The sequence below is a fragment of the Danio rerio genome, chromosome 14 (genome assembly GCF_049306965.1).
Source record: "Danio rerio strain Tuebingen ecotype United States chromosome 14, GRCz12tu, whole genome shotgun sequence".
In the NCBI taxonomy this organism is placed as follows: domain Eukaryota; kingdom Metazoa; phylum Chordata; class Actinopteri; order Cypriniformes; family Danionidae; genus Danio; species Danio rerio.
In genome coordinates this window covers 54,648,562-54,775,000 of record NC_133189.1, presented here as the reverse complement: position 1 = coordinate 54,775,000, position 126,439 = coordinate 54,648,562, and the positions used below count along the sequence as shown (strand labels likewise).

At 36.8% G+C, this 126,439-nt stretch overlaps 2 protein-coding genes and 1 long non-coding RNA gene across 7 annotated transcripts in view; 1 reads left to right on the top strand and 2 right to left on the bottom strand.

Moving 5' to 3' along the window:
* Window positions 1–10,110: 10,110 nt before the first annotated feature.
* LOC141377615 (uncharacterized) lies at window positions 10,111–69,817 on the bottom strand. Of its 2 annotated transcripts, none has more exons than XR_012390034.1 (3): window positions 69,720–69,809; window positions 69,434–69,513; window positions 10,111–11,704 (listed from the first exon to the last, which is right to left on the bottom strand). It is a non-coding gene; the product is annotated as an uncharacterized lncRNA (long non-coding RNA). The 2 variants fall into 2 exon arrangements; XR_012390033.1 differs by lacking the exon at window positions 10,111–11,704 and adding an exon at window positions 63,666–67,874 and having other exon boundaries at window positions 69,720–69,817.
* Window positions 11,045–26,660, top strand: mchr2b (melanin concentrating hormone receptor 2b). The gene is given in 2 exon segments (NM_001423431.1): window positions 11,045–11,690; window positions 25,345–26,660. Coding segments are annotated over 2 exon segments (1,041 nt in total). The 5' UTR covers window positions 11,045–11,289; the 3' UTR covers window positions 25,985–26,660.
* A 43,576-nt stretch (window positions 69,818–113,393) lies between the features above and the next one.
* Window positions 113,394–126,439, bottom strand: part of tspan17 (tetraspanin 17) — a 63,420-nt gene continuing 50,374 nt past the window's right edge. Inside the window, exons 8-10 of one of the 4 annotated variants that reach the window (XM_073921197.1) lie at window positions 119,597–119,626; window positions 118,499–118,581; window positions 115,162–115,679 (exon numbers count right to left, since the gene is read on the bottom strand). In XM_073921197.1, coding sequence (XP_073777298.1) covers window positions 118,564–118,581; window positions 119,597–119,626 — 48 coding nt within the window. In that variant the 3' untranslated portion in view covers window positions 115,162–115,679; window positions 118,499–118,563. 4 annotated transcript variants of the gene reach the window in all.

Genomic DNA, 126,439 nt, shown 5'->3' with positions numbered 1-126,439 from the left:
AAGAAAGCTGAAAACCTGTAACCATTGACTTATTGGGAAAAACAAATACTATGGAGATCAATGGTTACAGGCAGGCCTTTACATTAACACCCGCCAAATGCGGGTAGATTTCGGCGGTGGCGGGTAAGACAGACACTCCCACTAGTCACTTTGGCTGGTTGAAAATAATTTTCCCAGATAATAATTCTTAAAAGCAGGGTTCGACTGTAAGGATAGTCCAATTTGCAAGCACAGGCGATCAAGAAGCAACACAACAGAAAAAGTAATTGCGTTCGCAACTTCACGCGAGCAAAGCAGGTGAATACCGAATGAGAGGATAATCACTCACGCTAACAGCTGAGGTGATGCGCGCGACTGTTTATAACGCGTGCGCGCTCCCGTTTCTTTTTTTTACTTTTTCATTTAAAATTTGTGGCTAAGAAATAATCAACTGTTTATTTATGGTGTGGTCAGAAATAAATTGGGTAAATCCTTCATTTTGGGCTCTGAAAATTATGAAAACTAATTGTAATATATGAAACCCTCACTCATTTGCTCGATTGAGCAAGCTCATATACAACACACTAAAAGTGAAATAAATGAGGAGGCATGTGGAGATAACGCAAACTCTAAATCAAGTGATTTTAGCATGTTAAGGTCATATTTATGTGTATAAAATATATTTTCCCTACAATAAAATTGTGGCTAGTTGATATGGCGAGTGGCTAGTAATGTTGGAAAACTACTAGCCACAGTGGCTGGTGATCAAAAAAAGTTCATGTTTTTTTTAATAATTATTTTTTAGGGTTTTTTCCACCTTTATTTTGATAGGACAGTAAAGAATTCAGACAGGAAAACACTGGGAGCAGAGAGAGGGAATGGATCGGCAAAGGACCTCGAGACAGGAATCGAACCCGGGTCGCCACGAGCACACTGGTGTTATATGTCAGCGCACAGTACCACTAGGCTACTGGTGCCGAGCAAAAACATCAATGTTAAGCCCTGGTTACAGGTTACCAGCATTCTTCAGAATATCTCTTTCAGCGTTTAACAGCAGGACTGTCAGGGCTCTGTCTTATGTTTATTTAAGTCTTAGTTTGTGACAGAACTCTGACTCTCTTGTTTGTTTTCTTTCGTGAGTGCATTGGTTTGAGTTTGCTTGAACCATATACTCTTTTCTGTGTTGCGAGTGCACAGCATCAAGTTATCTTGACCTGTGTACTTATGTCTGTAATTTGTTGCGTGCGTGCATGGCATTCTGATTCTGGCACTGGTCTGCTGTGGTTACAGTCTGTTTGTTTGGTATTTTGCTTTTGTCAGAGATTCCTGTTCATGTGTTGTTTAGTTTGTCTTTCGGATTGGTTCCTGTTTATTGTCTGCTCTTGTTTTGTGTTTAGCACATGGCGTCCTTCCGCATGGAAGTCGGTTGCTCTAACAAGAAGGCTAAATACTAGAGGCTAAAGTTTCTAGTGTCAGTCGCTAGAGCATCTTTAGAGGTCAGCGGAGTGAGGTTTACCTGCACAGCACTTCACTAGCTGGCCTCCGTTACACTCACCCCCCTAAACCTCACTCCCATCCGGGTCACGGCACCAATGTAACCCCGCCGGTTCTACACACCTATAAACACATATAAATACACACATATAAATCAAAATTCCTTCTGAAAATACAAAATAAGGGCTTTTTATTTAAAATTTACATATTTATATTTATTTATATATATATATATATATATATATATATATATATATATATATATATATATATATATATTTATATTTATATTTATATATATATATATATATATATATATATATATATATATATATATATATTTATATATATATGTATATGTATATGTATATATATATATATATATATATATATATATATATATATATATATATATATATATATATATATATATATATATATATACAGTTGAAGTCAGAATTATTAGCCCCCCTGTATTATTAGCGCCCTTGTTTATTTTTTTCCCCAATTTTTGTTTAATAGAGGGAAGATTGTTTCAGCACATTTCTAAACATAATAGTTTTAAAAACTTATTTCTAATAACTAATTTATTTTATCTTTGTCATGATGACAGTAAATAATATTTTGCTTGATATTTTTCAAGACACTTCTATGCAGCTTAAAGTGGCATTAAAAGGCTTAACTAGGTTAATAAGGTGAACTAGGCAGGTTAGGGTAATAAGGCAAGTTATTGTATGATGATGGTTTGTTCTGTAGACTATCGAAAAAAAAATTAGCTTAAAGGGGCTAATAATTATGTCCCAAAAATGTTTTTAAAAAAATTAATAACTACTTTTATTCTTGCCGAAATAAAACAAATACGACTTTCTCCAGAAGAAAAAATATTATCAGACATACTGTGAAAATGTCAATGCTCTGTTAAACATCATTTGGGAAATATTTAAAAAAGAAAATAAAAAGGAAAAGGGGGCTAATAATTCTGACTTCAACTGTATATATATATGGAACATGTATAGAATTTAGCCAGCAGGAGCAATAAATTAATAATGAATTTACAAAGTAATGGATACAAGTTCAGAGAGTAACCGCAATCTGATTTTGTACCTGTTGTTAAGTGCTGATTTTTATTGTGTTAAGTGTGTCATACTTGTTATACTGTATGTGAAGCACCACCATGTCGGAGTGAATTGCCCCAAGTGGGATTAATAAAGTTTTAAAATAAACTGAAACTTGAAGAATACAATGTTTGGGGATATACAATAGAAATAAGAATATTTAAATGAAATCGGAAAAGTCAACCTAAAACCCAAAAAGTTTCGCATTTAGAGACATATTTCTGGATTTATATATGTACATATAATTTTCCCACCATTTTGCGAAGACTAAAACAAGGTATCCAACTGCCATAATTATATAACTGAGTAAATATGCAAATGAAAAGCAGGTTTATGAAAATGTGCTCAGCTTTATGCAAACTTAAGCATAAACACATGAAAGAGAAACACATCTTTTGATTTTCTTTTAATAAAGCAATATATTATTTATAATAAACAAATGAGCCAATACTGTAGTTTTCTATATGCAATAGAGTACACCACAGTTTATTGTAGTAAAGACCAAAGTATACATCAAGTAGCTTCTTAAAGATCATTATGACTTCATATAAATACTAGAAATATTATAGTGTCTGGAACCATACTATAGTAAAGTATTCTGTTGGAGTAATTATTTTTGATATGACAACACAACAACTATAGTAATATAAACAAATCACCCACCACTGTATAGGATGTATTTTACTACAATACACCACAGTTTACTGCAATAAAACGAAAGTATACTACAATCTATCAATTCGTGAAGTTTTACAAACTAATTTCGAGAGGAGCACGTGATATAATTGACTGCAGCTGGCCACCCATCTACATTCATTAGCCAATCAGATCTATCCTAACTCACTATAAGTAGCCTAGCTAGATTTACTCCCTTATCTTTGTTTTTCGAAGAAACCCCCCATCCGCCCCTTTCTCCTACTTTACTATAGGGGAGCTCTCGAGAACCACCTGATCTCGTACTCCCCTCACTTGCTCTATGGACCTGGCGGGAGCCCTGGGCTCAACTATCTCCGAGCTCAGGGTTCTCTCCAGGGGCGCACTGGCCATCTGGCAGACCGGGCCCTTTCCCGGTGGGCCGACGTACTTTTTGGGCCGGCCTGATCATCGTCTTATGATCTGATCGGCCCATAAAAGGCTTAGCAGCCTATCGTTTTTTTCTGCCTTATTAATTGACGCTGCCGTGATCTGTGAAAGTAGATGCTTTTTTCCCGGACAGACAGACCGGGCCGGCCCATGTGACACTCTGCAGCCCATTGGCTCTTTTCGGGATTGACATTGGGCTGGCCCAATCACAAACTCCTATTTTGGACTCCGTGTGAGCGTGCGTCGTCTGTGTGCATTTGTCAAAATAGTCGAGAGTCAGAGAGAAGAAACGCAAGGGAGGCGCAGAGAAATCGCGGGAAATACACTGGCGTTTCATTTAGCGATTCGGAAAAGTTCTCAGTTCATTCTAGTACACGGCTAAAAGCGCAAATCACGTGACCACACACTCTCTGCCAAGAGCTGCAGCCAGTGGTTCAGCGGGTAAGCATAAACCCCAGGTGAGAGTATAGTGCATGTCAGACAGTTCATCAGCTGGATGATCTCATCTCACTATAAATGTTAAGCGTGATATTGAATTCATCTTGTTGTCTCTATCTAACAATTCTTATGTCTTTTGAATCACTTGTTCTCAGTTAACTGTTTTGGCTGAGTGCAAGAATAAGCTAATATATTAATTTATGTAACCGCATACACTAATTCTGCACATTGACTGATTGCTTACCTTTATCGTTTAAATTTAATGTACGTTATCCTGTTATAAAGGCCATTATTGATTATTAAAACTGATATTCTGCAAAAGAGACGGGGTAAAGTTCATTCTTTTCAATGGAAATGAAAGGAGGCAGTTATATTTAAGCCCTGTTTTGTTATAAATATGCAGAGTGAAGATGATGCTCATATAAATATGCAGCTACACGAGGCTGTTTGGCATCTGTTAATCATAATATCAAAATGAAACAAATTAGACATATTATGTTTTCATTGTTTAGATAGTGAAACAGCAAGCAGGATGAGGTGAATGAGGTTATAAAGTACACGGGTCCCTTTGAAGATTTACCCATGCATCAGCAGGCAGCTTTTGTTATGTTTATTATTGAATATAGGCTGAGTGAATAGTGTATTGAATACGCTAAATTGGCTGTAGTGTATGAGTGTGTGTGAATGAGTGTGTATGGGTGATTTCCAATAGTGGGTTGTGGCTGGAAAGGCATCTGCTGCATAAAACATGCTGGAATAGTTGGCAGTTCATTCCACTGGAGCAACCCCTGATAAATAAGGGACCAATGCGAAGAAAAATAAATGAAAGAATAGTGTATTTTTTTAGAACTCAACAAATATCTTTATGGACAGTATACAGAAATTAAATTGAGATTGAAGTTTGTATTTATTTCAAATATATGGCTTTTGTGTTTTTTAGAATATGAGTTGCTAAAAATATTGGACGTGCATAGATAGATAGCATTTTGATTGAATTTAGTGGGCCGCTCTGGCCCAAAATGCCAGGGCCGATTTTTTGCCCCAGTCCAGCCCTGGTTCTCTCCCGGGACAGCATGCCAATCCTGCAAACAGTTGTCAAAAAATATCTAAGTGTGAACTCTTGAAACTTTAGTTAAAGTTAGAGTATATGCATTCACTAACAAAGAGTTGCAAGTACTATAAAATGTACAAAATAAATGATATAGCTCAAAAACACCACAGTAGCCTATATTTTTTATCTTTAGATCATCCTGCAGTGCATAATTAAATCATCAAGCCTTTTTCCTCTCACATACGAGTGCGAGGCAGAGCAGAGAAAATCCCTGAAATTGATTGAAATGAAACTACAATGTGTTTTAGTATAGTATACCCTGTATCTAGAATACTGGGTCATTTGTTTATAGTAGTTGTGTTACTATACTAAACATATACTACAATCTATGAGTTCACTATAGTTAAAAAATACAGTTTATGCTGTAGCTTTCACTAACAAAGAGTTGTAAGTGCTATAATATGAACAAAGTAAATTGTAGGCTCAAAAACATCATAGTAGCCTGTATTCGTAGATCGTCCTGCAGTGCATAACTAAATCATCAAGCCCTTTTCCTCTCGTATATGAGTGTGATGGAGAACAGAGAGGAGCCCTGAAATTAAACTACAATGTATTGTAGTATAATATACCCTGTATCTAGAATATTGGGTCATTTGTTTATAGTAGTTGTGTTACTAGCCTATAGCAACAATAGAATCACCAAAACTTCAAATACTTTACTACAGCGTGGTTAAAGCACCGTAGTAAAACAGTTTACTGTAATAAAAACTAATATATACTACAATCTATCAGTTCACTATAGTTAAAATTACAGTATATGCTGTAGCATTCACCAACAAAGAGTTGTAAGATCTAAAATATGTACAAAATAAATGGTATGGCTCAAAAACACTATGGTAGCCTATAGGGATGTAACGGTATTGTAAATACCGTCATAGCGCAATATTCATTTTTTTCGATATTACCGTAGTCGCATGACTCGGTAAAACTATAGGTCTTCTGAGAAAATTTGCTCAGGCGAAAGAAGCGAATGGGAGGTACCGGAAACTACAATTCCCATCAGCCCAGGCTTGGCCATAATCCCTTGCGGTCTGTTGTCGCTACAGATCCAGTAATGCGGAAATGGAGTGTGCTGCTAGAAGCGGGGCTCAAAAAGAGCTGGAAAACCCTAAAGCGGGTGTTGTCGCCGCGCGCGTACTGAATAGTGGTGTTGTCGCGCGAGTTCCTATCAGCTGTGTTGTCGCGTGCGTACTGAATAGCAGTGTTGTCGCGCGAGTTCTTATCAGCTGTGTTGTCGCGCGCGTACTGAATAGCGGTGTTGTCGCGCGAGTTCTTATCAGCTGTGTTGTCGCGCGCGCGTACTGAATAGCGGTGTTGTCGCGCGAGTTCTTATCAGCTGTGTTGTCGCACGCGTACTGTAAAGCGGGGACGGAGGGTATGTCGCATCGCGGGGGCACTTTTGATCATTTTGGAAGGGAACTTTCTATCCAAGACTAAAAAGGGCATGTGCACTGCACAGGTTGAGCACTGTGTGTGCACGTGCCTGCAAGTTGGGGAATACGACTAATCAGTCATGGGGACTGCAGAAACACAGCACACTGTTTAGACTGATGCAGACATGAGATCTCTATCTCACTCATGGTTTGTCCTCTCAAGTGGGGGAAAGACAATGCACAACGTTACCCACTGCTGTCAACCTGGGCCAAGTCATATCTCTCTTGTCCCAGAAACCTCAGTCCCAAATGAGAGGGTTTTTTTCTGTTGCAGGGGACATTGTAAATGCCCAGAGATACCAGCTTTTACCAGATTATATTTATATGATAATTTTCCTTTAAACCCATCTCTATCTAAGTGAGTGAGTGATTAAATGTTGAATGAGATGAGTTTTCAACAATACTAAATTGAAACTTTATTTTTTTACATGGTTTAATAATTTTTTGTTATTAAAATTGAAGTTCCTGTTTCAAAGCCTACAGATAGATGGCTAATTTGTATGTCATTCATACCGAGGTATTACCGAATACCGAGGTATTACCGTACCGTGAAATTCTGATACCGTTACATCCCTAGTAGCCTATATTTTTATCTTCAGATTGTCCTCCAGTGCATAACTACTGTACATCATCAAGCTTTTTTTTTCTTAAATATAAGTGTGATGGAGAGCAGAGAGGAGCTCTGAAATGGAAACAAATGAAACTACAATGTATTGTAGTATAATATAGGCTAGTTCTAGAATATTTGGCCATTTGTTTATAGTAGTTGTGTTACTAGTAGCAACTATAGAATTACCAAAACTTCAAATATTTTACTAAAGCATGATTAAAAACACTGTAATATTACAGTTTACTGTAATAAAAACTAACATATGCTACAATCTATCAGTTCACTATAGCTAAAGCTAGAGTATATGCTGTAGCCTTCACTAACAAAGTGTTGTAAGTACTATAATATGTACAAAATAAATGGTATGGCTCAAAAACACCATAGTAGCCTATATTTGTATCATCAGATCATCCTGCAGTGCATAACTAAATCATCAAGCCCTTTTCCTCTCAGATATGAGTTTGATGGAGAGCAGAGAGAAGCCCTGAAATGGACTGAAATGAAACTACAATGTATTGAAATATAATATTGGGTCATTTGTTTATAGTAGTTGTGTTACTAGCCTATAGCAACTACAGAATTACCAAAACTTCAATTACTTTACTAAAGCATGATTAAAAACACTGTAATATCACAGTTTACTGTAATAAAAACTTACATATGCTAAAATCTGTCAGTTCACTATAGTTAAAGCTAGAGTATATGCTGTAGCATTCACTAAAAGAGTTGTAAGTGCTATATTATGTGCAAGATAAATGATATGCTTTAAAAATCACCATATATTTTTATCTTCAGATCATCCTGCAGTGCATAACTAAATCACCAAGCCCTTTTCCTTTTAGATATAAGTGTGATGGAGAGCAGAGAGGAACTCTATAATGGAAACAAATAAAACTACAATGTATTGTACACTGAAAAAAATTATTCAGAGATGACTCCTTGGATTTACTCAATTTTTTAATGTAAAGTGGTTGTAAACAATTTATCTGTGTTGAATTTAAACAAACAAATTAAGTTGAACATTAATAAACTTAATTTGTTTGTTTAAATTCAACACAAATAAATTGTTTGCAACAGTTCTGCATGCAACAATTTTTTCAGTGTATAGTATAATATAGGCTAGTTCTAGAATATTTCGGTCATTTGTTTATAGTAGTTGTGTTAATCTATAGCAACTATAGAATCACCAAATATTTCAAATACTTTACAATAACATGGTTAAAAACACTGTAATACCACAGCTTACTGTAATAAAAACTAGTGTATGCTACAATCTATCAGTTCACCATAGTAATGCTAGAGGATATGCTGTAGCCTTCACTAACAAAGTGTTGTAAGTGCTATAATATGTACAAAATAAATGGTATGGCTCAAAAACACCATAGTAGCCTGTATTTGTATCTTCAGATTGTCCTGCAGTGCATAACTAAATCATCAAGCCCTTTTCCTCTCAGATATGAGTTTGATGGAGAGCAGAGAGAAGCCCTGAAATGGACTGAAATGAAACTACAATGTATTGAAACAGAATATTGGGTCATTTGTTTATAGTAGTTGTGTTACTAGCCTATAGTAACTATAGAATTACCAAAACTTCAATTACTTTACTAAAGCATAATTAAAAACACTGTAATATCACAGTTTACTGTAATAAAAACTTACATATGCTAAAATCTGTCAGTTCACTATATTTAAAGCTAGAGTATATGCTGTCGCATTCACTAAAAGAGTTGTAATTGCTATAATATGTGCAAAATAAAGTATATGCTTTAAAATCACCATATATTTTTATCTTCGAATCCTCCTGCAGTGCATAACTAAATCACCAAGCCCTTTTCCTTTAAGATATAAGTGTGATGGAGAGCAGAGAGGAACTCTATAATGGAAACAAATAAAACTACAATGTATTGTATATAATATAGGCTAGTTCTAGAATATTTCGGTCATTTGTTTATAGTAGTTGTGTTAATCTATAGCAACTGTAGAATCACCAAATATTTCAAATACTTTACAATAACATGGTTAAAAACACTGTAATACCACAGCTTACTGTAATAAAAACTAGTGTATGCTACAATATATCAGTTCACCATAGTATTGCTAGAGTATATGCTGTAGCATTCACCAACAAAGTGTTGTAAGTGCTATAATATGTACAAAATAAATGATATGGCTCAACAACACCACAGTAGCTTACATTTTCATCTTCAGATCATCCTGCAGTGCATAACTAAATCATCAAGCCCTTTTCCTCTCAGATATGAGTTTGATGGAGAGCAGAGAAAAGCCCTGAAATGGACTGAAATGAAACTACAATGTATTGGGCCATTTGTTTATAGTAGTTGTGTAACTAGCCTATAGTAACTATAGAATTACCGGTCACACTTTACAATAAGGTTCATTAGTTAATATTAACTAATGCATTTACTAACATGAACAAACAATGAACAATACATTTACTACTGTATTTGTTCATGTTAGTTAACATTAGTTAATGAAAATACAGTAGTTCATTGTTAGTTCATGTTAACTCATGGTGCATTAACTAATGTTAACAAGCATGGACTTGGATGTTAATAATGCATTAGTAAATGTTCAATTATGATTAATAAATGCTGTACATGTTTTGTTCATGATTAGTTCATGTTAGTAAATGCATTGACTAATGAACCTTATTGTAAAGTATTACCGAATTACCAAAACTTAAATTACTTTACTAAACCATGATTGAAAACACTGTAAAATTAATTTGTTTGTTTAAATTCAGCCAAAATAAATTGTTTACAACCACTTAACGTAAAAAAAAAATTTAGTAAAGCCAAGGAATCATCTTTGAATAATTTTTTTCACTGTAGAACAGGTGTTTTTCCTCTCCTCTGCATCAGTAATTCCATCCAGAGGGACAGAGGGAGAGAGAGAGAGAGAGAGAGAGAGAGAGAGAGAGAGAGAGAGAGAGAGAGAGAGAGATCTGTGACTTATATTTCTAAATTTAAATTAAAAGTCCTGTTGACTGAATTTTGTTAGAACAGAAATAAACACACTGACGCTTAAGAGTCCCAGATTACCCAATGTGCCAGATTACCCAAATTCACCCTAGTTGTTGTGTTATAAGCCTAGAGACTATAGAATTACCAAAACTTCAAATACTTTACTATAGCATGGTTAAAAACACTGTAATATCACAGTTTACAATAATAAAAACTAATATACACTACAATCTATCAGTTCACTACAGTAAAACTACAGTATGCTGTGGCATTCATTAAATAGTATAATAATATAGTATTTATTTTTCCCTTTAATAATCAGGGGTCGCCACAGGGGAATGAACTGCCAACTTATTCGGCATATGTTTTACAAAAACAATCACTGGGAAACAACACACATACACTGGCCAATTTAGCTTGTTCAATTCCCCGCATGTGTTTGGACTGTGGGTGAAACCGGAGCACCCGGAGGAAACCCACGCAAACACGGGGAAACTCGTGCAACATGCAAACTCCACATAAATGCCAACTGACCTAGCCGGGGCTTGAACCAGCGACCTTCTTGGTTTGAGGCGATCGTGCTCACTGCGCCACCGTGACGCCCTGTAATATGTACAATAAATGAAATGATTAAAAAACACCATAGCAGCCTATACATTCATCTTCGGATCGTCGTGCAGTGCATAACTAAATTTTAAAGCACTTTTCCTCTCGGATATGAGCGTGATGGAGAGCAGAGAGGAGCTCTGAAAGGGTGGAGACACGCTCGTCTCTTCAAACAGCAGAACTGGTGGAGACAGACGCGCGCTTACATGCACTAAACAACATCTCAAGAGACCGAGTGTTCGGCAAACTTAATGAAAAGCACGACGAATATTAACTGGTCGACCACCGACACCAGAGGGAAACTTTAACTTCAACTTTAAACGCTGTGAATATGAAATAGAGCGCCGCGTAAAAGCTTGCGTAATTGCGCGCGCGACAACTTTTTTAATAGTTATTTATTCTTTTTTTTTAAGCGAACTCTTATTTATAATTAAACATGAACGCTTCGGATATATTTTGCGATTCTGATTTTGCAAACTCCTCCAACATTTCGTGCGTGAACCGGACCGTCCCGTCCTACAGCATCATAGACATCGCGTCTTTCATGCACATTTTCCCCACAATCTACGGCGTCCTGTGCTCGGTCGGGGTTCTGGCCAACAGCCTGGTGATTTACGCCGTGGCGTCCTGCAAGAAGAAGATGGTGTCTGATATTTACGTGTTAAACTTGGCCATCGCAGACCTGTTGTTCTTGCTGGTGATGCCCTTCAACATCCATCAGCTGGTCCGAGACAGGCAGTGGGTGTTTGGGCACTTCATGTGTAAAGCTGTGGTGGTGGTGGACGTCAGTAACCAGTTTACCACAGTGGGCATCGTGACTGTGCTCTGCATTGACAGGTGAGATCTGCAAACTTTCAGAAATATATGCACACACACACACAAAACAAATGACATTTGTTGTTTGCTCGAACTACATGTTTAAAATAAGATGAAACAACACAATTCATAAGTTGTTTTTGAAGGGACAACTTACTTGTTTAATTTTAAATCCACTTAAATTGGTAAAACATATATGTCAATTTAATCAAGTGTGTGGAACCCAGCATTTTTTTTTTACAGTGAAATGTTTGCTTAGTTCAAAATTACTTAGTTAAAATAGACTCAGCACAATTATTATTGTTTTTGTTGTGACAACTTCGTTGTTTCATGTTCAATCCCCTTAAATTTGTATAAACTAATACATTAATTTAATTCAAATCAAGTGTAAACCCAGCATTTTTATGCAGTGTACACTCAAAAACGACATTTGCTGTTTGCTCGAACTACATATTTAAAGTGAGATGAAACGACACAATTCCTGAGTCAACTTAATTATTTTATGCTAAATCTACTTAAATTTGTAAAAAACTGTGCATTAACCTAATAAAATGTGTGGAACCCGCAGCATTTCTAACAGTGTACACTCGAGAGTGTTTGCTGTTCAAATTACTTATTTAAAATAAGCTGAATTCTTATTGTTTTGTTTGCAAACTTATTTGTTTTTATGTTCAATCCTCTTAAATTTGTAAACACTAATACATTAATTTAATTACAAAAATTGTGTAAACCCAGCATTTTTGTAGTGAACACTTTTAGAAAACTACATTCGCTGTTTGTTCAATCTACCTATTATAAAATTAGCGCTAACAACAGTTGAGGTTTTTTTTTTTTTTGAATAATGTTATTTTAATTTCTTCATGTTGTTCCAATAAAACTCAAGTGTGTTTAACCCAGCATATTTATTTATAGTGTACACTCAATATATGACGTTTGCTGTAAATTACTTATTTAAAATGAGCTAAAACAGCACAATTCTTGAGGGGTTTTGTGGGACAACTTAGTTGTTTCATGTTCAACCCACTTACATTTGTAATAAAACAAATACGTTAATTTAATTCCTTCATTTTGTTCCAATGTAAATCAGTTGTGTTAACCCAGCATTTTTTAAAGTGTACACTCTAAAAATGAGGTTTGCTGTTTGTTCTGACTGCTTAATTGAAATGAGTTGAAACAAAACAATTCTTGAAGTTTTTTTGGGGGGACAACTTAGTTGTTTCATGTTCAATCCACTTAAATTTGTAAAAGCTTATACGTTAATTTAATTCCTTCATGTTGTTCCAATAACAATCAGTTGTGTAAACCCAGCATTTTTTATAGTGTACACTCAAAAAAATTATGTTTGCTGTTTGTTCAAATTACTTATTTTAAATAAGCTGGAACAACACATTTCTTACTGTTTTGTTGCAACAACTTAGTTGTTCTGTGTTCAACCAACTTAAATTTGTAAAAACGAATATGGTCATTGAATTTTTTCCATGTTGTTCCAATAACAATCAATTGTGTACAGCCAGCACTTTTTACAGTGCACTCATTAAAGGATGTTTGTGGTTAGTTCATATTACACATTTAAAATAAGTTGAAACAACACAAATCTTGATGTTTTTTTTTGGGGGGGGGGGGGGGGGGGGCAACTTAATTGTTTCATGTTCAACCCACTTAAATTTGTAAAAGCTAATACGTTAATTTAATTCCTTCATGTTGTTCCAATGTAAATCAATTGTGTAAACCCAGCATTTCACTCAAAAAAATGATGTTTGCTGTTTGTTCAAATTACATATTTTAAATGAGCTGAAACAACAAATTTCTTACTGTTTTTGTTGCCACAACTTAGTTGTTTCATGTTCAATCCACTTAAATTTGTAAAAGCGAAAATGTTAATATTTTTTTTTCATGCTGCTCCAATAAGAATCAATTGTGTAAACCCAGCACTTTTTACAGTGCACTCATAAAATGTTTCTTGTTAGTTCAAATTACACATTTAAAATAAAATGAAACAACATAATTCTTGAGTTTTTTGGGGACAACTTAATTGTTTCATGTTCAACCCACTTAAATTTGTAAAAAACTAATACGTTGATTTAATTTCTTCATGTTGTTCCAATGTAAATCAATTGTGTAAACCCAGCATTATTTAAAGTGTACACTCTAAAAATGAGGTTTGCTGTTTGTTCTGACTGCTTATTTGAAATGAGATGATTAATTTTTTGGGGGGGACAACTTAGTTGTTTCATGTTCAATCCACTTAAATTTGTAAAAGCTTATACGTTAATTTAGGTTCCTCATGTTTTCCCGACAAAAATCAAGTGTATGAAACCCAGCATACTGTATTTATTTAAAGTGTACACTCAAAACATGATGTTTGCTGTTTGTTCAAATTACTTATTTTAAATGAGCTGAAACAACACATTTCTTACTGTTTTTGTTGCCACAACTTAATTGTTTCATGTTCAACCCATTTAAATTTGTCAAAGCTAATACGTTAATTTAATTCCTTCATGTTGTTCCAATGTAAACCAATTGTGTTAAAACAGCATTTTTTAAAGTGTACACTCTAAAATGAGGTTTGCTGTTTGTTCTGACTGCTTATTTTAAATGAGCTGAAACAACACAATTCTTGAAGTTTTTTTGGGGGGACAACTTAGTTGTTTCATGTTTAATCCACCTAAATTTGTAAAAGCTAATACGTTAATTTAATTTCTTCATGTTGTTCCAATGTAAACCAATTGTGTTAACCCAGCATTATACACTCAAAAAATGACGTTTGCTGTTTGTTCTGACTGCTTATTTGTGTGTTTTATGTTTGTGGGACAACTTAGTTGTTTCATGTTCAATCCACTTAAATTTGTAAAAGCTATGTTCTCCTTATCAAGTGTTTGGAACCCAGCATTTTTGCAGTGTACACTTTAAAGTGTTTGCTTTTACTTATTTTAAATTTTTATAACACTTTACAATAAGGTTTCATTAGTTAATGCATTTACTAACATGAACTAATCATGAACAACCCATGTACAGCATTTATTAATCATAATTGAACATTTACTAATGCATTATTAACATCCAAGTCCATGCTTGTTAGTTAATGCACCATGAGTTAACATGAACTAACAATGAACTACTGAATTTTCATTAACTAACGTTAACTAACATAAGCAAATACAGTAGTAAATGTATTGTTCATTATTTGCTCATGTTAGTAAATGCATTAATTAACATTAACTAATGAACCTTATTGTAAAGTGTGACCATATATATATATATATATATATATATATATATATATATATATATATATATATATATATATATATATATGCATACTTTTTAACATGCAGTTGTTTTTTTCTCCAAAAATGCTAGGGCCCCATATTGGAATTGCTAAGGGCCCCCAAATCACTAAGTTTACACCTGTCAATGGTTACAGGTTTTAAACATTCTTTAAAATATCTTCTTTTGTGTTCAACAGAAGAAACAAAATCATAAAGCTTTAAAACAAATAACTATTGAGTTGGAGATATTTGGAAGAAAACTCTGTAGTAGGAAAAACAAATAATGGAACTCAATGGTTACAGGTTTTCAGCATTCTTCAAAATATCTTCTTTTGTGTTCAAAGGAAAAAAGAAACCCATAAACACTTGTAACCACTTAAGGGGGATTACACTGCCTAAATGTTCATTTAAGGGTGAACTATCCCTGTCAATCAGTGGTTCTCAAACTGTGGTACTTGTACCACGAGTGGTACTCAGGCTCCCTTCTAGTAGCACGCGGAGGAATCGCAGAATAACTCAAGTAAAAATAAAATGAACACACTTTTAACCCTTTGACGCTTACGATAACAACAACGTGTTCAGGAAATTGATTTTAATAGGCTAAACCTTTTATTTTGTTTTCATTTTTCTAATTTTTGTTATGTATTCTATCATTTGAGGTTATTTTCCTCCCTATACTTGAAACGGTTGTTGGGGCGTATGTCGTATTTTTATATCCCAATGTTGACAGGTATAGTTTAATCACTTGCTTCTTTGACACACATAGCCTACTCTAACGAGCAGTAAGCAGATTTTATTTCTAATTTAAATATGTAAATCCAATTCATATATTTAAAATACAAGTTAACGTTTAGATCTCAAAGATATACAAATAAGACATATATACAAGCAACGTATATTTCAAATTTTTTCAAACTGAGTTATAAATGAATATTATGACATACAGTATAACCTACAGTATATTTATGAGGTCCAAGAAACGTTTGCAGGTTTTGATGAATAGGCTATTTTATTATAATACTTTACATTTATGTACAGCAGTTTTCTTTTAACTTTTTTTAAAACAGTGCCAGTTTTAATTAACATTTAAAAATACATTTTAATTTAAACGTTGTCGTTTTATTTATCCTTTTTTTTTTACCTGTAAGTTTGTTTTTGTTCAAGCTATTTATTATGTTTAAGGTGGCATAAGAATTATAAGAATTAATTAAATAAGAATTAATCTGAAGTTTTGTAATAAATTGTAGCCGCTTAATAGGGCCTACTATGTATTTCAATGGCAGTCATTATAATGGTTGGAGAGACATTTATTTCTGAGGTGGTACTTGGTGAAAACCGCTTGAGAACCACTGCTTTAAATAATACAAAGAACATCAGAGTTGAGGTCAAAAGTACAGCATTCTTCATTCAAAACTTAATTACAGAGCAGATTCCCACCGAATTACAGCCCAAACACTGATCTGGACATTCCTCTATGCAAAAAAGGCAGAAATCAATGCATCTGTCAAGAGCGTGATCCACACGACACGTCCTTGAGAAATGAAGCACGCTGATATTGATCATCTTTCTGCTTTATATCTGCAAGGAAGGACTGCTGTGTGACTTTGAAACTCCCTCTTGCGTATATTTATGGCTCACAAAAGCACTTTAACACACAATACCTCATCACGTACGCACAATGTGGAGTGCAGAGGAGAGTTTTTGCTTAGCTGTGTGTGTGTGTGTGTGTGTGTGTCAAAGGCATATGAGCCTCCCAGAAGGCCTCAGTGTGATTAGATGATAAAGCTCTATTATAACACTTCTTCATACAGTGTTGATGCTGTTTTCCCAAAAGGGATCCTGCTGTTTTTATTTTCACTGCGTCACATGCTTGGAGTTACTGAGATGAAGCATGTTAGCTGCACATTTTCATGATCTTTTGCCAAGTCATGTACTGAATGACCCAACAATCTATTTAAAGATATATAGTGTACTGTACTGACACATGAATTTGCCTTTTGAAGTACTTGATGTACAGTGTTGGGTTTAATCAGTAGGTGGGACAGTAAAATACTTATCCATTGGAAAAATAGTTACTTCCTATTTTTTAGGTATAATTACCATTACTAAATAATAAAATACATGTTTAAATAGTGTAAAAAAAGTCAACAGTTGTGTTTAAATCCAGTCCGAGAAGCTGAGTAATTGTTGTTTCTTATACAAACTTATTTCAAAGACATTAAACAACATTCTAACAATAAACTGATCAAGTAAGTTAGTGAGATTTGTTCCTGACCGAATATAGTATACTTTTTTATATTCATATATTATGCAGTAATGCAATTAAAGATATTACGATTAATTTTTTAATCAAATAAAGAAGATCAATTTTTGTGCACATGCATTAACATGTTAATGACAATAAAAGGTAGGCAGGGGCAGGGCCGGATTAGGAACATCTTGGGCCCTGGGGTTATAGCAAATCCAAGGGCCTCTCTAAAAAAATAAAAATAAAATAAAAATAAAGAAATAAAAAAAATAAAATAAAATAGAAAAATAAAATAAAATAATAATATATATAAATATATATATATATATATATATATATATATATATATATATATATATATATATATATATATATATATATATATACACACATTCATTCATTTTCTTGTCGGCTTAGTCCCTTTATTAATCTGGGGTTACCACAGCAGAATGAACTGCCAACTTATCCAGCATATGTTTTATGCAGCGGATGTCCTTCCAGCTGCAACCCATCTCTGGGATACATCCACACACACTCATTCACACACACTCATACACTACGGACAATTTAGCCTACCCAATTCACCTGTACCGCATGTCTTTGGACTGTGGGGGAAACCGGAGCAACCAGAGTAAACCCATTCGAACGCAGGGAGAACATGCAAACTCCACACAGAAACGCCAACTGAGCCGAGGCTCGACCCAGCGACCCTCTTGCTGTGAGGCAACAGCACTACCTACTGTGCCACTGCATCGCCCATAATAATAATAATAATAATAATAATAATAATAATAATACCTTACATTTATATAACGCTTTTCTGGACACTCAAAGCGATTTACACCTGATTAAAACAGGGCTTCAGCATCAAAGGTTAACAGATGGTGTGTCTAACGCGATTGTTATAGCAGCCTCAGCCAATGAAATTAGTCCGCACATCTGAGCTGGGATATTTGCATAAAGTGATCTGATTTTCATTGGTGCTTGAAAAGTTGAGAAAGTTCCAACTTGTGCAGTGAGCAACGCCACTGAAGCGGCGCTGACAGATCCACAATTCAGTTCGGTAACGCTCGACATCACCCAGTCAAAGTGATTGGGAAGCTTTGACGCTGAAGTGTCATGTAAATGGGTAGTTAATCATTTTTGGAGGAATCTCCTCATCCACCACCAGTGTGCAGCATCCAGCTGGATGATGCAGCAGCAGCCTTATTGCACCAGACAGCTCACCGGCTAATTGGTGGAGAGAAGACCGAGTGATGAAGCCGATTATAATATGGGGATGGTTAGGAGGCCATGATGGATAGAGGCCAGTGGGCAAATTTGGCCAGGGTGGCAGGGTTAAACCCCTACTCTTTTTCGAAGGACATCCTGGGATTTGAATGACCTTGGTTTAATGTCTCATCTGAAAGACGGCACTTACTAAGCAGTATAGTCTTCATCAATATATTAGGGCGTTAGGACTCAGACTAGGTTGAGCTCCCCAGCTGGTCTCACCAACACCACTTCCAGCAGCAAACTAGCTTTCCCATGTGGTCCCTTCAGTGGGCGACCATGCGAATCGCAGAGAGCCAGCTGCCGGCTGCCGGAAATATGGTGTTGTTGCATTGAACATTTCATGTTTTATTACATTGTGTTTAGGATTTCTTTTTTAAAAGCAAATCTATAGGTTAACTAAACAATGTTATGTTTTTTTATTATTATTATTTATTAAAATGCTGAATTATTAACATTTTTAAATAAAGCCAAAAGCCAAAATAATAAAATATGAATAATTAAGAGTTTAATTGACATTTTTAATGTGTTGACACGTATAGACATTTAATAGTTTTAAGTCAAGTAATTTAATTCCCTATTAAGTAAATTCCTAATTTAAATAATTAATAAAAACTGCATAATTAGCGCTGTATTCATCTGGCTTTTCAGACAGTGATTAAAAAAGTAATTTAAATTTAATGCTAATTATGTAATGATTAGTAATTAAAGTAATTAGTAACAATGATGCTGATGGACTCAACATGAATCAGTCGATTGAAGTCATCTTTAATTTATTTTGTTGTTATTCTGTAATGCAGAAGAGCGCTCTTTTCTGGGATTGTTTTAAAACTGCAGATTCATTTGCATATAGGGAAGTGACTAGGAATAATAAATGACAGTAAACAGTCAAACTACATGCTGTCGCCGGATTGAGTCTCGACTGGTTTAGTTGGTGTTTCTGTGTGGAGTTTGCATGTTCTCCCGGTGTTGGCGTGGGTTTCCTCTGGGTCCTCTGGTTTCCCCTAGAGTCCAATCACATGTGCTATAGGTGAATTGAATAAACCAAATTGGCCGTAGTGTATGAATGTGTGTGTGTGGGAATGAGTGTGTATAGGGTGTTTCCCAGTATTGGATTTCGAATGGAAGAGCATCTGCTTCGTAAATCATATGGCAAGGCAAGGCAAGGCAAGTTTATTTATATAGCACATTTCATACACAGTGGCAATTCAAAGTGCTTTACATAAACCGGAATTAACAAGACAAGTTTAGGAACATAAAATGCAGACAATAAAAATGATTTAAAAACAGATAAAAACAAATTAAAATAAGTTAAAACAGGTTATGAAAGAATGAAAAAGAAAAAAACATAATAGTGCGATCTGTCGGACGCAGCACAGTGCTCATACAGTAAAGGCACAGCTAAACAGATGCGTTTTCAGTCTGGATTTGAACATGCCTAATGTTGGTGCACATCTGATCATTTCTGGAAGCTGATTCCAGTAGCGAGGGGCATAGTGGCTGAAAGCTGATTCACCCTGCTTTGACTGAACTCTTGGAATTTCTAGTTTATAAGATCCTAAAGATCTGAGTGATCTGTTGGGTTTGTATTCAGTGAGCATATCTGTAATGTATTGAGCTCCTAGGCCATTTAGTGATTTATAGACCAGTAATAATACTTTAAACTCTATTCTGAATGTAACTGGCAGCCAGTGTAAAGACCTGAGGACAGGTGTGATGTGCTCTGATTTCCTGCTTCTGGTCAGAATTTTGGCCGCAGCGTTCTGGATGAGCTGCAACTGTCTGACTGTCTTTTTGGGAAGGCCAGTGAGGAGGCCGTTACAGTAATCGCCGGTAAAATACAGTAATATGCCGGAATGGTTGGCGGTTCATTCCGCTGTGGCAACCCCTGATACATAAGTAGCTAAGCAAAAGGAAAATAAATGAAGTTTGCAACATCAAGCAGCACAATGAGCTAAATACCAATAGAAATGAATAGGATAATAAGTTTTCAATGTCTTGATTGTAGATTGTGTCAAAGCAGCATAGAAGAAGAAAAAGTAGTAGAAGTGGTGGTAGTGGAGTACACATCTCTTGATTCTACACAAAGGCTTTTATCAGATTTAAATCTCACAGAATACAAAGAGAGCAAATGCAATTGTTGGAAATCTGTCTCTTGCTCTGCAGCATGTGATCTGTTTGCTTTCCAAGATTCAAGACAAGTCAGCCTATTTCAGTTTTGAACAGAATGTGCAAAGTAATACCCCCAGTGAGCAAGATTAAGACAAATACTCTTTAAAACATGGCGTCAGTAAGATTTAATAAACAAAATTCCTAATTTTAATTAAGCGAGAGTGCATTAAATTGATCAACAGTGCAATTATCATAGTGTTTTTATACCATACTCATTTCATTTTCTTTTCGGCTTAGTCCCTTTATTAATCCGGGATCGCCACAGCGGAATAAACCACCAATTTATCCAGCATATGTTTTACGCAGCGGATGCCCTTCCAGCTGCAACCCATCTCTGGGAAACACACTCATTCACACTCATACACTACGGACAATTTAGCCTACCCAATTCACCTGTACCGCATGTCTTTGCACTGTGGGGGAAACCGGAGCATCCGGTGGAAATCCATGCGAACGCAGGCAGAACATGCAAACTCCACACAGAAACGCCAGGTGACCCAGCGACCTTCTTGCTGTGAGGCGACAGCACTACCTGCGCCACTGCGTCGCCTTATACCATACTATTAAGTGGTATTAGTAGTTACTAATAACTTTAACTAATTAACTAGCAACTAATATGTTTTAAACGGTTAAAGTTATTATATTTAAGCATAGTTAAAATGCAGTTATATAGGTGATGGCCACGTTTAATAAAGTGTATTTGTGTATTAAGTGTATATGTGTATTACCCAAAGTATCAGCCATATGCTCTAAAAATAAAGCTGGACTTAAAGATGCTAGGAGTAATAATAATAATAATAATAATAATAATAATAATGATAATAATAATAATAATAATAATAATAATAATGATAATAATAATAATAATGATGATGATAATAATAATAATAATAATAATAATAATAATAGTAATGATAATAATAATAATAATAATGATAATAATAATAATAATAATAATGATAATAATAATAATAATAATGATAATAATAATAATGATAATAATAAAAATGATAATGATAATAATAATAATAATAATAATAATAATAATGATAATAATAATAATGATAATAATAATAATAATAATAATAATAATGATAATAATAATAATGATAATAATAATAATAATAATAATGATAATAATAATAATAATAATGATAATATTAATAATAATAATAATAATAATAATAATAATTATAATAATAATAATAATGATAATAATAATAATAATAATAATAATAATAATGATAATAATAATAATGATAATAATAATAATAATAATTATTATTATTTCGGGAAAAAAAACTAGCTTAAAGAGGCTAATAATTTTGTCCCAAAAATACTTTTAAAAAAATTCAAAACTGCTTTTATTCTAGCCAAAATAAAACAAATAAGACTTTTTCTAGAACAAAAAATATTATCAGACATACTGTGAAAATTTCCTTGCTCTGTCAAACTTCATTTGGGAAATATTTAAAAAAAGAAGAAAAAAATCAAAACGGGGCTAATAATTCTGACTTCAACTGTATCGGTCAAACTATAGGCCATGATGAAAAATAAAACACATGATTTTTACAATTGTTTTCAAACACAGAGACATTCAATTTTGAGGAGTTCAAGAAGTCCGACTGACTGAAAAAAAGTTTTAGTTTCTTTTCACTGAAATTAAGCATTGTATTAAATTTAATAACAGCAAAGCCTTTACATCTGTCAAGCATGCCGTGAGAGACTCAAGACGCACAGAATTGTGTTTGACAGGCAAATAATCCTGGGTGTCATCTGCATAATATTGAAGCAACAAATAATGTTTTGTTAAATGCGAGCCAAGAGGGAGCATACAGAGAGAAAAGAGCAAAGGAGCCAAAACAGAGCCCTGGGGAACCCCACAGGGCAAAACGCATTGAGTAATGTTCACTGAAAAGCTCCTAATTGTATAATATAAGTTAAACTAATCTAAAACTACAACCTTTACTCAAACACTATGTTCTAAATCAGGGATCACCAAACTTGTTCTTGGAGGTGTTGTTCCGGTGTGCTGCAGATTTTAGTTCCAACCCTAATCAAACACACCTGAACAAGCTAATCAAGGTATATTATACTAGAAACACCCAGGAAGGTGTGTTGAGGCAAGTTGGAGCTAAACCCTGCAGGGCACCAGACATCCAGGAACGAGATTAGTGACCCCTGTTCTAAATTGTCAACATGATCGACTGTATTGAAAGCAGCCATATATAGGGTTTTATTTTTTACGATCTAGGCGCAAAGTCTAAAGCATATGGCGCAGAAGAATTAAGGGTGTGTCTGAATCCAGTTTAGCTATTTTAAGAACAGAAAACTACACTCTGTTTCCGGCACATGATATAACAGGGTTGTGCTTAATGAGTTATGGGTGTGTTTAATAAGTTATAACGTGCATTAATCCAATCAGAGTCGCATCTCCCATTCTCTTTAAGAGTCAGTTGTGACCAGCTTGGAACTACTTTAGCTGAGATTTTAAATGAAAATAACCGGACACCAATTGGCAACACAGTGGTGCAGTAGGTAGTGCTGTCGCCTCGCAGAAAGAAGGTCGCTGGTTCGAGCCAGTGGGCGTTTCTGTGTGGAGTTTGCATGTTCTACCTGCGTTCGCATGCGTTTCCACTGGGTGCTCCGGATTCCCTCACACAGTCCAAAGACATGCGGTACAGGTGAATTGGGTAGGCTAAATTGTCCGTAGTGTATGAGTGTGAATGAGTGTGTATGGATGTTTCCCAGAGTTGGCTTGCAGCTGGAAGGGCATCCGCTGTGTATAACATATGCTGGATAAGTTGGCAGTTCATTCCATTGTGGCGACCTCAGATTAATAAAGGGACTAAGCCGAAAAGAAAATGAATGAATAAATAAATAACATCCCACCATATAATGATCATCATCCAATCAGAATCAAGTATGCCAGACCTCCATGTAATAATGAACTGTAATGCTCAAAAACAGCCGGGAACTATTTTAACTGTGTGTTTATATTAAAATAACAGCACTCCATATAATTATCATCATCCAATCAAAATCAAGCAGCCACAAAGTATAACCAAAGTCCCTTTAAGGCATACCTGTCAACATTGGTATGTGAAAATAAGGGATCTGCCCAACATAAAAAGGGATTTAATCAAAAGGAAAGGGAATCCCGCCATTTTTAATATTTATTTATAAGTGTTTTCTTTCCTAAACAAAGCGAAAGCACAGAAGACTCAAGTTTTAGAGCAAGGGGCGACCCCTGGTGGTTCGGCGGTATGGGTTGCGTATAGGGAGGCTCGGCTGTTCAGAGAAAGGCTGGAAATACGGGAAAATACTTTTTACATTTACATTTACATTTAGTCATTTAGCAGACGCTTTTATCCAAAGCGACTTGCAAATGAGGACAAGGAAGCAATTTTCACAACTAAGAGCAACAATGAATAAGTGCTATAGGCAAGTTTCAGGTCTGTAAAGTCTAAGAAGGGAAGTATTAGTAGTAATAGTATTTTTTTTTTTTTGGTACAGTTAGTGTGATATTCAGAGAGGCAATTGCAGATTAGGAAGTGTAGTGGAGACTAAATAGTTGGGTTTTTAGTCGTTTCTTGAAAGTAGCGAGTGACTCTGCTGTTCTGATGCAGTTAGGGAGTTCATTCCACCAACTGGGCAGATTGAGCGTGAGCGTTCGCGAAAGTGATTTCTTCCCTCTTTGGGATGGAACCACGAGGCGACGTTCATTCACAGAACGCAAGTTTCTGGAGGGCACATAGATCTGCAGAAGTGAGAGCAGATAAGAAGGAGCAAAGCCAGAAGTCGCTTTGTAGGCAAACATCAGAGCTTTGAGTTTGATGCGAGCAGCAACTGGCAGCCAGTGCAAACGGACTAGCAGCGGAGTGACATGTGCTCGTTTAGGTTCATTGAAGACCACTCGTGGTGCTGCGTTCTGGAGCAGTTGAAGAGGCTTGATAGAGTTAGCTGGAAGCCCAGCTAGTAGAGAGTTGCAGTAATCCAGTTTGGAGAGAACAAGAGCTTGAACAAGGAGTTGAGCTGCATGTTCAGATAAGAAGGGTCGGATCTTTCTGATGTTATAGAGTGTGAATCTGCACGATCGAGCAGTTCTAGAAATGTGGTCAGAGAAGTTTAGTTGGTCATCAATCGTTACTCCAAGGCTTTTCACCATTTTGGATGCAGTAATGGTTGCCCCATCCATCTGGATTGAAAAGTTATGGTGTAGAGTCGAGTTGGCAGAAACTACAAGCATTTCCGTTTTTGCAAGCTTTTAAGTGATGATAGCGGGATAGAACAGTAAAATACGGGAGAATCCCGGGAAAAACGGGAGGGTTGACAGGTATGCTTTAAGGCAGGTCATTCCACTCAATGGCCATCTTTGTAATGCCTCTCTGGCATTCTGTTTGAATCGGGAAACATCAAATCCTCCAAAACTGCTTGTCAAGCTTACGGTTACTTTTCGAATAAAGGAATCACCAATAAATTTAAACAACCGCTGTCTCTTTAATTTCATTTCTAAATGTTTCAATCTCACGTCTGTTCCAGCTGGAGAATCCTCAGTCTGTAGTGATCACTGATTGGCTCCTGTACTAGAAGGCGGGGCTTTCTTCCCCATACACTTATCCCCATTCCCACCTATAAAAGTGACTCGTCTTGTGAATCCTATAATCTTTGCTATAACACACTATATAATTATTTTTAATGTTTTTTCTTCCAGATACATTGCAATCGTCCATCCTACATCCGAAAAGAGAACCATCCAGTGGACCATCATCATTAATATCATGGTATGGGTGGGCAGTTTCCTCCTGAGCATCCCGGTCATGATTTACGCCAAGGTGACCTCCAAGAAGAGCATGGACATCTGTATGATCGACCTGGAAGGGCCTCAGGATATGTATTGGTACACGCTCTACCAGTCCATGCTGGGATTCATGATCCCGCTCATCATAATCTGCACGTTTTACACTCTGACTCTGTACCATGTGTTCCGCTCCATCCGTCGGGTCAAACGCAAGCAGTCGGTTTGGGCCAAACGTGCCACCAAAACGGTTCTGATGGTGATCGCGTTGTTTTTAGTCTGCTGGTCTCCATATCACGTCATCCAAATGATCAATCTGAGTATCCAGCATCCCACCAGTGCATTTGTGTACGCATACAACATCAGCATCTGCCTGAGCTACTCTCACAGCTGCATCAACCCGCTTATGCTACTGCTTTTCGCCCAGAACTACAGAGATCGGCTCTGCCATCGCAAAGAGTTACGCTCGCAGATCAGCTCGTCTAAAACCACGGTAAAAACCGACGGCGGCTCCAGCGTCAGTCCAGACACCAGTCATCGCTGCACGGTCATCTAAACCAGGAGAAACTCTGATACTGCATGATTCTCAAAGGGGAAAACTGTGAAATAAATGACTCCCACGCAAAAGGAGTGGATCAGCGCTCTGGAAAAGTGACTGGTGTTTGTTGTATACTAGTAATTTATTTGGTGTTGTTGTTTTTTTTTTTTTTAAAAGTTCATCTAAAATTGAAAGTTCTGTCATCGTTTATGCATCTTTATAGAAATAAATGCCCTTAATCGCCTATATAGAAATGTGATATATGCCAATAAATGCACATTTCATATAGGAGGTCATATTTGGATAGTCACATAGTGAAGTTTATTTATAAACTAATTTCGAGGATCACGTGCTTATGATTGCTCGCAGCCGGCCCTGCTGTATTCAATTCATGATTCACCAATCAGACGAATTCTAAGCCATTATAAATACCCTAAGTTCCATATCACAGCCATCTTTGTTTTGAGGAATCCCCCCTTCCACCCCTACTCCTCCTCCTTTCCTAGATGGGTGGCACAGTGGCCCAGTGGTTAGCATTGTTGCCTCACAGCAAGAACGTCACTGGTTCTAGTCCAAGCCAGCCAACGTTTCTGTGCGTAGTTAACACATTCTCCCCGAGCTCACGTGGGTTTCCTCCCACCATCCAAAAACATGCAACTTAAGTTAAATGACTAATCCAAATCGGCACCATAGACATGCTCCTAGTAAGTAGTTATCTCTCATAGATATATACACTAGATGTCGCCTGGCCTTTTGTTGTCTATTGGATGGAATGCGTCAATAGCGCCGCCATCTTGCTACAGGGTAGCACTCCTTTGAAATGAATGCGGGACCAAGGTACAGTGGAGGACTGTGGCCATCCAAAGCCAGAGATATACACATATACACATATATCTATGATGGGAGTTTTCCTGGATGTTAGTATGTAATTTTTTTTTCTAATTACGAAAATTATAATTTTACATCACTTTTCTACATTGTTGGATCAGTGATCGCACGGGCATTCCTGACAAAAAGCTTGTGTTTGTGCGTACAGAAATGTACTATTTACCCTCCCTGTTAAATTTGATCTAATCATGTCCTGAAACACACCTCCTCTCCTGCTTTCACTGCTCATACTGATGGAGGGAGCGACTCGTTTGTGAATGAATCCCCCGAATGACTGCTTCACTAGCTGACAATAATACAGTTTCTGGCAGCGCAGCATCTCGTTGTCATATTTCTTTTGCATTGTTTGCTGATTTTATTCAACAAAACTAGCATAAGCCGAGTGTTTAGTGCGAGTTGGAGCTTCTTTGCCTTATGGTGAATGCAGTAAGTGACTGTCATCATCAATAACGTTACCTGATTAGCACAAATGTTCAGAACATACAAAAACAGAAAAAACTTAATATTACCTTTGAAATGTTCTGCCTTTGTGCTTTTTTTTTGTTTGTTTGCTCATTACTACACCCGTAGACAGCGCTAAAGTCCCGCATCTTCACGTAATAACACTGTCTTGACTAGTGCGGTTGAATAACATTTGTCCTGGGAGCACTGTACCAATGTGGCTGCGCTATTGACGCATACTCAGGGTCCCAATGCGATATCTAGTGTATATATCTATGATTATCTCTTAAAAGCAATCATTATCTGTTCATTAGCTACTACAGCAAGGAAGTTCTCGAGATCTACCTGAGCTCAAACTCCCCTCTCGCCTTGCAAACGGGAGGGAGCCCCGGGCTGGAGGATCTTATGAGCGGTATTCTCCCGGGACAGCATGCCAAACAAGCTTTATAATCAATCATCAGCTAAGTGTGAACTCTTGAATATTCTATTTGTCTTATATGCAATATATACTTTAAAATTAGTGCAAAAACAAATCTGCTTTCATATATTTGTTCTCATGCATTGGAATTACAAATATGTAAATATATGTTTAAATATATTACACACACATAAAATAAAATATTATATATAAAGTATTTAAACATATGTACTGTACACACTTGTTACTCCAATGGTTCCAAAAATATATATGAAAGCCATTTTGCCAATATTTGATTTGATTTGATTTAGTTTTGAACAGAAATATCATTCATAAAATATCATTAACAAAAATTACATTTCAACATGGTCGAAAATGGAGTGGGATGAAGCACAAGCTTATTATTTTCCCACCCCATTACCACATACATCATTCGTCTATTATTTAAACGTATTTCTTCTTTTACTCATCTCTTCTTTTACATGAGACATATTTTATCCTTTTGGCAACTTGGACAAATCATATGTTTGATTTAATTTGTACCTTTACATTTTGTAACATAGAATGAAAAATGAAAAATTAATTCATAGTACTGCAAATAGCCATTAATCAAAATGTCATCATACCTTTCTCATTTGATCCTTTTTCAATCACATTTATCATTATATTCCTTTAATAGTATATATCTATACTTTTTTAAATTGATTATTATCCTAATATTGTTTGAGAGTATGATATAGACCAGGCGTGACCAAACTCGGTCCTGGAGGGCTGGTGTCCTGCATATTTTAGTTCCAACCCCAATCAAACACACCTGGGCTAGCTGATCAAGCTCTTACAAGGCTTTCTAGAAACATCCATGCAGGTGTGTTGAGGCAAGTTGGAGCTAAAATCTGCAGGACACCGCCCCTCCAGGACCGAGTTTGGACACCCTTGATCTAGACTGTTCCATAATTTCACACCACAGACAGACACAAACTTTTTTAAGCTGTCCTTGTTTTCAACCTCCTGAAATTTCGTTCTTCTCTCAGATTATATCCCCTTTGTGGTTCTTCAAAAACTCTTATTTTAAAATTGTTTTAAAATTATATTTTAAAATTTAAACATAAATTTTCAAATAAATGTTGCATATATACATTTTATACACGTGAAATCCAAACTACTGTATATAAACTTGTATGTCATACTGTATATGTAATTTGCATACATTGGCATATATCAGATTTTTGATATGGGTCGCAACAATGGTTTCATGAGGAATCTTTAAATTCAATCCACAAATGGTTCTTTATATTATTAAAATGTTCTTTACACTGATAAAAAATGTGTTTTTAGTTACTTTTCACTAAAGGTTTCTTTTTGCAAGCAAAAATCTCTTCTATGGCACCTTTATTTTTTTAAGAATTTATTGTTCTGTATATAAAAAAAAAGCAGGAAAGATGAAAATTGTGTTTTTTATGAAGTAATTATTAAATATTGATGATTTCAAGCTTTAAAAAGTCAAAACATAGTAATAATTGTATTATATTGATGATGAAAACAAAGGTTCTTTACTAGCATCAGTGACTCCATAGAATATTTAACATCCATGTAAACTTCTCAATCCAACAAAACTTGCTATCTGCTGGAATATGCTATTAAAACTGAGAGAGAGCAATGTTTTTTAAAGAGCCTTTTGACTAAAAGGTTGTAGAACCAAAAATATTTCGTTTTTTAAGTGTTTATTGTTCTGTATAACTGTATGAAAAATAAAAACAGAAAAATGTGTTTTTATATTAATCAATCGTTGGAGACTGAGACTTAACCCAAAACAGTATATAAATCATGAAAGCCAAAATAAGAGCACAGCTTCTGTATATTTCACCGCTCTTAAAAAGGGTTCTTTACTGTCATCAGTGGCTTCAAGAACACTGATTTTGATACTGTACCTGTAGCTAATTTTACCATGCATTCACATGGAGCTTCAGCGTAAACACTTGACGGAGGGCGTGTCTGAGGATGGGGCTGACGCGATCATTATAGCAGTGTCAGCCAATTAAATTAGTTTGCAGTTGGCTATTGTCTGAGCTGGGGTATTTGCATAAAGCAATCTGATTGGCTGATGCTTCCATTGGCACTTGAAAAGTTAAGAAAACCCCAACTTCTGCAGCAAGGAACACCACTGAAGTGGCGCAGATGAATCCACAACTCAGTTCGGCAACGTTTAATGTCACCCTTTCAAATTGAATAAGAAGCGTTGACGCTCCGTGTGAATGGGCTGTTAAGAGTTTATTACCTAATATATGAAAAACAAGTTGAAAAGTGTGTTTTATATGAGGTAATAATTGTAAATCAGGATTAATTGACTTTTTAATTGTTTCTTCATGTACTTTCATACATTTGCATTTATTTGTTGTTTGCAGTAAATTTTGATTAAACTTCAGAAACAAAAATGATAAAACATTGTGCATTTGTATTATATATTTTCCTTTTTTCTTTTTTTTTTTACAAAAATGAACAAATCATAAAAAGGAATTAAAAATATTTAAAGTAATTTAATATAAGAATAATCCTTTTAGACTCATTTTTACAGGAAAAGATTTTAAAGGACACCTATTTTGCCTTTTTTATAAGATGTAAGATAAACCTTTGGCGTCTCCATATTGTGTCTGTAAAGTTTCAGCTCAAAATATTCATCAGATTATTTATTATTGCCTACAGAATCTGCCCATTTTGGTGTCTGAGTACAGTGTAGCTGTTATATTTATATGTAAATAAGCTGCTTCTCCACACCCACTATTCCCACGTGTGTCTGTTTCTCCTGTTAGATAAACACATTCTCCTACATCAGATAAACAGCAGTCAGTGATAAGTGATAAGGATTTTAGAATTCTAAGTGTTGTAAATTATCCTGCACATTTTACAACACTTAGAATTCCAAAATGCATGGCGCTGCGCATCTGGTGTGCGTTAAAATGTGCAGGTCCTTTAAGGGGTGGGGCTGCAGTTTTGCATTGTGTGTGTGTGGAGCCGAGAGGGAGAGACAGAAAAGAGGAGCAGTCCTTCGCAATGAGATGATGTCCTTCGCAATGTTTTCGTGATGTTCCCTCTTTGGTGATTTAGTTGTACCACACGAAGAGTAATAAATAATTGGACCAAGTTACATGTGTCTTTGTTAATTCACCGGCTGCAAGGAAAAGAGAAGGGAGTTAACCCCGAAACTAATACTCTTCGGCCCTTGAGTAATGTATGAATCTCCCCTGCTATCTCTAACACAACAAAGAGACAGATCGTTTTTATCAGTGTACCCATACCGGTGCCAAAAGTCGGCAGCTGTCCGCGGCGCCCAGCCACAACTCAGGACACTGTTCATATTTCTGCAGCGCCACAAAGCCCAATCTGAATAGTTTCATTTTAATTAACATGTGAATGTGTGCGTCTGGTGTGCGATACTTCCAACTGTCATGTGCACTGAGCGGCACATCCGGTGTTTGACGCCCTTTATCGACAGACACAGATGAAGCTGAAACACAGCTCATTAGTCAAAAATACCAAGTAAGTTTATTTAATGTATTTGTGGTGGAGTTTATTCACGCACACACACACATTAGTGTTTACTTATACCATGCTGCAATGGCTGTTAAGACTTACACTGACTTTACTCTCTTTAGGCTCTATTTTAAGAGCCAGTTGCATCGCGCCATAGCTCATTTGCTATTTACATAAGTGTATAAGTGTAAGTGGACTTACCACGCGAGAATGAGATATAAATTATTAACTTTCACTTTCGCTCTCGTGGTTAGGGAAACCTTTACACAGACATCAATTAGCCTATAAATAATTTCGTTTGTTAAGCGCAAAGATTTGTTTTAAAACTATTTCTAAATTCAGTTCTAATTTCCAGCAAACTAATAAATGAAAACCTATATGGTCTAAAACCTGACAGGTGGACAAATCTAAGCTTGTTTTTAATAAAACAAATATAAATATGGATATAATAAATAATACTGCTAATAATAATAACATTATACAAAAGCAAATCGTTATGAATAAACTGAAAAAGCCTCCCGAGATGAAGAAAGCATAAAGGCGACCGTTTTTCATATTTATGTAGGCTAGAAAATAATATGTTTTATTTTTAATCCTTTATATTTATATCCTATATATATTCTTATTATATCCTATATATATTCTTAATATTTTAATTCTTTTTCATATGTAAAGATATTTGCGTATTTTTTAATCTTGTAATCTCTACATTTTTTTAATCTTTTAATCTCTACATCTTGTGTGTATTAAGTAGTGTAAGCGAGGCACAACTCTGCGCTGGACTTTAGACCGGCTTTGTTTTGGTTTATTGAAAAATTATTTACTAAAAATGTATTATAGTTTCTCAAAATAGCAACGCGCCAGCAATGCGCCTCAGAACGCCTCCTGTTTTAGACCAGAGCACCTATGGGCGCACATATGAGTGCAAATGCATCTGCTATTTAAACAGCGTGGCACAAAACATCAAAATGACTCTTGCACCAAGCTGAAACTAGCAAACAACAATTGCGTTGTGCCTTGCGCCGGTATGATAGGGCCCTTAAGGTGTAGATCAGGGCTATTCAATTATAAATTTAGTTGGGCCAGATTGTCAAACCAAGAAGGTTAGCTGGGCCAGTCATTTTAGCGGCTTTGTAACGATTTTAAAACGAACACTAAAAAATTTATTGAAAAACATAAGATTTATTTGTTGTTTTTCTTTTAACTTTGGTCAGTTTGCAGAGCAAATGCATACAAAAAGAGCTGAATTAACAGAACCTGAGGTAGCCCCTATTTTTTCCACTTACAAGAGAAAAGAAAAAAACGGACCTAGGCTACATATCTGATCACAAAGAGCATAAAACAAAATAGTGCACAGTAGTAGGCTATTAGAAACAACATTATTTCCTTTTGAAACAAAATAAACAACTTACACACATGTGACTTTATGCTTGTGGGTTGTCAATTCAATTCATTGGCATTGGTGGAGTGTATGGTCAGTCAGGGAGCAACGAGAGTTGCTTTTTATGGAGTTCATGTGTGAAAAACTTGACTCACATGTATATGTTGATCCAAACAAACGGAGCATGACGATCGCTACTTTTTTGTGCGTTGACATCAGTCCAAAACATTGCAGGCCCATTCATGGAAAGCTCTAATTTAATAAATATGATTAAATAATTAATGTAAAGCATAACATTTATTAAATATTAACATATTAATAACATAAAATTAAAAGCTGCACTGGACATGTTTAGCACAGCCTTGTTTGCTTAACCAGTTAAACTCTTTAACGCTTTCAGATTTAAAGGGCGAGCATTGCACCAGACCCTTAAGTGGTTTCGTTTGAAAGTGTAGAATCTATATTTTATGCACACATGCATCACTTTGGCTTTTATTCTACTGTACAAAAGTTATTTACACTCAAATTCACAGTATTTTAGATACCCGAGCTGGGTATTGAACATTAGTTCATTTTCATATGACACATGTACAAGTTATAGCTCAAATGAAAGCTCCTGCTGGTTCTAGCACCCTTTTAACTGAAATATATTCACATATCAAACAGCTGTCGAATAAATCGCCGTCTTTTCATGACGCAGAAGTGAAAACAATACATTTATGATCACTAAGCAGCCCCAGATAGCACAGACAGCTGTCATCTCTTACCTTATGCTGTGCGCTTCAGGGCCATTCTCCTCTGTTTTTGAGGTGATGTGCATAAGTATCCCTTTTATATGTCTGACGTGGTCCAAACACAGTGAATTAAGTTTAATCAAACAAAAGAATAGTGAAATATGAAAACAATGATCGCTCCCTGTGTCTTGTACAGCACCTCTCATCAGTTGGAATGCAATAACTTTTGCATAGATTATGGTGGAGACATTTTTCTGTTTTTCCTATGATTACAGACATGTGCAGGAACCACCAACATTAATTACAGCACGCTAGACCACACAGAACCTAAAAGGTACACTTTCAAATTTGAGTTTATAAAAAAAATACAAAAAGCGCCTCTTTTTTTAGGTGTTTATTATAACACAGACAACATATATAGACATTTTAAACACTTTCAATAGTGTTTTATAAAAATTCAAAGGGTTTTCTTTAAAATGAGACCAAATTTTTGCATTTACACCTCTGCATGTGGATTTGGGAAGCTTTTAAATGTGGGTAGGCAAAATCCAAGTAGAAATCCCAAAATAACAGCAGAGTTTAACTGGTTAATAAATGTTATAGAAAGCAAAGATGTAACTTTCTCAAGGATCAACATATTGTTCCAACACCAATTTATATATGTTTTGATTGTATTTCTTGAAAAGTAATGCTTCAATGAATGATCTGCCAGATAGAACCTTATGATTCTAAGTGGAAAGTAACTTTTCAGAATGAGAAGGTTCTATCTGCATTTACCGTGTTTTTTTCTGACTCCAATTTGCAAATGTAAGAGAAGTTTGATAATTCATAATTAGATAGCCCCTAGGTTCTCTATCATGTTAATGTATGAACACGCATAATGTAAAACTTTGAAGCTCAATATCTCAAAATCAATTAGAACACAGAGAGAACCTTATAATTCTAAGGTGACGATTTGTAAAATAACATAAAATCAGTATATTTGTATTTATTGAATTGAAGAAGTCTATAAGTAAATAAATAAGCAATATATAACACACACACCTAATACAAGATACACTTGGCATTGTGTTTTAAAAGTATTTCACATTTAATTGTTACTTATTGCATGTTTCGACCTCAGTTTTGCTGTCATGCATGTCTGTCTCATCTTGCCTCAGATTAAATATCCATAACTGTATGCTCCTGAACATCTTATTAGATGAATTCACAAAGATACCCAGTGTGAAATTCCTCGTGTGCTTCTGTTTTGCCATATTTTGTATATTTTTTTCTTTAACAAGCCCCTGCGGCTCATCTGAGAACAGTCATGTTCACTGTTAACGTGTGACACTTAAACTATGTGTGACTGGTCACATTTCACCCTCAATCAACATATTATGATGCCTGGAAAATAAACCAAACACTGCGCTTTATTTCTAATAATCTGTATTCGGACAACAGCCGCTTTAGCAGGGATGACAGATTTTTAAGTCATTTCAAAGGTAGCAACGAATTCTGGCCCAGATTTGGCATACAGCATGTGGGCCAAACAGGGCCCGGGTTTGGCAGATGTAGCACCGTCTTTGAGGCGGCACACAAGATTTGGGCCAGATGTAAAATGTAGTATTTGGCCTAGATGTTAAAAATTGATATGTGAGCAATGTAAGTTTGGCCTGTCTTGACCCACTTGTAAAATATGTTCGAACTATTTTTGAGTAAAGAAAAAAATTCTACCAATCAGGTCGTTGGTCAAAAAAAAATTCTACCAATCAGGTCAATACTTCATGGCTTTATCAGCTTTATTACAATTGTGACACACCAGCCTATCTGGCCCAGTTCATGCCCAGTCATGAGTTGAATTGGCTGAGACTTGGCCCAGATTTGGTCCATGTTTGGCCCTTGTCTGGAAGTCAGACTTGGTCCAGTCATGTACCGTAACTCACTGTGGCAAGCGGGCCAAGCAAAACCTGATTGTGTAGGCCAGATCCGGGCCAGCAAAAAATTGGCATGTGAGTTTGGCCTATTTTGACCCACTTTTAAAATACACAGAGAAAAAAAAATTCTACTAATCAGATTGCTTCGAAAAAGTGTGATCTGCTTGAGGTAGGTTATTTTATTTTTATGCTTTGGATGAAGCAGCATTCAACTTAAGCTCTTGCGACCTTGCGCCCGACCGTTTCGCAGTGTTTCACCGCAATGTCTTTAAATAAATAATTATTTAGGACTATTTTCATTATTCATTTATTTTTCATTATTCATTTATTATTATGTACAATAATTGAGACATAAAATGAAATAGTAAAATATAATCAAGAACGAACATGTAAATGAAAACATAAATGAAAATGTCTTGTCTTAGTCCTATCAAAATAGTAAACACTGAACATCTCTCTATATTTACATTTACATTTAGTCATTTAGCAGACGCTTTTATCCAAAGCGACTTGCAAACGAGGACAAGGAAGCAATTTACACAACTATAAGAGCAACAATGAATAAGTGCTGTACGCAAATTCAGGTTTGTAAACAAAGTGTAAGAAGCAAAACAGTAGTAATATATATATATATATATATATATATATATATATATATATATATATATATATATATATATATATATATATATATATTTGTAATTAATGTAGTTAGTGGAGGGGTCAGAGAGGCAATTGCAGATTAGGAAGGAAAGTTGAGACTAAATAGTTAAGTTAAAGTAGTTTTTTAAAGACTGAGTGACTCTGCTGTTCTGATGCAGTTAGGGAGTTCATTCCACCAACTAGGCAGATTGAATGCGAGCATTTGGGAAAGTGCTTTCTTCCCTCTTTGGGATGGAACCACGAGGCGACGTTCATTCACATAATGCAAGTTCCTGGAGGGCACATAAATCTGCAGAAGTGAGAGCAGATAAGAAGGAGCAAGGCCAGAAGTCGCTTTGTAGGCAAACATCAGAGCTTTGAATTTGATGCGAGCAGCAACTGGCAGCCAGTGCAAACGGATGAGCTGCGGAGTGACATGTGCTCGTTTAGGTTTATTAAGGACCACTCGTGCTGCTGCGTTCTGAAGCATCTGAAGAGGTTTGATAGAGTTAGTTGGAAGCCCGGCTAGTAGAGAGTTGCAGTAGTCCAGTCTGGAGAGAACAAGAGCTTGAACAACGAGTTGAGCTGCATGTTCAGATAGGAAGGGTCGAACCTTTCTGATGTTATAGAGTGCGGATCTGCACGATCGAGCAGATCTAGAGATGTGGTCAGAGAAGTTTAGCTGGTCATCAATGGTAGTCTAAAAGCCTGCTTTATTTATTTATTTAGGCCTACATATTTGTACTGATTGTTTGTGCTTTCATTTTAGTTTCTTCAATTCTATTTTCCAAAACGAATCCTCTTTGCACTTAACAAGTTTACAATAATAATAAATCATGTTGACAAATTTTAAATGATTAATGAAGGAATTATAATGCTTTGATTTGTTTAATCTCATTTACAAGCATAGTAGCATATTTAAAGCTGTTTTATAGGCTATTTCTGTCCGTTCGCATCCCGTCCCCTTTGTGCCCCCTGGCGGCTTATTCACAAACTGCGGTCATACACTAAAAACAGAGCGGCAGCAATTTAAAACGACGGCGGTATAAGCCTCGGCGGTAATGACACATTGAACTCACCTACTGTAAATCGAGCTGCTTCATGGGTTTATCAATTTTATTGCAGCCGTGACAAACCTATCTGGCCCAGTTCAGGCCCAGTTATGGGTTTTTAACTTGGCTGAGAAAGGAAGCCAGAATTGATCAAATCATGTACCATGATTTACTATGGCATGTGGGCCAAGTAAAAGCTGATTGCGTTAGCCAGATCTGGGCCAGAAAAATTTTAGAGAAAATATACAGGGCTAATAATTCTCACTTCAACTGTATATGTTAAATCAGTGAAAATGTAAAATTCTTCTACTTTAATAGCAGGAGTGTAACAATTTATTGTTGTACAATTCATTGCAATGCAATGTCACAATAGGCATTGTTGTGTCAGATTGGGTTTTAAACCACAGCGGTTCGAACTGTAGTTTTGCCGAATGACTAAAAAGTTAACAATATGATGGTATATAAAAAAAAACTGTACATTTCTAGTCAAACCATTCTTCTGCAATCTTATACCAAAAACGGAAATAAGGGCAGTATTAATAGCTAAAAATGTGAGAGAGCGTTGATATTACAGTATGTGATTGTATTCTATTGCAATATGGAGCAATTAAGTGGTTCAAGAAACCCTCGAGTACTTTACTTGTGAAATAATGATTGAAATAGGCAGGGCAAAAGACCTGCTGCACTGAGCCTGCATTCACACCCGAGGATTAAGGTAGAAGTCCTCATTTATAGTGCTTAATTGAACACGATTATCTTTATTATGATATAAATTAAAGTTGTGTGCATATGATATTACAAATGACAAATAGCAAGGCATTAAATTAGTGTTTATTTCTTTGCATTTTAACTCTGTAAACTATAAAATCATGCGTCTCCTCACGGTTTGCGTCTCATTTTGTGAGCCGACTGACAACAGTTGTTCACTCCCCTCCTTCTCCCCTGCTCTGCTGGCAACGCCCACAGCTGCCTCTGATTGCGAAGCTCCACGCCCACTATGATGCATTTTTTTTTTTAAATTCGGAGGTAGACTTGAACTGAAGGAGGGGGAGGGTCATTTCCCTTTAAATCAAGACTAATTTACAAGTACTTGAAAATGAGATTGAAAATGACATTGGTTACAACTGAATTAAGTACAGATAACTGTATAAAATGTTAAAATATAAAAAAAATAATAAAAATGTGATAATAATTGTACCCAGCTTAAATGTAAAAATAAAGTTACCCATGAAAGAGAGAGACGGGGAGGGAGAGAGAGACAAAACGAGTAAGTAGGCCTCAAAGAGACTGGGAGAGAAATAAGACTTTCTCCAGAGGATAAAATATTATAAGAAATACTGTGAAAAAAATCCTGAATCTGTTAAACATCATTTGGGAATTATTTGGAAACTTTAACCGTACCATCTTTTTATTCTCTGTCCATACCATGTGCTATTAATGTGCTAAATAAACTCTTGGTGTGAGTTTTTGCATCCCTTTGGTGTGTTTGCAAACAAATAACCACAATGTGAAATTAAATCACTTATTAATTTAAACAAGTAAAAACTATCTTCATTTTTTTTTGTTATTTTTGTAAAACATAAAAGTGACATTTTAATTTAAGTATGCCAATTCTCACTATTAATACCAGCTTATTCTGCCTATTATTGAAATATTGACTGTTTATTAGTATACAACAGACTTATTCTACATCCCTAATTCTACCCAATACCCAACACAACTTCTGCTTTAGGCGACACAGTGGCGCAGTAGGTAGTGCTGTCGCCTCACAGCAAGAAGGTCGCGGGTTCGAGCCTCAGCTGGCTCAGTTGTTCTCTCTGCGTTCGCGTGGGTCTCCCCCCACAGTCCAAAGACATGCGGTACAGCTGAATTGGGTAGGCTAAATTATCCATAGTGTATGAGTGTGAATGAATGAGTGTGTGTGGATGTTTCCCAGAGTTGGTTGTGTCTGGAAGGGCATCCGCTGCGTAAAAACGTGCTGGATAAGCTTATTCTGCTGTGGTGACCCCGGATTAATAAAGAGACTAAGCCGAAAATGAATGAATGAATGAACTTCTACCTTAATAACTACTAATAAGCAGATAATTAGTAGTTTATTGAGGTAAAAGTCATAAGTGTTTGTTATTTGCAAGAATGAAGATATTAATTCATTTTTCTTTGGCTTAGTCTCTATTTCAGAGGTCACCACAGCAGAATAAACCACCAACTATTCCAGCATATGTTTTACACAGTGGATGTCCTTCCACCTGCAAGTTAGTACTGGGAAACACCCATACACACACATATTCATACACTATGGCCAATTTAGTTCATCAATTCCCCTGTAGCGCATGTGTTTGGACTGTGGGGGAAACCGGAGCACCCGGAGGAAACCCACGCCAAGAACATGCAAACTCCACACAGAAACATCAACTGGCCTGTCAGGACTCAAACTAGTGACCTTCTTGCTGTGAGGTGACAGTGCTAAGCAGAGGTATCGTGCCGCCCCAGGATCATATTTAACAGCATAAGTTGTGCAGGAAAAACGACATTACCCACAATGCCATGCAGACAATTCTACCAATCAGAGGTGCAGGAAGAAAAGCGCACCAAAAGACATCTTCAGCTCCGCCCCATTTCCACGAAGCATTACATAATGAAACATTAAAGGCATAATTGAGTCTCTATAAGCACTCAAAATAGACTTCTTTAAAAGCCCCCGAGGCAAAACGAATGGTAAAATTACCTCTGGAAGCAGTGCTGCTGAAAAAGGTCAAAAGACAAAGCTTCTACAGTACCATTTTTAAACATATCCTATGGTATATTGCCATTGATTACACAATGCATCCTTTATTCCTATCGCCAGTTCATTCACTCTGCTATAGCTACACTGTACGAAACAGCAGTGATTTTAATGAATAAAAATAAGTGTAGAAATGCTACAGTGACCTTATTTGGTGTCAGAGAATAACCACAAATTCACTTCATCAGAATTTCCTGCATGACACTTCACACTGTATGCTTTTGTTGACACGACTATGGTTCTCTTTAGTTTAGTAATTATTATTTCTTATCAATGAGTATGTTCATACGGACAGCAGGGCCCGGTTTTTCAAAAGTAATCAACTAGGATTTTGGATAAGGGATTGGATCAAATCTTGAAAATGGGCTTTTCAAAAGAAAATTGGATTACATAATCGGACTACATCACGTAATGCAAACTTGGTTTTGATCCAGATCAAACCTTTAGTTTGGGTTTTTTTTTTTTTTTTTTGTAGGATTTGGATCACTTTGATCCAAAAAATCTGGATTAAACTGATCCCATTAGAAGGGTGGATTCAGCGTGGATTTCATGCCCAAAATGTAATGAAAACTTACAAATTGTATCAAATAATATTATATTTGGATCAGGCAGTATCTTACAAGATATCCTATGTATTCATAAGGTTTTAATTGTATTTTTTCATTCGTCAGCCTACAGTGATTAGGAAGGCTTTAACATATTCAGCCTTTCATTATAGGCCTACAGTAAAGTAGAAAGAGTTGGCCTTATACAATAATCCCCCAAACAGCTGTCAAAATTGACCAAAAACAAAACATTTTATTCTGTCAATAATTGATTTATATACACATCACAATGGAAAATATTTTTCTTTTTAGAATATTTATTAGTGATGCATGTGATGCCGGCAGCTAGCTCTCTGCAACTCTCACATGGTCGCCCACTGAAGCTAAGCAGGGCTGCGCCCGGTCAGTATCTGGATAAGAGACCACATGGGAAAGCTATAGGTTGCTGCCGGAAGTGGTGTTGGTGAGGCCAGCAGGGGGCGCCCAACCTGCGGTCTGTGTGGGTCCTAATGCCCCAGTATAGTGACGGGGACTCTATACTGCTCAGTGAGCGCCGTCTTTCAGATGAGACGTTAAACCGACTCTCTGTGGTCGTTAAAAATCCCAGGATGTCCTTGGAAAAAGAGTAGGGGTTTAACCCCGGCATCCTGGCCAAATCTGCCCACTGGCCTCTATCCATCATGGCCTCTTGACCATCCCCATATCACAATTGGCTTCATTACTGCCTCCTCTCCACCAATCAGCTGGTGTGTGGTGTGCAGTCTGGCGCAAAATGGCTGCTGTCGCGTCATCCAGGTGGAAGCTGCACAATAGTGGTGGGTGAGGAGATTCCCCCATTGTGTAAAGCACTTTGAGTGCATAGAAAAGTGCTATATAAATGTAAGGAATTATTATTATTATTACAGAATAAAAATAAACAAAAAATGCAAAGAATGGCAATGACTGATTTTTTAAAATCTCTTTCAACAATTGCAAAAAGTGACTGAAAGAGCAGAGCTTCATCTTCAGAGAAACAACTGACTCTGACCAATCTGCAGCAAACCAAGGCCAGACTTGAGATCCGCCTCCTAAAGAGTACACTCAGACAAGCTGCTCTCTCCACATCAGATAAGGAAGTCTGAAATTATTGTGGAGGTTTTGACATTAAGTCTTTTTTTTATTCAATACATCTATATTTAAAACTTGTTATAAATATCCTCAATGTACAGTGTTTGTGTTGTAGGTCTCAGATGAGCGAGCTGCTGGAAGAGGATGGGCTGGGTTTTTCTTGTTTTTAGTTTTTTTTAAATGTGTGTGTTTTCATTTCAAATAAAAATAAAGTTATATTTTTCCCCACACTGGCTATTCTACATGTTGTTCTTTAAATATCTATAGTTCTACACTGTGATTTCCTATCCTGTCTGAGCACTGGTTATGCAAATTTAATGATCCTGAAAAGTTCCTATCCAGATCAGACTGATCCAATCCAATGTTGCTTTGAAAAACTGGCTGAAAAAGAAAGCTGGATTACGAGATCACAGATCACAACAACAGGATTACTAAAGCCAGATTAATTTTATCCGGATTAAACCTTTTGAAAAACTGGGCCTAGATTTTAATTTAAAACTTAAAATCAACTTAAGGCCGGTTCACACTGCGTTTTTTAATAATCCTGAACGATTGCAGCATGTCAGACTGCACGAACAAGGCTCCCATGTCACACTGAAAGATCTCAGCCATCATACTGTCAGACAGAACGACAATGACGATGCACCAAACACGAAACCTTCCCCGGAATTTGACGTCATCCACCCGGCACGTTCACTATCCCGCGTTCTGAAATGATTCCTCACAGCAAACGTTAACAATCTGTAGCGGCAATTCTGCACACAGCACGCCTCAATAATAAAAGCAGGACGAAAATAACTGTTCTGACATTTCCCTGCGGTCATTTGAGCTGTCGCATGGATCGCGTCATCAAATTCGGATAGGATTGACGCCAGGGGCGGACTGGGACAAAAATTCAGCCCTGGCACTGTAGCCACATCAGCCCACATTACCACACCGACACAACCCACCCACGGACACGGACATTTACTATTTATTTTGGTCTACAGATGGTGAAAAAATATTACATTCTTGCCGGAATTTGATTACGTCCGAGTAACCTCAGATTGGGTCGGCCCATCTTGAAATCAGGCGGCCGTCACCAATTGGGCCAAATGCTTAACATTTATTATTATTATTATTATTTATTTTATTTTTTTATCATCATCATAATATCACATCTAGCAAGACATAAAAGCTGCCTGCACGTAAGAACAGTACATATAAAAAAAAAATAAATAAAAAAAACTGACCGGCCCACATTTAAAAATTAGTCCGGCCCTTCTGGCATTTGCCAGAATTGCCAGATGGCCAGTCCGCCCCTGATTGACGCTCATCGCAGCTGTTGTCACACTGCAGGAAAGTGTCTGAAATCTCCTGACACTGCCAGAACTTTAACGGAGGGAAAATCTAATTGCAACAAGCATTAATCGGCTGTCTGTGAACATGTCAAACCATTGACCAAGGATCTCGATTTTAGCTCCGGATTTCAGAAATCTTTTAGGATTTTGAAAATTCGTCTCAGATGACAAAATCGTGGCTCAGTGTACTGTGCAGGTACATTTTTTTACTGTAGTATTTTACTGTTAAGGGCATTTTTTTTAACAGCATCATTTAATTTCTTAAAAATTTGATAGGATTTTACAGTATAAAATGTAGAAATGTAGTCTGACGAATGGTCATCTTGTACATTGATTACCTGTGCAGTTGGTCTGTGGTGAGATAATCCACTCATAATGATATGGGCAGAACACTTTATGAAGCTCATCATGTCCTGTAATTGCTCTGCTTAATCCTGTAAAAGCTATTTAACAGAGCCAGGTGCGGCTGAAGTTGTAAACATTCTTCTCTTTTCCGGCATGTTCATCTCCTCATAAAAACGGCTGGATAAGCTGAGCAGAGTTGTGGATCTAAATCAAGTCAAACGTCTCCAATACAGTACAGTTGAAGTCAGAATTATTCACCCTGCTGCGAATTGCTTTTTCTTTTTCAAATATTTGCCAAATGATGTTTAACAGAGCAGGGGATTTTTCACAAATGCCCCCTGTGCGATAATGCCAATGCAGGTCTGCAACATATCTTAGACCATAGACCATATATATCTCTTAAAGCAGCGCAAATGTTTGTGCATGCTATGATATTTTCACGTATGTCTCATTGTGCAATAATCTGGGGTCAAGCAACCCAGTCAGTTGTTAAGCCTGTAATATATCTCTTTACAAACAAACTTTAAAAGTAATGGATCAGAAACCAATAAGATGGCACCATTGTCAAATTCTTAAAAAATATAATTTGTTAAGTTTTGATAGTTTTTTAAAGTTTTCGTTTTTAAAAAAACATGTTTAAGTGTATACATGGTCTTGCTCCTAAAGTAGTTTGTGAGTTAATAAATAAATTCAGTAGTGATGGGGCGAAGACTAGAGGGGCAGTAAGTGGGAATTGTAGAATCCGCAGATGCAGAACCGCTGTGGGTCAGTCATCATTTTCAGTAAAAGGTTCACATCTATGGAATGCCATGCCTGTTCATTTAAAGTTACAATCAGAACTCCCAGTTTTTTCTGTAAAGCTGAAAGAATGGTTGAAATCTTTACAGCAATGTGAACATTAAGCATTACTCTTTCAGGTTGGTCCCATTTACATTTCTCTTTATCCATATGGACTTGCATCTTATGTTTATGGCTCTGTAAATATTGTACATGTTTGCTGTATTGTGTTTTATTCTTGCCGGTTTTCTTTATTATTATTATTATTATTATTCTTTTTTATAATGTAAAGCCTAACCAGGGACGAGGGCAGCAAATTAGCTTTATGCTATATGCCCTATGTACACAACATCGGTTATCTTTGTATAACAATGTCAAGTGTATTGTCCCTGTAAAATAAACAAGCAAATAAAAATAAAAAATCCTGTCGGGATGCAATGTTGCACTGGCGCAGGGCCGTTTTAGATGGCGGCACAACCAGGTGCTAAGATAGCTGGCGGAGCATCTTGAAAAATGCAGAGTACAAGCAAACACAACATCAGTATGTCCTCTGCCAAAGATCAGGGGCCTCATGTATCAACGCTGCGTACGCACAAAAACATTGCGTACGCAAGGTTTCACGCTCAGAATCGCTCACGTTTGGATTTACTAACAATGAACTGAACGTGGGAATGTGCGCAGCTCCACGGCAACTTCATGCCTGGCGTACGCACATTTCTTGTGCGTGTCTGTTTTATTTCCTTTGGCGACTCCTAGAGGCAGTTGTGTTAAATTGCTCTCTACAAAGTGTCTGAGCCTTGCAATGGCAGCTGTATGAGACGGGTTCATCTAGCAGGTATATAAGGTTTCCATACCATACAGTTGAGCAGCTAAACATTAAAGCACAATTTGCAGCGGTCGCCTGTTTCCCAATGTAATCTGAGCGATCTACCGCACGCACATTGCTATAAAGACACTATCTGAAGATGAATTTGCATGCGTGAATCAGAAACATTTCCATTCAATAAATGTGGAAATAAAATATGATGCACAAACTTATTAATGATTCCTACTTGTCTTTCTCATGATAAATAGTTGGCAAAATCTGATATGTAGCGGGGGAAAAAAGAAGAAAGAGTTCATCAGACGCTGGATTCGAACCGAGTTCATCCTCGAACATGTCAAAACATGTTGACATGCGTCTTACGAGCTGCGCCACTTAAGGGTACTGCAATATTTTACACCTATAAATCACACTATTTCTCTTTTAATTCACTCAGTGCGATGTTCAGACCCAACTGTTAACCGCATCAGCTAAACTCTCCCACTCATTTTTTCTCTTTTGTTGTTAATTCCGGAGAACAAACTTGCAAATAACACCGCTTTCCTCCGGTCTACCTCCGAAAGGAGCACCTACAATTCACATTCTGTTCAAAGTTTCTCTTTTTGCTTGCTTTTGCCTTTGCTTTTTCGTTGGGTTTTGCCAAAGTAGAGTCATTAGCATATTCATACGGGGGAGGGGGCAGGGAGGGGTTTTGTGCTCGTGCATGTTGCGCTCAGTTTCACGTTCATTCAGATGTACAAAAGAATATGCGTGGGATTCGGCGTACGCAGTGTTTCATACATCTGAATTTTTTTCTGCATACGCACTTTTACAGCTTTGTGCGTACGCAATGTTTTAGTAAGATTTCCACGCAAGTCTTTGTACATGAGGCCCCAGGAGAAGGGGGGCAGATCACATGCCCGTAGCCAGGGGGGTTCGGGTGGTTCGAACGAACCACCCCCCACGGCTAAAAGGTCCAGAATTTGTCTTTTTAATTATTTTATGTAATTTAATAATATATAATATTTTTATTACATAATCAATATAATATATTTATATAGATTCAATATATATTGTAATAAAGTGTTATTTTAAATAATTCGAATGCCATAGAGCCTCAAAGCCACAATAATGTGATGCGAGTCATGTGACATAACCCACTGAGTGGTCACATTAGAATCTATGATGCGACATCCATGGTGAGTTATGCTGTAGGTCGAAAAGAGCAAGGAGGCAGAAAAGGCAGGCAGCGGCGTCATTATCTCAAAATATTAAACATATATGTTCATAAAGACTGCCAAACAGGTAAGGGACTTACTTCCTAACAGATGAAAATCTGAGGTTCTAGGCTAACTGGCCGCATTAGCCTGGACGTCCTGTAACGTTATATTTATTGACTTGTCCAGTACATGACATCCCTTTCCCTACTTCTGATATTTTTTAAGTAACTGCCCGATGAAGGCTTTAATGGCAAGCAGAGTTCTCAGCCGTTAGATGTCACCTCACCGAAAAATGCGCTAATCCCGTCATATCTGTGTTTTTGAGGCTGTTTGCTCACTTATTCTGATCGGATATAAACCTGATCGCTCAAACCACTTCAGAGGGTGATTTGGGATGCATTCCAGATGAAGCTGGATAGGTATTATCATTTTTTGGACAAAATTAATATAAACTAAATAAATTATGACCTGGAGAAATTCTGACCTGCGCCTAAAACACCTGTAGGTGCGCGTTTACAGCCAAAATTCTATCCGCTTGTTAAGTGTGACGTCACGCGGAGCGGCTTCCGGGTCCAAGCGCTCTATTCAACTGAATGGGGAGATTCATGAAATGGTAATAATAAACGTTTCTAAAGCGATTTAATACTTTCGAAAGTCACGATCGCAGTATATATGTCCATGCCTAATATCCGATGGTCAGAAAGTGATTCATTGTTTTATAAATTGTTAAAATTTTGGTATTTGTTATGCAGCAAGCCCAGAGATTGTTGTGTACACAATGACTTTATGTAAAATTAACTTTATTAACTTTAATGTGTGATAGGAATAAAACGTGATCATAAACGAATGATTTATCCACTCAAATGAATGGCGGCTTGGACCCGGAAGCAGTATTACATACGTCACAAACATGTCACCACTTAACAAGCGGATTAAACATGTTTACTATAAGCATAAAACATGTTCTAACTTTTCAGACCTGTAGCCAGGGGGTTCGGGTGGTTCGGAAGACCCACCCCTCACTGACAAAGGTCCAGAATTTGTCCCAAATGAGCTCATTTGAGCCTATTTTCATACTATTTTGACTGCTATGCCACCATAAATAATAAAAATAATCCATCGAAAAAGGCTTTATTTTTCGGCAGTAATGTCAAGCAGGTATTTTATACTTGTATTGACCAATAGAGTGGAGGAACTATGACGTCAATTTGTATGCAAAAACCCGGAAGCGAGTTAGCATTTTAGCACTTCCGGTTCCCTCGTCCCAAAGTCAATGGGTTTTTTTGAATGGGGTTTCAGTAAAATCGCTTAAATAAGGTCCGTGGCTAACACCAACTCAATATACTTTCATGTTTTGTTCTACGACATAAAACACATCAGTTACAGCACACTCTTTAACTTTTAAATCGATTATGCTTCTTTAAAAAGACGGTTGCTATCAAGTTGCTAAATGAGACTACAGGCGGCGTCGGGGACATTATAGGTCATCTGGTCTGGAGCGCAGCTCGCTTGTGTTGGGCGTTTGGATTTGTGTGTGATTTAAGTATTTTCATGAAGAGTATTTTATAGTTTGTTGTATTATTCTAATTGAGAATTCAGATTGTGTATAGATAATTCCTTCACATGTAAAGGCTGTCGAGACTAATTTGTTGATCATTTATTTTAATTAAACGATATTATGAAGATACTGCTCAGTGCAGCCTGTCTCTCTCCTGCTGTCAGTAATGCAAACGTATGAATAAATGTGTAAAAATCCATGCATGTTAACTGTCATTTTAATGTGATCAAGTGATTTCTCGTCTTTTTTTCTTCATCTGAACACATTTAACTGCAATATTTACACTCCTCCATAAAATGTATAGCAGATGTGACTGTATGAGCTGCTTTTCGCTGTACGTCGTGACATAAAAGGAATATTGAATGTTGCCATGATGATGAAACTTGCAGCCATTTGACAGACTTGTTCCTCCTCACGCCTCATTTCTGTCATCTGTTAAGGTAAGCGGGCTGTGTGCGCGAGCGATACACTTATTTAAATATGTCTCATAATAATACTATATAGGCAGATATATACACATTTTTAAAACTTTTAGAACAACCGCAAAGCAAAACAGATGTATTTCCCACGTAAAAACGATCCAAAAGGCACAAAGGTCTATGTGTGTTTACGTATTTATTAGTTTATAATATATAGCGTGGATTACAATATAATAAACAGAGAGATGAACTCTTTGTCATGGACGCTATTTCTAAAATTAAGCTTGATAAGTCGTCTGTAGCAGGGTGGGGCTGACGTCACAGACGAGCGCCCCGAGGGCTCTGTAGTCCGTTTATAGCCTAATGTTAGCTTTTCAAGTCTTGCGTTTGCATTTAAGATCCAAAAGTGCTCAATGTTGTATTTTCGTGTGACAATTATCCGGCTGAACAAAACGTGTAAGTGTAATGAACTGTGTTTGAACACAGAGCTTATTATTCGCAATCTTCGAAAACCCTATGGGAAAATCCTATAGGGATTTTCACGAGGGAACCAGTTTTATGCTAGCAGCCGATTAGCCTACAAAGTGACGTCATAGTTCCTCCACTCTATAGCGAATGTGTTCGGACTGTGGGGGACACCCGAGCACCCAGAGTAAACCCACACCAACATGGGGAGAACATGCAAACTCCACACAGAAATGCCAACTGGGCCAGTCGGGACTCGAACCAGCGATCTTCTTGCTGTGAGGCCACAGTGCTAACCACTGAGCCATTGTTCTTGCTGTTTTTCCGGCCACGACTCAATGAAACTATTGTTCAGAAACAAAATGTCCTAAAATACAAAGATTGCAAATGCAATAAGGAATTAGGTCATGATAAAATACGACAAGACATCTGAACTGTGTCTGATAAAAGAGCATGAGTGTATGATCACAGCAGCCCGAGTCGTGCCCTCATCCATTTAATACAGCCGCTCCTGCTTTAATGCTGATTCAATTACAAACAGACACACAGATTGTGATCAGATTATGACGATACAGAGACGCTGTAATGTTTTTATAAATGTAAGTGCTGCTTCAATCATCTTCTGCTGGAGTCTGCTCTACAATCACAGCAATAAATCAGCAGATCAATACATCTCTGCATCATCCCACAGCCAATGTCAACATCACACTCCTGTATGTCTGATCTCAGATCTGTGTTTACCTGTGTCACCAAGGCACATCTATAGTGCAAACACACAACATGCACACGCGCTCATACACAATTACACAAGTATACAAACACCCACACACATACCCAATCACAGAAACACACACAAAAACACAAAATCACATATACACACATGCACAATCACACTAACACAAACAAACATGCACACACACAATCACACAATCGCCAAACAAGAACACAAAATCACATACACTTGCACACAATCACACACACACCTCCAAACACAAAACATGCACACACAATCACACACACACACAATCACATGCACAAACAAAAACACAAAATCACACACACACACACACACACACACACACAGAATCACATGCACAAACAAAAAACACACACACACACACACAAATGCAAACATGCACAAACACACACACACACACACACATCTACACAATCATGCAAAAGCATACACACACACAGACACACAAACATGTACACAATCACACACAAATGCAAAAACAAACACACACACAATCACACACGTACACACAAACACACAATCATACACACAGCAACACACAAATGCAAAAACAAACACACACACAATCACACACGTACACACAAACACACAATCATACACACAGCAACACACAAATGCAAGCACAAGCACAAAGACGCACCCACACACAAAAATCACACTCAAAGCACACACTAATACACTTGGACAAACAAAAACATGCACAATCACATGCAAACAAACACAATCACACACACAGACACACACACACACACACGCCCGCGCGCAAGCACAAATACAAACACACACACATCACAGACAAATTCAAACACACTAGTACAGATACAAAATCACATACACACAAAATCACACAAACACAATCACATGCACACTCACAAACATGCACACACAATCATACACAAATACAGAAACACAATCACACGCACAAACAAAAATACAAAATCACATACACATACACACACACACACACACATAAATGCAAACATGCACACACAAACAATCACTAGCACACACACACACACCCATACAATCATGCACAAGCATACACACACACAAACGTGCACAAAATCATACACATAAATGCAAAATAAACAAACAGAGAATCACACACAAAACACACTAATACACACTCAAAATCACACACACACTCACACACACAAAAACAATCAAATCCAAGCACACAATCATACACACAGCAACACAAATGCAAGCACAAGCACACACAGACACACACACAAACTCAATCACATACAAACGTTTACGTTCACACACAAAGGCACACACAGACACACACAAACTCAATCACATACAAACGTTTACGTTCACACACAAAGGCACACAGACACACACACAAACTCAATCACATACAAACGTTTACGTTCACACACAAAGGCACACACAGACACACACACAAACTCAATCACATACAAACGTTTACGTTCACACACAAAGGCACACACAGACACACACACAAACTCAATCACATACAAACGTTTACGTTCACACACATAGGCACACACATGAACGCACAACAAAAATCACATACAAACATGCACACACAACACAATCGCATACACACACACACACACACACACACACACACACACACACACACACACACACACACACACACACACACACACACACACATACAATCACACACAAATGCAAGCACAAGCACACGCACACCTACACCTACAATCACAAATGTACACACAATCACACACAAATACAAGCTCAAGCACACACACACACACCTACAAAGACAAATGTACACACAATCACACACAAATGCAAGCACAAACACACACACACACAAACACACACAATCACATGCAAACATTCACAAGCACACAATCACACACATAAACACAAACTTGGAGACACAATCACACACAAATGCAAACACAAGCACACACACACACAAACACACACACACACACAAATGTACACACAATCACACACAAATGCAAGTACAAGCACGCGCACACACACGCACACACACTCACATGCAAACACACAAACACACAATCACAACACACACAAACACAAACAGACACACAATCACACACAAATGCAAACACAAGCACACACACACACAAACACACACACATACACACACACAAATGTACACACAATCACACACAAATGCAAGTACAAGCATGCGCACACACACACTCACATGCAAACATACACAAACACACAATCACAACACACACAAACACAGACACACAATCACACACAAATGCAAACACAAGCACAAACACACACAAACACACACATCAGCACAAAATCATATACATGAAACCAAAAAAACAAACACACACACAAAACCACACACAAACACATACAATGACATGCACACACAATCACACAAATACAAACACACACACACACACACACAGGTCTGTGAGTAAATGAGTTTCACACAGACTAACAGTTTCCACAAAGCAGAAGAGCAAACAGACAGACTAAAGGCTCATCAAAGGCCAGAAACAGCTGAAGAGCAGCATCGGTGTGTCAGCGGACATAATGACCAGCATTCAGCGCTGTAAAATACCCAACCCTGAAAGATGAAAACAACACACAAAGATCTCTTTGCATAATGTCCTTGCGCAATCCAAACACACAAACACTGGAGGGGATCCGAGCCAAATAACACAAATATTTTTCACGCCTTTTCAGAGATCTCGGCTTGAGGAAAGCAGAGCACCATCGAGAAGTTTCTTGGAAATTTGGTGTGAGGGAAGGTGTGAGACTGAAAGAAATCCCATCAGCCCTGAGCGTCTTTCTCCTTCTCAGCGGGAACTGGAAAAAAAGATGAAAGCTGCTCTGAAAAATACCCGAGATTTCTTTTTTTATTGTCCAGCTATCTGAAGGTCGTGCACGATACACCATTGTGATGCTCAGTGGAGGTGAAGAGAGAGAGCCGAGTGTTGACCATCCACACATATTCCCCATTCATCTTTAGTCAATCACGTGTTTAACCAAAACTCAATCCTGAGGGGCTGATATTGATTTCAGATGTGTGAGATAGTAATGCACTTCAAAAGAAACAGTACTGGACGCTTATCCACATTTAAAAATACCACTGTCATTTACAATGAAGAGTGTTTTTAGTGTGTGTATATACAGTGGATCCGGAAAGTGTTCATAGTGATTCACGGTAACACTTTATAATAACTACACACTATAAATCATTTATTAAGGATTAGCAAATAGTGAATTCATTATCTGTTAAGCATTAACTCTACATTAATAAACGTTAGTAAGCAGTTTATAACTGCAGATACAAATGCTCTATTCTTGACTTATAACCACATTTAAAATGTGCTTAATAATTGCATTTTCATAATTAGTAAATGATTTATTTTTCATTACTAAATTAAATATCGCATTATTTACAAACCAGTTGTATTTAAGAGTAGTTGAAGGTTTTTAGGATCATTCAGAATGAGTTAGTAAATGATTAATAAACTATTGAAATCAATATTTATATGTCTTATTGTTCAGGGATATATTAATGGTCTCTATGTATGTTATTAAATGCTTTATTAACTCAACTTCACCTAGTTTTGTGACCTAATCTAAAGTGAGGACTAGTTATGCTTTATAAATCCTTTATAAATGACAAATAAAGGCTCAGTCAAATTCTAAACAGGAAAAATGACATTATTTATTCATATTCAATTAAAGATACACAAATAAAACTGTACTTCAAATAAAAAAATAAATCTTTGCAACCTTACCTAAAATAAAATCACTGTAGAGTTTAAACATTACATTTTATTACATTATTTAATTATTATATTGTTGTTTTATCCAGTTTTGTTGTATTTTGACACTCCTGTTATTCAGCAATGTTTAAACTTTACAGTAATTTTACATTTTAGAATAGATTGCAAAGATTATAGTTAATTTGATTCTGAGCCTTTATATTCTGAGTTAATAAAGCATTTATTAACATATTAGTTAACTATTAGTATATGCCTGAATAATAAGACATATAAACGTTGATTTCAATAGTTTTTTAATCATTTACTAACTCATTCTGAATGATCCTAAAAACCCTCAACTACTCTTAAAAACAAATGGTTTGTAAATAATGCGCATTTTACCAGTATTTTGGAATGGATGTGTGAATGGTCTTCTCCGGAAAAATTCCGTAACGTCCTCGCCTGTGTGAACAGCGCTTTTTTTAATTTACCGGTAAAGTCGTTCCGGAAATTTTCCATATATTTACCGCTATCACTGTGTGAAAGGGGCTAATGTCTGAATGATTTCTCTTAGACAGGTAATATTTTTTTTTTCAAACTGTTTTAGCTTCACGCAAAGCTGATGTAACGTTAGATGTTGTTGTTACATATGGGTTATATCATCACAGAAGTGTTGTTCAGCCACTAAAATCTTTCGATGAAAGATTCATAAGACTAATTTCAGTTTCATAAGGGACCTTTTGCAGCATCTATGATGTAGATTTTAATTAGTTTAACAACAAAACACAAGTAAACACCGCTATTCCGCCTAGTCTCTCCCTATACTGTTTACCACGCAACTCTAATAATCACTTTGAAAATCGCATTTCAGTTTGGCTTGCACGCCGCTGGACAAGCACTAGTTGCTTTAAACACATGAGAGAGGGTTGTTCTTTTGCTGTGCTCGTGTTTCAGGAGGCGTGGCTCTAGACAGCAGGGGAGGGACTGTGATTCAGACATTAATGCTAAGCTGTTAGCTTTGTGCAAGATCACCTACAGCACCTTTAAACACGACATCTTACAAAAATGGTGCTTGTGTGCAAGATGCTGCAAAACAAGCACATCATGCGCATTGTTAAGTGTGTGTTTACACCGAAAAAGCAATGGAAAACTAGTGCATTGGAATAACAAAACATGCATGACCCCCAGAGATTATCAGATTATCAGAATTCGTATCGGCACCAAAGAAAGCACTTGGCAAAGGAATTCGATGATAACTTTATCCTATAACCGATAATCAACAAGCATCCTGAATCAGTCATCAGACAATGCGTTTACACGCTTCATTCTCCACAGGAGCTCAGCGCTTCAGTGAAGCCTTTTGTATTCAGCAAGCTTTGAAATGAGCAAAACATGCACTCTCATTAGCAAACATCATTGACTTCCATCCTGCATCACCACATCAGCACTTTGATTAACTGGTTTTGGTTAAACTGGGTTAATACTGAACTTTTAGAAATCAGACATCAGCCAAGTTTGCAAGCACATGCAATAAATGTGTCTCCATGATAGTTAAGTACAAACATAGCGCAGACATAAATAGAAAAAAGAACATGAATTAATAAAAACAGCATTTAAAAATTTATATTAATAATTTAGCCTATTAAGCCAAATGCTTCAGAACTCATTGGACGGTGCTTCACGGTGCAGATGGACAATGACCCAAAGCCTACCTAATCTGACACTCAGCCATTTAAGCACAGCTTGTTCGTCTCATTTCAAATCCGTTGTATTAGTGTATAAAGCCAAACATTTTAGAGTTGTGTCGATGTCCAAATATTTATAGACCTAACTGTATATATGTAACCCCACCGGCTCAACACCACCTTACCCGCTCCGAGGTGGTTTTGAACCGGCGACCTTCACCATGGGAATCAGGTGCTCTACCAAGGACGCCATGACCTCTAGCGTCTGTCGCTAGAGCACCTTTAGAGGTCAGAGGAGTGAGGTTTACCTGCACAGCAAACACTAGCAGGCCTCCGTTACACTCAACTCCCTAAACCTCACTCCCATCTGGGTCACGGCAACAATGTAACCCCACCAGTCCTACACCATCCAACCTGCTCCGAGCTGGTATCGAACCGGCGACCTTTCGCATGGGAGTCGGGCACTCTACCAAGGAGGCTATTCTAGCATCTGTCGCTAGAGCACCTTTAGAGATCAGAGGAGGATAACCTGCACAGCACACACTAGCTGGCCTCCGTTACATATATATATATCTAAATTGCATCTAAATTATATATATATAATTTAGATGCAAAAACCTCTTAATGCGGTGGCGCAGTAAGTAGTGCACACCTCCGGGTGCTCTGGTTTCCCCCATAACACTAAAGACATGTGGTACAGGTGAATTGGGTAAGTTAAATTGTCCGTAGTGTATGAGTGTGAATGAATGTGAATGGATGTTTTCCAGTGATGGGTTGCAGCTGCGTAAAAACGTGCTAGATAAGTTGGCGGTTCATTCCGCTGTGGCAACTTCAGATTAGAAAGGGGACCAAGCTGAACAGAAAATGAATGAATGAATGAATGAATATATATATATATATATATCCTGTATACAGTTTAATGTTGATATGAGGTAATTAAAGGGTCAGAAGGAAAATTCTCCCATTGTTTACTCAACTTCATGCAGCTTAAATACTCTATGATCATCCATTTAATAGCATTACAGCATTTTTTTTCTTTCTTTTTCTTTCTTTCTTTCCTTTCTTTCTTTCTCTTTCTCTTTCTTTCTATCTTTCGTTCTTTCTTGTTAATTCTCTTTCTTTCTCATTTGTTCATTCTTTCTTTTCTGTTCGTTCTTTATTTCTTTCTCGTTTGTTTTTTCTTTCTTTCTTACTTTCTTTTTCTTTCTATCTTTCTTTCTTTCTCCTTTTTATCTTTTCTTTCTTTATTTCTTTCCTATTTTGTCTTTTTCTTTCTTTCTCTTTTTTATTTCTTTCTTGTTCTTTTTTTCTTTTTCTTTCTTTCTTTCTTTCTTTTTATCTTTTTTTTCTTTCTTTCCCTTTCATTTTCTCTTTTTCTTTCTTTCCCTTTCATTTTCTCTTTTTCTTTCTTTCCCTTTCATTTTCTCTTTTTCTTTCTTTCTCTTTCTGTCTTTCTCGTTCTTTCTTTCTTACTTTCTTTCCTTCTATAATCTATCGTTTATTTTGTGGTGTCACAAAGTAATTTGTCCCCCCAACTTCTGTTTAATGGAGAGAAGATTTTTGCACATTTCTTATCATAATAGTTTTAATAACGTATTCCTAATAACTGATTTATTTCATCTTTGCCATGATGACTAAATAATATTTGACTAGATATTCTTCAAAACACTAGAATTAAGCTTAAAGTGACATTTAAAGGCTTAATTGGGTTATTTACATTAAAATTGGGGTAATTAGGCAAGTCTTTTTGTTCTGTAGACAATCCAAAACAGATGTTGCTAAAGAGGGCTAATAATATTGACCTTAAACCTGTTAAAAAAATTAAAACTACTCTTATTTTAGCCGAAATAAAACAAATAAGACTTTCTCCAGAAGAAAAAATATTATCAGACATACTGTGAAAATTTCCTTGCTCTGTTAAACATCATTTGAGAAATATTTAAAAAAGAAAACAAAATTCACAGGAGGGTGAATAATTTTTACTTCAACTGTATCTTATAAGGTAATTAGTTGACTTATATGGTGATATGAGGTGTTTGTCTACAGTATTACAGTACATTGCATTTGAAACCTTTTCCATTTTGTGTCCTTCAACACCAATTGATTTGGCGCTGGATGACAGTTTCTATAGCAACACTTCCTTTATGAAACTTCCAAGTAATGCCACTGAAATACCAGGAGAACAAGAATAACATCACGTAAGTAACAAGTTAAAATGGGTTCATGCTGGTTTTTTATGTGGCATTTTTAGAGTGCTTTATGTGTTTGCTTGACAGCGTGTTAAATGGAGGAAAGCAAGAGAGAGAATGACTAATGGTGGAGATGATCAGCCCTCACATGAAGTCAATCCCTTCCCCTCCACACCTCGCTACAGGAAGCCCCCATAATGTGATATAACACTTCAAAGAAATCCTTACTGCCGCAAAATTAAATTCCAGTCCAAGGGAAGACTTTCAAGCTAAGAGCAGCGAGGCTCAAGGGTTTTTTTATTCTCTTTCGCAGGGCAGATTCATGCTGAGAAGCAGGATCCCACAGAGCTGAGCAGTGTCAAACATGAATGAACACGACCCCTCGACCTGCGCCATGGAAAACTTTACACCTTCAGCTCTGAAAATCTTTTCTAAAAGATACAGATGACTGAAACATACACGTTCTGTCGTTATTTACTCACACTCTCTAAACACTGACAATCGCAGGCTTCATTTTGACTGAGATTTATTTGTATTTATTGTGTGCAGCAGGTCAGAATTATTAGTCCTCCTGAATTATTAGCACCCCTGAATATTTTTCAGTTTAACAGAGATGCTTTTTTCAGCACATTTCTAAACATAATAGTTTTAAAAACTCATTTCTATTAACTGAATTCTTTTATCTTTGTCATGATGATAGTAGGGCGGCGCAGTGGTGCAGTGGGTAGCACATTCGCCTCACAGCAAGAAGGTCGCTGGTTTAATCCTCGGCTCAGTTGCCGTTTCTGTGTGGAGTTTGCTTTCGCGTGGGTTTCCTCCGGGTGCTCCGGTTTCCCCCAGTCCAAAGACATGAGGTGAATTGGGTAGGCTAAATTCTCCGTAGTGTATGAGTGTGTGTGCGAATGTGTGTGTGGATGTTTCCCAGAGATGGGTTGTGGCTGGAAGAAAAACTTGCTGGATAAGTTGGCGGTTCATTCCGCTCTGGCGACCCCAGATAAATAAAGGGACTAAGCCGACAAGAAAATGAATGAATGAATGATGACAGTAAATAATATTTGACTAGATCTTTTACACTAGTATTCAGCTTAAAGTGACATTTAAAGGCTGAACTAGGTTAATTAAGTCTGATTTCATCAGGTAGGACACTTTCCTGGACTAATATGTACACTACCTAACAATAGCCTTGTCATCGATTCCAGTTGTAGGACCGACTTGACTTCTAGTTGATCATTTAGAAAAGTGGCAGAAGGTCGATTGATCTGTTGAGCTGCATCCCAACCATCACAAATACTGCAGAAGACCTTTTGGAACCCACATGGAGACAAGATTCTCACAGAAATCAGTCAAGTTTGGTGAAGGAGAAATCATGGTTTGGGGTTACATTCAGTATGGGGGTGTGTGAGAGATCTGCAGAGTGGACGGCAACATCAACAGCCTGAGGTATCAAGACATTTGTGCTGCCCATTACATTACAAACCACAGGAGAGGGACAATTCTCCAGCAGGATAGCGCTCCTCCTCATACTTCAGCCTCCACATCAAAGCTCCTGAAAGCAAAGAAGGTCAAGCTGCTCCAGGATTGGCCAGCCCAGTCACCAGACATGAACATTATTGAGCATGATGGAGGAGGCATTGAAGATGAATTCAAAGACTCTTGATGAACTCTGGGAGTCCTGCAGGAACGCTCCTTTTGCCATTCCAGATGACTTTATTAATCAGAGTCATTGCAGAGATGTATGGATGCAGTCCTCCAAGCTCATGATGGAGTCAGACACAATATTCATTCTGTCTCCACTGCAGCAGGACTTTATATTCTATACTGGACATTATTTCTGTTCAGCAACAAGACTTTTGTCTAAGCAAAGTCAGACCTTACTGTCCTGATGAAATCCATAAAAATCAAGGCATGATCATATTTTATTGTGGTAAAATAAGTGTAATCTAGAGGCCTTTCCCTTTCATATAAGCCACTTCTGATACCAAATGATCAACTAGAAGTCAAGTTATTATTTAGTGTTCCTTCAACTTGGATAGGCAACAAGACTTTTGTCAGATCGTGTATATTAATCGTGGATTAACATTCCAATTAATGCAATGCAACTTAAATTCAACAAACAGGCCATCAAAATAAAGTGTGACCCAGGCTTTAGCAAAACTTGCTAAGTCATGCCAATTATTTTAATTTGAGGAAGATAAATGTTTTATCATTTATTCATGTAAGTTTGTGTGACAGAAAGACATTTTATTATCACAGCATCATTCAATAACGCTTATCAATTTTATTTACAGCTCGATAAAAAAAACATGAAGCTAGTGCATTCAGTCCATCAAAACTATGCAGCTTTCATTCACTTTCACTATATTAAAAGACTGTGCTCCACAGAAGAAAGTCATTCAGGTTTGATTACAGGTAATTTGATTACAGAGATTGTATCTCCCCACAGCCTCAACACACAATGTACTACAGAATGTTACTGACTAAACCGAGACAGGCAACATCAATACATCGATATTCATCATCATTATATGTCTCTACAGGTAAAATACGATTGATTGCGTGTCAGCTTGTATTGATAATGTAACAATAAATCGCTCAACATTATCCCTGGCATTTCCAAGAGAACGTTCAGGGAAGTACAGATTCTAATCGAATGAAGACAGATGTACATTTAAATAAATATTTGATCACAAACTGTCAATGTCAATTTTATTTATATAGCACTATTACACACAACCAAAGGTTGACCAATGTGCTGAACAGTACAAATCACAAAGAACAAGTATATAATTATAGCTCAAACAAACAATTCTTACTAAAAGTTTTTATAGCTAAAAACTAAGGTTGTCACGATCCTCCAAATCCTCGATTCGATTACATTTTCGATTCTAAAGTCACGGTTCGATTCGATTTTCGATTATGAATAATTAATTAACAACTAATTAATTATTTGTAGCCTACCGTTTAAACTACCTGACCTGCATGGTCTTTGTTTTACCCATAAACAAACCATACAGTAAATGAATAAAGGCAAGATACACACATAATTACCACCTGTCAATCACTTTTTCTGCGGGACTCGTGAATAGGCAGTGATCTGTGTCGTTATAATGGCATCGGTAAAAAAGGTGCACAACCAACAGGAACCAGCCAACAGTATCTGAGATGTTCGCTAAAATGACTAAGTACAAGTGTGAAAGTGAAAGATTGAAGCAGTCTACTGACCCGCTGACTGCCTGGACCCACTGTCTCGAGTGCATGACTGTGTGTGTGTCTATGTGTGTCTGAGTGTGTGTGGTCCCGTGATGTGCGTTTTCAGCGGTAGTGAGGAAGGAGGGCTGCTTCGAAATGCTACACACCAGTGTGGATGTGAATCGTTGATCACAATCGGCCTGATTGTGTATTTTTCGCAAGCGGATTTGCAACGGGGGCGGTTTGGATCGATTTCGATGTTTTTTTTCGATTATTTCGTGACACCCTTACTAAAAACAAAAAAATCTCACTGATTTTTATTAAAGCTAAAAACAAACAATTTTCACTGATAAAATGCCAAATCAAAAAGGTAAGTTTTCAACCTAGATTTAAAAACAGACAGAGATGATATAGACCTAATACAGAGGGGCAGAGCATTCCACAAAGGACCAGCTACTGCGAAAGCCCGGTCACCCCTGGATTTCAGCCTCGACTTTGGGATGTATAATAGTCTCTGGTTAGATGACCGAAGAGACCGACCAGGCTGATGTTCAGTCAACAGGTCTGACATAGAGCTGTGAACCTACACTAGTCTCACGGTTCGGTTACGATTATCATGCCATCGATTTGGTTCAATTCGAAATTTCGGTGCATCGATAGTGCTTTTCATACACAGCTTTATATTTTCTTCACAGCAGCATTTCTTGTATTAAAATGTATGAATATATTTATATTTATATATTATTTGTAGTACAATTTTGTCATTTAATACAAACAGTCAGATATATAAACTGTACCTTTAAACAACACAAGCATTTAGCAAATAATATAAACAAATATAAATATCCAGCTCAATTTCTGATCCTTGTCTAGTTTCTTTTACACCTCTTTGATTGGTCACACCTTCAACAAAAACGGTTGCGATTGGCGCTTGCGCTGCGCTCTTCACAGATGAGTGATACGGATAAGCGGCAGCGGCGATCTCACAGCTGATGTATGATAAACACGGTGGAGAAAACTCTGCAGACACACGCTCGTTTCTGTATCCAGAAGTAACGCTGTAAAATAGCCGAGAGGAGAAGAAAAGCCACCCAAGCAGGTCAAATGGGCCACTGTGTGTTTGTGAGAGAGAGAGCGAAAGAGAGAGAGAAAAAGAGTACTTTCATTCTCTCAATCTCAGTGAAATAGGGGCTTTTGTTGTATATGTCAGTGAAAGACTGATCCAGCAAACACACACAGTGAAATTGTGCACAGTTTATGGGCCCTATCATACACCCGGCGCAATGTGGCACAAGACGCGGCGCAATAGTCTTTGGTAGTTTCAGCTTGGTGCAAGAGTCGTTTTGAGGCGTTGCGCTACGATACGCTGTTTAAATAGCAAATGCATTAGCGCTCATATGTGCGCTCATAGGCGTTCTGGTCTAAAAAGGAAGGCGTTCTGAGGCGGACCGCCAGGGGCGGACTGGCCATCTGGCAATTCTGGCAAATGCCAGAAGGGCCGGACCAAATTTTAAACGTGGGCCGGTCAGTTTTTTTAAAATATGTATTGTTTTTAAGTGCAGACAGCTTTTATCTCTTGCTAGATGTGATATTATGATAATAATAATAATAACAATAATATTAATAATAATAATAATAATAGTAATAATAATAAATGTTAAGCATTTGGCCCAATCGGCAACTGCCGCCTGGTCTCAAGATGGGCCCACCCAATCCGAGGTTACCCGGACATAATTAAAATCTGGCAAGAATGTCATATTATCTCACCATCTGTACACTAAATAGTGAATGTGCGTGTCTGTGGGTGGGGGTCGGTGTTGTAATATGGGCTGGTGTGGCTACAGTGCCAGGGCTGAATTTTTGTCCCAGTCCGCCCCTGCGGACCGCTGGCGCGTTGCTATTTTGAGAATCTATAATAGATTTTTCATTAGACCAAAACAAACCCGGTCTAAACTCCAGCGCAGAGTTGCACCTCGCTTAAGCACTGCTTAATACACACAAGAGAGCAATAGGCAAATATCTTTACATATGAAAACATTTAAATATTAAGGATATATATAGGATATAATAAGAATAGATATAGGATATAAATATAAAGGATTAAAATATTACAAAACATATTATTTTCTAGCCTACATAAATATGAAAAATCACTGCTTTTATGTCTTATTCATCTCGGGAGGCTTTTTCAGTTCATTCATAACAATTTGCTTTTGTATAATGTTATTATTATTAGCAGTATTATTTATTATATCCATATTTATATTTGTTTTATTTAAAACAAGCTTAGATTTGCCCACCTGTCAGGTTTTAGACCATATGGGGCACAGCATGTGTTTTAGGATACAGCTCAGGTTTTTGAGCACATTTTGCTATTATTATTCATTTATTCTTTTGCTGGAAATTAGAACTGAATTTAGAAATAGTTTTGAAATGAATATTTGCGCTTAACAAACACAATTAATTATTTATAGGCTAATTGATGTCTGTGCGTAAAGGTTTCCCTATCCAAGAGCGAAAGTGAAAGTGATCCATTATTTCTCATTCTCAAACAGTAGATGCTCTGTTTAACAGTATTCTGTTAAAAGGCTGTAACTGTGAACTTTTTGCTTATGAAATGCTCATTTTTTCCACTTAGATTTATTTTACGTCCTGTAAATAGCGAATGCGCTCTTGGTGCGACGCAGCTGGCTCTTAAAGGGAATGGAAGATGAGACTCTAATCGGTTTATTCACAAAACACACCAATAACTCATTAAGAAAATAAACTCAACCCTTTTAGACCATGCGCCACGGCGTAAAGCAGATTTTCCCGTCCTTACATTAGCAAAAACACGTCCTGACACGCCCTGAAAGCGTTTGCGCCCTGCGTTTTGTGCTCTACGCATGGACCGTCAAAATAGAGCCCTATGAGTTTTAAGTAGTTAGAGCGTTGTAAATACTCACGATCGCCTTCTTCGCATACAAGGTAAATGACGTCAGTATACCCAGTTATGATTATTACTCAACGGATATCGAATTGTCCGCGTTTGCATCACAGTGCACCGAAGAAACGATTAATTTTGACACCCCTAGTCTGACAGGTAGGAAGAAGCTAGGCCATTTAGAGATTTAAAAACCAGGAGAAGAATTTTAAAAGTGACTCGACAGTGCACAGGCAACCAGTGCAGAGAGAGCAGAACTGGTGTAATGTGGTCATATTTTTTGGTGCTGGTTAAAAGCCTTGCAGCAGCATTTTGAACTAGCTGTAGGCAGAATAGAGTTGTCGGACTGATCCCAAAATAAAGCGCATTACAGTAGTCCAATCTTGAAGTAATAAAAACTGTGACTGTGTTTTCATGGTCACTTTCATGGGAAGATTTTAAAAATAACTATGATTTTCTAATGCATCTCTTTATACTCTTAAATTATATTCGGTTTAACTTTGTTCTTTTAAAGTGTTGAGTGAGTAAACAAGCTTTCTCTCTGGTTAAAACCAACACAATCTAATAACCCATGCTTCAGTGAAAGAGGGTTTTGACACAAACAGCTCGCTGCTGGAGCTTGTCCTAAATACTTGTGTGTCATCCTCAAATGACCTCTTCAGCATCGAGTGTAAACAATCTGCTAGAAAGTGCATAGAAGCGACCTTGTGTGTTTGTTTGCAGAACATAGAGTTATTTACTGAAGTTAAAGGCTAATGTTGTTTTGTCAACGCATTTTTTATGCATAATAGACTTTACAGCTCATTTCTGAAAATTGCCATCATGACAGATCACAATATTTTAGGAGTTGTTCTGAAAGTTGAAGTGGATTTTTTTCTTTTTTAAAGTGTGAAGTTAACCTATATAATCAAATTGTATATGTATAATCTGCTTGTAAACTTATTTACCATCAGAAGAATCAAGGTATTATGTTGAGTTAGAAAGGAGAGATGGCCTGAGTGAACAACTAAGGTGTCACAAAAAATGCATGAGAACATCTGTTAAAACAGTTAAGAATAGATGGACAAGATATATAGTAAACAGCCTTAGTTTAGATGGACAAGATATATAGTAAACAGCTTTGTGTTGGCACAATAGCCTAGTGGTTAGTGCGTCGACATATGGTGCTGTAGCACTTCAAGGCGTCCCGATTCTGAAGGCCGATTCCCCATGCTTTGAATGAACTCTTGAAGTTTCTAGTTTACTCAATCCTAATGATCTGAGTGATCTGTTGGGTTTGTATTCAGTGAGCATATCTGTACTGTATTGAGCTCCTAGGCAATTTAGGTATTAATAGACGAGTAATAATACTTTCAAATCTATTCTGAATGTAACTGGGAGCCAGTGTAGAGACCTGAGGACAGGTGTGATGTGCTCTGATTTCCTGGTTCTGGTCAGAATCCTGGCCGCAGTGTTCTGGATGAGCTGCAACTGTCTGACTGTCTTTTTGGGAAGACCAGTGAGGAGACCATTACAGTAATCCACCCTGCTGCTGATAAATGCATGAACAAGTTTCTCTAAATCTTCACTGGAAACAAAGCATTAAATTCCTGCAATGTTTTTGAGATAATAGTATGCTGATTAACTTACTGCTAGTATTTAGCTTAAAGTTCAATTTAATGGCCCTAATGTAATTAAGATAATTTAGTTACCGATAGGACAGTCCAGACAACAGTGGATTGTTCTGTAGCTTGGGAAAAACAAAAAATAAAAAAGGATGCTAGTAATATAGACTTAATAATAAATAAAAGACTCTCCAGAAGCCAGATATAATTAAATATGAAAATAATATTCTATTGAACAAAATTTGGAAAATATTTAAAATAGAAATAAAAACTCACTTTAGGCTAATAATTTTACCTTCAACAAAATAAAATAATCAAACTAATCAAAAGGAAAAACAAGATTATCTTGATTATGCCATTGGCAGATTATTTAGCTTGTTTTAAATAAAAACCTACTTAGTTTTGGCATATTCTTTCTTAAAACATGACAATTTATTTTTTTGCTTGTCTAGAAAATACTTCTTGATTTAAAGAGCCCCTTGTTTTGCATTATAAAAGGTCATATTTTGGTTTTGGGGGTCTCCAACAACAGGCTGATAAGTAGGCAAGGTCAAAAAAAGACTTTCACTGTCTTATAACATGCAGTTATGTTTACCTACTTATCCTAAAGGCTCCCATACGATTTGTTCAGTGATTCATTTGTTCCCAAACCCCTCCTTTGCGTGAGGCTAAACTGCGCTGACTGGTGTGATGACCCAGTCTGTTGTGATTGGTTAACTGGGTTCAGCGCGAGAAAGAGAGAAACGCACCACGGTTATGAAGTAGCACAGAGTATATGTGAGAGTCCAATGCAGGAATGCATTAATGCAATGCAGTTTAACATCAGCACAAAGAGCATAGAATCACCAAGAGGCGACACTCTAGTGCAATTTGGGAAACAGCCACTAGAGGGCACGGTGGCCATTTTGGAATGAAAATTTCGATAGAACAACAGCATATTGTACGTTGATGACGTTGCATGAGAACACGAGGACGCAAGACCGCTAAAGAACGCATATTGAGAAACAGCCTATAAGAGGTAAGTGAGTACAAGCCGTGCGGATAAGTCATAACACAATTAAATACACATTTTGCAATCTACAGAAAACTAGACAACAATTTTAATGACTTACATGTTATGATCCGGAGGAAGAAGAAACTGGTCCCTTGGCTTGCCTATCCATACGAACTGTAACAGTTGCTGACAAAGTCCCTGTCAAAGTCTGACAAAGTCCCATACATAATAGTTGTTCATAGTTCCATCATAGGGGCTCGTTAATCATTTTTAGATATTTGCACAAGAAACAAGACAAAGAAAGTACGAAAAACAATTTTGCAGTGCATTGCATGAAACAATTGAATTCAGTTAGTACTGCAAACTGTGTAAACAAACTACAAACATGGTGGACACGCAAGACAAAGTAGAGAGGCTTCGGTAAAGTCCTTTAAATGGCAATGAATTAATAACTAATATCAAAAAATGATGTTTTCCGAGTTATATTTCATTCTCTGCAGCAACAACATGAACTTATAAAAAAGACTTCTGAATGCCAAATTATCCAAACACCTGAGGAGATTTCTCTGTATGAAAGACTCAGATTAACCTGCTGCTGCATCTTCAATTCATTCATTTTCTTGTCGGCTTAGTCCCTTTATTAATCCGGGGTCGCCACAGCGGAATGAACCGCCAACTTATCCAGCAAGTTTTTTATGCAGCGGATGCCCGTCCAGCCGCAACCCATCCCTGGGAAACATCCACACACATTCACACACACTACGGAAAATTTAGCCAGCCCAATTCACCTGTACCGCATGTCTTTGGACTGTGGGGGAAACCGGAGCACCCAGAGGAAACCCACACGAAGGCAGGGAGAACATGCAAACTCCACACAGAAACGCCAACTGAGGTTCGAACCAGCAACCCAGCGACCTTCTTGCTGTGAGGCGAATGTGCTACCCACTGCGCCACTGCCTCGCCTGCATCTTCAATATGGTAGGAAATTAAATATGAAAGAAATGTGAATGACGTGACGAGATGATTGACAGGAGACATAAGTAAGCAACATACCGTGCATTAATAAAGATCTACTGTATGTCCCAAAGCTTATATACACTCAAAAAGTATTTGATTTAAGTATGTGTATTGGGATGTAGCAACAGTCTTAAAACACTTCTATGAAGAAACTTTATTGTACATGAAGCCTTTTCATTCCACAGAAGACAATACATGAAAAATGAAAAAAGTAGAAAAGTTGGGTCATTTGTGCAATCTGAAATGCCTAAAAAACCTTTTGAAGCAGAGATTATAAGACATTGGCACTATGAAAAAGGCTATTGGCAGACAGCTGGAATTTTTTGAGTGTTATGATTTCTCCTATTAATTTTATATAACTGGATAAATGGATAAAACGACAGGAGCTTCGTGATAAAACAGAACTAACAATCTCTGCACGGTGAAAAGTAAAATTAAGATGGTCATCACTGTTATTCGCCACGTTATTACTGAGAAGTGGTCCAGGAGCAATTTAGCTGTCAAGCATTTGGAGCAGCAATACTTTAAGGTGAGCAATTGAACGACCAAGAGCATCTAGAGCAGAAAGAGTAAAAACCTGAAGCTCTCGGAAGAAACAACAAACCCAAACAAAGCACAAGACCTCATGATGGAAAAATGGACTATTTCATATTCAGGTAAAGTTGGTTTTATATTCGTACATTCAAACTTTCTTCTTAATAATAGCCTATATTTTCAGAAAAGTAATCTTTGATATTTCTAAATAGTTAAATTATTATGGCAGCCAAAGACTATCAAAGTACAACATTGCTCACAGTCAAATAAACAGTGCTAATGTTGTTTTGAAGTCATGTTTACATCTCATTTCAGACCGAATATTCAAAGTATCATAGTAAACACTATAGGGAGCATGTCGGAAGTTGTTATTGAATATAAAACCAACTTCACCATTTCATTTACAAGCTGTATCACTGGGATAAAAGGCTGTCGAGCTGGATTAGGAAACCTTTTATAAAACAATCTCAGTCCAGTTCATCTTCCCTATTAAGACAAGACCATCATATACTGTTTTTACCAATAAACTGCAAACAATTAATCTGCTGTGCTGAAACAATTGAGGTAGTTGGTTTTAAATTCACACTTTTAGACTTTCTCCTTAATAATAGCCTATAATTTCAGAAAAGCATTCATTGCAAATTCTAAATAGAGATCATATTAGTTGCCAATGACTATTAAAGTATAACACTGTTCACAGTCAAATAAACAGTGCTAATGTTGTTTTGAAGTCATGTTTACATCTGATTTCAGACCGAATATTTAAAGTATCATGGTAAACACTATAGGGAGCATGTCACAAGTTGTCAATGAATGAATATAAGAATATACAACCCACTTTACCTCAATCCATTTCACATAAAAGCTGTATCACTGGGATAAAAGGCTGTCGAGCTGGATTTGAAAACCTTTTATAAAGCAATCTCAGCGCAGTTCATCTTCCCTATTAAGACAAGACCATCATATGTTGTTTTTACCAATAAACTGCAAACAGTTAGTCTGCTCTGCTGAAACAATTGAGGTAAAGTTGGTTTTATATTCACACTTTCAGACTTTCTCCCTGATATTAGTCTATATTTTTTAGAAGAGTATTCACTGCAATTTTCTAAATAGTCAAAACATATTAACAGTCAATGACTATTATAGTCCAACATTGTACACAGTCAAATAAACAGTGCTAATGTTGATTTGAAGTCATGTTTACATCTGATTTCAGACCGAGTATTCAAAGTATCATGGTAAACACTATAGGAAGCATGTCAGAAGTTGTCACTGAATGAATGTGGGAATGTAAAACCAACTTTACTTCAATCCATTTCACATACAAGCTGTATCACTGTTATAAATGGCTGTCGAGCTGGATTTGGAAACCTCCTATAAAACAATCTCAGTCCAGTTCATCTTCCCAATTAAAAAAAAAAAGACCATCATATATTGTTTTACCAATAAGCTGCAAACAATTAATCTGCTGTGCTGAAACAATTGAGGTAAAGTTGGACTTATATTCACACTTTCAGACTTTCTCCTTAATAATAGCCTATAATTTCAGAAAAGCATTCTTTGCGATTTCTAAATAGCCAAATCATATTAACAATCAGTGACTATCAAAGTACAGCATTGCTCATAGTCAAATAAACAGTGCTAATGTTGTTTTAAAGTCATGTTTACATCTGATTTCAGAATGAATATTCAAAGTATCATGGTAAACACTATAGGGAGCGTGCCACAAGTTGCCACTTAATGAATATGCGAATATAAAACCAACTTCACCTCAGTCATTTTAATATACAAGCTGTATCATTGGGATAAAAGACTGCTGAGCTGGATTTGAAAACCTCTTATAAATCAATCTCAGTCCAGTTCATCTTCCTTATTAAGACAAGACCATCATATACTGTTTTTACCAATAAACTGCAAACAATTATAGTCTGCTCTGCTGAAACAATTGAGGTAAAGTTGGTATTATATTCACATATTCAGACTTTCTCCTTAATAATAGCCTATATTTTCAGAAAAGTATTCTTTGTGAAGTCTAAGTGATCACATAAGCAGCCAACGACTATCATTGAGGTAAAGTTGGTTTTATATTCACACATTCGGACTTTTCCCTTAATAATATAATTTCTTTAAAGTATTATTTGCAAACTCCAAACAGTGAAATCGTATTAGCAGCCAATGACTATCAAAGTACAACTTTGTTTACAGTCAAATAAACAGTGTTATTGTTGTTTTTAAGTCATACTTGCAGGCTAATTCCGATTGAATATTCAAAGTAACATGGTAAACAATATAGAGACTTCTAAATGAACGAATGTGCGAATATAAAACCAACTTTACCTCTATACGACTATCAAAGTACAACATTGCTCACAGTCAAATAAATAGTGCTAATGTCATATTTACATGTGATTGAGACATTCAGAGTATTCAAAGGATCATGGTAAACACTATAGGAAGCATGTCACAAGCTGTCATTGAATGAATGTGGGAATATAACTTTACCTCAATCCATTTTATAAGCTGAATCATTGGGATAAAGGCTGTCGATCTGGATTTGAAAACCTCAGTCCATTTTTTCTTCCCTATTAAAAAAAAGACCAATAGAATGTTTTTACCAATAAACGGCAAACATTTATAGTCTGCTCTGCTGAAACAGCAAGGCCATGTGTTATGTGACCAGCTTAACCAAGCAAAGTCCATCTCTATAGACAGAGTTGTTTACAGGCAAATGGTGCGCATTAACACAGAGGAGGAATATAAATATAAAAAATATCCAATACTAACCTACCGGTTTTATCTGCACTATGCAAAACTGCATCTGATCTCCAAAAGCAGAAAGCATGTTGTTTTCATGACTGCTGCCATCTTGTGTGTGATCACATGACCAGCCATTTCCTGTTGTTCACCACTACTAATAATTCTATAAAATACTTACCTTTATGTCATTATCAGTCAAGGCATGAATATAAAAAACAAATGCATTGAAATACTGCATCAAAGTTACAGTACAGACATTTATAATGTTACTTAAATATTTTTTTTGCATTAAACAACTGCATTTTGATTGAACTATGAAAAATTAAAGTGGGAAAATTGGGTTCTTTATGAAAACTTAAATGCCTAAAATAACCTTTTGGAAGGAGAGATTTTAAGACATTGGCTCTATGAAAAAGGCTATTAGCTCTACTGTGCTACTAATAATTCTATTAAATATTTTCCTTATGTGGGGGCTGAAGGATCTGAAGGATAATGAATGAATGAATTCATTAATATTAATTATATTCATTTTAGGCGAGGCAGTGGCGAAGTAGGTAGTGCTGTCGCCTCACAGCAAGAAGGTCGCTGGTTCGAACCTCGGCTCAGTTGGTGTTTCTGTGTGGAGTTTGCATGGGTTGCAAACACTGCCTTTGCATGGGTTTCCTCCGGTTCCCCCACAGTCCAAAGAAATGCGGTACAGGTGAATTGGGTAGGCTGAATTGTCCGTAGTGTATGAGTGTATGTGTGTGGATGTTTCCCAGAGATGGGTTGCAGCTGAAAGGGCATCCGCTGCTTAAAAACTTGCTGGATAAGTTGGCGGTTCATTCCGCTGTGGTGACCCCGGATTAATAAAGGGACTAAGCCGACAAGAAAATGAATGAATAAATAAATTTACCTTATGTGTCATTTTCATTCAAGGCATGAATATTAAAAAAATGCATTGGAATATTGCATCAAAAGTTACAGTCCAGACATTTATAACTTTACCTAAATATTTTTTGCAATAACCAGTTAAACTCTGAAGCTATTTTGGTATTTCCACCTGGATTTTGCCTACTCAAATTTTAAAGCTTCCCAAATTCACATGCTGAGGTGTAAATGCAAAAATTTGGCATAATTTTAAAGAAAACCCTTTGAATTTTCATAAAACACTATTGAAAGTGTTTAAAACAGGCGTGTCCAAACTACGGCCCGCGGGCCATCTGCGGCCCGCAATCAGTTTTGTGGTGGCCCGCGAGGCTTTTTATAAATATCAATAGAATCTGGCCCGCTATACAAAAATGAACGTAATTCAATAAATAACCACCGGGTGTCGCTATTACATGCATTCAATTAAGCAGCAGTTCTTGTTATGATCTATCTATCTATCTATCTATCTATCTATCTATCTATCTATCTATCTATCTATCTATCTATCTATCTATCTATCTATCTATCTATCTATCTATCTATCTATCTATCTATCTATCTATCTATCTATCTATCTATCTATCTACACACAGTTGAATTATTAGCCCCTCTTTGATTTATTTCTTTTTTTTTAAATATTTCCCAAATGATGTTTAACAGAGCAAGAACATTTTTACAGTATGTCTGATAATATTTTTTCTTTTGGAGAAAGACTTTTGTTTTATTTCGGCTTGAATAAAAAGCGGTTTAAATTTTTTTATGAACCATTTTAAGGTCAAAATTATTAGCCCTTTTAGTCTTCAGAACAAACCATTGTTATAAAATAACTTGCCTAATTACCTTAACTTGACTAGTTAACTTGATTAACCTAGTTAAGCCTTTAAATGTCACTTTAAGCAGTATTGAAGTGTCTTAAAAATATCTAGTCAAATATTATTTACTGTCATCATGGCAAAGATAAAATAAATCAGTTATTAGAAATAAGTTACTAAAACTAATATGTTTAGAAATGTGTGGAAAAAAAATCTTCTCTCCGTTAAACAGAAATTGGGGAAAAAATAAACGGGGGCAAATAATTTAGGGGGGCTAACAATTCTGACTTCAACTGTATTCATATATATATATATATATATATATATATATATATATATATATATATATATATATATATATATATATATATATATATATATATATATACACATGTGTCTGTGTGATGTATGTAAAATTTGGCCCGCGACAACGTTTGTTTTTTTGCATCTGGCCCTCGGCCCAAAAAGTTTGGACACCCCTGGTTTAAAATATCTGTATATGTCGTCTGTGTTATAATAAACACCTAAAAAAGAGGCGCTTTTTGTATTTTTTTTTTTAACTCAAATTTGAAAGTGTACCTTTTAGGTTCTGTGTGGTCTAGCTTGCTGTAATTAATGTTGGTGGTTCCTGCACATGTCTGTAATCATAGGAAAACAGAAAAATGTCTCCACCATAATCTATGCAAAAGTTATTGTATTCCAACTGATGAGAGGTGCTGTACAAGCCACAGGGAGCGATCATTGCTTTCATATTTCACTATTCTTTTGTTTGATCAAACATAATTCACTGTGTTTGGACCACGTCAGACATATAAAAGGATTACTTATGCACATCACCCCAAAAACAGAGAAGAAACGGCCCTGAAGCGCACAGCATAAGGTAAGAGATGACAGCTGTCTGTGCTATCTGGGGCTGCTTATTGATCATAAATGTATTGTTTACACTTCTGCGGCATGGAAACACAGTGATTCATTCCACAACTGTTTGATATTTGAATATATTTCAGTTAAAAGAATGCTAGAACCGTATGAGCACCGGCAAGAGCTTTCATTTGAGCTATAACTTGTACATGTGTCATATGCAAAATATGAAAATGAACCAATGTTCAATCCCCAGCTCGGATATCCAAAATACTGTGTATTTAAGTGTAAATAACTTTTGTACAGTAGAATAAAAACCAAAGTGATGCATATGTGCATAAAATATAGATTCTACACTTTCAAACGAAACAACTTACGGGGGTCTGCTGCAATGCTCGCCCTTTAAATCTGAAAGCGAAAGTTAATGATGTTATGGACCCGGTATCTTACTGGTTTAACTGATTAAAAAACAATCTGCATTTTGATTCAACTTTTGATAGATGCTTCAAGAATGTGGATTATAATTTCTACTACATTTTTCGTCAGCACAACTGATATCAATGATAATATTCATTATGATAAAATCAGCATGTTAGAAAGATCTCATGTACCAGTTAAAGCTGGAGTAATGAGGAGGAAAATTCAGCTTTGTATCACAAAAGTAAATAAAAATTGTATAAAGTTTTCACATAGAAAATAGTTATTTGAAATTGAAAAAAAATCATAATATTAGAGTTTTTTGCTTTAATAAATGTATCTATGGTAAGCTTAGAGGCCCTTAAATTGTCCAACAAAATTCTGTGTTATAGTAAAAAAATAAAAAAACAAGTACCAAAAAACTCCCAATAAAACCTGATTAAGGTATTTAAAGAAAAGAATATTGTAAAAATAGACTGCACTGTAATTTCAACTTTAAAAAATGAAATTGTGAATAGTTATTATTTTTTATGATTTAAGTGTTGTTCTCACTTAAAAAAAAGATGCTCGTACTTCAAGATTTTGACTTGTTTTTAGTCCAGATATCAAAAAATGTCAAATAAGTACAATCAAAATACGAACATACGAAGAGATGATGCCAAGCATCGAGGACAACACATACACTTAATACACAAATACACTTTATTAAACATGTGCACATAGACATCACCTATATGCAATAAAAATAGCAGATTAACTACCATCACTGGCCGCTTTATTAGGTACATCTTATTAGTACCTTAGTACCAGGTTGGACAACACAATCTCACGACAATTCGTAACTTTTTCATTTAGTGGCTAATTCGTATGAATTCGTACGATCTAATTCGTACAATTTAGTACGATTTGCTTATCCCCCAATGACGGTTGGGGTTAGGTTAGGTGGCACGCCTCCTTTTTAAAATCGTACCATTTCGTCCGACTGAACTCGTACGAATTCGTACGAATTAGCCACTAAACTGACAAAACGTAAAATACTTACGTTTTCTCGTGAGATCAGGCTGCGTTGGACCCTTTTGTCTTTAGAACGCCGTGGCATAGATTCAACAAGGTACTAGAAATATTTCTCAGAGATTTTGATCCATATTGACATGATACTGTAGCATCACACAGTTGCTGCAGATTTGTCGGCTGCACATCCATGATTTGAATCTTGGATTGAGTTCTGCTCCAATCTTCTACTGTCCAGTTTTGGTGAGTCTGTGTGAATTGTAGCCTCAGTTTCCTGTTCTTAGCTGACAGTGGCACCCCGTGTGGTCTTCTGCTGCTGTAACCCATCTGCCTTAAGGTTGGATGTGTTGTGTGTTCAGAGATGCTCTTCTGCAGACCTCAGTTGTAACGAGTGCTTATTTGAGTTATTGTTGCCTTTCTATCAGCTGGAACCAACTGGCCATTCTCCTCTGACGTCCGGAATCATCAAGGCATTTGCGCCCACAGAACTGCCGCTCACTGGATATTTCCCCTTTTTCAGACCATTCTCTGTAAACCCTAGAGATGGTCGTGCGTAAAAATCCCAGTAGATCAGCAGTTTCTGAAATACTCAGAGCAGCCCGTCTGGCATCAACAACCATGCCACATTCAAAGTCACTTAAATCCCCTTTCTTACCCATTCTGTTCCTCAGTTTGAACTGCAGCAGATCGTCTTGACCATGTCCACATGCCTAAATGCATTGAGATGCTGCCATGTGATTGGCTAATTAGAAATTGGCATTAACAAGCGGTTGGGCAGGTGTACCTAATAAAGTGGCCGGTGAGTGTATGTATATTCATTCATTCATTTATTCATTTTCTTGTCGGCTTAGTCCCTTTATTAATCCGGAGTCACCACAGTGGAATGAACCGCCAACTTATCCAGCATGTTTTTACGCAGCGGATGCCCTTGTGGCCACAACCTATCTCAGGGAAACATCCACACACATACACACATGTACACATACACATACACACACACTCATTCACTACGGACAATTCAGCCTATCCAATTCACCTGAACCGCATGTCTTTGGACTGTGGGGGAAACTGGAGCACCCTGAGGAAACCCACGCAAACGCAGGGAGAACATGCAAACTCTACACAGAAACACCAACTGAGTCAAGGTTCGAAACAGCGACCTTGCTATGAGGCGACAGCACTACCTATGCATTTGTGCATATAATAACTTATATTAGATTGTAACTTTAACATGATTTGACTGTACTGCAATAAAGTGCACCGTTTGTAAAGCTGCTTTAAAACAATAATTGTTGTAAAAGTGCTTTACAAATAAACTTGGATTGAATTAAAAAGCAAAATAAAATCCTTGTTTTACAAAAGAATCAAAATTAAATGAGTTTTTCCTTAAAACAAGCAAAATAAGTTGGAAACAGCATCTCAACAGTTTTATTTACAGCTTTGTAAGTGTAATATCTCACACTGTACACACAGTTTTAGTGTAAATTGGTATATCATCATCTCTGATAAGTTATTATGCACAATCCTTGAGCTGCGCGACAGTTTAGATGCTTTCACAAAGCTTTCAGCATATCAGTAAGATTGCTTAGCACATAAATACTGTCTGTCTGGACAGTCTGTTGATATGCTAATCTCTGCATTCAGCAAACTGTTGAGCGTGGCTGTTTACCGAGACTCAAACCGCCAGTGAAAGTACATGAAGATAACAACCACATTCACCCTGCGTTTCTCTATCCAGAGCAAACAGAGTAAATATGCCTGTGAATCTTGAATGAACACTCTCTGTCTTGTGTTCAGAAAACACCTCTTTTCCTGCACTGCAAGAACTAAATAAATAAATAAATAAATATAATTCTGCCCTAGTCAAGAGTTACAGTCTTATTTCTAGCCATAACAATAGTATTGATCTTTTTTAGGAATAAAATACTATGCAAGATCAGATTGTGTTTGATTATTATACTTGTTTTATTTACTTTTTCTTCTAATAATAATAATAATAGAGTTTGCATGTTCTCCTCGTGTTGGCGTGGGTTTCGTCTGGGTGCTCCAGTTTCCCCCACAGTCCAAACACATGCGCTATAGGGGAACTAGGTAAGCTAAACTGTCCATAGTGTACGAGTGTGTGTGACTGAGTATGTATGGATGTTTCCCAGTACTGGGTTGCAGCTGAAAGGGCATTCATTGTGTAAAACAGGAATAGGCTGGAATAGTTGGCGGTTCATTCTGCTGTGGCAACCTCTGAAATAGAGAATAAGCTGAAGGAAAATAAATGAATGAATAATTATAATGCTTTTTTATTTGTATATCACTTTACCTACATACATGCAGCTACACACATACATATATTTACACACACACACACACACACAGTACAGTACTTAAATGTGTATATACTGTACATGCACACACTGTACATGCATACATACACAACATACATAAAATAAATAAAATGCACAGGCGTCATGGTGGCTCAGTGGTTAGCACTGTCGCCTCACAGCAAGAAAGTTGCTAATTCGAGTACCGGCTTGGTCAGTTGGCATTTCTGTGTGGAGTTTGCATGTTCTCCCAGTGGTGTGTGTGGGTTTCCTTCGTATGCTCCGGTTTCCTCCACAATCCAAACACATGCACTCTACACTCTAAGAAAAAAGGTACACAGTGGTTAAAATAAAGTTCCTTAAGGAGCAGGTTTGTACCTTTGTCAGTTGTACCTTATATTGTATAGAAAATACCTTTTATGATACTGTTCTGTACCTTTTATGGTACAATTTAAATTAAGGTACACAATTGTTCTCATAAAAAAGGTATATACAGTTGAAGTCAGAATTATTAACTCCCTTATATTTTTATTTTTTAAATATTTTCCAAATGATGTTTAAGAGAGCAGGGAAATTTTCACAGTATGTCTGATATTATTTTTTCTTCTGGAGAAAGTCTGATTTGTTTTATTTCAGCTAGAATAAAAGCCGTTTTGTTTTTTTTTACATCAATTTTAATGTCAAAATTATTAACCTCTATAAGCTATATTTTTTCCATATTCAACAGAACAAACCATCGTTATACAAAAACTTAATTACCCTAACCTGCCTAGTTAATTAATTCTAGTTAAGCCTTTAAATGTCACTTTAAGCTGTATAGAAGTGTCTTGAAAAATATCTATTAAAATATTATGTGCTGTCATCATGGCAAAGATAAAATAAATCAGTTATCAGAAATGAGTTATTAAAACTATTATGATTAGAAATGTGTTGAAAAAATCTGCTCTGTTAAACAGAAATTGGGGAAAAAATAAACAAGCGGTCTAATAATTCAAACTTATACTGTAAGTGTTGGACAACTCCTTTATTACGTTATCTATGAAAATAAATATGACTGGAAAGTGATTTTATGTATACTTTCCATATTAAAACATGAATCATCCTTTAAAAGCATGTTTAAATGAACTCATAAACATTAATTAAGTTCTATAATACAAAACAACTGATAAAACAAAACTATACAGCAGGTAGTGTAAACTAATCACTTTGTATAAGCATTTTCTGATAAATTTATTTTCAATATTGATATCCACTATCAATTCGCTCTCCCCTACACATGTGAGCTGGCAAAGTCCTGCATATGCAAAGTGTTCATCCAGACATTTTACTATCCTTCATTCAATCATTTTCTTGTCGGCTTAGTCCCTTTATTAATCCGGGGTCGCCACAGCGGAATGAACCGCCAACTTATCCAGCACGTTTTTATGCAGCGGATGTCCTTCCAGCTGCAACCTATCTCTGGGAAACAACTACACACACACACACACACACACACACACAGACAGACACATACACACTCATACACTATACGGACAATTTAGTCTGCTGCCAACCCACGCGAATGCAGGGAGAACATGCAAACTCCACACAGAAATGCCAACTGAGCCGAGGTTCGAACCAGCGACCTTCTTGCTGTGAGGCGACAGCACTACCTACTGCATCGCCCCAGACACTTTACTATTGTACAACTAATCAAACATTGTGCATATCTCCTTACATTACGTTTGCATAAATCTATTTATATTTTAAAATTAAGTCAATTAAACGAACTTTTAAGTCATTACAAAGGTATTGTGTGAAAACTGCAGAATATATTGTACATGGGAGAATGTATTTCTGTAACTATTTTGTGAAAGGTGTTTAGCAAATACTAGATCTTTTGATTGATGTTAAAGCATTTTTTATCGTTTATTGTAAATGGAAAGGGGGCATTTACACAAAAACAAACTTTGTTTTTGTAAACTAAAACATTGTTTAAAAATGTATTTGATGTTTTATATTTACTAAAAATAAACTGACCCATTTTGGATGAAGCAAAATGTCTTTAAATAGTTCCCGAAAGAAAACATTTGACACTGTTAAGGTACATAGTGTCTTGTCACTTTAGTGAAACCTTCATGGATCAGATTTGTACCTTTGATGAAGATACAATATTGTATCTGCAGGTTTAAAAACCATGGTACAAACCAAGTCCTGAAAGGTACAAACTGCAATGGTACACATTATTTTCTTTGTCTTATGGTGCAATTCATTCATTCATTCATTTTCTTGTCGGCTTAGTCCCTTTATTAATCCGGGGTCGCCACAGCGGAATGAACCGCCAACTTATCCAGCAAGTTTTTACGCAGCGGATGCCCTTCCAGCAACCGCAACCCATCTCTGAGAAACATCCACACACACGTTCACACACTACGGACAATTTTAGCCTACCAATTCACCTTTACCACATGTCTTTGGACCTTGGGGGAAACCGGAGCACCCGGAGGAAACCCACGCAAAGGCAGGGAGAACATGCAAACTCCACACAGAAACGCCAACTGAGTCGAGGCTCGAACTAGCGACCCAGCGACCTTCTTGCTGTGAGGCGACAGGACTACCTACTGCGCCACTGCCTCGCCCCATGGTGCAATTCCTTTCCCACAAAATGGTTCTGCCCCAGTGTCAAGGGTTTGCACCTTCTGTGGTACAACATTCTACCATCTGTTCTGAGAGTGTAGGTGAATTGGGTAAACAAAAATTATCTGTAGTGTATGAGTGTGTGAATAAGTGTGTATGGGTGTTTCCCAGTACTGGGTTGCAGCTGGAAGGGCATCCATGATACATAAAAAACATATGCTGGATTAGTTGGTGGTTCATTCCACAGTGGTGACCACTGATAAATAATTGGACTAATCCGAATGAATGAATGAACTGGCAAGAACAGTCTGGCTGCAGAGTTGAACTTGTATCTTCAGGCTTGCACGCTCAGGCACCAACGCTTCCTATGGAAGTGACGTCATTTACAATCGACACGTGCATCTGTCACGTCACTTGAAATCAACACAAATAAAATGAAAGTAAGTTTCCAGTTCAGTTCCAGGGGCCAGTGACGACGTTGTCAAATAATTCTAAGTAGCCTACTAATGTTGTAACCCAGAAACCACAGTGAAACACTTGAGTAAGGGTGACAGATAATAAGTTTGTTGCAGAAATCTTAATGAAATCCGTTAACTTACCTCAGAGATTTTACCGCCTCAGGGACACCCTTAAGTTAAATTATCGAAGGACTTTTATGCAAGCGGACATAGGTGGCGATTGTAAATGACGTCACTTGCAGAGGAAGTGTGGTTGCCTGCAAGTCTGAGCGTGCAAGCGCAAATCTGCAGCCAGACTCTATTTGAACTGGCAGATCATTTCACTTGTTTCTAGTTTGCATCTTCTTAAATCCTTTATTTATTTCTTATATATAAATGGCTATTTTTTGCAGTGTAGAGCTGATCTAAGCTCTCTTCCCATCTTCTGTCATGTTCTTGATAAGAAAGCCAGACGTGTGTTGGCTGTAATCTGTGTGGTGAAGGAGAAACGTTTTTTTTTTTCTCTCTCTCTCTCTCTTTCTCTCTCTCTGCTGTCGAGTGCTAATCTTGTGACCTTAAATCGGGGTCGGCTGGAGATCAGAAAAGAGTGAAAAGTTCATTTGCAGCCTTACGTGTGTATTCTCATCACAAGATGCTTTTATCTTCATGATGAAATTCCCTAAACGCTCCTGAAGACAAATGGCGTGTGAAAAACGGCTTCAGTGTTTCGGTCAATATTCTCCAACACCCGAGTTTTCCATTTTTCTCCCTTAAACAGAGATAAAAAAGCACTTTGACTTGTTCAGAATCAACAACAGCTGGATTTTACACGGGTTTTAAGTGGTCTGACATACGGTTCTGCTACATGTGAGTGGTCTGATTTATAAAACATAAAGAGCAGAAGCACATTAGTCAACAAGCTGTTGTAGAAATCAGACATATGTAGTTTACGTAAGTCAGCTTGTGTCCTCTGAGAACATAATCCCAGCAAAAATAATAAAAATAACAGTAAATGTGACTGGAACACAATGCCAGATATAAGAGTCAGGTAAGTAAGCTTACTATTGACATACAGTGCATCTAGAAAGTATTCATAGCACTTCCCTTTTTTTTTTTTTTGTCACAATCTTATTCCAAAATGGATTCAATTAATTTATTTCCTCAACATTCTACACACAATCCCCAATAATGACAATGTGAACAAAAAGTTTTTGAAATTGTTGCAAATTTATAAAAAATAAAAAGCTGAAAAATCTCATGTGCATCAGTAATGACAGTCTTTGCTGTGAAGCTCTAAATCAGGGGTCTCAAACTCAATTTACCTGGGGGCCACAGGAGGCAAAGTCTGGGTGAGGCTGGGCCGCATAAGGGATTTCACAAAAAAAGTCCTCAAATGTCATTATTAACAGTTTTAATTATTTCTTCTGAACATGAAGTGTCCTGAACATTAATAGAACATTAAGTGAAGATGATGAACAGTTCTTCTGAACATGGCATCTTTTGCCTACTTCTTGCTGCCAGAGACTTGACAGCGCTTCTTCTCACAAATCTGAACCACATTTGGCTTTAGAGCGGAAGCAGTTGAGACCCTCAGTATGGCTTGAAGATGATCATCATTAAGTCTAGACCTGTACTTTGACTTATTGAAGTTCAAGGTGGAGAATAACTTCTCACACAGAAAAAAGTGGGGGAACTCACTCAAAACTTCCATTCCCTCACCTAAAAAAAAAGGCGTATATATGTATAAATAAAACACCCCCACCCCACTCCAGTCCAGTCACATCAGTCTGTACCAGTCTGTATCTACCTATAATATATATAAGATGCAGGCTGTAGCTAGGTAGGTGGCAGGCTGCAGATAGGTAGCTAAGTGGTAGGCAGGGGCGGGAACAGCTTACCTTGGTTCTGGCCGGCGCGAGTTCCCTCCTAACACTTCCCGCCCGTCACAGCGTCTAACAAAGGGGCGGGGTGCGTGGTGACGTCACCAGCCTCCCCGCCCCTTTGTTTAAACGGCGGGCGGGGAATGCCAGTGACCACTGTGTACGGATAGAATCAGCGGAGCGGGGAGCGCTCTCTCTTCCCGCTCCGCTGATTCTGTCAGTGTACAGCGGTCGGCGCGGGCCACAAAATATTGCACTGAGGGCCACAAATGGCCCGCGGGCCGCAAGTTTGAGACCCCTGCTCTAAATGGAGCTCAGGTCCATTTTGTTTCCACTGATCATTCTTGAGATGTTTCTGCAGCCTTATTGGAGTTCACCTGTGGTCAATTCAGTTGATTGGACATGATCTGAAAAGGCAAACACCTGTCTATATAGGGTCCCGGGGTTGACAGTGCATGTCAAAGCACAAACCAAGCATGAAGACAAAGGAATTGTCTGTAGACCACTGAGACAGGATTGTCTTGAGGCACAAGGCTGGGGAAGGTTACAGAAACATTTCTGCTGCTCTGAAAGTTCCAGTGAGCACAGCGGCCTCCATCATCCGTAAGTGGAAGATGTTTAACCACCAGAACTCTTCCTAGTGCTGGCCGGCCATCTAAGCTGAGAGATCATGGGAGAAGGGCCTTAGGGCCAGGGAGGTGATCAATAACCCGATGGTCACTGTGTCTGAGTTCCAGCGTTCTTTTGTGGAGAGAGGAGAACCTTACAGAAGGACAACCATCTGTGGAGCAATCAACCAATCAGGCCTGCATGGTAGAGTGGCCAGATGGAAGACACTCACCGCCTGGGATTTGCCAAAAGGCATCTGAAGGACTCTCAGACCATCAGAAACTAAATTCTCTGGTCTGATGAGACTAAAATTGAACTCTTTGGAGTGAATGCCAGGCGTTACATTTAGAGAAAAGCAGGCAGCGCTCATCACCAGGCTAATAGCATCCCTACAGTGAAGCATGGTGGTGGCAGCATCATGCTGTGGGGACGTTTTTCAGCAGCAGAAACTGGAAGACTAGTCAGGATAGAGGAAAAGATGAATGCAGCAATGAACAGAGACATCCTGAATGAAAACCTGCTTCAGAGTGCTCTTGACCTCAGACTTCATCTTCCAGCAGGACAATGACCCAAAGCACACCGCCAAAATATCAATGGAGTAGCTTCACAACAACTCGGTGAATGTCCTTGAGTGGCCCAGACCGAGCCCAGACCTAAATCCTATTGAACATCTCTGGAGAGATCTAAAAATGGCTGTACATCATTGCTTTCCATCCAACCTTAGGTTAGAAATTTGGTTTTATGCATAAAACAATGAAAAAGACTACATGTCGCACTTTTCATTAGAAATTTAATGTGAGCAAAAAGCATCACAGTGAATACATTGATAAATGTAATATGCATTGAGGAATTTTCATGTGGTTTACTTGCATTTTTTCAGGTCAAGGATGGAAAGAGCTTTTTATGCATTGTAACAATTAACTTTTACATGTTGCAATTTTACCTTACTACATTTTCCCCTTACTATAGAAATCTGATGTGAGCAAAAAAAGATCCCAGTACATCTCCAAAATGCTCATTCATTTTCACTAAATATATTGCTTTACATTTCACATTTGACTCTTATTTAGTTATTTAGTTCCTGTGGTTTAATTTTCACTGCTGAAAGTCCAAACACTGAAGAGCAAATCCATTGATGTGCTGCTCAAAATTAATGATGCGAAAAGCAGTGAAAGAGAACTGAGGATAAATGTAGCAGTACTGTACATAATGCATTTTCATGCATGTATTGCGTTGATAAATGTAATTTTCCAGTGCATTTCGTGAAGTGATATGCAAGCATATTCCTTTTTCAACTAAAACAGTCCAAAAAAAAATTATAGAAGAGTCAACGGAATCTGTCAAAAAACTGGAATATTTCTCTAAAAACACTAACTTTTTAAAAGTAATGATACAATGAGAAGTACTAGACATTCCTTCAGTAGTTAAGCTTAAAAATATCAATGTATTCAAGTCCCATGGCTATATTTATGAAGTTAAATTGGTAACTGTACAATGGTGAATGCCACTGTACTCAGTCAAAAATACCCATAAATAAATTGTTTACCATATTTTGTAATTCAGGTTTTATTTATTCCCCATTTATTTATGCTTTTAAATCCTATTATGAGATCTTGATCATTCTTCCAAAAACCGTTAACCTTGAAAAGTTGGTGAAAAAGTCACATCTTTAATTTTTTTGAGTGCTTTTTATACTACCTGTATTGAGAGTATATTAGCTTTTCCTTTTTATGCTGATTCTTCTCACTTTCCGTTTGAGACAAAAATCACTTTCAAAACTTAGTCAAGACTTGCTCCAAGATTATTGGTTTGCCTCTGTAGAGTTTGGCAGAGTTACATGAACAGCAAAAGATAATACAAAGTGTGATAGGAGATGATTCCCATCCTCTGAAGCCCTTTTTTGTGTTGTTGCACTCTGGAAGAAGGTTTATATGAAAGCCCGCTCCGGCCACTGAAGAAAAGGAAAAATCTGAGTTATAAAGTCAGAATTGCAAGTTATAAAGTCAGAATTTTAGGTTATTGAGTCAGAATTGGAAGTTATAAATTCTGAATTGCAGGTTTAAAAGTCAGAATCGCATGTTATAAAGTCAGAATTCCGAGTTATGAAGTCAGAAATCTGAGTTACTAAGTCAGAATTCCGAGTTATAAAGTCAGAATTGCAAGTTATGAAGTCAGAATTCCTAGTTATAAAGTCAGAATTGTAAGTTATTAAGTCAGAATTCCAAGTTATGAAGTCAGAAATCCGAGTTATAAAGTCAGAATTGCAAGTTATTAAGTCAAAATTCTGAGTAATTAGGTCAGAATTGCAAATTATTAAGTCAGAATTACGAGTTATTAAGTCAGACTTGCAAGTTATTAAGTCAGAATTCCGAGTTATGAAGTCACAAATCTGAGTTATAAAGTCAGAATTGCAAGTTAAGTCAGAATTGCAAGTTATTAAGTCAGAACTCCGAGTTATACGGTCAGAATTGCAAGTTATTACTTCAGATAACCGAGTTATTAGGTCAGATATCCAAGTTATAAAGTCAGAATTCCGAGTTATAAAGTCAGAATTCCGAGCTTTGAAGTCAGAAATCCAAGTTATGAAGTCAAAATTTGGAGTTATTAAGTCAGAATTGCAAGTTAAGTCAGAATTCCAATTTATTAAGTTAGAATAGCAAGTTATAAAGGCAGAATTTCGAGTAATGAACTAAGAATTTCAAGATAAGTCAGAATTTCATAACTCAGAATTGCGAGTTTAGAATGACGACTTTATAACTCAGAATTGTGACTTCATTCAGATTTTTGTATTAATGTATTTTTTTAATTTAGTGGCGGGAATGGGCTTCCATAGGTTTAAAAGCATTAAATGCTCATCTGACAGATCTAAATTCACCTTGCTTCCTGAGGAAATAAGGCTTTATAACCTAACATTTTTGTTTAAAATTTTTCATCTATGGGTCTTTTCTTATTGCTGTTTTTTAGTACTATTTATGAACTGATTATGTAAGATGCTGGATTGCATTTTTTTTTATACTGTTTTTAAGTGATTCGTCTCTTTATGTGTTTGTTGTATCACGATGCTACTGCCCTAATTTAATTGCCCCCTGCTGGGATTAATAAAGTTGTTAAAACTAGTCTGGGTTGTTGGTATGTTACATTAAAAATACCTTGTAATAAACTGCCAGTACATTTTCTGTCATTTTACATACTTGTTCCTCTCTCTATATATTATTTCTTCTATTATTTCAAACTACTAAAACATCAATAAAAGTCAGTGTGTTATACTGTAGAGTTGAATTTTCAACATCAAACGTCAACAGAGCAGAGATCAACATCCCACAATGCAACTCACAACCGCAAATAAACTGAAAACAACACATAATATGGACACTTAATTAGCATCTATTTTTACAGCGTAATATTATTTGTGAAAAGTCCATAATGTGTGAGATCACATTGCATGAAGCCTCACAGGCGTGCTGTAAAACTTTAGTGGGATACAATGCTGAGGGCGTCGATATAAAACAGACATCGCATTAAACACACTGGCGGTGAACAATGAGCCAGTGTGCATTACACTGCATGTGAAAATATTTCTGAGCTAATAAAAGTGTGAGATAAAAGAGGGGTAATTAGAGCAACACAGAACGGGAACATTTAATGTAAGCTTACAAGAGCACTCAACCACAGCCCCGATTATAAAAGCAGATATTATGTTTTATGTAATCAAGCTCAATTCATATCATGCATTGCATAACCTCTCTGCTAATCTTCATTCAGCCATTTTCCTTTAGTCCCATACTTATCAGGGGACCCCACAACAGAATGAACTACTACTAATGACAACTATTCCAGCGTCTGTTTTACGCAGTGGATGGCCTTCCAGCTGCAACCCAGTACTGGGAAACACCCATAAACACTCATTCTCACACACACACACACACACACTCATACACTATAGCCAATTTAGTTTCTTCAATTCACCTATAGCGCATGTGTTGGAGCACCCGGAGGAAACCCACGCCAACATGGGGAGAACATGCAAACTCCACACAGAAATGCCAAATGACCCAGTCGGCACTCGAACTAGTGGTTCATTCTGCTGTGGCGACCTCTGATAAATCGGGAAAGAAAATTAATGAATGATGAAAAATACTAGAATAATCAGCCTGATCTCACGAGGAAACGTTTTGCCAGTTTAGTGGCTAATTCGTACGAGTTCAGTGGACCGTAAATGTACGAATTTAACTAGGAGGTGTGCGAACCTCACCCTTAAACCCAAGGGATGAGCAAATCGTACTACATTGTACGAATGAGAATTCATACGAATTAGCCACTCATTTGAAAAGTTACAGATCGCCGTGAGATTGTGTTGGAACAATATAATACAATAACAATAAAATAAATGAAAGTACTTGCAGTTTATTAGCAGGTTTTTGTACTGTAGTGTTCAACACCAACCCAACAATATATCACTAAAAACAACAAAAAATGTAAATAAAAGTCACTTTTGTCACACTTTTTTAAACATAAAAATTTGTTTCAAGGTCACATAATGGAATTCAAAAGCATAAATAAATGAAAAAATATTCATATATATATATATATATATATATATATATATATATATATATATATATATATATATATATATATATATATATATTTACAACAGCAATATCACACTCGTAGCAGTGCGATATGGCTGTACGCAACGCACGCCTCCCACCAGTGTCGATAATACAGCCATATCGCACTGCTACTCGTGTGATATTGTTCATATATATATATATATATATATATATATATATATATATATATATATATATATATATATATGTATGTATGTATGTATGAGCAATATCACACGAGTAGCAGTGCAATGTTGCTGTACATTGGCACTGGTGGGAGGCGTGCCTTAGTGTCCCACCAGTGACGATATTCAGCCACATCGCACTGCTATGAGTACGATATAGCATTTATACAACAGTTCGACAGCATGAGTATGAGGAGCTACTTTCTTTCACCATTCATTCATTCCTGTCATTCCTCCACATCTGCAGCTAATGTCAGAACAGCAGTTGCTACTTCACTATCGTCACTTCAGAGCTAGCATTTGAATGATTCTCTAGCGTAATGTCTGTCTAAAGTGATGAAAAAACAGATGATTTTTGCTCACATTTTAAGATTTTAAGGCTGAACAGCATGAAATGCCATCAGCCTACAGAGATTTCTCAGTATTTCTGTGTTGCAATTGGGAGATCACAAAATTGCTATGGTATAAATACAGCACTACAATTTACAAAAGAGAGAGATTGACTTCAGAAGTCATTTACCTGTTTAGGAATGATTTGATAAGCTGTAGTTTATAAATAAACTGAATAGTTGCATAGTTGGACAAGTGTTGTTATTTGCAGAATATCTCACGGCTATCAGCCAATCAGAGTCAAGAACCAGACAGAACTGTTGTATGTATATATATATATATATTAGTGGTGGGCAGTTATCTGCGATAACGTGCTGCGTTAACGCGAGACTCTTATCGAGCGATAACAAAAAAATATCGCTGTTAATCTATTCTCAAAGTTGGGTTGGGAGCTGGGTCTATTCTATGCAAGCTATGATGACTTTCACCTTGATATTTTAGCGTGGATGTATACCTGACCGGTGAGCCGTCTAACAAAAAAGTGCCCTTCTGAATCAAATCAGCAGGATGCCTGACATTAACTACAGTTTAGCAGTTTCATTTTAACTCGTGAACATTTCCTTCATGCCCCCGTGACCAACTGGGGTATCAGACACAAATAAGGAGTAAAGAATGGAGAGAGTGTTATTGTTACGTCCTTTTAGATGTTAATATTAAACTAGGAGTAGATGACATAACATACATTAGTTTAATGTGTGTGACAAGCGGATGGAGAAATAAATAAACTGAAAACCAAATAATCACTGCAATTATTTATTGCCCATACATCCAATGAAACCAATGAAAATATAGTATACAGTGAAAGAAAAATATTTACAATGATTAAATAATGAATTACCTGGGGGAGAGGAAGTAGTTGAATGTGCTTAAATCAAAGCAATAAATATAACAAAACTCAGTAACTGCTTTCACCAAACTAAACTAAAATATGAAAAGAAAAGCATGAAAAGAAACATCTTCAACGTACCAAACGTCTTAACTAAACTGCTCTAACTAAAAACAAAACATACAGAAAACAGCACATTCTCCTGAACCTAGAGAACTAATACAAAATATCAATCTGAGTGTTGTATATGTATATCGCGCGACTTACTCACTCCTACACCTCTCCGAGGCATCACTCAAACATGTCAGTTAACTGGACAAGTTCACAAACATTATTTAATCGCAAACTTTAGACAAGAGCATTAAACAAGCAAAACACATTTTCTCAGACTAGCCCTCGCAAGAGAGACTGTCCTCACAGAGACCCACAGAAAGAATAAGAGCGAGAAGTGGCGAGAAGAAAAGAGACAGAAAGAGAGAGAGATCGCCATTGCAGTTTGGGCTTGGCTTTTAAACGCTACGCCAACCAGCGATTGGTGGCGCAAACCCAGTGTCAGCGGCCAACGTCATCAGCACGAAATGCGGATCCTCCAATGCCGTTCGTGTAAGTGTAATAAACTAATTCAGGATCTTAATATTATCATACTTGGTTAAAATCACGTAGTTGTAAAATATAAAAAGCAAGCAATAATGTCACTTTAAAATAAATTAGCCTACTATAGTTAACCATTTAAACAACATAGTTATAAACTGATTATCTTAACTGATTATAATTATAAGTTTATATATAAACTACTATCTTTTACTAAACTGTCACTGTTAAAGCTGTTATATATATATATGTATATATGTATGTATTTGTATATATATGTATGTATGTATGTGTGTGTGTGTGTGTGTGTGTGTGTGTGTGTGTGTGTAAACACTTATGATTTTTTTTATTAATAGTTAATATTTTATTAATAGTTTTATTAAGAGTATTAAATGTGGGAAATCATTAATTAAAAGGTTATTTGAAAATTAAGCTAATAAACACCGCTTGAGTAAAATATTAATATAGTGTTATACATTTGTTACATGTAAAAATATTTTTATTACATATAATGTATTATTGCCTATATTAACTTGCTATTATTTCCTTCATCATAAATTAATCCATTATATAAATTAAACCTGTCCAAATGAGATCATTCAGCAAGGCCAGCAAACGTGTATCTGCCATATTATTGTCAGGTAATAAAGACTGATCAGCTATAATGACTGATTAAAAACTGTTCACTCTATTATATTGAATGGCGATCGGAAACAATGCTCCCCATTCGGCCGTCTCAATCGCAATATTTGTGAAATAAAGTAAAGTAAACACTATTGTTTATTGTGTACAATATTTATCAATCAAATATATCAAAATATATCGATGACGATGTCCAAAAAGACGTTATAACTTTAACATCCGTCGTAACCATGGTTTGCCTAGATTGTGTGTCCTAGATTGTGTGTGCCTAAAACGTGTGTGGTTCTGCGGGCCTGCAGCTGGATATTATAAAACGACACACCCACATACAAACGAACGCACACACTTATCCAAAATACGTTCTGCAAGCGAACGTTACATTCATGGAATTTAATAACGCATGCCAAATGGAAAGAAAAAAACTTCCACGTTTCGCAATGTGTGTGTTTTTGTGTATGCGGTCCTTAGTATTGCCAGATTGGGTGGTTTTAGCCCAATTAGCCGGTTTTGAATTTGATTGTGCGGGTAAAAAAAAGACATAGGCGGGTAGTGAAAATTTGGCCATTTTTGCAACGGCCTGCCTGTCAACCCAGTTGTTCACTTATAAACCTGTTCTGATCCCCCAACGACATGCCATACCCCTTGTTCTTTACTTACAAACACTTACAACGGTTGTGATCTGCCAAGGACACAACATCATCTCTTTAAAATCCATGTTTAACTGAATAAACAGTTAGTAAACACAAGTTCATCTTCATTCATACATTTTCTTTTCGGCTTAGTCCTTTTCACAAGTACATTGAACATCATTTATTTTCATCACCAATTATCATAGTTTGCATAGCAGACATATTCTGAATGCCTTCGACAGATTCAAATGAGCCATTTTAATCTAGATTAATTCCGAGATTAAGATTAATCTAGTTAAAAAAAATCTATGCCCACTTATTATATGCATTTTTTTTAGTTTGTTTGTTTTGTTCCTACTGTCAATAGCTACCAGTTTCCAACATTCTTCAAAATCTCTTCTATTGTGTTGAACAGGAGAAAGAAATTCATAAGGAACATTTAGTGTGAGGAACCAGTGAGGAAATGTTTATTTATTTGCATTAAAGTCCACATGAACCATATTGCAAAGCAGCTCCTGTAGTAACGGAATATTCAATGAGAAAACAGTGGGCGTGACTTGTTTTTTTTCTACTGCGAGCTGATTGGATGTAGTTAAGTAGGCATTTCATTCAGAAAGATCTGGAAAAGGGTTTGGGGAGAGTTATATAACAGCCACGCCAAATACCTCAGACAGACCTAATCTGAGAATTTAACTAAAAAACAAACAGGAAGTGTGTCTTAGATTTAAATTAAAGGCCACACTCTTTTTTTTGTTTTTTAATGACATGCACAGATGAATTGTTCACCACAAAACTAGCCATATGAGCTAACAAAATCAGTATGTTAGTTTTGACTCCATGTGTACTTTTAACTGTCGCTTTAGGAACAGCAAGACTCTCAATCACATTAACTCATGATCCCATTAATTGAACAGAGCTCTCATTCAATTGGTCGAAGCTTCCTGGCAGTCTCTGGATATCCAATCGAATTACACAATCATCCAATCAATCCATTACCAGTAATAAATGCCATGAACTTTCTACTGGATGGAGGAGGCGTCTCACATTTGCCCCAAGATGATATAGAAAGCTGATGCATATATATATATATATATATATATATATATATATATATATATATATATATATATATATATATATATATATATATATATATATATATATATGTACATATATGTATATGTGTGTGTGTGTGTGTGTGTGTGTGTGTATATATATATTTATATATGCAAATCACGTGACATACAATTTCATTATTGGATTTTACAGATATAATCTATAAAATTATGCTATATGAATACACATTTATATAACAAAGTTATTTCCAAATAAGCAGAAACATTATATATATATATATATATATATATATATATAAACATATATCAAAATATTGCTAAAATGTTCATTTAAATATATAGATATATTTTTTACTATTTGTAACTATTAGGTACAGATATGCTTTAATATTGGATATAATTGTGTGCATATGTCTATATATGCCCACATGGAAAAAGTACAATAGTTATCACTCACTGGCCATTTTATAAGGTACACCATATTACTAGTACCAGGTTGGATCCCCTTTTGCCTTCAGAACTGCTTTAATCCTTCATGGCATAGATTCAATAAGGTGCTGGAAATATTTCTCAGAGATTTTGCTCCATATTGACATGATAGCAATGGGACGTGAATCTCCCGTTCCACCATATCCCAAAGGTGCTCTATTGGGTTGAGTTCTGGTGACTGTGGAGGCCATTTGAGTACAGTGAACTCATTGTCATGTTCAAGAAACCAGTCCGAGATGATTCGTGCTTTATGATATGGGGCGTTATCCTGCTGGAAGCAGCCATCAGAAAATGGATACACTGTGGTCATAAAGAGATGGACATGCTCAGCAACAATACTGAGGTAGGCTGTGGCACTGACATGATGCTCAATTGGTACTAATGGACCTAAAGTGTGCCAAGAAAATCTCCCCCAGACCATTACACACCACCACCACCAGCCTGAACCATAGATACAAGGCAGGATGGATCCATGCTTTCATGTTGTTGATGCCAAATTCTGACCTGACCATTTAAATGTGGCAGCAGAAATGGAGACTCATCAGAGCAGGCAACGTTTCTCCAATCTTCTATTGTCCAGTTTTGGTGAGCCTGTGTGAATTGTAGCCTCAGTTTCCTGTTCTTAGCTGACAGGAGCGGCACCCAGTGTGGTCTTCTGCTGCTGTAGCCCATCTGTGTTGTGTGTTCAGAGATGCTCTTCTGCAGACCTCTGTTATATCGAGTGCTTATTTGAGTTACTGTTGCCTTTATATCAGCTGAAACCAGTCTGGCCATTCTCCTCTGACCTCTGGCATCATCAAGGCATTTGCACCCACAGAACTGCCGCTCACTGGATATTTTCTCTTTTTCTGACCATTCTCTGTAAACCCTAGATGTGAAAATCCCTGTAGATCAGCAGTTTCTTAAATACTCAGACCAGCCCGTCTGGTACCAACAACCATGCCACATTCAAAGTCACCTAAATCCCCTTTCTTCCCCATTCTGATGTCTACATTCTTAAATGCATTGAGTTGCTGCCATGTGATTGGGTAATTAGACATTTGAGTTAACGAGCAGTTGGACAGGTGTACCTAATAAAGTGGCCTGTGGGTGTACTTAGTAAATACTGCAGTCTTTTTAACCATACTATAGTAATACTGTATAGAATATAGTATTTACACTCTCTCAGCAGTGACCTTCTTGCTGCCACTGTATTATTCCAGTCCCAATCATAACACAAGTCTCGTTCCATCAACATGTAATCTGCGAAGTGTTAGGGCTGCACAATATATTGTTTGAGCATTGATATATCCCAGCGTGCATATCCACAATAGTCACATCGCAGGATTAGATTATTTATTTAAGATTAAAAGATAAAGATATTCTTATTTTTAAATAATTTATTTGATGATGACCATGTTATTTTATGTTTGATCAATCAATTTCTGTACCTCAGTACTGTTAGGTACACATTTCTAGTCATAATAGTTTTAATAACTCATTTCTAATAACTGATTTATTTTATCTTTGCCATGATGACAGTAAATAATATTTTACTAGATATTTTTCAAGGCACTTCTATACAGCTTAAAGTGATATTTAAAGGATTAACTAGGTTATTTAGGTTAACTAAGCAGGTTAGGGTAATTAGGAAAGTTATTGTATAACAGTGATTGTTCTGTAGACTATAAAAAAAAAAAAAATAAAAAAAATAAATAAAAAAAAAATATATATATAGATTTACCAGTTAAACTCTGCAGCTATTGATTTCCGCCTGGATTTTGCCTACCCAAATTTAAAAGCTTCCCAAATCCACATGCAGAGGTGTAAATGCAAAAATTTGGCATCATTTTAAAGAAAACCCTTTGAATTTTCATAAAACACTATTGAAAGTGTTTAAAATAACTGTATATGTTGTCTGTGTTATAATAAACACCTAAAAACAGGCGCTTTTTGTATTTTTTTTTTTAACTCAAATTTGAAAGTGTACCTTTTAGGTTGTGTGTGGTCTAGCGTGCTGTAAATAATGTTGGTGGTCTCTGCACATGTCTGTAATCATAGGAAAACAGAAAAATGTCTCCACCATAATCTATGCAAAAGTTATTGTATTCCAGCTGATGAGAGGTGCTGTACAAGACACAGGGAGCGATCATTTTCATATTTCACTATTCTTTTGTTTGATCAAACATAATTCACTGTGTTTGGACCACGACAGACATATAAAAGGATTACTTATGCACATCACCTTAAAAACAGGAGAATGGCCCTGAAGCGCACAGCGCTTGTTCTGCTTGCTTCCACCTACGCAACATTAATCGTCTCCGCCCTTCTCTTACCCCTCATGCCACTGCTGTTCTCGTTCATAGCCTTGTCACATCTCGTTTAGATTACTGCAACTCTCTTCACTTTGGTCTCACTTATAAATCTCTCCGTAAGCTTCAGTTGGTCCAGAACTCAGCTGCCCGTATCATCACCAGAACCCCTTCTTCTCATCACATCACCCCTGTCCTGCAGCGGCTTCATTGGTTACCTGTTCATTTTCCAATTGACTTTAAAATCTTGATGTTAACATTCAAAGCCATCCACAATCTCGCCCCTCCATATTTGTCTGCCTTCATCCACATTTCTGTTCCTTCTCGCATCCTGCGATCTTCTTCCTCCCTCCACTTGTCTGTTCCCTCTTCTCGCCTTTCAACTATGGGCAACAGAGCATTCAGCCACTCTGCTCCGCGGCTTTGGAACTCACTACCACCTGCCATCAGAAACATTGACTCCCTCACACTATTCAAATCAAGACTCAAAACCCACTTATTTAAGATGGCTTTTAATACTTAATTTTAATTGCACTATTGCTGTGTATATTTTATTATTTCTCTTGTTGTTTTATTGCTCTTGTTGATTGTACGGTGTCCTTGAGTTGCTAGAAAGGCGCCTTTAAATAGAATGTATTATTATTATAAGGTAGAAGATGACAGCTGTCTGTGCTATCTGGGGCTGCTTATTGATCATAAATGTATTGTTTTCACTTCAGCGAAATGGAAACACAGCAATTCATTCGACAACTGTTTGATATGTGAATATAATTCAGTTAAAAAAAGGCTAGAACTGTATGAGCACCAGCAAGAGCTTTCCTTTGAGCTATAACTTGTACATGTGTCATATAAGAACCATATGAAAAATATGAAAATTAGCCCATGTTCAATCCCCAGTTCGGGTATCCAAAATATTGTGTATTTGAGTGTAAATAACTTTTGTACAGCAGAATAATAACCAAAGTGATGCATATGTGCATTAATATAGATTCTACACTTTCAAACGACACCACTTACGGGGGTCTGGTGCAATGCTAGCCCTTTAAATCTGAAAGCGAAAATCAATGAAGTCACGGCAGAGTTTAACTGGTTAAAGGAGCTAATAATTTTGACCTTAAAATAGCTTTTAAAATATAAACTGCTTTTATTCTAGCCGAATTAAAACAAATAAGACTCTTCAGAACAAAAAAAAATCATTAAAGGAAATACTGTGGAAAATGTCCTTGCTCTATTAAACATCTTTTGGGAAATATTTGAAAAAGAAAAACAATTCACAGGAGGGCAGAAATAAAAAATACTGCAATTTCCCCCTAAAGACTATTGATCTGAAGCACAGAATCCACTGTTTATTTATGGCCTGCGTCCGCCATGTTGCTTTGACACTTTCAAAGGCTCCCATTCAGCCAGCGATGCCGTCAAAACCTGCGTCATTTGACCAGAACAAGGCGACCATCACATGACAGCCCTCAGCTCCTCGCCGTTTCATGTGGGCGCAATCAGAGAGACTCTTTCAGCCGCCCAGAAGCGAAGATGCACTCGAGTTTCGCTTTTCAATGGGAGTCAATGTGTCTTAAAATGCACCCTGTTTTGTTTAAAGCTGTTTGGCGGCTTCTCTAATGAGGGCGTCAGGGTCAGACATGTTTAGCACGCAACTGTTTACTCTGATCCGGGTGGAACCTGAGGCTCTGCGTGACCCGGTGGGGGAGTTTGGGAGGGGAAATTTCTCAGATTGATTCCAATCGCTCATATTTTCCATATTGAAATCTGGATATATGGCTAATTTATAGTAAATACTGCAGTTCTCTGACCCATGCTATTTAGTAAAGTACTTGAAGTAGTATGGTGTAGTGATTCTGCAGTTGATATGTTAACAACAACTACAGTAATACAAAAAAAATGCCTGGTCTGATGAGTCTCCATTTCTGCTGCAATTCGGATGGGAGGGTCAGCAACAACATGAAAGCATGGACTCATCCTGCCTTGTATTACAGTTTATCTCAGTCGCTTTGGTGCATTTCTCACTACACTATTTACATTTGCACAACAGGTAATGCATTTCTCAAAACAATTAGTCATTTGTGCACATCCTAGTAGCAGTTTCTCATTCCTTCCAACACATTGCAAATGCTTTTGGACATGCGTCAATTGCTTTCATACAACTCTCTGCTATTTACAACATTATCATTTGCTTATGCCACAGGTGTCAAACTCAGTTCCAAAAGGGCCGCAGCTCTGCACAGTTTAGTTCCAACCCTAATTAAACACACCTGATCAAACTAATTGAGTCCTTCAGGCTTGTTTGAAACCTACAGGTAAGTGTGTTGGAGCAGGGTTGGAACTAAACTGTGCAGGGCTTCGGCCCTCCAGGAATTGAGTTTGACACCCCTGGTATGCCATGTCAGTCAAAATTAACTAAACTTGTAAATGCTGAATAGTCATTCCATGTAAAATTAACAGTCCTCATTTCATTACTTGAGTCATTACATACAAAAATGTTGAACTTGATGTCAAAATCTGTCAAGCAAAGTTTATAAAACAAATTTAAATCTTTATTTTCATGAAAATGTCTTTAAAATTGAACAATTTGATAAATGATTTACAGACCTGTGTGTGTTGTAGGCTCAGTTGCAATATGTACTGCAATATTGTTTACAGTTGTGCACAGCTCTACTCAAAGGGAGTTCATGTTTGTTGTAAATAAGGGTGTGTTTATTCTTTTGCACAATGCTGTGGGTAAATTAGAATTGTAAAGAGGAAATGCAGTAAAATCTGAAACATACATATTCAGTGTCTTGTACTCAGATACCTCAGTAAGCAGTGATGTCCAACTTTACTGTAGTTTTCAAATGACTGTGAAAACAATATAGTGCTGTCTTGAGCATTTTCAGGAAGTGTCACCAAAATCTGACATTTTGTATTGAAAAAAAATGTAGAGAGTAAACTCATAATGAAAACCTGACTAAGCCATTTGACTATCTTGTTCATAGACAATGGTGTCAGGACTTTTCATTTTGATGGCACTGACACTTTGATTGACATCAATACTTAGTTTTGAGGAATGAACTTTCCATTTTGAGCATGTGACACGCTTTTGCAGGTTATCAGCTAGGTTTAGCAGTTTGTACTAATTGTTTTGAGAAATACGTTAACTGTTGTGCAGAAATGCACTCGTTTTGTGAGAAACGCACCAGTGACTGAGAAAAACTATAATAGTTCAGGTTGGTGGTGGTGGTGTAATGGTGTGGGGGAGATTTTCTTGGCACACTTTGTGCCCATTACTACCAATTGAGCATTGTGTCAACACCACAGCCTACCTGAGTATTGTTCTGAGCATGTCCATCCCTTTATGACCACAGTGTGTAGATCGTCTGATGGATACTTCCAGCAGGATAACGCCCAATGTCATAAAGCGTGAATCATCTCAGACTGGTTTCTTGAACATGAAAATGAGTTCACTGTACTCAAATGGCCTCCACAGTCACCAAAACTCAATTTAATAGAGCACCTTTGGGATGTGGTGGAACGGGAGATTCACATCATGGATGTGGAGCCGACAAATCTGCAGCAACTGTGTGATGCTATCATGTCAATATGGAGCAAAATCTCTGAGGAATATTTCCAGTATCTTGTTGAAGCTATGCCACGAAGGATTAAGGCAGTTCTGAAGGCAAAAGGGGGTCAAGGTACTTGTAAGTGTACCTAATAAAGCGGCCGGTGAGTATATTAAATACTATAGTCTTAAAGTGTTTATAGAGTACTATAGAGTGTGTGGGTGTTTCCCAGTACTGGAAGGGCATCCGCTGTGAAAATCATACTGTATGCTGGAATAGTTGGTGGTTCATTCTGCTGTGGCGACTCCTAATAAATACGGGAATAAGCCATAGGAAAATAATGAATGAATGAATAATACAGCGGCCTCTTAATAGCTTGGTTGCAATAATGCTAGAACTCTAAGTAAAAGCGTTTCAAAGCTTGTCTCCGTCATTATCTCAGTCTAATGCACAGATCTTTGCTTTCAAGTGAAAATAACACTGAATCACACAAACACACACACAAACACACACGTTCAAGTTTTTCATGTTTGCAGCCACTCTCCTCTAATTATGTTTGGAGAACAGTCATGAGATTTGAAGATGAATCAGACGGATCTGCCGCGAGTTCACTGCCGAGCACACACACACACACACACACACACACACACGCGCGCGCACACACACGCGCGCACACACGCGCGCGCGCGCGCGCGCGCACACACACACACACACACAGACACACACACATTATTCATTTTCACAATAGGATGTTTGTTGTTATTATAATATTTAACTGTTTTTATATTTTTAAGCCACTGCTAAATCTAATACAAATATACTTTAGACTATTAGTAGCTGGAACACTCTGAGAGAAAATAAATTGTTAGATTTTTTGTTTGCAGCCCACTAAAGCTAAGTTTATCGTGATAAAAACATGAAGAAAAAAACAACAACGCTGCCTGCAAATGTTCTGAAAACAAGTTAGTTACTTAATTTTGTTTTTGTTGTTTATGTGTACAGGAAAAAGCTTTCCCCCCAAAATATTTACATTCCTTGAACATCTTTGACTAAAATCAAATGAAATAAAATAATAATTTAAAAGGACTCGGATACAGAGAATATAATAATGTCATTTTATTGCACAAGTGTATTTTCCTTCGGCTTAGTCCAATATTTATCAGGAGTTGCCACAGTGGAATGTACCACCAACTATTCTGAGAGGGGTCTAGATGTGTAACAGAGGGTGAGTGTAAGAGAGGCCAGCTAGTGAAGTGCTGTGCAGGTAAACCTCACTCCTCTGACCTCTAAAGGGGCTCTAGCGACAGACGCCGGTTCGATACCAGCTCGTAGCGGATTGGGTGGCGTTGGACCGGCAGGGTTACAGATGCAGACCTGGTGCAGTGCAATCTGAGCTGCATCTAATGCTTTTTAATGCGCTCACCTAACCTTACCCATCACAGTGATGTCACTCGCTCCATTTGAGTGCATTGTGTCTGAAATAGCATCGCTGAGTGATGCAATCTCAGCTTGCATCATAAAACCTGCATCCAGATTCTATTGACTATTCTAGCATATGTTTTATGCAGCAGATGCCCCTCCAGCCGCAACCTAATACTGGGAAACACCCACACTCTTTCGTTCACACCATAGACTGTAAAAGATATGGATGTAGTATCCGTGACGTCACCCATAGGTTTCTGAAAAGCGCAAATGAAGCTGCAAGTGGGTGTGGCTTCATTTTGTTCACGCATCATTGCTCCAACTGGGGGTAACCAAATAAGGGCAAAGAGGCGGAGCATGAGCGGAGCTATAGACGCCTGCTAGCATTTTCCTAAGACAGGCTTTTCTTTGGGAGAAACACTTAATACTTCATTACCTGCGACTCGTTTGTGTTCTGACATCATGTGCTTGGCTGTATACTATATCAATAAAGTGTTTAGACTTTTAAAAACACTGCTGTAATACATTGAGCCTCTAAACATTGTTCTTATGACGTTTCTCTACAGGAGGAAAACATGAATTACTTTCACATACTTCAAATATAGTCTGTGTTAGTAAATGCAAGGCTGTTGAAGAAATCCAGGCATAACTGGATTATAAAACTGTCTGACCGTTTCAGAGGTCTAGAGCCTGCAGCTAATCAATCTGTCAGATTCTGGAGTGCATTACAGCTCTAAACAAATTTATAAATGATCTTAAATAAAACAAATGCATTTATACAAATATATAATTTCACTTACCCGGGAAATGGAGGCTATGTGAATGGTTTGTGAGCACAATTAAGTGCACACAGCATGCTATAGTATCTGATAATTGTAAGAAATAATTTCAAAAGGCAACTGACTGTGTAAAGCTACATAAAACAACACAAAAATATGATGAACATGCCGAGTTCAGCAGCCAATCAGCCGGAATCAGCTGAGGTGACATGACGGCAACCTGTGAGACATAGCTGTCACTCAAGTGGCCACGCCCTTAATTATACAGACTTAATATAACTTAATATAAACGAAACAGATGAGTTCTAAAAAAAATTGACCCCCTTACAGTTACCATGAAGGGTAATATTAGCTATATGAACAAAAATCGTTCTTTGTACCAGGCTGTACACACCTTTTTTCTGCTGTAAAGTTGGCCATTTTTACAGTGGGCTCAATAGAAATCTGCTCTATATTTGACTAGTGGAATTTTGATGAATTGCAGTTTTTAGTTACTTCCGTATTTGCTTCACGAGGGAGAACGGGAGGTTGCCGCTTGGCTCTTACACACACTCATACACTACGGCCAATTTAGTTTATCCAATTTCCCTATACCGCATATGTTTGGACTGTGGGGGAAACCGGAGCACCCGGAGGAAACCCACACCAACACGGGGACAACATGCAAACACCACAAAGAAAGGCCAACTGGCCCAGCCGGGACTCGAACCATTGATCCTCTTGCTGTGAGGCGACAATGCTAAGCACTGAGCTACCATTTTGGCACAAATAATTAGCTTTTTAAATTTGTTTAGATATTTATAATGATTCCTTACACTTCTTTGGCTAATAAAAATGAATGAAACCTTTACTCAAAAGGACTGGGTTAAAACTATAATTCATCTTTTCAAATTATGTTTAATATATACTGATTTCTTAAAATTATTTGGAAAATAAAATTAAATTAAAATAAGTAAATAAAATTAAATAAAATCTTTACTAAAAAGGATTGGGTTGCAGGAAATATAATAATGTATTTTTTTGCACAAGTAATTCATCTTTCTAAATTATATTTAGATATTTAGAAAACTGAGATTGTGTGGAAAAACCCACAATTCCCTGCAATTAAATTTAGCAGAATCAACATTTTATGTCAAACCTTATTATATATTTTTAAATTTTTAATATTTAATAAATTTTACAGATTTATGTTCACTCGTTGTGTGTAAACTTAATACTTAGAATACTTAAAGGGCCATGAAACCCCCTCGTTTCAGCAGGGTGTTTTCACACCTCTACTTCGGAAAAAGTCAGAAAAGTGGGCGTGTCCAGCTCTGTTTAGGGGGAGTGTCGGAGGAACTAAAGTGGGATGGTGTGGGAGTGTCTATTTGGGCACCCGCTGAGTTTCAGAGTCAAAACACACACACGGGAGAAAGTGATGGTGTTTACATGGACATCTGTAGTCGAATTATTTGCCAAATTATTAAATGGTGGACTTTAACTGCAGTTTGGCTCTTTCATTCAGGGAATTCATTCATGTCCCTCGCGACAAACAAGATATTTGATTCGAGGAGCTGCTCTAAGCGTGTATTTTTCATGCAATGTTTGATATCGCACGGCAAATGAGAGAAAAAAAACCCTTAGCATTTCCCGGAAACTTAGATGCACACGGCAGGTAGCGTCAGAAAGCCGCGTGTGTTATTCCGGTCACTAAATGCGGTGAAAATCCTACACGAGGTTAAAGTTTGGTTGTGGTGCTAACATGTTTACACTCGGTGCAATAGTTAACTTAGTTCGATACGAACAAACTGAATAAACAAAGAGCACTGGTCACTCACTTACCAAATCTGTAGAGACAGGACAATCACCAGCAACTAGAGCCGCGTCTTTATTAAGAGGAGACTACAAGCGAATCCGGATCTCAGCGTTTGCAGATGAGAACAGCTCTCAGGTAAACAATAATCCTCCCTAGACAGGGAGTTAAGTTAAGTTATTGATGTCGAGTGTCGCGTACACTGTTAATCCACACGTGACTCCAGCTGAGCTCTCAAAGAGAGAAAATTAAAACAAAACTTCACTGCAGCAAACTATAAAAGCAACACTTCACGCTTGTTTTGTTTTGCAACGTGGCGTCTCTGTCGTCTAAACACTGTGACAGTAATGAGTATTAATGAAGTTGCACAATAGAGCACGCAGATTGGTTTGAACCAAGCCTTACTCATGCATTAATGCATCACACTGTAAGACGTAATAAGACGCACTCTGGCACAGACGTCCAGTCTGCACGCTGGAATACACGCTATTATCTCATGACCGTGACGCAGCTTCAAAAATTAGTTTCAAACCGGAGATACGAATTTGCTTGAAATAATGCAAAAACAACCAATTTACACTTTTTAGTGAAATATAGGTGTCCTAATAGTGTTATTAGCAGTGTGGGACACATATACGACTGTTAACAGCTCAAAAAATGTGTTTCGGTGTTTCGTGACCCTTTAAGGGGGGTGAAATTCCAGGAGTCTTCTGGGAGATGTTTGGTCTTAAATACGGGAGACTCCCGGGAAAAACAGGAGTGTTGGCAGGTATGCCTGGATGGCGTCTCACTATAGTTGTTAATCATGATATTTAATTCATCTTGTCTCTATCTAACGACTCTTCGATCTTTTGAATCTATCAGGGAACGTCACAGCGTCAGTACACTGCTTTAATCTTTCGCTTTCACGCTTGTACTTAGTCATTTTAGTGAAAACCTCAGACACTGTTGGTTGTGCACCTTTTTTACCAAACAAAGTTTGTCGACGGCAATATAACGACACAGATCACTCTGCCTATTCACGAGGGAGTCCTGTGGAAATACTGATTGCCAGGTGGTAATTTGTGTGTAACTTATCTTTATTTATTTATGATTTAGTTATGGGTCAAACAAAGACCATGCGGGTCAGGTAGTTGAAAAGGTAGGTTACAAATAATTTATTCGTTATGAATTATTTAATTATTTATGAATAATTATTTCCCAGAGATGGGTTGCGGCTGGAAGGGCATCCGCTGCGTAAAAACTTGCTGGATAAGTTAGCGGTTCATTCCGCTGTGGTGACCCCGGATTAATAAAGGGACTAAGCCGACAAGAAAATGAATGAATGAATGAATAATTATTTCACCGCCGCCTTCAACAATGATGCCATCGTTCATCGCGATGTCTCTTATTTGACATTACACGATGCCAAATTAGTTGACATCGCCCAATCCTACCTCTCCCCAAACCCATTTCCCCATTTTTCTGAATGAAATGCCTACTTTACTACATCCAATCAGCTCGTAGAAAAAAAAAACAAGCCACGCCCACTGTTTTCTCGTTTAATATTCTGTCTTTCCAGGAGTTGCTTCACAATACATAAGAAAAAAATGGTCGCAGCTTCCAGTTCATGTGGACTTTAAGGCTACACCGAGCACATCCTCGAGTCCTGGCTAAATGTCAGATTTTCCTGCTTTTTTACACTGAGTAATGCAGTCAGGGTTCAGTCGTGTGCTGAAAGGGCGCATGAGGAGAGCACATCAGAAGTTTGCTATATAAGAATCTTCCTTTCCTCCGGGCGATGATCTGATGCTCCTTTAAACTGATGAGGATCCGATCGGAAACACGCGCTCTGGAAAATATCAGAAACCAGCCCTCCAGTCAAACATGCTCAATATTTCAGCTTTATTTGATTTGACTGAACATGCATGAGAAGCACTATGGGATATAATAGTGGCTGTTTATCTGCAGGTGGTGCTGTTTTAGAGAAGCGAAAGTTGATATGGTCAATAGAGCAATTCCAGCATTATGCATGTGACATTTTCACTTAAATTCATATAGAAAGTATACACTCACTGGCCACTTTATTAGGTATACCTTACTAGAACCAGGTTGGACCCCCTTTTGCCTTCAGAACTGCTTTAATCCTTCGTGACATAGATTCAACAAGGTACTGGAAATATCCCTTAGCAATTTTGCTCCATATTGACATGATAGCATCACGCAGTTGTTGCAGATTCGTCAACTTCTATCTCAAAAAGTAAAGGTAATACATTTCTTATTTAAAGTATATTCGATTTTAATAATTCAGTGCTTATTGGCAAACTGTTACAAGTTATTACATTTGTTTTGCTATTGTTTGTCTATTCAACTGTTACAGCCCAATTTGGTAACATGTAGAAATATCAATAAATCATAGCAAGATAAATTCATTCATTCATTTTCTTGTCGGCTTAGTCCCTTTATTAATTCGGGATCGCCACAGCGGAATGAACCAGCAACTTATCTAGCAAGTTTTTACACAGCGGATGCCCTTCCAGCCGCAACCGATCTCTGGGAAACATCCACACACACACACACTACGGACAATTTAGCCTACCCAATTCACCTGTACCGCATGTCTTTGGACTGTGGGGGAAACCGGAGCACCCGGAGGAAACCCACGCGAAGGCAGGGAGAACATGCAAACTCCACACAGAAACACCAACTGAGCCGAGGTTCGAACCAGCAACCTTCTTGCTGTGAGGCGACAGCACTACCTACTGCGCCACTGCCTCATCTGCAAGATAAATTATTTTTTTCTATTAAATAAACAGTCCTTACATTTCAACATTTGATACCAAGATGATATTTCACCTGTAGTTAAACACACACACACAGGCCTGTATGTAGTACAACCAGTTATTACCAACACAATCTCACGGCAATTCGTAACTTTTTGATTTAGTGGCTAATTCGTATGTATTTGTATGATCTAATTCATAAAATTTAGTCTGATTTGCTCATGACCCAATGACGGTTGGGGTTAGGGGTGGGGTTGGGTGCCACGCCTCCTTTTTAAAATCATACATTTTCGTACAACTGAACTGTACGAATTAGCCACTAAACTGACAAAACGTAAAATACTTACGTTTCTTAGTGAGATCAGGCTGGATATACTACAAAATACTGTCGTTGAACTATGGTTATTGTTGCTAAAAACACATAGTTAATTTTTTGGTATATCATGGATTAACAACAGCAATTATGATAAACACAAATTAACCATAATTTGCAATACCAACCATAGTTTGACCACGGTATTTGTGCAGTAGAAAAACTGAACACAAATGGAAGTCAATGCACCAACAAAACATGGTTACACTTTTTCTACAGCTCAGGGTGCGAATTATTTATTGATGAATTCTGACAACTTCATTTATTCATTCATTTATCCATTTTTTTTTCTCGATTTACTCCCTTTATTAATCCGGGGTTTCCACAGCGAAATGAACCGCCAACCTATCGATCATGTTTTTTTAGCAGCGGATGCCCTTCCAGCTGTAACCCATCTCTGGGAAATATCCACACACACTCATACACTACGGACAATTTAGCCTACCCAATTCACCTGTACCGCATGTCTTTGGACTGTGGGGGAAACCGGAGCACCCGGAGGAAACCCCATGCGAACCCACACAGAAACGCCAACTGAGTCAAGCCGAGCCGAGGTTTGAACCAGTGACCTTCTTGCTACCTACTGCGTCACCTAATTCTGCCAACTTTTCCGATAACATTTGTGTAGCTTAATATTCTTTAATGAATCATATGTAAGTATTTATTTAAATTACATCTAATTTATTAAGAAGTTTTCCGTGTTTTGAGGGATATTTAGTGTATTCTGACCTTCAGTATTCTCTGATCAGCTATTTAGAAGTTACTGTGGGTCAAACAATACAAACCATGCATCTACTTGGACTTTATTTAAAGCTATATGTAGAAACAAACACATATTTTACCAGATTTGACATTTTTTTGTCTATTGGTGCTCTCAATCTGCCGCTTTCAGCCTGTTGAATGAATTCCCGCATAGACTGGGGCGATTATACATCACAATGGTATGATCCGTTATAGGGGTGGTCAAATGTATATTATCTCAAATCTTATTTTAAATATTAACATTATTTAAAATATAGATCAGATTCAGAACTATTTACTATGTATTTAATTTGAGTTAACTCTAAGGCTATACGTAGAAACAAACAGATATTTTTCGAGATTTTACCTATTTTTTTGTCTGTTGAATTACTTTTTAGCAGACTGAATGGCGCGATTATGCGTTCACAATGGTATGAGCCGTTATAGGGGTGGTCAAATGTATATTTATCTCATCTATTATTTGAATGATTAATAATATTATTTAAAATACAGATAAGGGCAAACTACTTCTCAATATTAAAGTGCTGACCTCCATACATCTTGTTTGACGTCCTTCAGGAGTGATCAAGGGTTTATCAGGGGAGTCAATCTACCCTAACCCACCTGTAAATCACACCCTGCTACAAAAACAAAGTTTGGTAAGAGTTTACTGACGGATCCACCGCGACTACAACACTGAAGAAGGAAAAAAGGAGCCGAAAACAAAACAAATGTGCTTAATAAAGCGTCCAGATGGCGGTCGCGGTGTTTAATGCTGTATGTGCAGAGAGAAAGAGTCAAAGAGCAGATTAGCGCATTCAAACATATGGAAAGGGATGCTCGTGTGGTGTTTCTGCTTTACTTGTGTCAGCGCTCCTGAACAAAAGAAAGATTAGATCAAGACAGGACACTTGCAGGATTTACTGCGGTTATTGACTCTGAGGGTTTGTCTCCATCTAGTGGTCACAGCGAAAATGACAGCAGTGCTCTTACTGTAATTGTGTATTGAAGTTTTATACGCTCCTAAGAATAAATAAGGACATTACAAAACAGTTGTTTGTTTTTTTATCAAATGCAATGTACACCATGTCTATAATAATAATAATAATAAATTGTTAAAAATTGTAAGGGGAAAAGAGCAATATAACTAGTATAGATAGATAGATAGATAGATAGATAGATAGATAGATAGATAGATAGATAGATAGATAGATAGATAGATAGATAGATATGCTGTTAACATAATATTAAACACAAGGGTCAATTAAACTTTAGTGTCCACAGTAAATTACTTTAACAAATGTGATTCTCATGAACATTTAAAATGCAAATTAAGTTTTCACTTAAAGATTTTAAATAATGTTTGTGAAAATAATATATCTAAATATGGGTTTTATAACCCAAAACCCATTTCTATTTAGTATTAGAGATATATATTTATGTAAAAACATTTATATTTATGTCATAGAATGGCTCTTCCACTAAATATACATGACAATTAAATTATTATTACTCTGAATTACACTCGTCGGCCACTTAAGTACCGAGTTGGCCCCCCTTTTGCCTTCTCAGAGATTTTGCTCCATATTGATATGATAGCATCACGCAGTTGCTGCATATTTGTCGGCTGCACATCCATGATGTGAATCTCCCGTTCCACCACATTCCCAAGGTGCTCTATTGGATTGAGTTCTGGTGACTGTGGAGGCCATTTGAGTACAGTGAACTTATTGTCATGTTCAAGACACCAGTCTGAGATGATTCACGCTTTATGACGTGGTGCCTTATCCTGCTGGAAGCAACCATCAGAAGATGGAGACACTGTGGCGGTAAAGGAATGGACATGGTCAGCAACAATACTTGGTTACTGTTGACACAAGGCAGGATGGATCCATGCTTTCATGTTGTTGCTGACCCTCTCATCCAAATGTGGCAGCAGAAATGGAGACTCATCAGAGCAGGCAACGTTTCTCCAATCTTCTATTGTCCAGTTTTGGTGAGTCTGTGTGAATTGTAGCCTCAGTTTCCTGTTCTTAGCTGACAGGAGCGGCACCCGGTGTGGTCTTCTGCTGCTGCAGCCCATCCGCCTCAAGGTTGGACGTGTTGTGTGTTCAGAGATGCTCTTCTGCAGACCTCGGTTGTAATGAGTGCTTATTTGAGTTACTGTTGTCTTTCTATCAGCTGGAACCAGTCTGGCCATTCTCTTCTGACATCATCAAGGCTTTTGCGCCCACAGAACTGCCGCTCACTGGATATTTCCTCTTTTTCAGACCATTCTCTGTAAACCCTAGAGATGGATGTGCGTGAAAATCCCAGTAGATCAGCAGTTTCTGAAATACTCAGACCAGCCCGTCTGGCAGCAACAACCATGCCATGTTCAAAGTCACTTAAACCCCCTTTTTTTCCCATTCTGATGCTCGCTTTGAACTCCAGCAGATTGTCTTGACCATGTCTACATGCTTAAAGGCATTGAGATGCTGCCATGTGATTGGCTGATTACAAATTTGCATTAACGAGCAGTTTGACAGGTGTACCTAATAAAGTGGCCGTTAAATGTTATTAATGAAAATCATGGAAAATAAATATTTACCAAAAAATAAATAAACAGCAAGTATTTCAAATCCTAATAAATAAAACTGTATTACACTCTATTATTTTGATGCTTAAAAACCCCATTTCATATTTCCACCAACACAATAACATCATAACAAATAATAATATATATATATATATATATATATATATATATTTAAGAGCATAATTTATTTGAAAGTTACTCACAAGTGCGACTATGCTGACAAAATAAGTCCGCTAACAGCAATTTAGGAGCAATCTTACAATCCTGTAATTTACTTTGACCTTGTGTGAAAGGAGAAAAACAATGAATCCAGCCCCATTAGCTGCTGATTAATACATGATTGACGATTTTCCAGCTGGAAATGTCACTATAATTATTCAACGATCCGTCTGTGAACACCGATGCTCAGGCGCAGATGAAAGAAGCAGAGTTCAGAATGTCATAAATTCATTTTATTATGAAAAAGAAAAGCATATCTCGTATCATAGTGTACAGTGTAACAGACCATCTCCCACAAGAAAAGTCCATTCGTGGACGCCTCAATAAATGGACGAGAATTGTATATATATATATAAAACAGTGACATTTTATAATAAGGTTGATGTACACTGTAAAACAAATCCTGGTTGCCTTGAATTTTTAAGCTGAATCAAATGACACTGTAGTAAGTAATTAGTTACTTAAAGCGAGTAAACTAATTGCCTTAAAAGCAACAAGTTGACTTTACAAAGATAATGTAAGTAAACCCATTGTAACTTGGAACTGTTAAGCTGACTTAATTTTTATAATTATGCTAATTGCTAGTTGAACTCAAGTCAACTAATCTCTTTAACAAACCCAAGCTCATTCTGAAAACGTAGCCCTGCGGACGTTTCTGGAGACCGCGATATACGTGGCCGGAGGTACACATGGCCGCATTTCGTTTTTTTTTATTTAAGCGAACACTACGGGGCAGTGTGACGCCGCTCCTCTTCGCGCTCGCCGGCTGGGCTGACGGCTCGCCTCCTCCGTAGGGATTTCCCGCCGCAATCAGTTTGTTTGGTTAGCTCATCGACGACCGGGTTCGAGTCCGGGAAGAACGGTTCCAGAAATCAGTTAAGACAGAATCCAAAAAATAAAGCGAACGAGATCGTAACGGGGAGAGAATGCATTGATATCCGAAAATGTACTCAAAATTGGACGAGGGCTTTTTTTTCTGCATGGCTTTCGTAAATCGTTGCTTGGGCTTAGGGAAGAAGGAGGAGGAAGAGGGCGGCTGGGTCAGCCGATTGGCAGGCCGCAAAGTCAATCGTTCAGTCATTCAGCCAGTCGGACAGACGGTTGCTCGACAGCGGCCTCCGGCGGCTTTTTACGCGAGAGACAAGCGGATTCGTGAAAACAAAGACTGCACAAATACGTACCTCCAGGGACGTATTTCGCGGTCTCCAGAAACATCCACAGGGCTACGTTTCTAGAATGTTTCTGGGTTGCTTTTAACAGTGTCAACCTATTTTAGCACATCTGTTTTTCAATAACTACAGTAGTTATTACAATATTACATATTCGGTGCTTCATTAAGTTTATAAAATCTACAATTATAGCCTGTGCTGTAGGTAAACTAATTGCCTTAAAAAGTGGGCCAGACAGAATCTGCGGATTTCAGCAGAATTATTTTGGGAGTATCATAACTAAAACCTTAATATGTGAAATAAAAAATTATATCTTTTTAACTTGTATTTTATGTTTAAAATGCAAATCCAATTAGATTCACTTTATTTGGTAAACAAAGCCAGTCTTTATACTAAAAGACAGAAAATAATACTGTACAATCTGCATTGTACATAAATCAGATGTACATATTTATATTAGTCAATAATATTACTGTAATTAATTTAAAAACCGTATAAATATAGATTTACTCACATTTACTCAAGTAAATAAACAGAATTAATGATGATCTGAGGAAAATCTGCAGAATTCTGCGTGCGCAGATTCTGTGTGGTCCTACTTAAAAGCAACAAGTCGACTTTTCAAAGATAATGTAAGTAAATCCATTGGAACTGTTAAACTGACTTAATTTTTATAATTATGCTAATTGAACTCACTTTTTTTAAATCAACTAATCCTGTTTTACAGTGTCAGACTATTTTAGCATGTCTGTTTTCAAATAACTACTGTAGTTATTACAATATTACATATTCGGTGCTTCATTAAGTTTATAAAATCTACAATTATAGCCTGTGCTGAATTTAGAAGACACGCTGGCGTCTGGAAGAGCAGATTTATTTTTTTACGTTTTGTCAGTTTAGTGGCTAATTCGTACAAGATCAGTCATACGAAAATGTTTGATTTTTAAAAAGGAGGCGTGGCTCCTAACCCCAGCCCTAACTGTCATTGGGTGATGAGCAAATCATACTAAATTGTACGAATTAGATTGTACGAATTCATCCGAATTAGCCACTAAATCAAAAAAGTTGCCGTGAAATTGTGTTGTAAAATTCCGTAACCTGGTTAACAGTACGTTTCCTTAATATATACGTCGAATAACTGTAAATTGGCACGTCACTTTTTAGTTTTTTTGTTGACATTACTATGGATCCTTTTAGTCGTTTCCCCATCAGTAATGTACATTAGAGATTTATGTTACATCTAATGTTGATAAACGATGTTTATTTCATGACTTTATATTCATGCGTGTTACCATGCTGGTGTTTAGTAGCTGTGTGAATGACACTGAGCACTTTCTATACACTTTTCTACTTCTGGGGAATAGTTGCTTGTGATAAGCATTGGCTTATGATGTTCAATTCAATTCACCTTTATTTGTATAGCACTTTTACAATGTAGATTGTGTCAAAGCAGCTTCACATAGCAGATCATAGTAAATTGAAACAGTGTCAGTTCAGTTTTCAGAGTTTCAGTTCAGTTCAGTGTGGTTTGATAATCACTACTAAGAGTCCACACATTGAAGAGCAAATCCTTCTATGCGCAGTTCTACAGATCCTGAACCATGCTCAACACCACCTGCATACCCACACCACCGGCTTCCGGTCGAGCGAACGCTGGCGTGTCTTGGCTGCCGCTGCTCATTGTGTTTACTTAGTTTGTTTTAAACTTCTTTTTACTCGAATATTTTCTAGAAATGTTTTATCTTTTATCTGAACTCCTGGGCCATTGATCTTTCTATCTCCAATTTTAAATCCCAGGTTAAAACCTTTCTGTTCAGGATTGCTTTTAATGACTTTATGGATTAATACTATATTTTATTACTCTTCTGTCTTGTTTTTATAATGTGCCTTTGACACTGTAAGGTGTCCTTGAGTGCTCTGAAAGGCGCCTATAAATAAAAGGTATTATTATTATTGTATGGCTGTTAACGTGTCTATCTGTGTAACAAAAGATGTGTAGATGTCGGTAATACAAACTAATTAATGAAATTAATGTAGTTAATTTAATTTCATTAAATTAATGAAATACGGTATTTTACTGTAAAAATGAGAAATTACTTTTATGGTTTGTACCGTATTTTTAACGGTGAAGTGTTTACCGTAAATTTTATGAATTTATTTTTTACAGTTTAAGTCATTTTGCTAGATACAGAAAAGCTGGAAACATGAAATATAATAAAGTATTGGATGTATCAGAAAAAAAATATTGGTTAAGTTTTTATTTTTAAAAAGTGAGTACAATTTGCATAATTATAAAAGTGAATTCAACCTAACAGCTCCAAGTTACAATGGGTTTACTTACATTATCTTTGTAAAGTCAACTTGTTGCTTTTAAGGCAATTAGTTTACTCGCTTCAAGCAACTAATTACTTTTTACAGAGTAAACTTGGAAGTCCATTGAACTTCTATTATGTTAAACTGACTTGAAACAGCCTGCATAACTTATAAAATTAAGTTAGAACATTATCAACTTAGTTTAATAAGTTACAATAAACTAAAATCATATGCTGTCAGGAATAATTATTCATATAATTTTTTTACAGTGTAGTTAAAGTACTTAATTACTAACATGAACAAACAATGAACACATTTATTACGGTATTTATTCCACTTACAGTGCATTAAATAATCATAAAAGCACAACTTTGGATATTAATAATGCATTGGTAAATGTTGAATTATGATTAAAATGTGCTCATTATTGGTTCATATTAGTCAATATGTTAACTAACACAACCTTATTGTAAGATGTGGTCAAAGCAACAACAACATCATCATAATAAAAGCAAATTACTGCAAAAGTACTGGATGATCTCAAACATGGTTTACTATCAATTTTCTGAATATCCCACGATAAGTAAGTATGAATGTCCAACGATTCGAATGTTATCACTGGATTGAATGGGCAGTATCAACTGATGGTTATGGGCTAGTAGGAGCCTTCTGCACCTTCTCGTAGGCTCGAAAGGCTGTTCTCGTCCATGCACATGCAAATCAGCTATAGCTCACATACGGTTGCGCCCAGTAGGTATTGAGAATTATTTATATTATTTATAAAATTTATCATTAATTGTATTTTATTAACGTCTACCCCGACTCCAACCCTAAACCCATCCGTCACAGTAATGTAAAAACAGATCTGGAGTCTTCTCAATACTATATTAGCATGGCTGATTAACCAGGTGGATGGATGATAACGGCCTTCTGAGGCTACCAGTAGCCGCAGAAGGTCCCTACTGGACCATATCTATCAGCTGATAACCACCAATAACGCCCATTCAATCCAGTGATAACGTTCGAAGCGGGTGGAATGTCATTAAAGGTTAGTACAATCAAAGACTTATATAATAAAGAAAATGCTTCAGGTTTGCAAGTGCAATACTCTTTATCCAGTTCGAGAGGGCGTTTGGTGTTAAGGTCATATCATATTCTCTGATAATTAATCATAAGTCTGTATATTAGTTATTCTTTGCAGAAAGTCCTGATGTAGTGCTGCCCCAAATGCTAAACATGTTTTTTTTTTAAATAAAAGAAATAAAAAAAGTGTCACCATCACCATTCAAATAACAAATCTTATTAATTTTTGCATTCCAGATGCTTATGCAAAAATTACATAATAAAAGCTGCGGTAACATTTTATTTGAAGGGGTGTTCATAAGACATGACGGGCCCTATCATCTGGTGCAATAAGGCGCAAGACATGTTTGGCAAGATTTGCTGCTATTTTCAGACCAGTGCAACAGTAATTTTCACATTTTCACCACGTTGTTTAAATAGCAAATCTATTTGCGCAACTCTGTTGACTCATGGGTGTGCTAGTCTGAAAAGGAGTTGTGTTAAGGCTGATTTATACTTCTGCGTCAAACGCCGGCGTATGCTACGGCACTACATGTCGCAACAATGCGTAGCGTAAGCTCTGTGATTAGTCGGCTTGGTAGCGTTGACGAGTCTGGGCGGGACCGAGAGCCGTGCGAATGGCGCGAGCGATTGTTTACAAGTGTGGAGTCCCGTGAAGGAGCTCCGGATGGAAAGTTTTGTTTTGTGTTTCCCTCATAGTTAAAGTTGTTGCACGTCCGCCGGTTCCTGCCTCAAAATGAGCGAGTTTGAGTCACTTGTACATCCCGAAAGTGTTCAGGAAAAGCAAAGCAGCAGGGAAGAAACTCGACACAGAGGAACATTAACACTTTACTACCAACTAGCGTTTCGGAAGTGTTAATGCAGACCAACAGAGACAGCATGCAGAAGTATAAATGCACAGCCACACGCGTTGCCTGCGCCGTGAGTAACGCCGGTCAATTGACGCAGAAGTATAAACCAGGCTTTAAGGTGGATTGTTTGTGCATTGCTAAATTAAGGAGCTGAAATAGACAGCATAATTGAATAACAATAAAGCTGCTCTACAGTCCAAGGCAGAGCACGTTATGCGCCTATGCTAGGCATAGGATGATAACCAGTTTCAAGGTTTACTGCGGTTTGGAAAAGTCAAGGTTTTAAAACAGCTAAAATGTTTTGTTATACCCTGCGTAAGGTTTATGTAAAGGTTTTTTTATATGTTTTTTTATTGTTATTATTTTCATTTTAATTATTTAGCCTGACATGTTTACTGTTCTAAAACATTTTAAATCCTTCCTAAAATAAAATATATTGTGTTCAATGGGGCAAAAGTTAGCTCAAAGTTAGCTTTACTCAAACATTTAAAAAGAACTTATTTTAGAGCAGTAATTGCAAAATCACGAAACCCTGATATTTTTATCCAGGGTTATCATACCATCAGAAACTTACACCGGCCCATGCCAAGCCTATGCTGGTCCAAAAATCTATACACATTGCTGAATACACACAGAATGTACAGCAATACACAAATATCTTTACAAACGAAAAAAATTAAAGGATTAAAATGTTACAAAAAAAATTATTTTTTAAATATAAACACCACTGCCTCCATGCCTCATCTCAGGGGGCTTTTTTAGTTTATTCACGACAATCTGCATTAGTATGATGTTATTATTATTAGCAGCATTATCTATTATATGCATATTTATATTTGTTTTAATAAAAACTAGTTTAGTTTTGTCCCCCTGTGTGGTTTTGGAGACGTCTGCATCACCCATTTATTTGTTTGCTGGAGATCAGAACTGAATTTAGTAATAGTTTTGAACGAAATCTTTGCGCTTGACAAACGAAATTAAATATGTAGGCTAATGGATGTCTTTATTCGAGTGCATACAACACTGTTTCTTTACTACGAAAGTAAAGGAGTAAAGTAAAGATAAAGTAAAGAGGCTGAATGGAGGAGGCTTGTTCTTTATTCTCACTGCAGATGCTGTTTCACTGGTGTCTCACTAGTGAAGCGTTCAGTTTTTACACTTACAAAGTCCACCATGTAAACAGCAAATGCTCCATAGCGCGTCGCAACTGACTCTAAAAGGGAATGTGAGACACAAACAAACTTAATGCAGGTTATGCTTAAAACGCATCCAGGATTCATTAAGAGAATAAGCACAACCCTGTTACACCATGCGCTAGGGCGCAGAGCGTATTTCTGTGTATTCGGACACGCCCTTAATGCTTTTGCGCCATGTGCTTTAGACTTTGCATCTACATCATTAAAAAAAAAAAGCCTGAAACTTTTATAATCATGACATGACACTATAAATGGCAATGAGATGGTTATGACAACCATCATCAAGCACTGCAAAAATGCTGGGTTCCACACAAACAATTTGTGTTGGGATAACATGAAGGAGTCGGGTTAGCTTATCAGTTTTTTTACAAATTTAAGTTGAGTGAACATAAACGAATTAAGTTGTCACAAACAAATCCTTAAGAATTGTGTTGTTTCAGCTCATTTTAAATACGTAGTTTGAACAAACAGCAGACACTTTTTTGAGTGAGTGTCATTAGCTCAGTTATGTCATTTTAAATGAGATGATGTTATTAGAAATGTCTTTGTTAAGACAACATTACTTCTGTCATAAACCTGTCATAAACATGACTGTCACAAAACCATTATAGTTATGATTTTTATAACAGCGTCATTAACATACTTTTGACCTCAACTACAGAGTATAAATTGAATTTATCATTAAAATGTAAATAATAATGACACCATTTTAAAATTATTTGAAAAGTATTTGACACACTTATTGAGAATTTTTAATGCCAAAATCATTCACCAAGTACTAAAAGTGATCAGAAAAATATTAATGACACTATAAACTATAATGACACAATGTTTATGACAGGTTTATGACAAATTTTGTTAACAAGCGAACATCCTTGCATTTAAAATGACATAACTGAGCTAATATGTTAATCACAGTTGTCATAAGCATGCATAAAATCTTAGAATACATAACCTGTCATGATTATAAAGGTTTCTTGAACACCCCTTTATCATGTAAAATGTTACCAAAGCTGTGAGCGCGAGAGAAGACCTGCTACTTTACTCAGTATCCAAAATGCTTTATTTCTACATGTATTTTTGTTCTGACAATGTTCATGGCTGCTGCATAAGAGTTCTGACTCCCCAAATAACGACCACCAATAAAGTCATTTCTCCATGATGAGGTAGAATCCAAACATTTCTGTGAAGACACTTTGATAATTAGTATGGGAATGTATATAAAACCAAAAATATAGATTTGTATATGCACATAAACTTTAGCAAATTAAAAAGCGCATTAAAAGTGACAAGAGTGACGTCAGGATAATCAACAAACTGCGTTCACAATCGCATCATAAACTCCAGCTCTAGACAAAACTGTGCTTAAACATTTCCAATGACTGTAAACGTACAAACGTCCACAGCTGGCAGAGAAAACAGCCAGCAAAAAAAGGCTCAATGCATCAAAACTGCTTCTGTTGAACCAGCAGAGAAAGAAAAAAACAACAACGCAGAAATAAAGCCGATGCATGCAAGAGGAATGTCTGATTCACTGCACAGTCCATGTTTTCAGCTGTGTGCCTACAGGCGGACAAACATACATTTTATTCACATATGTCTGTGCATTGCACTTTGAAGGGAAGGTTATTTATATATATATATGACACAACATTAGTGAGAGTTTATCTTTACATTCATGATATGCAAGAGGCCCTAAAAGGGAATGTTAAGAGTCTTTGTGCAGAAACAAAAGAAGAGAAGGCAATTGAAATCAGAGAAAGATATATATATATATATATATATATAAAAAACATACAAATATTTGGGTAAATCTCACAAAAACATTTTCAGGTTGCATTTCACACACATTTTTTCCTAAATTCTCATTACCATTTTATTCTTTTTTTATTAAATATATATTATACTATACATAATTTAAATTCTAATTAAGCTGAATTAATTTTTTGTCACTCAATTATTTTTGTTGTTGCTGCACTACGGTACTATATATATTGAAATTAATTAAAGGAAGTGCCCTTTTATTATCATAATTACTTTTATTTTATTAGTTTAAATATATAAATGTATACACCTATAGTGGAATAGTGATATATTCACTATAGTGAAGTGACCACTTTTCAGTTTCTTATTTATAAATTTGTGATATGTAAAACGTTTCACACTGGTTAAACTTACAAACTCAAGTTCACGAGCTGCCTTGTAAATGTGAGTCAACTCAGCTTAGAGAGAGATTCTTTGTTTTCACTTAAGATGTTAAATTTCACAATATATTTACCTAAAACGCAACATCTTAAGTTGAAATCTCTTTAGGTTGAGTTGACTCACATTTTCAAGGCAGGTGGTGAACTTGGGTTTGTATGTTTAACTAATGTGAAAGTTTTACAGTGATATACATTATCCTGCACATTCTGTAACATAATTTCAGACATGTTTATTGATTTTAAGACAACACAATAATTTAGCAATATTGAATGGAATAATCCTTATTTTCAAGTTTTATGTCTATATCTCGTTTTATTGTTATAAGATTCAAACTAATTATTAATTATTTCAAATTTGGAAGAAACGATAAACAAATCTTCATTGAATAAAAAAAAACTATGGATTTAAATTCCTATTAAGCTGAATAATTAAGTTCAAAGAACCTTAATACATATTTGCACTACAGTGATATAATTATTTTGTAATTAGTTAGAGGCAGTGCACTTTTATTATGGTTCAAATGTATAAATATAAGCATCTATAAGAGGAGAAAAAAAGAAACAATCAATGGACCACTTGGAAATTCTCAGTTTCTCTGAATTTATGATTTATAATTATGTGCTTAAGCAAAAGAAAATATCTATTTTTGTTTCTGATCATATTTCTTGCAAATTCAAAATGTTGTCATTTAGAGCAAAATATCAGACATGTTTATATTCAATATAAGACAATTTAGTGGAATATGTTTTTATGTTTAAATCTTGATTTATTTTTGAACATTTGGGCCAATTTTTAATTATTTAAAAATTGGAAAAAACATTAATCAGACCTTTAAAGAATATAAAATAAAAATAAATTATGCATTTTAATTCTCATTAAGCTGGATTAATACGTTCCTGGCACTTTAATACATATTGCTTTACACTACAGTGATATTAATATTTTTCAATTAATTAAAGGCAGTGCACTTTTATTATAGCTAATAAAAAATAAAAAAAGATTCAAAAGACCACTTAGAAATTCTCAGTTTCTCTAGATTTATGATTATGGATTTATGTTTATGATTTATATTTATGTGGATAGGTAAAAGTTCTGTAAACTCCTAATCATATTTCTGCAAATTCAAAGCGTCGTCATTTAGAGCAACATTACAGACATGTTTATATTTAATTCATGACAACAGAATAATTTAGCAATAAAGTGATAATAATCCTTATTTTCATCAAGTTTTTATGTTGACTTTTTTTCATTAAGTGTTTTAAATTTTTTATAACATTAATCAGACCTTTATAAAAGTTAAAAATAGTGATGATTTTAATTCTCTATTAATCTGAATAATTAAGTTCCTAGCACAATAATACATATTTGCACTACAGTGATTTAATTATTTTTAAATGAATTAGAGGCAGTGCACTTTTATTACAGTTTAAATATATAAATATATACAGCTAGGAGAAAACAAAGCATTCAAATTAATCCAGTTTCTCAGGGTTTATGCATAACAATTATGTGCTAAAGTGAAACTCCTGCAAAACTCAGAATAATATTTCTTGCAAATTCAAAATGTTGTCATTTAGAACATAATTTTAGACATGTTTGCTACTTTTATGACATTTATAATTTATATTTATGTATTTATGTATGTATTTATTAAGTAAAAAAATATATATATATATATATTTCTTATAATAGAAATATTGCATATTTCTTGCAAATTTAAATCTTGTCATTTGGAGCATCATTTCAGATGTTTATATTCAATTCATGACAACATAATTTAACAACTCTGAATTTCACCTTGTTTATTTACTTGTTTATATCTTGTTTAATTTTTATAAGATTTAAACCAATTATTCCTTATTTAAACTTTGAAAGAAACATTAATCTGACCTTTACAGAATAAAAAACTAAATAATTTAATCAAACACACTCAGTAAATCCTGAAAACCTCACAATTCCCAAGTGATCGCTTCATAATTTCTATATATGCAATTTTTTATTTATGGTAATCAGAATTTGAGGCTAAACGTGCTCCACTTTCATTAACTAGCTATACTTTTAATAATTTTTTCTCAATGAAATGCAACCCTGCTGCATTTTATGAGAAGTCACCCATTTGGTTGCACACAAAAAGTGGTCTAAACATCTTCTTCAGCATATAATCTCATCCGCTTTACCTATTTACACCAGCAGGAGTCAGCGAACTCCTCCAGAAAACACCACAGGAGAGAAATCCCACATTTCAGCATTCGCTCTGATGCTAACACAGGTTATAAAGAGCCTCAAAATCAGAGTACAAATGATTAAATACACAGGACATCCTTAATCTTTGCACATTATCAGTGGTAGCTCATGACTCAATGCATGTGAAATGCACTGTTAAGAACACACACATATGCATCTAAATATGTGCGTGTGTTTAAATAGGCCTGCATTGCCGTGCATGTCATTCTTTACAGATGATCGCATGCAAATGACGCAGACCGGGGAACAAAATAAAAGCTTCATGTGCTGCGAAACGGCTTCTGCTACCATCTCTGTAGGGCTCAATAAGGCATGATCATACGCAAACAAAAGTACAGTTGGTTAGTATAGCGATGTATATTATCATCTATGACTTAAAGCAGCATCATGATTATAATAATACATCATTAGTGTCACTACAGCTATCTATCTAGCAGATTAGCGAAGACGGAAAAGATTCAGAAGCGGAAATAGTGGATTTTTTTTACGCTCTCGACCAAAAAAATCTATACAGACAAACAACACGCTCGCCAACAGTAGTGGTAGAACCGAACGCACACAAAATAAATGCATTACATGTCATTATTATCAAGTACGTCGTTCTGATTGGACGCCCTGCGCAACAGAGAGCCAATCAGAAGCTAGAGTCACTATAAAAAGCTGAAGCATACAGAGAAACACACACACACACTGCTGTAAGGCTTTGTTTTAGGTTCATGGCTGCTCCGCTTCAAGTCTCAGTGGTTGATTTGTGTGTTTCTCTATAAGCACGTCGTCCACAGGTTGATGAAAACGGGAATCATGTTCGATCACAGATCACTCCAGCTATCTCCAGCCTCTATAAGAGCTTGGTTTCACATAAAAAATATATAAGACGGACATATTGATGGACAGCGGGTTATTGTAGAGTTAACACACAGCGTCTGTAGGGTTAATAGAGAGGAACTTTGCAGCTCAGTGGTGTGTAAACTGTTATTTCTCTGGTCTGTAAAGGGTCACCAGTTGGCTTTGACCGCTCTGATGTCACTCACCAAATTCTGAGCCAGACAGATGCCAAAGATCTGAAACGTAAAGAGAAAAAGCTTATGACAGCTTCAGAAGCATGACTGTGAAAGCACTCTCATTTGTGGATCTGAAATGGAGAAATATCTTGATATATTACTCAAATAGGCAAGAGATATTGCAATCATATATACACATATATAATTTAATCATATCTAAATTATATATACCCCTTGCAAATCCTGACTGAATGTTACTTTCGTTCAACCAGCAAGTTTTTTTGTGACCTGAAATGACACCGGCTTCTCCCAAAAGATGTATGAAAGGCATCACTGTGGGGAAAAAAAAGTCAGAATTGGCCAGGGGTCCGTTCTTCGTACGTGGATTACTCAGTTAGCTGGCTTTGGATATTGACGATTTGACACGATCCAGGATCGTTTCGTTCTTCAAAGCTGATCCGAGAGTTGTTGTCATAGCAACAGTTCTGCTAGGTCAAACCTGATCGGGAGCAGGTTCAATTCATATAAACAGGATTAGATCGGCTCAGTTCAAGCAAAGATAATACTGAAAGTATGTTCCGAATTCTGATATTTTCTTACAGTAGTAGTTATTTACACTTGGGAATATAGTACATATTTTTTAACTATATATATATATATATATATATATATATATATATATATATATATATATATATATATATATATATATATATATATATATATAAAGTTATAGTTATTAATAAAATAAATAAAGTTATACATATTAATAAAACTTATGCAATCTGCACCCTCGAAATGAAAGTACAAAGATTGCCACCTGGTGGTGCAAAGAGTAAACTTATTGATATGAACAGTTTAGATCGCTTTAGTACAAATTGTGTACAATAGAAATGCAGAATATGTGACTCTTTTTTAAAGCAATAATACATTTATGCAGTCATAAACATGTTTTGATAGTTAATATGCCGGTGATTTGATGCTTCACAAAAGTTGCAGATGCCTTTACCAATATGAAAATGCTTTTGTAAACAACCAGTTATTCTTTACACCGATTAAAAAACGGCTACAATAATAAAGAAAATCTTCTCTAAATGTAGAACTAAATACATTGATATGCATTGAAATACATGATGAATACTCTTGACACATGAAAGTGTAAAGCCTGCAGCTCACAACAAATGTGGAAGGTTATTGCGTGTCATATTTAACAAGCCGTTTACTGCTAATTTGATGTAATTTTGCTCACATGGATAATTAAATATTAATCAGATGATGTCATTACGCTGCTGTGCCGTCAGCCAATCGTTGCATTGCTGATCATGATTTCGATGATCAATAGATCTGTCCTTCACAACACACACAGCGATCTCAGATCAGTTCATCCAGACATTCTAATCTGATTCGCGAACTTGTTTGAAGAACCAAATTATCCAGAGATCAGTTATCAAGATTAAAAGATCCGGGATCTGCCAAATAATCTTAGATCATTTAAGCGAGGTACGAAGAACGGACCCCAGGGCTATGAATAACTTTGGCTTGACTGTATATATATTTGTAATAAATTAACATAAGCATGCATTGGGAAACATCCCACTTTGGCAACAGCCATATCACCCTGAGGCCCAAGACCAGTTACTCACTGAAGCTAAGCAGGGCTGAGCCTGGTCAGTACCTGGATGGGAGACCACATGGGAAAACTAGATTGCTGAAGTGGTGTAAGTGAGGCCAGCAGGGGGCGCTCAACCTGCGTTCTGTGTGAGTCCCAATGCCCTAATGTCCTATACTGTCGTTGAGCATCCTACTTTTGGATAAGAAACCAATATCTTGACTCACTGTGGTCGTTAAAAAATTCCATTGTACTTCTTGCAAGTAATAAGAGTAGGTAAGTAACCTAGGTGTTGTAGCCAAATTCCCTCCATCGACCCTTACTCATCATGACTTCTCAATCATCCCCATCCTGAATTGGATCTATCACTGACTTTCCGCTCCACCAATAGCTGGTGTGTGGTGAGCGCACTGGTGCCGTTGTCCTGTGGCTGCTGTCGCATCATCCAAGTGGATGCTGCACACTAGTGGTGGTGTGGAGACACCCCCCCTCATGATTGTGAAGCACTTTGGGTGTATGGCCATAAATAAATACAAATACACATTAAATATATAAATACACATTACACTTTGTGATCTTTTTAAAGGACTTTTAAAAAAGATTTGTCTGACAATTATACACATATTTCACACTATTACATTACTCGAGTCTTAAATAAGACCAGTTACTTACTGTAGCTAAGCAGGGCTGAGCCTGGTTAGTACCTGGATGGGAGACCACATGGGAAAACTAGGTTGCTGAAATGGTGTTAGTGAAGCCAGCAGGGGGCGCTCAACCTGCATTCTGTGTGAGTCCTAATGCCCCAGTAAAATGAAAGGGACACTATACTGTCAGTGAGCGCCGTCTTTTGAATAGGAAACCAATATCTTGACTCACTGTGGTCGTAAAAAATTCCATGGCACTTCTGGTAAAGAGTAGGTAAGTAACCTAGATGTTCTGGCCAAATTCCCTCCATCGACCCTTACTCATCATGACTTCTCAATCATCCCCATCCTGAATTGGCTCTATCACTGACTTTCCGCTCCAATTATAGCTGGTGTGTGGTGAGCGCACTGGTGCCGTTGTCCTGTGGCTGCTGTCGCATCATCCAAGTGGATGCTGCACACTGGTGGTGGTGTGGAGACACCCCCCCCCTCATGATTGTGAAGCACTTTGGGTGTATGGCCATACACGATAAATGTGCTATATAAATACACATTACACTTTGTGATCTTTTTAAAGGACTTCTAAAAAAGATTTGTCTGACAATTCAGGGCTCAACAATAAGGACTGCCCGGTGGCCCGGGGCCAGCGTGAAAGACACTCGGGACAGTAGACAGGATTGCTACTGTCCCCTATCGGCCAGTAAGGATAAGCACGTTTTTTTTTTTTTTTTTGTAACCTGGTAACAACCAGTACAGCGAAAAGATGGCAACATGGCGGCAAAATTAAACAATGAGGCTAAAAGAAAACGTCTGCTTCTAAAGTCTTAGAAGCAGACAATTACATGGGTACAAAATTAAGAAACTGAAAAATAAATAAATAAATAAAACAGTTGTCAGTTTGGCAAGCCATTTTCATAAAAATTATTTAGAATTGCATTAAAACACCAGCACATTTTTCATACTGCTCTTTCATTTGCATAAAATCTTGAATTTTGCTCATTATACATTTATTAACATATTTAAAATGTTTAAATTCTAGATTCACAGGCATAATTTTGCCACTATTTAAAATATGTCACGAAGAAATAGCTATTAACTTTTTAGTTTTTTTGGTGGGGCCAGTGAAAATTTTGGCAGGGCAAGTAAAAATCTCAACCAATGGCCCGATCGGACCCGTATAAAAAAATCCTTAGCGTTGAACCCTGCAATTATACACATATTTCACACTATTACATTACTCGAGTCTTAAATAAGACCAGTTACTCACTGTAGCTAAGCAGGGCTGAGCCTGGTCAGTACCTGGATGGGAGACCACATGGGAAAGCTAGGTTGCTGAAATGGCGTTAGTGAAGCCAGCAGGGGGCGCTCAACCTGCGTTCTGTGTGAGTCCTAATGCCCCAGTAAAATGAAAGGGACACTATACTGTCAGTGAGCGCCGTCTTTTGAATAGGAAACCAATATCTTGACTCACTGTGGTCGTTAAAAATCTCATGGCACTTCTGGTAAAGAGTAGGTAAGTAACCTAGATGTTCTGGCCAAATTCCCTCCATCGACCCTTACTCATCATGACTTCTCAATCATCCCCATCCTGAATTGGCTCTATCACTGACTTTCCGCTCCAATTATTGCTGGCGTGTGGTGAGCGCACTGGTGCCGTTGTCCTGTGGCTGCTGTCGCATCATCCAAGTGGATGCTGCACACTAGTGGTGGTGTGGAGACACCCCCCTCATGATTGTGAAGCGCTTTGGGTGTATGGCCATACACGATAAATGCACTATATAAATACACACATTACACTTTGAGATCTTTTTAAAGGACTTTTAAAAAAGATTTGTCTGACAATTATACACATATTTCACACTATTACATTACTCAAGCCTTAAATAAAATTTGGATTTGTGAGATTCTACAATTTTAGATATATCATAAAATTGTAACACTTTATAATAACTACATGAACTATTTATAAGCAAATAGTGAATTCATTATTTGTTAAGCATCAACTCTGCATTAATAAACGTAAGCAGTTTATAACTGCAGCTGCAAATGCTGTATTCTTGATTTACAATCTCTTTTATTATGTGCTTAATAGCTGTACTTTCATACTTTGTTAATGATTTATTTTTCATTATTAAATTAAGTATCGCATTATTCACACACTGGTTATTTAAGCATAGTTGGTGTTTTTTTTAAGATCATTCAGAATGAGTTGGTAAATGACAGGGCTCGAAATTAACCTTTTTGCTTGGTAGCACCGGTGCTCCTAACTTTAAAAATGTAGGTGCAACAGCCAAAATTTAGTCGCACCCACCAATTATAAGCACGTTTACAACAAGTTTTATACAAACAGATTTATTGCATTTGAAATCAACAGTAATCAAACTAACAAGCAAAATATATATATATGCATGCATGAGGAAAATATGTCTCAACGAAATCCCGTTATCTCAAGAAAATAGAAACAGAACTGAGTGACCAAAGCATACACGGAGCGCTCACCGGCCCTGCACGCACTGCTTGACATGAATGAATCTACTAACGATATACCTGTGCTGTTCTCACGGGTGCTGTCTGATATTGCACTGATGCTTTTGACATATACTGTGTCTTATTATATGCATACGTCATGTTAATAGCCATATCGGTCTTTTTATGAGTGGCGATGTTAGTCTACTCAGTGTAAGCCCGTTTGCGATGGTGTACGTGGTATTAAATTTGACATATAGCTGCCACTTGCACGGCGGACAGCATCTGGCGATTATATGAAGGATTAAACAGAAGCTCTCGTGCTAGATGTGGCGAACAGTTACCTGAAAATTCCATCCCACAGACTTTTCATAGTGGACTTGAAGCCAACAGAAGTGTTTTATCCACTCTTGAAAAAGTGTAGATGATGGATTAACATTCAGCACATGGTCACTAGTAAGATGTGTCATTATTTGTAACTTTAGATGTCATGGTTTCTAAATCAAAATCTGTCAGTGTTATCTTCATGCTCATCTTCAGCGCTTTACAGTTTTTCGCTGTAGTAGCGCTCTCTCTGTCATCCCAAGCCAGAAGGCACTGACTGAGTGATTGACAGCTGATATGTCAGTGCTAGAGCAGTGGTGGGCCAATAAGAAGAGCGCGAAGGCGGGGCAAGCATTACGGACTTGGTTTTGTTTACTGCAGCAAGTTGACATGACAACTGTTTTAAACCATTCCTGAGCGCTGTGTTTCGCGTTTCATGTGCAGACAAAGAGCTTAGAGATGCATTCTGCGTGAATTTCTCCCGAATCCGCGCATGTGGTGAACATTTTGCAGTAAAAACTGGTCGCACACAACAATTTTATGCACTCGCACACATGCTCCCAAATATATTTTAAGGTCGCATAGATAAAATTTCGGGCGCATATGCGACCAAAATGGTCACAATTTCAAACCCTGAATGATTAATAAACTATTGAAATTAATGTTTATATATCTTATTATTCAGGCATATAATAATAGTTAATTTGTATGTTAATAAATGATTTTTTAACTCATCTTCATCTAGTTTTGTGACTTAATCTAAAGTGAGGACTATTCATGCTTTATAAATCCCTTATAAATGACAATTAAAGGCTCAGTTATATTCTAAACAGGAAAAAAGAAAATAAACAACAACATTCATTTCTATTGATTTGAAGATACGCAAATTTATTTATGAAATGAAAAATAAATCTTTGCAACCTTATCTAAAATGAAATGACTGTAGAGTTTAAACATTGCATCCTATTATATTGTTAAATTATTAAATTGTTGTTTTTGTTTTATCCGATTTTATGTCGTATTTTGACACTCCTGTTTTTCAGCAATGTTTAAACTTTGCAGTAAGTTTACTTTTTAGATACGATGGCAAAGCTTATTGCGCATTAGATACCAAGCCTTTAATCGTCATTTATAAAGGATTTATAAAGCATGAATAGACCTCACTTTAGATTAGGTCACAAAACTGCATAAAATTGAGTTAATAAAGCATTTATTAACATACACAGTAACCATGAATATTTGCCTCAATAATAATAAGATATATAAATGTTAATTTTAATAGTTTAATTGTCATTTACTAGCTCATTTTGAATGATCTTAAAAAACAACCAACTACTCTTAAACACAAATGGTTTGTAAATAATGCAATACTTAATTAAGTAATGAAAAATCAACCAGTCGCAAATTATGAAAGTACAATTATTAAGCACATTATACATGTGGTTATAAATCAAGAATAGAGCATTTGTAGCTGCAGTTATAAACTGCTTACTAACTTTTGGGTCATTTTTAAACAATGACAGCCTTCCTATATTGTTTACCATGCTGCTCTGAATATTCGCTCTGAAATAGCATGTAAGTGGGGCTAAGTAATAAATGTAATTCCTGCACGGCGCTGGCTAAATACCAACTAACTGGTGAATGCCATGAACTAGTGGGTGGTCTGTCTGCTGTTGTGATGCGGTGCGCCCGCTCACGATTTCAGGGGTGTGGCTTTGAATCACAGTCCCTCCCCGCTGTCCAAAAATAATATGCTAATTGGTTAGCATTTTGGCAGATCACCTACTGCACCTTTAAGTCGTGACATCTGGAATACAGTTTACGGGTCCA